General features: G+C 42.0%; 1 protein-coding gene and 1 pseudogene across 3 annotated transcripts; one reads left to right on the forward strand and one right to left on the reverse strand.

Annotated features, from left to right (window-relative positions):
• Positions 1-20,257: 20,257 nt before the first annotated feature.
• On the reverse strand, positions 20,258-89,291 carry PHF6 (PHD finger protein 6). Of its 3 annotated transcripts, none has more exons than XM_016185520.2 (11): positions 89,112-89,291; positions 84,784-84,974; positions 84,440-84,541; positions 63,675-63,808; positions 63,349-63,392; positions 41,019-41,185; positions 40,714-40,857; positions 38,978-39,082; positions 35,721-35,854; positions 23,859-23,973; positions 20,258-23,523 (listed from the first exon to the last, which is right to left on the reverse strand). In XM_016185520.2, exons 2-10 carry the CDS (start codon positions 84,919-84,921, stop codon positions 23,859-23,861), a joined length of 1,083 nt encoding a protein of 360 aa, XP_016041006.1. In that variant the 5' UTR covers positions 84,922-84,974; positions 89,112-89,291; the 3' UTR covers positions 20,258-23,523. The 3 variants fall into 3 exon arrangements, with proteins under 3 accessions (XP_016041006.1, XP_060038768.1, XP_007517066.1); XM_060182785.1 differs by having other exon boundaries at positions 20,258-22,777; positions 41,019-41,188; XM_007517004.3 differs by having other exon boundaries at positions 41,019-41,188.
• A 667-nt stretch (positions 89,292-89,958) lies between these two features.
• LOC103108155 (small ribosomal subunit protein uS13-like) lies at positions 89,959-111,865 on the forward strand (annotated as a pseudogene).
• Positions 111,866-144,179: the final 32,314 nt, after the last annotated feature.

Genomic DNA, 144,179 nt, shown 5'->3' on the forward strand with positions numbered 1-144,179 from the left:
AGTCACTTCACAGGCGGTGAAGCAGGTCTGCAGGTGTCTGTCTTTCTCTCTGTCTTCCCCTCCTCTCTCCATTTCTCTCTGTCCTATCTAACAATGATGATGTCAATAACAATAATAGCTACAACAACAATGAAAAACAAGTGCAACAAAAGGGAAAATAAAAAAAGACTTGTGATAACTATATACATTATAATATTTAAAAATATTTGTTATTAATAATTTGTTGCAAGATTGTAAGATGACAATATATAGTTAGTTCCACATCACACCCACCACCAAAGTTCTGTATCCCCACCATAATTCTCCTAAGTCTTACAGTTCACTTGCTTCTATTTTGTTTGGATTTTTTTTTTGGTAAGATATAAAGCAGAATAAAGTGTTTAATAAACAGAAACAAAAAAGTAGGAATAGAGCAGATGAGATTAGGGATCTCGGGTTGGTAAGAAACTAGGAAGTCTATTTCAGGTAATAATATTCCTAGGGGCCCATAGCTTTAGTAATTTTTGCTTCTGCCTGATAGCTTCTGCAGGTGGACTATAAATATTGTCTGGGAAGATGGTGTCAGAGTTGAGAATAGACCTAGAAAGTGGATTAGGGTAGAAATGATCTCCCAAACATGAGGAAAGTATATAAATACCATTAACTGTACTCCATCAAACGATCCATATATATATTCACATTTAACATAGGAGCCTGTGTAGCCTGAGTCCCTGTCAGTTTGAGAAGACTCCAACATTTTTCAAAGCCTTGTGAAACAATGAGAGTAGAGATTTGCAAAATAACAAGAGTGGCTTAACCACCGTCCAAACACATATATCTATAATTCCCTAAATCTGCCAGTGACCTGATACACTTGGCAGACGTTGGCCTGGGCACAGCAGTCTGGCACATTCTGTGCTCAGCAAAGGGCATGGTGGTGTGTACTCCTCCTCCTCTTCCTCCTCCATTTGGGACTGGAATAAGGCCATTATCTCCAAATCCCAGTGTGGCTATTCTCGGCGAATGAATGTCATGCTTGTTGCTCTAGAGAGGGAGCTGTCCATTACATTGCATTTGGTGGAAGCGATTAGACAAGATGGTAGATTTATTACCAGTTGCCATTTTAGTTTCACTTCTATGTTAAGGGGAGGGATTGGCCCTCCGGACATGTAGCTCACATGTCTGTAGATGAGACTAGGCCAGTAGCTGGAATGAGTGCTGGTTCAGAGCTTTGGAAAGTGGTTCATCAGTAGAGTGCATGACTTCCATACTGAGATGCTAGGTTACATGAGATTCCAGCATGGCATCAATAGAACAGTGTAGAGGGCAGAGAGATGCTCTGGTCTGTCTGTCTGTCTGTCTCTCTCTCTCTCTCTCTCTCTCACACACACACACACACACACACACACACACACACACACACACACACTTTTGTTTTTTAAAGTGATTTGTTACACCAAAGCAAAGGATTCTGCTTTTGTCACTCTCTCAACATGACACAAGTATTTTTTCAAAGAATTTTATTGCCACAGCTGTTGACACATGGGTATAATTAATTCCTCCCCTTCCTTTGCCTGTTCCACTCCCCTGTTCCTGGTGGCCATTTTTATACACAGAGAGGAAGAGAGAAGAGAAAGATAGACACCTGCAGCACTGCTCCACCACTGGTGGAAGCTTCTCTCCGCAGGTGGGGACTAAGGACTTGAACCCAGTTATTGTATATGATAACATGTGTGCTCTACTGGGTGCCCACTGCCCAAACCCCAAGTTTAATTTATTAGATCCTCATGTCAGGTGTCTCTGTACACCACTTCCACTATCAACTAAAGTAGCCCTCCGCCATCATGCTCTGGATTCCCCAGCAAAAGTCTTTATGCTTCTCCCACCTCCCCTCCCCTAGGGTCCTCTGCAACCCAAATCTTTTTTAAAAAATATTTTTATTTGGGTGTGGGGGTAGATAGCATAATGGTTATGCAAACAGACTGTCATGCCTGAGGCTCCGGAGTCACAAGTTCAATCCCCCGCACCACCATAAGCCAGAGCTGATCAGTGCTCTGGTAAAAAAATATATATATATCTGGGAGTCGGGAGGTAGCGCAGTGGGATTAGCACATGTGGCACAAAGTGCAAGGACCAGCGTAAGGATCCTGGTTTGAGCCTGGGGGAGCTGGGTCCCCACCTGCAGGGGAGTCGCTTCACAGGCGGTGAAGCAGGTCTGCAGGTGTCTTTCTCTCCCCGTCTCTGTCTCTGTTGTTATTGACGACATCAATAACAACAACAATAATAGCTACAACAATAAAACAATGAGGGCAACAAAAAGGGAAATTAAATAAATATAAAAAATTTTAAAAATATTTTATTTATTTATTACTGTATAGAGACACAGAGAAATTGAGAAGGGAGAAGGAGGGAGAGAGGGAGAGACAGAGAGACACTCGCAGCCCTGCTTTCCCACTCGTGAAGCTTTTCCCCAGCAGGTAGGGCCCAAGGGCTTGAACTAGGGCCCTTATAATGAGAGCGCTTAACCAGGTGTGCCACCACCTGGCCCCTGCACCCCAAATCTCAACAAGTAAGTGAACAGTGGAATGAATGAGCTGAACGTTGGCCCTTGGTGAGGCACCTCCCACTCGTAACAGCCGTAGCCTCATGAGCTGTCTGTGATAGCCCTGGCTACTTTCTCAAGTCACACTTCCTCCTCAGCAAACTCCCTGCAGTCTGCCACTGCGCCCACCACTGGCAAAACAACTAAGACAAAGCACACCACTGACTGCTATCTCATCGAATCCAACAGGCACACGACTGTCCTTCCTATTGCTTAGGACAGTTTATCACTTGAGTCTTGAATCTCACTTTTTAAAAACGTATTTACTTATTCCTTTTTGTCGCCCTTGTTGTTTTATTATTGTAGTTATTATTGTTGTCATCATTGTTGGATAGGACAGAGAGAATTGGAGAGAGGAGGGGAAGACAGAGAAGGGGAGAGAAAGACAGACACCTGCAGATCTGCTTCACTGCCTGTGAAGCGACAACCCTGCAGGTGGGGAGCCGGGAGCTCAAACTGGGATCCTTAGGCTGGTCCTTGTGCTTTGCACCACATGCGCTTAATCTGCTGCGTTACCACCGACTCCTTTTTTTTTTTTTTTTAACCAGAGCACTGTTCAGGTCTGGCTTATGGTGGTACAGGGGACTGAACCTGAGACTTTGGAGCCTCAAGCATGAGCACCACTTTGCATAATCATTACGCTATCTACCCCTGCCCCTGTCTTGACTCTCTTGAACCCCAATTTTGATGGGTTCTGGGATGTCACCCTTTTGATTCTCTTCTTTCCTTTTTTTATTTTTTTATATTTATTTATTTATTTTCCCTTTTGTTGCCCTTGCTGCTTTTTATTGTTGTTGTAGTTATTATTGTTGTTGTTGTTGATGTCATCATTGTTGGATAGGACAGAGAGAAATGGAGAGAGGAGGGGAAGACAGAAAGGGGGCGAGAAAGACAGACACCTGCAGACGTGCTTCACTGCCTTATAGAAAGTTCTGTGTGTGTGGGGGGGAGCAGGCGGTAGCAAAGCGGGTTAAGCGCAGGGACCAGCATAATGATCCCGGTTTGAGCCCCTGGTTCCCCACCTGCAGGGGGGGGTCACTTCATGGGCGGTGAAGCAAGTGTGCAGATGTCTATCTTCCTCTCCCCTTCTCTGTCTCCCCCTCCTCTCTCAATTTCTCTCTGTCCTATCCAACAGCAACAACAGCAGTGGCAACAACATAGGCAATGAAATGGAAAAAATGGCCTCCGGGAGCAGTGGATTCGTAGTGCTATGGAATTATACCATTATCTTACAACCTCATAAATCACTATTAATCACAAATAAAAAGTGGCTTAAAAATAAAATGACTGGGAGTCGGGCTGTAGCGCAGCGGGTTAAGCGCAGGTGGCGCAAAGCACAAGGACCGGCATAAGGATCCCGGTTCGAACCCCGGCTCCCCACCTGCAGGGGAGTCGCTTCACAGGCGGTGAAGCAGGTCTGCAGGTGTCTATCTTTCTCTCCTCCTCTCTGCCTTCCCCTCCTCTCTCCATTTCTCTCTGTCCTATCCAACAATGACAACAACAATAATAACTACAACAATAAAACAACAAGGGCAACAAAAGGGAATAAATAAAGAAAATAAATATTAAAAAAAAAATTTAAAAAAAAATAAAAATAAAAAAAAATAAAATGACTACAATACTAAAAAACAAAGAAACAAACAAACAAAAAGTAAATTCTGTAGGACAGCTCTGGGCTAGAGACTGCATCTTCTGAAAGGCCTCAGAATCTCACTAGGAAGGATGCTACTGAAAACCAGCTTCCTGATGTAAGTTGACATTGGAACTAAGTGCACTGACAGAATGTTCTAGTGCACCCAAGATTCAGGATCCCCGTTGAGAAGGAAAGGAGAAGGAGGGAAGGAGGGAGAGGGAGAGGGAGAGGGAGAGGGAGGGAGAGGGAGAGGGAGGGAGAGGGAGAGGGAGGGAGAGGGAGAGGGAGGGAGAAGGAGAGGGAGAGGGAGAGGGAGGGAGAGGGAGAGGGAGAGGGAGAGGGAGAGGGAGGGAGAGGGAGAGGGAGGGAGAGGGAGAGGGAGGGAGAGGGAGAGGGAGAGGGAGAGGGAGAGGGAGGGAGAGGGAGAGGGAGAAGGAGAGGGAGAGGGAGAGGGAGAGGGAGAGGGAGAGGGAGAGGGAGAGGGAGAGGGAGAGGGAGAAGGAGAGGGAGAGGGAGAGGGAGAGGGAGAGGGAGAGGGAGAGGGAGAGAAATATCTGCAACAGTGTTTCTTTACTCATGAAGCGTCTCCCCTGCATGTGGGGTCCGGGGGTTTGAACCCGGTTCCTTGAGCAGTACTATAATGTGCGTGCTCAATTAAGTGCACTATCACCTAGCCCCTCCATGAATCTTTAAGCCTAGAGGCGGATGACCTCATGAAATTAGAGTGCTACTCTAAGCAGAAAACAAAGTAGGGCTGAATACCATTCCAAAAGAAACAGGGACTATTTGGATAATTCAGAACATGTTCAATTTTGTACGCTATTGTCCATGAGGCTAGAACTGATGTATCTTTTTAATGTATATAAATGAGATATTAAGAAAACTTTACAATGAGCTAGATCAAACAAAGGCTGGTGTTTTTAAATGAGCGATTTAAATCCTCAATATTGTAATCCCCAAAGTATCACATACACATCAACCTTTCCCTATCACATTTCCAAAAAGTAAGAAAGTAGACCCCACATTTGTCCTGTTTATCAAACATCAATCACTATTCCTTCTAGGACAGTGGAAGTCAAGTCATCTGCCAAGGCCTTTTAAGCACGGGATCATTTGGTAAGGCTCAGCAACGCTGTTACTAGTATTCTTCCATCTCCCAAGTGAGCCACTTGACTAGTGAATTGTGGCTGTATTTCTAAGTTGTTGAAGTTAAGTTACTAGCCTCTGTGTTCCTCTCTTCAAATAGAAAGTCAGTGTTTATTCATTTCCAGCATTTTTATCAGTTAAAAATAAAGTTCTAAGGACATGGTATTTCGGTGGTAGAATGATACCATTGTTCTCTTACAATCTTGTTAATCATTGTTAAATCACTAATAAATTTTTAAAGAGAAAGTTCAATAATAATTATCATTCCTTTATTTATTTTTTTTTAATTTTTTTAAATATTTTATTTTATTTTATTTATTTATTCCCTTTTGTTGCCCTTGTTGTTTTTTATTGTTGTAGTTATTATTGTTGTTGTCATCGTTGTTGGATAGGACAGAGAGAAACGGAGAGAGGAGGGGAAGACAGAGAGGAGGAGAGAAAGAGAGACACCTGCAGACCTGCTTCACCGCCTGTGAAGCGACTCCCCTGCAGGTGGGGAGCCGGGGTTCGAACCGGGATCCTTATGCCGGTCCTTGTGCTTTGCGCCACCTGCGCTTAACCCGCTGCGCTACAGCCCGACTCCCTATCATTCCTTTATTAACTTTAGAATTTGTCCTCATGGCTGAGGCTCCAAAGTCCTGGGTTCAATCGCCCCTGCAACACCATAAGCCAGAGCTGAGCAGTGCTCTGGTAAAATAAATAAATAAATAAATACAAATGAAAAAATAGGACTGAATACAATTGATGGGAAATCTGGTTGTGGTTGTCTTAGAATCTTCCACAACTTGTCTATATTATTATTTATTTATTTATTTATTTATTTATTTATTTATTTTTTACCAGAGCACTGTTCAGCTCTGGCTTGTGGTGGTGCAGGGGATTGAACCCGGGACTTTGGAGCCTGAGGCATGAGAATCTATTTGTATAACCATTATTCTCTCTAGCCTCTGTCCTACAACTTGTTTTTAATATTCTATTTTCTGACAGGCACTGATAAGGGCCCCCCCTTCTCTTTTACTCTGTTTCCAACTCTCAGTTTAGCAAGCTGTGTCAATATCATTGCTCGCTCAGAAATCTATTTCCAGTGGAATTCTAATTCAAACCTAAACTTCTTGTATTTATTTTTTGGTTAGAACAGAGAGAAGTTGAGAGGAGACCTGGGAGATAGAGAGGGGGAGAAAGAGAGATACTTGAAGTACTGCTTCAGAGCTTCTGAAACTTCCCCCTGCAGGTAGGGACTGGGGGCTTGAATTAGGGTCCTTGTACATGGTAACATGTGCACTCAACCAGGTGGGCCACCACCTGGCCCTTCAAACGTCAACTTCTAAATCTAAAGCATAATTCTTTCTTTGACTGGCATATTGCTTCAGTTGTCTCATTTCTGGAAGGGTATTCTTTAAGAAAATACCAAAAGAGAGGTAATGAATCAGGTAGGGTAGAGGTAAGAGCTGCAAGCCTATGACCTTCAAGGTAGAATGGAGGTTGCCTTTAGAGAAAGCTAAAAGCAAACTCCATAGCCTGGCAGGTGGTATAGTGGATAAAGTATTGTAGTCTCAAGCATGGGGTCTTGAATTCAATCCTTGGCACAACATGTGCCAGAGTGATGCTCTGGTTTTCTCTAATACATTATTTAAGAATTATATTTTTAAAAATATAAAATAGGGGAACAGGTGGTAATGCAGCGGGTTAAGCGCACATGGCATGAAGCACAAGGACCAGCATAATGATCCCGGTTCGAGCCCCCAGCTCCCCACCTACAGGGGGGTCGCTTCATGGGTGGTGAAGCAGGTCTGCAGTTGTCTATCTTTCTCTCCCCAACTCTGTCTTCCCCTCCTCTCTCGAGTTCTCTCTGTCCTGACCAACAACAACATCTATAATAATAACAATAAAAGCAACAAAAATGAAAAAAAATGGCCTCCAGAAGCAATGGATTCATAGTGCAGGCACCGAGTCCCAGCGATAACCCTGGAGGAACAAAAAAATAGAAGAAGAAAGAAAAAATATATAGGTAGTCTGGGAGGTGGCGCAGTGGATAAAGTATTGGATTCTCAACCATGAGGTTCCGAGTTCGATCCCTGGCAGCACATGTACCAGAGTGATGGCTGGTTCTTTCTCTCCTCCTGTCTTTCTCATGAATAAATAAATAAATTCTTTTAAAAAAAGAAAAAAAATATATATATATAATAAGAGAAAAAAAATAGTGCTTTGGGAGGTGGCGCAGTGGATGGAACATTGAACTCTCAAGCATGAAGTCCTGAGTTCAGTCCCCGGCAGCACATGATGTCTGGTTCTTTCGTTCTCTCCTCTTATCTTTCTCACCAATTAATAAATAAAATATTAAAATTTTTTTAAATTAAATAAAAGTAAATATCTCCCTCAGGAGATGTCCCCCTCACTACCATGGCAAAATCCAGTCTCCTTATGGGAATTTAAATCTGCATACCTGGGTCTTATTGTGCTGCTCTTCAGAACCTCCCCGTTCTTCTCAATATCCTCTACTCTAGTTAAAGACGGAATCTAGAGCAATGTAAGTGAATTACTCAGCTTTCCTAAGTCTCTGTATGCACAGGAGTTATACATGTTATATCATTTGTCAAAAATAAATAAATAAACATAGTTAAAATTTGAGCCCTCTTCTGACCCACAGGGAAAAGAAACTGCAGTAGCCTTGCCTTGAGAGAGAAGACAAGGATTTTTTTTTTTTGTGTCTTAAGATCATTAAGTAAGGGAGTCGGGCAGCAGCACAGTGGGTTATGAGCACGTGGTACAAAGTGCAAGGACCGGAGGAAGGATCTCGGTTCGAGCCCCGGGCTTCCCACCTTCAGGGGGTCGCTTTATAAGCGGTGAAGCAGGTCTGCAGGTGTCTGTCTTTCTCTCCCCCCTCTCTGTCTTCCCCTCCTCTCTCCATTTCTCTCTGTCCTATCCAATAACAACGACATCAATAACAACAACAATAATGACTATAACAAGGGGCCGGGTGGTGGTGCACCTGATTGAGCGCACATGTTGGAATCCGCAAGGACCCAGGTTTGAGCCCCTTGTCCCCACCTGCAGGGCTTTACGAGTGGTAAAACAGGGTTGCTGGTGTCTTCCTGCTCTTTCCCTCTCTCTCTCTCCCGATTTCTTTCTCTATCCAATAAAGATAATAAAAAAATTATATATATAAAAAAGATCATTAAGTAAACAGGAAGAAGCAGTGTGAGTCTTTAAGGTTCCCATCAGGCAGGAGTAAGCAGCCAGATGTGTGCAAGTGTCATTTGTCCTTGAAACTAATGTGGAATGGGGGCATCAACTGGTGAAGGGACTTGGGCAGGCCACCAAGAGCAACTGTCACATAATTCTTTTCCCTGTGGGTCAGAAGAGGGCTCATATACAACATAGTTACTAATGAAAACGTATCACTGTGGGATTTTGTCTGGAAGCACTTTCTCAGTAAAGGAAGCACGTTTAGAGGGGCGTTACTATATTATCAGGAATGCTTGGTGTGTTGGAATAGTCCTTGGTAGCTTGTTTGATTCCCAGCATTGCATTTTGCCAGACTGACATTACTAAGTAAATGAATCTTTTAAAAAATTGCCATGAAGGGTCACCTGGTTGAGCACACATGTTACAATGCGCAAGGACCCGGATTCAAGCCCCTGGTCCCCACCTGCAGGGGGAAAGCTTCACAACTGGAGAAGCAAGGCTGCAGGTGTCTCTCTGTCTCTCTCCCTCTCTGTCTCCCCCTTCCTCTCAATTTCTGGCTATCTTTATGCAATAAATAAAAAAAATATATATATTTATTTATTTTATTATTATTTTTTTTTTACCTCAAGGGTTATCGCTGGGGCTAGGCGCCTGCACTATGACTCCACTGCTCCTAGAGGCTATTTTTCCCCTTTTGTCGCCTTTGTTTATCATTGTTATTATTGTTGTTATTGCTGTCATTGCTGTTGGATAGGACAGAGAGAAATGGAGAGAGGAGAGGAAGACAGAGAGGGGGAGAGAAAGATAGACACCTGCAGGCCTGCTTCACCGCTTGTGAAGCGACTCTCCTGCAGGTGGGGAGCCAGGGGCTCGAACCGGGATCCTTATGCCAGTCCTTGCACTTTGCGCCACCTGCACTTAACCCGCTACGCTGCCGCCCGACTCCCTGATTACAGGGTTATATCTCCACACTGCACCCTCCACCTAAATTCTTTGTACAGTTTTTACAAATAAAGTCACAGTGATGAAGAGGTGGCAGGCACAGTGGACAAAAAGGTGGTCTCATAAGCATGATGTTCTGAGTTCAGTCCCTGGTACTGCTTATGCCAGAGTGATGCCTGGTTCTCTCTCTCCTGTCTGCCCCTCTCTCTTCAATAAATCTTTAAGCAAATAAAACTAAAGTGACAGAACAGTTTTTTTTTTTTTAATATCTGAAGGATCACTGTGTAGAAAGGGGACTAGCTATTGCTTTTGTATATATAAAACAACAACAACAACAACAACAAGCATGGTTATCAGACCAGGGAGGTGACTTAGCAGCAGTGTGCATTCCTCGCATGTGTGTGGTCATGAGTTACACACACACACACACACACACACACACACACACACACACACACACTCCGCATAAAATATTGGTACAAGACAGACAAAAACAGAGTATCCTAAAAATGGTGGAACAGGGCTGGAAAGAAAACAACGACCGTGGCTCAGCAGATAACACGCTTGTTTCCTCTACCTTTCATTGCAGTTGCAGTGTGGACCTTTCTCAGCTGTCTCCTACCAGATTGACTCTTGATAAACAGGACTATGAATCTCAACTACAATGTCCTACCTTTTGGTCTCATCATTGTACTAGAGGTTCCAGTAAGTAGTCGTATGCTTTGACTTGGATCTTTTCTAACTGACAAGAATTACAGCTTCTGCAGTCCTTTCTTTAGACAGCTGTAATTCTTGTTGAGCTTTCTAGTCCTGTTCTCAACTCTGACACCATCTTCCCAGACAATATTTTTAGCCCACCTGCATGTTAGCTGTCAGGCTCAGGCAAAAATTACTATAGTCATGGGCCCCTTGGAACATACCTAAAATAGACCTTCTAGCTTCTTCCCACATGGATACCCTAATTTCATCTGCTCTATTCCTACCTTTGGGTTTCTGTTTATTAAACAATTTGTCCTGCTTTATATCTTATTGTCTTTCAGCCACCAAGTTTTCATAACGCCATCCTGATTTCCCTGGGCAGACAACCTCACCAATGTGTCCTGGAGTCTCATCTCTCCTGAGCCCTAGGCCACTAGGGAAAGATACAAACAGGCTGGGGGTATGGATCGGCTTGCCAACGTCCATGTCTAGTCTAAGCAATTACAGAAGCCAGACCTTCCACCTCTTCTCCCCATAAAGAATTTTGGTCCATACACCCAGAGAGGGATAAAAAATAGGGAAGCTTCCAGCGGAGGGGATGGGGCATGGAACTCTGGTGGTGGAACTGTGTGGAATTGTCCCCCTGTTATCTTACAATCTTGTTATCGTTATTAAGTCACTAATCCAAATGTTTTAAAAAGAATTCCATCTGTGGATTAAATGCTTTCTGACGTGCTTCACATTTTCTTCCCTCATCTTATGCCACCATCGGCTCATTTATGGGCCTCAACTCTCCCTTTCATGCTCAGGTGCATACAGTTCACCTCACCTTTCTATCAGGGTCTGTATTTTGTCATGGGGGGAGCAGGTGTTTGTGTAGCTCCTCTCTGCTGCATGTGTGTGGGGGGGGTCGGGGGGAGCAGGCAGCTAGTCCATGCGGAGCTCCAGCCAATGGAAAGGCAGGCCTTGTCACCTACTATGACTCCTCCTCTAGGTTCATCTGTAAAAGCAAAAGCAGATCAGCAGAGATCCAGGTGCCTGGACTCTTAGGGACAGTATGCAGAGCCGAGTCAAGATAAGCATCTTGTGGCTTTCAAAAGGGACAAGTGAACTTTGCTGGAGCAATTTAACACAGCTGATAAGTAGATGGGTAGGGACAAAACAGACTGAAATAAGCTAAGGACTGAGCAATAACAATGCGTAAGCAGTAGGGCAGGTTATTGACTTCCAAGAAAATTCAAGAACAATAGCTAGAAGGGAACACAGCAACAAGCAGCAGTGCCTTGGGATATGGGAGAATCGGAAGTCTGGCCCTTACTCCTTTCATTGTCATCAGTCTGTATGAGTGAACTATGCCGATCTGTATGTCATAGATGAGATAGTGGAAGTGGAGTGAGATTCAGTAACTCAGTCAGGGTTATGATGAATCTGAACTATGGCCAGCAAAACCTAGAGTCCATGTGCTTGTATTCGTAGTAGTTACGAAATATGATGGGAAAGGGGCTGGGTGGCGGCACACTGGGTAGAGCACGCATGCAAACATGATGGGAAAGACTAGCAAAAAGAACTTAATGGGAGTTGGGTGGTAGCGCAGCAGATTAACCTTCTCGTGGTGCATCCCGTGAGTACCCATTCATTGGGGAAACTGACGATCCTTCCTAGCCGACTGAATCCACATGGATCCCAGTCACTTTCAAAGCCAGCAACAAGCAGCTCCTGACAGCTTTCAACCTGACGCTATTGACTGGCTACGGAAGAAGGGCAAACGCTAGAAGAAGAAGTGAAGGTGGGTGGCGCAAAGCGCAAGGACCAGCGTAAGGATCCCGGTTCCAACCTCCGGCTCCCCACCTGCAGGGGGGTCGCTTCACAGGCGGTGAAGCAGGTCTGCGGGTGTCTATCTTTCTCTCCCCCTCTCTGTCTTCCCCTCCTCTCTCCATTTCCCTCTGTCCTATCCAACAACAACAACAATAATAATAACTACAACAATAAAACAATAAGGGCAACAAAAGGGAATAAATAATTAAATATATAAAAAAAGAACTTAAGACTAATGAGCAGAACCTGAGACTGAATGGGAGTGTCTCAGCAAGAGGGGGTGGTGCAGGGCTTGCGAGGTTTAGTGTTCAAACTCTGGCACCACACTATGGCAGAGCAAACCAGCGCTCTGACTTCTCTCTCCCTTTCCCTCTCCCTCTCTCACATAAATAAATCTTCAGCAGTCCATGTGGTGGCAGCAGTCAGCACTGCTGTCTGTGGTTTCTACAGTATTGTGCTGAGAAGGGAGGGTGGGGTGAAAGGGTGAGAAGTAGGAAGTTGAGGCCAGTGGTGTCAAGAGATAATAGAGAGGTGACTAACTAGCTTACCCAGACTAAGCAGTTAAAGAAGCAAGGCCAAGAACTTCCAGAAAAGAAAGTGAAAGAAGTAGAAGTCTGATGAAATTGAACACAGAGTGGAAAGGAGGAGGAGGAGGAGGAGGAGGAGGAGGAGGAGGAGGAGGAGGAGGAGGAGGAGGAGGAGGAGGAAACAAAAGACAGAATTTAAACTAGTCTAGCAGCAGTTAAGAATGGAGAGATGGGGGAGGGTTGGACGGCAGCACAGCGGGTTAAGCGCACATGGCGCAAAGTGCAAGGACTGGCATAAGGATCCTGGTTCGAGTCCCCGGCAACCCACCTGTGGTGGGGGGGTTGCTTCACAAATTTAGAAATACTTTGCTCCTTTTTTTTTTTGGTTTTTTTTTTTTTTTTTTTAAATTTTATTTATAAAAAGGAAACACTGACAAAAAAAAAAAACCATAGGATAGGAGGAGTACAACTCCACACAATTCCCACCATCCGAACTCCGCATCCCATCCCCTCCCCTGATAGATTTCCTATTCTTTAACCCTCTGGGAGTATGGACCCAGGGTCATTATGGGGTGAAACAGCTCTGCAGGTGTCTGCCTTTCTCTCTACCTCTCTGTCTTCCCCTCTTCTCTCGATTTCTCTCTGTCCTATCCAACAACAATGGCAGCAGCAACAACAATAATAATAACTACAACAATGATAAACAACAAGGGCAACCAAAGAGAAAAAAATAGCCTCCAGGAGCAGTGGATTTGTAGTACAGGCACTGAGCACAAGCAATAACCCTGCAGGCAAATAAATAAATAAATAAATAAATAAGAATGGAGAGATGGGGATGGGGAAGATAGAATAATGGTTATGCAAAGAAACTTTTCTGCCTGAGGCTCCAAAGTTCGAGGTTCAATGCCTTGTACCACCACATGCCAGAGTTGATCAGTGCTCTATAAAAACAAACCAACCAGTGGAGCCACGATGGTGACTTGGAGACAGCACCTGGAGTGAGCTCCAAAAAGCAACAGCTTTCAACCTGGGATTCTCGGGAGAGGCCACCAGGTTCCAATGCTACCATGATGCCCACCTGCCGAGCTAGCTTTGAGGTGGGAGACAGACGACCAGGGACTCATGGCTGAGCTGTACGCAGTATCTCTTTATTCATGTGGAACGCAGCACAATCTAAGCCATCTAAACTATATATAATCACAATCCTGTCCTTATATATATACTAGCCAAGTAGGGTGGAAATGGGATGTGACTTAGAGAGGGTGGAGCGAAAAGAGACTGGTGCAAATCAGGGTGTACTACGAGGGGGCGGAGCAAAAAGACATCATGAACCAGTGGGGATTAAACCAATGCCCTGCAGGCAGGACGGTGCTTAGTTAACAGTGGTTATGTAAATAGAATACAGTTTTAAGCAGGGCAGATTAAATCAATGAAACAGAAGGGGTCTTAGAAGCAGAATTTAGAAGCATACCAGCACCCACCTGACTTCCCTGGGCAGATGACCCCACCAGTGTGTCCTGGAGCTCCTCCTCCCCAGAGTCCCGCCCCACTAGGGAAAGAGAGGGAGTATGGATCAATCTGTCAACGCCCATGTTCAGCGGGGAAGCAATTACAGAAGCCAGACCTTCCACCTTCTGCACCCCATAATGACCCTGGGCCCGTACTCCCAGAGGGATAAAGAATAGGAAAGCTACAGGGGAGAGGATGGGATGCGGAGTTTGGATGGTGGGAATTGTGTGGAGTTGTACTCCTCTTATCCTATGGTTTTTTTGTGTTTCCTTTTTATAAATAAAAATTATGGGAGTCAGGCTGTAGCGCAGCAGGTTAAGTGCAGGTGGCGCAAAGCACAAGGACTGGTGTAAGGATCCCGGTTCAAGCCCTGGCTCCCCACCTGCAGGGGAGTCGCTTCACAAGCAGTAAAGCAGGTCTGCAGGTGTCTATCTTTCTCTCCCTCTGTCTTCCCCTCCTCTCTCCATTTCTCACTGTCCTATCCAACAACAACGACAACAATAATAACTACAACAATAAAACAACAAGAGCAACAAAAGGGAATAAATTAAATAAATATTTTTAAAAAAAGAAATATTAAAAAAAAAAAAGAAAAAAAAAACAACCAGAAAAAAAAAAGGAGCAAATTCTTTCTAAGGCTATAGAACTTTGGTGGTGGTGGGTGTGGTGTGGAACTATAAACTGTAATCTTATAATCTTGCAACCTACTATCGATCACAAATGAAAAAATGAAAAAAAAATGTCCATAATGGTGATGAAGGGACCAAAACACAGAATGGCAGACTGAGGAACTTACCAGCAACACCAACTGCTGCTCCAATGTACAGATGTACTGGCGTCCTTAACAAATCGGTCAAACTCTCAACAGGACAATTTCAATCAGGGCTTTCTCTCTCTCTTGAGCAGCCAGATCGGGTTTAAAAAAAAAAAAAGTCCACAACAGTGGAGATTCAGCTTGGCTAGTCAGTCAGTGGAGCAGACTGAATAGCAACTGGGCCACCTCAGAACATATAGCTGTAGCAGCAGACTGTGATGAAAAGATCACAAGATGGAAAAGTCCAGAGCGTTCTGGAATCCTCACAATCAGGGGTAGGGAGAGGAGTCAGAAGGAATGGTCTTGAAGAAGCAGTACAGATCATGGAAGTGGGTGCTGGGCGGTAGCATACTAGCTAAAGGGCCCATTATATACATGGGTTCAAGCCCCCAGTCCCCGCTGGCCTGGGGGAAGCTTCACAAGTAGTGAAGCAGTGCTGCAGTTATCTTTCTTTCTCCCTATGTACCCCTTTCCTCCTGCTTTCTGTCTCTGTTCAATAAATAAAATATTTTTAAGAACAGATCATGGAAGCGAAGATGATCATTTCCAGGGGGCCAGGTGGTGGTACACCTGGTTAAGCACACACATTACCATGCACAAGGACTGGGGTTCAAGCCCCTTCCCCACCTGCAGGAGGAAAGCTTCACAGGTGGTGTCTTTCCCTGGATCTCCCCCTGCCCTACCCTCTCACTTTCCATATATATCCAGTAATAAAAATAAATAAAAATATTAAAAATATGGTCGTTTCTAGAAAGATATCAGAAAGAGAGAGAGAGATGAATGTTCCTGTTTGTGTTTATCTTTCCAGAGCATGGCCTTCAAACAGTTGGCTGCATTTCTAAGTTTCAGGGAACGGAGCACCCAGTTATTAAATGCTACAAAGGCCTAAGTAAAGGGTGTGTAATCTTCCCTCTCCTACTCTGCTTCTTCCCAAGAAAGGGAATCAATTTTTGCCAAACTTTTTTTTTCCCCTAAGCAACACGTTTTCTTATTTCATTTTTAAAATTATCTTCATTTATTGGGTAGAGACAGACAGAAATCGAGAGAGTAGGAGGAGATAGAGTGATATCTACCTGTAGCACTGTTTCAATACTTGCAAAGCTTTCCCCCTGCAGGTGTGGCCCAGGTGCTTGAGCCTGGGTCTTTGAGCATTTTAACATGTGCGCTCAACCAGGTGTGTGTCACCACTTGGCCCCCGACACGTTTTCTTTAACCCATCTCTTGGTCCTCCCACCAGCATACTGGATAGGCACTCCGAGTTGATTGGACATATAGCATAGGTTGAAATGCTTAAGAACAACTCTTCCAAGACTGTTCCATTTGAAGATGAAGCCAACACCACAGGTCTCTGATCTGCAGAACGTTCAGACATTGCTTGTTCTCTCACCAGGAACATCTGAGACTAGGGTCCAAAGAATGATTGCTCCTTGGTAATATTAAATCAATACTAAATATAGAACATAAGCCTATCAGGCTTAAGGATCAAGAACACTTGAAAATCAGCCTGTATGTTAAATTGTCTGATTAAGCTCTGGCATGAAAATAACAGCGGTCTCCCTTTATGACCACTGTAGTTCCAAGTTCCAAAAAAAGCTCTATAATGAAAGACTTCGTTCATAAACATATGAAAAAAGTATGGAAAAAAGAAACATGATCAAAGGTTGGATTATTGGTATGTTAACACATTGAATTTGTAACAATTTGTAACTGGGCTGTTGGGAATGTCATGGCATGTATTTTTCTAGGATTTCCCATGAAACAAAGTCTTGCCTTTTCCGACAACCTATTATGTCTCGCTTGAATTTTTAAAACAAAATCATCGTTTGAGGTCGTAAATAACTACCTAGCACAAAATGTGATTCTGAGAATGAGAAAAAAAAAATCTACATGGGCAGGGCCAGGTGGTGTGGTGTACTCGGTTAAGTGAATGTTATAATGTGCATGGACCTGGGTTCAAGCCCCCCTACACCCCGTCCCCATCTGCAAGGGAAAAGCTTCACAAGTGGTGAAACCGTGCTGCAGGTGTCTTTCTCCCTCCTCCTTTCTCTCAATTTCTGGTTATCTCTATCCAATAATAAAGATAATAAACCTTAAAAAATCCACATGGTGTCAGATTCATTTTGACTCCCTTCAATATACTGTCTACCCATCTCATAACTGATTTTTTTTTTTTAGATGTTCATGGTGCCAAGGCAGCATGATCAAATCATTGTGTTAACTTTACAAATTTTTTCTGACCTGCAAACTATATGAATTTCTTCGATGAAAAAAAAATCCACATTCTGTGGTCAGGAGGTGGCACAGTGGATAAAGCATTGGACTTTCAAGCATGAGTTCAATCCCTGGCAGCACATGTACCAGCATGCTGTCTGGTTCTTTGGCTCACTCCTTTCTCATTAATTAATAAATAAAATCTTTTTAAAAAATCATTCTAACAAATGAGCAAAAATGATATGCACACATCAAATCTATTTTCCTGGTTAGTTTTTTTTTTTTTTTTCATCCTCTGAGTTATTGCTGGGGCTCAGTGCCAGCACTACAAATCCACTGCTCCTGGAGGCTATTTTTCCCATTTTGTTGCCCTTGTTGTGGTTGTTATTGTTACAGCTGTTGTTGTTGGATAAGACAGAGAGAAATTGAGAGAGGAGGGGAAGACAGAGAGGCAGAGAGGAGAGAAAGAAACCTGCAGACCTGCTTTACCGCTTGCGAAGAGACCCCCCTGCAGGTGAAGAGCTGGGGGCTCGAACCGGGATCCTCATGCTGATCCTTGCGCTTTGCGCCACGTGCACTTAACCCACTGCACTGCTACCCAGCCCCCCCGTTAGTTTTATATTTTATTCATATTAGGGAATAGGCTTGTGAAGAAGAAAGGATTAGTTCTCACATTTTACTTTATATTTCTACTTTGAGTTTATATAACGACCATCAACTATTTTTAATCAGGGTAAAAATAGAGATAAAATTCACACTTTTGGTGTGCATGATTGATGGGTTTTAATGTATTCACAGAGCTGTATATGACTATGTAATACCAACTTTTCATCACTCGTCTCCCCACCCACAGGGGAAAAAAAACCCAAAAAACTCCATGCTGTTTAAGAAAAAGTCATGGCTCATATCTCTTCTTGGAAGCCCCTGGTAATCACTAATCTTTGTCTCTAAAAATTTGCCTATTCTGTACATTTCAAATAAATGGATTCATACAATCTGTGACTCTTTTGTGTCTAGCTTCTTCACATTTCTGTCTCATCCATGTCGTGACACATATCACTGCTTTATTTCTTTATATGGAGACACAGGACATTTTAGAACTTAAAGATCTGTATATAGCACTGATTCTATTTATTTATTTCCTTTTGTTGCCCTTGTTGTTTTATTGTTGTAGTTATTATGGTTGTTGCTATTGATGTCATCATTGTTGGATAGGACAGAGAGAATTGGAGAGAGGAGGGGAAGACAGAGGGGGAGAGAAAGAGAGACACCTGCAGACCTGCTTCACCACCTGTGAAGCGACTCCCCTGCAGGTGGGGAGCAGGGGGTTGGAACCAGGATCCTTATGCTGGTCCTTGCGCTTTGTGCCATGTGCACTTAACTCACTGCGCTACCGCCCAACTCCCTATTTATCTTTTTAACCAGAAGCAGAAAAACTTTATGCTTTCGCACAAATCCACTTATGGAAGTGTAGTAGATCTAAAGTCAGTGTCAGTATTCAAGTGCAGTGTGTCTGGCCACTCCCATCCTATTTAAAAAGGCTAACCCAGGGAGCTGTTATCTCACCAAGTAGGGCACAAGCCTTACTGTGCACAAAGGCCAAGGTTTGAGCCCCAGTAGCATTTGGGAGTATCATGAGAGCATGGGACTCTAGATACTGATGCGGTACGGCAGTACCTCTCCCTGTATTTCTATCTGTAATGAAAAATAAATAAATAACACTGTAGAAGCCCAGGAGGTGGAATGATGGGTAGAGCGCAAAACTTCAAAGCACAAGGTCCTGAGTTTGCTCCTCAGCTCCCACAGATGCCAGAGTGATGCTCTGGTTCTCACTAAAATAAATGAATGAGGTTGGGGGAGATAGCATAATGGTTATGTGAAGAGAGTCTAATGCCTGAAGCTCCAAAGTCCCAGGATCAGTCCCCTGCACCACCATAAGCCAGAGCTGAGCAGTGCTCTGGGAAAAGCTAAAGAAATAAAATAAAAATGCATACCTTCACACAGCATTTTGTTTGCACATGTCCACTTTATTATAGACTAACATTCACATAGCAGACCCGGTCATTAGCTCTTTGTCCTACTGCATTTTCCCCATCTCTCTACTACGACCACCACCCCATAAACACACACAGCCAGAGCGCTATAAAGGAACAATCCAGATTCTTAGATGCCCACTGACTGACTTGAGTACACTGACCAAAGGCAGGCATATCTGCTTTTGAGTGCCATCATCAACAGTCACAGTAAGTGGTTTATTCTTTTCATGTTCTGAATACGATCAAGAATACAGTTTTGCCTTATGTGCTTAATGCCTAAATACCTCAATATCTGAATCAAGCAAAGTTAACACAATATATCCTGGTAGATAAGGCAGTACTCTTGTCATGAAACTGACAACTCTAAAATATCAGAGGGGCTCGATTTTTCTCTTAAAGAGATAGACAGGGCATTTATTGGCCATCAAAATTCTACTAGGTGTCCGCCTTGGAAAGATTTCAGGAGTTGCTGAAGACTGCAGCTAAAAAAAACCAAACAAAACCAAGCAATCACTACTTCCCCCACCCCCCAATAGTTTTAAATAGCTAAAGAAAGCCACCAAAGTACTTCTCTCTGTGTATGTTATGGTGGCAATTAAAACACACTAAACAACAGATTTTGAATACATATACACCTAGCACCACCAACTTGTGTTGTAATGCATATCAATCCACGGTGCCGGTATTATCCGGAATCTGTTTTTCCTCCCTCTTAAGTAGGAATGTAGGCTAGGAACTTTGTGTATGAAATGAACATGTTCAACTCATTGAAACTTTCATTTCTGCCCTGACTATGACCACCTCAATATATAAACCCGGTACTAGAAGTAAGTTGTCTATTGCACTGCCGGTCAATTTCAATCTATAAGGTAGGATCTCTTTTTGACTAGGAAATCTAAATCATATGAAAATAAAAGAACCAAGATATACTATACACATTTGAAAGTTGGCCACTCCAAGACAAAACCATTATATTATGAAACGTTGAACTGAATTCAGAATCTCATCTTTTCTCTCCCCATACTTGTTTGATGACAAGGTATCAAAGGAACAGGACATTTCACCTTCAAAGCAAGACTAAAAGGAACACAGCACTACTGCTGTTACAAATAAGTTTCATTACACGTTTTTCACACAAAGAAGACGTACATACAAACATCAAAGTCATAACTCATTTATTGAATGAATAGTATATGCAAGAGAATATCAATAAAAGGAAACTAATTCTACAAACTACAATTTGAAAACAAAGCCAATATAACAGGAACAAAATATACATAATATGAGAGGAATGTTTGATTTTGACCCATTTTGCATTCCTTATCTTTACAATTAGCCTAGATGTCTGTTAAAACAAAACGGTATACCTTGGTCTAACTTTAGCGCTTTTTAAAAAAGCAACAACATTCTAGAACACTTTTGCTTTGAGATACTTAAGATTCACACATTTCAAGTATATAGATTCTGATTGAACAGTAGATCTACATAGCTTGTTATTTTCTTAATATCTTGAGTAGCGTGTACTCCTGAGCAAGTACTTTCTGAAATTCTGAAATCGCTGATCTTTGAAATAAAAATTATTTCACTTGTGGGTTCTTAATAAATTGAGATGAAAATACAATTCACCCCTACCCCCTTCCCCCAGGAACAAAGAGTTCTTATTAAAGTATAGAAACTCAAGCCTATCTTTTCTACTCTAGAGAACATTTCTTACTAACATTTCTGGTAAGGCAATAAATGCTCCAGGATAATCTTCAATATACGCTTGCAAAGATCACACTGTTTAATATCAATAACAAAAAACAAAACCAAAAACGGAGGGAGGGGGACGACAAAGGAAAGGCGCCTCCAAATTTCAGCTAAAATATGCATAAAAAGAGAGTCATGGCAGTATTTCTTGAAATGGTGTAAATGTTACAGACTTATCAAATAATGTCATGCTTATTAAAACTACAGTTTAAGGACTTAAGAGATGAACAGTAAATACACTGCTGAGGTCCATTTTTCTAAATATTCATACACCACAATGTAATTACTACCCGGAAGATGATGATGATGATGATGATGCTACTTGGGAACATAAGTACTGTACAATTTTTACATTGTAAGGCACTTTGACTCAGCATGTGACGAAAAAACAGACAGGCGATCAGTCAAAATATTGGACGTTTACAACCGAACATGATTTTTCACGTGACTTTTAAGTTACATTTCTGTTTTCAATAAAAGACGGCTTCGCCAATCACACCACAGTGAGAAAAACAATAGGTAGCCAGCCACTTACCTAGCCAACCAAAAGGTAAAGTGCTATTCTGGTTGCTAGCGGCAGAGGAAGGGTTGAAGAAACCCATACAAAACACGGTACAGGTTTTGTTACGTGATAAACTCATCAACTGACAGCTAGAGTATTTGAAGTCCTTGATATGATTACTGACTGGCCATTATTACCCCACGGCACCTTCCATTTCCCCTAAAAAACATGGTTACAGTAGTTGTCCCCAAATGAAGGTGCTCTGTTGTTCCGTGGGTAGGTCCTATGGCACACAATGTAAAAATAATCTAGAGACACAGTGATTCAAAGAGTTAAAAACAACGGGTTTCAAGCTGTTGTAAGGAAATAAAATACAGATCCTTTGGGAAAAGTCACATAGCTTGGTAAACATACATCTAGATCTGTCGTTGCACTTCAAGTCATGGTGAATTTTGAAAATTCATCACATACACACATACAAAATATCCAATGGCATATTTAGAGCAAAAAGATAAAACCAGCACGCCCCACTACTAATGCTAGTTTCCTTCTAATAATGACAAGAGAGGGTTAAAATAAAGCACTCATTGAGTCCCTTGACGTTAGCAAATGTGGGACTACACACTTGATGAATATGACCTTAAGGGACTAGCAGTTAAAAAAATCATTCATAAAGCACAGTGTAATTTTCCACCTGTTACATTTGAAAAAATGCTTCTTCATCAGCTGCAGAACATCATGATGTACTTAGCAACTTAACAGCTTTATTTCTTTCTCGTTGGTAAATTTGCCTTTAAAATGTGGTAGGTTAACTAATTCATTCAGAAACCAGAATTCCCTACCCTTGATATTGAGGTGCTAAGGTGATATTAGGCAGACCACAACTACTGTTTTTGGTTTTGCCATAAATAAATGTATAAATGTGCTTCAGCAGGTAAGTGGAAGAAAATATCACTGGCTAGAAATGCCAGTGAGAAAATCCTTTCTAGAAATCTGGGTTCTTGGGCTTTGAGAAACAACTCGGATTGAGCAATAAAACACTGAGCCCCACCAGGAGAAAAGCAGGGCAATACCAAAAGCCTATTTAATACATAAGCAAAGCAATGAATGAAGACATTAAAATATTAAATAAAGGTTCTAAAATAGTGGTCACAACATTAAAAAATAAATACTGTTTTCTGCAAAGACGGTTTTTTTTTTTTTAACCTTTTTTTTTTTTTTTTTTAAAACTCCTATAGCACGAGACCTCCTTATGTACTTTGGGCCAATACATGAAGTGCTCCACACAACACGGCACTTGAGAGGAAAGGGTTTCAGACACGGTGGCTAAAGTCCTTAATGAGTCCTTTACTTCTTAAAGAGGTTTAATTTGCTGTTGCCGGAAGTTTGTTTAAACTTGGAAGGATCCAATCATGTTGCACGAAGCTCTTTGTATGACAATGGAAAGAGAAGAGGTTTATAGTCAAGAGAATTTTGGCATAAGCACTGGAGCTCATAGCTTACAGTCAGTCACCAGTTGCCAAGTCCATGCTGGTCAGGGAGAACAACTTCAACAGGAACCAAATGAAAAAGCTTTAGCACACTTCTTGGAGGAGATTTTTTTTTTTTAAAGCATGTGCTGTCAAAGCCAAGAGAAAAAAAAAAAAAAAAGATGGTGGTTTTCTTCATTTGTAGCCTCCATTAGTTGCATGTGAAGACAAAAAAAAAATCCCAAATTCCCGTATGTTGTCGCCACCAGAGGTGTGCTTGCACTGTAAAGTGAGATCTGCTTATGCTTTTCCCTTCAGTATGAATCCACTAAACAAACATTAGACACACTAAACAGAAGAACTTCGTTCAGTCCAGGAATATAGCTTACTTCATGTCAATGTCTGGTTTAACTGCTGACACTATACACAGGGTTAATAGTGTTTCAATTGCTTCCCAGAAACTGCAAACTACAGCTATAGAATATTGACACGTGTCAGACTCTGCCATCTAGTGAAGGCTCGTAAAACAAAGAAGACAGTTTTTAGGCAGTTCAATGAAGGATCTAAGAGTCGGGCAGTAAAAAGTTACAGACCCTTTTTGACTTTAGAAAAGAGTGAAAAGGAAAAAAAAAAAAGAAAAAGAAAAAGAATAGTAGTTACGGATGTCATATTCATTCCCAGTTTTCTAACTCTGTCCCATGAACCTGTTTAAGAGATGATAAAGAGACGTAAAATATGACGCGTACGGGGAACACAATGAATGCAGTGTTACGGGGGAGCAAGCTTATCTCATTTGTTTGACATTACAACTAGGTTTGTTGATAATGGAGAGTTATGTTTTTCTTTTTCTTACAAAAATCAGCTAGTTAAAAAGAAAAAAAAAGAAACAAAACCTGCAAGCCTACACAAGCTTTTGCATCATAGTAACATGCTTAATAATAATAGCATGGAAAATCATCCTGTACTATTATTGATTCAATATGTACTCATCAGTCTGTAAGTATCCTGACAACAGACGCAATGTAATGAACATTCATACCTAGTTTCCATTAAGTTGCTGCTGATCAGTTGCTGTTTTGCCCCGGCTTTTACTCTCTCGTTCCTCATCTTCTTCGTCTCTCTCATCATTTCCACTATGATTTTTACAATATAGTCTACGATAAAAGATAAAAGATTTTCAAACCACTTTGTCATTGGATGAGAGTACAAGTCATTAGTCGATGAGGCTGGTGTCCACAGAAACTGTGTGTTTGCACCACATTAAAATTAAAAACTCAGCTTTGGTCCAATCTGAAAATATCAACGTTCAAGGGCATAGCTGGAATAATCCAGTTCTGTACTATTTCATATACATCACTTAAAGGCACAGGAAATTATAGTTTTAAATGGTTTAAAAGTTTTTTAAGTTTTCTTTCTTTATTCCCTTTTGTTGCCCTTGTTGTTTTATTGTTGTAGTTATTATTGTCATCGTTGTTGGATAGGACAGAGAGAAATGGAGAGAGGAGGGGAAGATAGAGAGGGGGAGAAAAGTCACCTGTGAATCGACTCCCCTGCAGGTGGGGAGCTGGAGCTCCAACTGGGATCCTTACGCAGGTCCTTGTGCTTTGCACCACGCACGCTTAACCCACTGTGCCACAGCCCGACTCCCAAAGTTATCTTTTTTTTATTTAGTAGACAGTAACAGCCAAAAATCAAGAGGGAAGGGAGAGAGACAGAGACACCTGCAGCAGTGCTTCACAACTTGTAAAGCTTCCCCCCTGTAGATAGGGAACAGGAGCTCAAACCTGGGTCCTTCTGCATTGTAACCACCTGGCCCTGGAAATTATATTTATATACACTACTCACATTTTATGAGTTTTTTTTGTTGTTGTTGGGGCTTCACCACTCCAGGCTTTTTTTTTTTTTTTTAAATAGAGGCAGAGACAGAGAGAAAAACATCAACAGCACCGAAATCGAACAGTGTGGTAGGAGTTGAGCTGGGTTGTAAGTGTGACAAAGCAGGCACACTATCCAGGGGAGCTATCTTGTCGGCCTGAACGGATCTGTTCAAACGCTTTTTCCTCATTAGTGGCCTGGCCCTCATGAGAAGACCTGATGGTTTCCCAGGCACTGCATTTAATTATTTCTCCTAATCTGGACTAGTTCTTCCACCTCCCTTTTCTCTCTTCACACTGACTTTTGGAAAAAAAAAAGAGTTCAAGTGGTCCGGGAGGTGGCACAGTGACTAAAGCGTTGGACTCTCAAGCGTGAAGTCCTGAGTTTGATCTCTGGCAGCACATGTACCAGAGTGATATCTGGTTCTTTTTCTCTCTCTCTCCTCTCCTATCTTTCTCATAAATAAATACAAATCTTAAAAATGTGGATGTGTCTACCTGTGGCACTCGTTTATTTGGTTCTCTCTCACCCCTTGTTTCCTACAGAATGAAAATAAGGTCTTATGGGCTCCGTTAGTTTCCAGTTCAATGTTCTTGAAGCCCTGGATACTCAGAGAAATGATCTGATCTTATTGCCAGAGAGTAGTTTCAGGAAGCTCTGCTTCTAACCAGGACTTGGCTAAACCCTTGCTTCCGATGCAGCTGGAGATTGAACCTGGGACTTTCAGTGCCTCAGGCATGAGAGTCTTTTTGCATAATCATTAGGCTGTCTCACGGATGCTCTGCTACTGATGCTGTTTAATCATTTGATTGAGGTCTTGGTGGTGGCCAGATATCTCCATTTAAAGGGACTGTTACCCTCTTTACAATCAGTGAGTAGGACCTGGGAGGTGGTGTACTGAGGAGGACCCTGAGCTTGGGAGCATCTGGTCCTGAGATGGATCCCCACCTTTGCACACAAGAGGGGTGCTCTGGTTCTCTGTCTCTCACTATACTGTGCTAATAAGTACAACGTTTTCTTTTTAGTCAAATATTTAAAGACATTTTATTTATTTATGAAATAGAAGCAGAGAGAAAATGAGAGGGAAGGGGGAGAGAGAGAGAGAGAAAGAAAGATACTTGCAGCATTGCTTCACAACTCATGAACTTTTCCCACTTACTCAGGTCCTTGAGCACTGTAACATGTGTGCTTTAACAAGTATACCACTGCCTGGCCTGAAAACATTTTATTTTAAAAAAAAATGTTTGTTTTTTTTTTTTAAAAAGATAGACACCAAGAGGCTGAGAGAAAATGAAAGAGATCACAGTATTGAAACTTCCTTCAATGTAGTGGGGGTGGTCTTGAACCTGGACTGTGCATATGTCAAAGCAGCACATTATTATCCAGATAAGCTATTTTGCCAGTCCAAATAAAATATTTCAAACAATAGTAGTCCAAGGAGGTGGTGCAGTGGTTAAGGTCCTGGACTCTCAAGCATGAGGTCCTGAGTTTGATCCCTGGCAGCACAAGTACCAGAGTGATGTCTGGTTCTTTCTCTCTTCCTCTCCCTCTCATTAATAAGTATTAAAATATATATTTCAAAAAGGAAATGAGCAAATAATACCTGGAGTAAAACTTTGACATCCTATTCTGACGTAATTTGCATATGCACACTGCATATTTGAGATTCATTCTATTTTTAATGAAATTTATGCCATCCTAAATATTTTTCTTTTTTTATTTATTCCCTTTCGTTGCCCTTGTTGTTTTATTGTTGTAGTTATCATTGTTGGATAGGACAGAATTGGAGAGAGGAGGGGAAGACAAAGAGAGGGAGAGAAAGACACCTGCAGACCTGCTTCACCACTTGTGAAGTGACTCCTCTGGAGGTGGGGAGCCAAGGGCTCCAACCAGGATCCTTACACTGTTCCTTATGCTTTGCACCACATGCACTTAACCCGCTGCGCTACCACCCGACTCCCTAATTTTTATTTATTTATTACTGTATAGAGACACAGAGAGAAACTGAGAGGAAGGGGGAGGCAGAGACACCTGCAGCCCTGCTTCACCACACGTAAAGCTTTCCCCCTGCAGGTGAGGACCAGAGGCCTGAACCCGGGTCCTTGCACACTGTATCATGTGCGCTCAACCAGGTGCACCACCACACAACCCCCATACTGGACTTTTCCTTCTTTCTTTCTCTTTCTTCCTGTCTATCTGCCTGCCTGCCTACCTGCCTACCTACCTACCTGCCTATCTTTACCAGAGCACTACTCAGACTGACCTCTTAGGTCAGAAACTAAGCAGAATTAGGCATGCTTAGTACTTGGGTGGGAGAAAACAGCACTATAGATGACTTTGCACAAAGGTTTAGGATGTTTTAATGTTGTCCATAAATAAATAAATAAATACACAAACAAAACTAAAAGATATTCAACTGATGCCCTCTTGTGGTCAATAGTGGATCAGACAGAAATTATCTGTCTCCGTCAAAAATGCATGCTTCCAACATCTAAGAGGATGGTGGGATTGTGAAGGCAGTAGTAACAACTGACTTTTTCGTTTACTTTTTATTTTCATGTCTACAAAAATCCTAATCCCTGGAACATGGTGGTGGAGGAGGACCTCGGTGTGAGTTTAGAGCAATATGTGGAAAACTGAGAAATGTTACACATGGACCAACTATATTTTAACTATATTTTACTGTCGACTGTAAACTGTTAATCCTTTCTAAGAAAGGGAAAACGAATCTTAATCATTGTCAAAGAACTATGGGGAACCAGTAAAAATGCTGCATATTGGGAAATCACCTTTACAAAATTCAGTGCATCACTATCTGAATCTATGCTTTTGAATCAACAAAATTTATGGGGAGCTTTTCCCCTAACTCTATTATAGATATAATCAACTACAGTTCTGTACATGAATCTAACTCCCTTTTTGCTCATTTGTCTTTTTCTTACCTGAAGACTTGACTTCTTCCAACATGAAGATCCCAAAATTTCATCTGCTCTATTCTTACCTTTAGGTTCCTGATTATTAAACAGTTTATTCTGCTTCATATCTTAAATGCTTTTCAGCCACCAAGTTGCAGATGCTATCATGATGCTGACCTGACTGCCCTGGCCAAAGACCTCACCAATGTGTCCTGGAACCCCACCTCCCTAGAGCCCTGCCCCACTAGGGAAAGACAGAAACAAGCTGGGAGTATGGATTGCCCTGTCAATGCCTATGTCCAGCAGAGAAGCAATTACAGAAGCCAGTCCTTCCACCTTCTGCACCCCATAAAGGTCTTTGGTCCATACTCCCAGAGGGATAAATGAAGTTTCCAAAGGAGGGAGTGGGATATGGAACTCTGGTGGTGGGAACTGTATGGAATTGTACCCGTATCTTTTTTTTTTTTAAATATTCATTTTATTTATTTATTCCCTTTTGTTGCCCTTGTTGTTTTATTGTTGTAGTTATTATTGTCGTTGTTGTTGGATAGGACAGAGAGAAATGGAGAGAGGGAGGGGAATACAGAGAGGAGAGAAAGATAGACACCTGCAGACCTGCTTCACCGCCTGTGAAGCGACTCCCCTGCAGGTGGGGAGCCGGGGTTCGAACTGAGATCCTTATGCCGGTCCTTGTACTTTGCGCCACCTGCGTTTAACCCGCTGCGCTACAGCCCGACTCCCTGTACCCGTATCTTAAACCACAGTCGTTGGGATGCGGCATCATCTAAGTTCATTTCCCACGTCTACGCTCGACCGGACCTGCCAATATACGCGGATATCTTCGCCCACCCTGTCCAACGCTTGACGTCTCGTCATCCAATCTGGTCCCCTACGTCTACACTGAACTTCTCTGTTCCAGACTCTTGGAAACAGAGTTGGCAGTCAGCTGAGGTCAAGAACAAACACCTCATCACAGACCCCTGCAAGCGTCAACCCGGCTTTGACCTAGCACGTTATGATTGGGCCCTCCTCAATCGCTATGGAACAGGCCATGGCCCGTGCGCCGCTATGTTCCATCGCTGGGGAGCCAGAGACGACCCGAACTGCCCCTGCGGCTCCAGACAGACTATGACCCACACAGTCAACGACTGCCACCTCTCCAGATTCAAAGGAGGTCTCGAAACTTTACATCAGGCTCAACCTGACGCTGTTGACTGGCTACGGAAGAAGGGCAAACGCTAGAAGACCACAGTCTTGTCTATCATTATTGGACCACTAGTAAAAAAATTAAAGAAAATGATAATAATATAGATTTTTTAATATTTATTTCCTTTTGTTGCTCTTTTTTATTGTTGTAGTTATTATTGTAGTTGTTACTGATGTCATTATTGTTGGATAGGGCAGACAGAAATGGAGAGGAGGGGAAGACAGAGAGGGGGAGAGAAAGATAGACACCTGCAAACCTGCTTCACCGCCTGTGAAGCGACTCCCCTACAGGTGGGGAGCCAGGGGGCTTGAACTGAGACCCTTACGCCGGTCTTTGTGCTTTGCATCACTTGAGCTTAACCCGCTGCACTACCGCACGACTCCCAAATACATTTTTTTTTTAAAAAAAAGAGTTCAACCTTGGGGGCCAGGCAGTGGTGCACCCAGTTAAGCACACACATCACAAGTGCCTGCTCCCTACCTGCAGAGGGTAAGCTTCACCAATGGTGAAGGCGGTGGGTGTCTCTCCCTCTCTCTATCTCCCCTCCCCCTCTCAATTTCTCTGCCTCTCTCTAGTAATAAAAAGAAAAAAAAAAGAATTCAACCTTTAACTGTCTAGTTCTGTTCTCTGAGCAACTTAATAAAAACCAGAGTGCTAACTCTTTTCCTCAGCTCTGACAACCACCACCACTTCTCCGCCTCTGCCCAGTCAGCAGACAGTCTCTGGACTAGGGAGCATTCTGCTAGGGCACCCTCCAGGCTTTTGGTATTCTTTCAGCGTGGTGGAACTGGAAAATTACCTCTGTCCACCTAACTGTGTCATAAGAGGTACCAGCTCCAATGGGTTAGGAGGCTGGTAAGCTGGGTCAGACTTCACGCCTTCACTGAGTTGGGCCCAAGTGGTATTGTTATACTGACTGCTGCAAGGACTCCCACAGAAGAACAATACGTGATGCTCACCTGTTGGCAAGTTCCTGTCTATATCCTTCTGGAGGAGAGCGACACTGCCTGTAGTAAATTCAAGCCTAAAGTATAAACGAGTCTAAGATGGACTGAGCGGTCTACTTGTATTTTTTTTTCCCTTTTGTTGCTGTTGGAACTCGGATTTCATGCCTGTGCAATTCCACCATATCTGACACTCTTTGACTCTTTTCTGTCTTTTTTGCTTTCAGTCTCCAAGAGGAAGGGAAGGAGGGAGGGTAGAGAGAGACACTGGATGGTGGACACCTGGCCAGTGCATAGGTTACTAGGCACAAAGACCCTGGTTCAAGCCACCAGTCCTCATCTGGAGGGGACAAGCTGCACTAGCAGTGAAGCAGTGCTGTAGGTTTCTGTCTCTCTCTCTCTCTCTCTCTCTCTCCACCTCCCCGTTACCTCTCAATTTCTTTTTTATTTTTTAAAATTTTTAAATGGTTTTTAAAATTTTATTATTATTTATTTTACCTTTTGTTGCCCTTGATTTTTTTGTTGTTGTTGTAGTTATTGTTGTTGTTGATGTCTTCGTTGTTGGATAGGACAGAGAGAAATGGTGAGAGGAGGGGAAGACAGAGAGGGGGAGAGAAAGACAGACACCTGCAGACCTGCTTCACCGCCTGTGAAGCGACTCCCCTGCAGGGGGGGAGTTGGGGGGTGGAACCGGGATCCTTTCAGTGGTTCCTGTGCTTTGCACCACGTGCGCTTAACCCACTGTGCTACCGCCTGACCTCCTACCTCTCAATTTCTGTCCTATCAAATAAATATAATAAAAAAAAGTAGTTAGCGGTTCTCAGAGACAGACAGGAAGCAATCACTTCGGGAGTTATCAGGTTAAGACTGAACCAACCGAGCTTCTGAGGGTTGGGCCCAAGGGGACCGACCACTTTTAAAAATCAAAGCACAGGGCTGGCAAAATAGCTCAGCTGGAGAGTGTGCTGCTTTCTTATGTGAGTGACCCAGGTTTGAGAGGTTTGAGGCTGGCCCCCACCACACTGAAGGAAGTTTTGGTGCTATGATCTCTCTCTGTCTTTTTTTATTATTTCCTTTTTGTTGCCCTTGTTGTTTTTAGTGTTGGAGTTATCACTGTTGTTACTGATGTCATCCGTTGTTAGATAGGACAGAGAGAATTGGAGAGAGGAGGGGAAAGACAGAGAGGGGGAGAGAAAGATAGACACCTGCAGACCTGCTTCACCGCCTGTGAAGCGACTCCCCTGCAGGTGGGGAGCTGGGGGCTCAAACCGGGATCCTTACGCTGGTTCATGTGCTTTGCGCCACCTGCGTTTAACCCGCTGTGCTACCACCTGACTCCTGCTATGATCTCTTTCATGCCTTCTCTGTCTCAATTACTTCATGTATATTTAAGTGTATAATGGACATGCATTAACTTCACGTGTTCAACATAATAATTTGACATTTGTAACAACTGCCAAAGGACCACCACGGTAAGTCTGTTTCCTGTCTGTTATTAGCAATTGTTCAAGTTTGCAATATTGTGTTGTTGCTGTTATTTCTGGACGTCATGGTGGACGCTCTATCTCTCCAAATTTAATTTGTTAAAAAAATTTTTTTGGTAGACCTTTTCATAATTATAATTGACTTTGCAAAACATGTTTTTTTCTTGGAAATGGTGGGCCTGTTCTTAAAAAAAAAAACCCCCAAAACACACAATGTCTTGTTTTGCTATAGCTAGGGCCGCTCCCAGCTTACACTTTCAGACACAGAGAGAGGTAAAGACATGACAGCAGGCACAATATCCAGGTGAGCTAGCTCTCTGACTCTGTTTTCTTTATTGAGACAATTTTATTTCACAATCATCAACACAAATGTTTTTATTAAAGAATAAATGCCATATATTCCTTTTAAAGAATTTTTAAGACAGGGAGATTTTTTTTTAATTTTTATTATTATATCGTTATTTATTTATCTTTAAAACTATTTTATTTATTCCTTTTTGTTGCCTTGCTGTTTTATTGTTGTAGTTATTATTGTTGTTGATATCGATGTTGTTGGATAGGACAGAGAGAAATGAAGAGAGGAGGGAAGAGAAAGAGAGATACCTGCAGACCTGCTTTACTGCTTGTGAAGTGACTCCCTTGCAGGTGGGGAGCAGGGGCTGGAACCGGGACCCTTACGCTGGTCCTTGCACTTTGTGCCACCTGTACTTAACCTGTTGTGCCACCGCCTGACTCCCCTATATAGTTATTTATTATTGGGTAGGGACAGAGAGAAATTGAGAGGGGAGAAGGAAGCAGAGAGGGAGAGACAGAGAGACACCTACATCCTTGCTTCACCACTTGTGAAGCTTTCCCCCTGTAGGTGGGGAGTGGGGGCTTGAACCTGAAATCTTTTGTGCACTGTAATGTGTGCACTTAACCAAGGAGCACCGCTGCCTGGCCCCTTCTTCTTTTAGAATTTTTAAAACACTTATTTCATTATTTTTTAAATTTTTAAAAAATATTTATTTATTCCCTTTTGTTGCCCTTGTTGTTTTATTGTTGTAGCTATTATTGTTGTTGTTGATGTCATCATTGTTGGATAGGACAGAGAGAAAAGGAGAGAAAGAGAAAGACAGACACCTGCAGACCTGCTTCACCACCTGTGAAGCGACTCCCCTGCAGGTGGGGAGCCGGGGGCTCAAATTGGGATCCTTATGCCGGTCCTTGAGCTTTGCGCCACCTGTGCTTAAGCCGCTGTGCTACCGCCCGACTCCCTTATTTCATTATTATTTCCTTTGGATAGAGACAGAGAGACGTTGAGGGGGTGGGAGACAGACAGACAGACAGACAGACACACACACACACACAGAGAGAGAGAGAGAGAGAGATGGAGGCTTGCAACAGTGCTTCACTGCTTTATGTAGCTTCTCTGGTAACCATCAACCTAAGGATACTTTGAAAGGGGGGGTCCCATCTACTCCCAGGTCATTCTGAAGTGCAGTCCTACTTAAGAACACTGTTTAACCACTACTTCAATAGTACAAAAGACATTTGCTCTTGGCTTCTTAGAGATGCTCTATTAAGATGACTAGTTTACTGAGAACACACTCATATTTACAGCTCAGAACTGGATGTTGAATGTTGTCTTTTCACAGACTTTTTTCTGTCCCCTCCCTATTTGTCCCCTATTTGTGAACAGTCTTTAAATTGCTAGAATCTAGCAGCACTGGTTCGATTTTTCTGGTTCATTTATTAAATGAAACACATACATTGTCTCAGATTGTCCTATAGTTTCCTTGTGTGTTTTTTTGTTTGAAATGCTGTTTTTGCCATACTTGGTATCAGCCACACAAGTTTTGCAGAACAAGCCAGAATGTTTTCCATCTTTTGCTCTATGTTCAACCTCCTTATAATAATAAAGGCTTGATAGTCACACTTAACTAAAAAACACCTATGCCTTTATTGTCGTTGTTACTGACAGAGATGGGGGGGGGAGTTAGACGCTTGTAGCACTGCTTTACTGCTAGTGAAGCTTCCCCTGCAGGTGGGGAGTGGGGACTTGAACCTGGGTTCTCAACTATGATAACTTGTATGCCCTACTCAGCCATTGCCCAGCCCCCTATGCCTTTATTATTAAACAAAGTTTGTCAATTGCTATAATACAGCATTAGGATTTTTTTTTCTGCCTCCGGGGTTATTACTGGGGCTCGGTGCACGCTGGCACTACAAATCCACTGCTCCTGGTGGCGATTTCCCCCCCATTTTATTGGACAGGGGAGAGAGAAATTCAGAGAGGAGGGGAGGATAGACACCTGCAGACCTGCTTCACCACTTGTGAAGTGAACCCTCTACAGGTGGGGAGCCTGGGATCCTTTTGCTTGGGTCCTTGCGCTTTGTACTATGTGCACTTAACCTGATGTGCCACCGCCCACCCCCCAGCATTAGGATCTTATACAGTCACTCAAATGTCTTGGTGACTGACTGTGTAAACTGCTCTGTAACTGGAATAGATGTGGAGTCACTGGTTTAATGAACACTGACCATGTGAGAGTAAAGAAATACTTTCCAGCTTGCAAAGGCAAATATGAAATTCAGAGATGCTCAACAACTTATCCCCTGCCTGAATCCATAAACAGCACTATCACAGGTATACAATGACAATGCTAACTCAATATGCATAGCTAGGTGGGATATTAATTTCAAAAAAAAAAAGTGTACAGGCCAAGGAGTGGGTCACCTGGTTGAGCACATGTTACAGTGCACAAGGAGCCAGGTTCCATCCCCCTTTCCCCTACTTGCAGGGGGGAAAGCTTTGCGAGTGGTAAAGCAGCACTGTGGGTGTCTCATTACCTCTCTATCTCTCCCCTTCCCTTTTGATTTCTGACTGCCTTTATCCAATAAAGATTAAAACATTAATAATAATAATAATGAGTCCAAGTTACCACGTACAAGGATCAGGGTTCAAGAACCTGTGTGTGTGTGTGTGTGGGGGGGGAGGATTCAGAAGTGGTAAAGCAGTGCTATAAGTGTGTATGTGTGTGTGTGTGTGTGTGTCTCTCTCTAAAACAACAAAAGATAGCCACTAAGAAAGGTGGAGTCATCATGCAGGCACTGAGTCCCATCTATGATTGTTGACAGGGGAAAAAAAAAATATTGTAGGTGAGCCGAATAGCTAATTTGGATAGTGTGGTGCTTTGAGATGTGTACAACCCAGGTTCAAGCCTGGTCTCCACCACAATGAAGAAGAGAGCTCTGGTGCTGTGGTTCTCCCCCCCCCCATCTGAAGCAGCCTGGAAGAACTGGCAGGTAGTTCAGCCAGTAGGGCACACACACCACCCAGTGTCAAGACTTGGGTTTAAGTCCCGAGGTACCACATGGGAGAGCTTGCAGGGCAGAAACTTCCCAAGAGGGAGAGTGGTGTTGCTGTCTCTCTCTTCTCTCTGTCTCTCACCCTCGATCTAGGAGAAAAAGAATGGCCACTAGGAACAGTGGACTTCATGCAAGCACAGAGACCCAACAATAATCCAGGTGGCAAAAATATTAAAACATAAAAAAAAGTCATCTGGAGCAGTGAAGCCCCCCGGAGATGACAAAAAAAAAAAAAAAAAAAAAAAAAAAAGGACAACATGTAACCTTTACATTCTTTTATTATTTTCATTTTTTTGGTATTATCTTTATTGGATAGAGACAATCAAAAAACGAGAGGGAAGGAGAGATGGAGGAGGGAGACAGAGAGACACCTGCAGGCCTGCTTCACCACTTGCGAAGCTTTTCCCCCCTGCAGGTGGGGACCGGGGGTTTGAACCCGGGTCTTTGCACACTGTAATATGTGTACTCAGCCAGCTGCATCACAACCTTTACTTTCATCACTCTTCTAAGAGCAGATGTTTTCTTCACAGCTATGGTCTGTTGAAGCTATCAGTAATTCTCACCTAGTAGCTCCTATAACCCTATTTTGACTTTCTTCTCCTTCACCTTCAAGTCTTAAACATACTGTTCTCTTTATCCCAAACCACTTTCCTAACACTCTCATCTTCTCCCTTCCTATCTTAGCTCCTGCACCACCTCCTTACGGATACCCCTAAACACTCCCCAACTAGACCAGGCTAGCACCTCCTTTTATGCTGCCAAAGTTCTTTGTAAAAGTCCCCTTTGTAGGACTTACAGTCTATGTATTTGTTACAAAATCTAGATCATAGCTGTCTAACTGTGCAGTCACTTAGCATCTACAATTCTCCTCCTAGACTCTGATTTTCAGGAGGACACAATTTAGGTCTGTTTGGATCAGTGTCCCGTAGCACAATGCCTGGAATACAGGAGCCATAATAAACATGGTTGAAAGACTATCCACCTAGGAAAATGCACTTACCATTTCGCATACAGTCATCAGTACTAACTACACCTACAAATGCTGATCAAGGAAGCCACTGGCATCTGTCTAAAGCCATTGCTTACTGACAAGTTTAGGAAAACGGACAACTGTTGTGTTCTTACTTGTAAATTCCTCGTGACATATTTTCAATATATTTAGCCTTGTCTTGTACTCCACAGTGGTAATGGTAAGTCTTAACACAGGCTTTTATTTCGCATCCAATAGTAGCACCGGGCTGACTGCAAAGTGTACATTTCTGTTTAAGGGAAGAGAAAGAATAATCCTAAGTTGTATTTCAAAGTTTCTGCAATCACATTTCTTCTAGTCATACTTCAGCCAGACATTCCAGTTTACAAAGAAAACAGGCAGTTTTCTACTGAAAAGAGCACACAAAACCTATCGTATAGCAAATGTATTAAATCATGCTGCAATTTAAGTCATACTTTGATAAACTTTCTAATATTCAGCCAGCCCCTGATGTTTCTTTCCATTGCTTAACTATACTATCAGGAATCTGGCACCTAAACATAACTAAAACTTGTAATATTGTACTACTGCCAGACACTAAAAAAAAAAAAATGATATTCTGTATTTTATTGGTTGACTTCTTTTCCTCCCTAAGTTCACTTCCTACGTAACTGGGGGGCGGGGGGAGATGAAAAGATAGGGAAACAATTCTTTTCTCAGAAAATGATTGCTAGCATATAGGCAAAAGGGCAAAGAGACATTAAAGGGACTAAGAGTTTTTAAGACTTTTTCAGTGGGCTTGAGACCAGTTTTGCCTCATAAAAATGCCCTGAGACTAAGAGGTGACTGTTGAGAAAGGAGTTCTGTAAGTCAAATGAGTCTAGGAAATCCTAGTTTAAACAGAATGAACTTCTCAAGCATTTCTCTGGGATGGAGGACATAATATGCATGCCCTTTTATTTTGAGAGGGTTGAGATGGCATCTTGATGGGACAAATCCCCTTTGCAGCATACTGGGGAAAACGCTAGGGTGGTATTTATCCTAACAGTCCATGGTGCAGAGGCAAATAAGTTGATAAAAAGGAGTTTCATTTTTTTAAAATATTTATATATTTATTCCCTTTTGTTGCCCTTGTTTTTTAATTGTTGTAGTTGTTTTAAATCTCGTTGTTGGATAGGACAGAGAGAAATGGAGAGAGGAGGGGAAGACAAAGAAGGGGAGAGAAATGCTCAACAAATTGTTTGGCTTCATATGTTAACTCTCTTTTCAATCACCAGGTTCCAGATGCCACCAGGATGCTGGCTAGGCTTCCCTGGATTGAAGACCCCACCAATGTGTCCTGGAGCTCAGCTTCCCCAGAGACACAACTTACTAGGGAAAGAGAGGGGCAGACTGGGGGTATGGACCGACCAGTCAACGCCCATGTTCAGCGGGGAAGCAATTACAGAAGCCAGACCTTCTACCTTCTGCAACCCTCAACGACCCTGGGTCCATGCTCCCAGAGGGTTAGAGAATGGGAAAGCTACCATGGGAGGGGGTGGGTTATGGGGATTGGGCGGTGGGAATTGTGTGGAGTTGTATCCCTCCTACCTTATGTTTTTGTTCACTAATCCTTTCTTAAATAAAAAATTAAAAAAAAAAAAAAGAAGGGGAGAGAAAGATAGACACCTGCAGTCCTGTTTCACCGCTTGTGAAGCGATTCCCCTGCAGGTGGGGAGCCGGGGGCTCAAACCGGGATCCTTACACTGGTCCTTGTGCTTAGCGCTACCTGCGCTTAACCCGCTGTGCTACCGCCCGACTCCCGGAGTTTCATTTTTTTAAAGAGTAATCAAAGATCAGTAACTGGATTAAAATAGAATCAAAAACATTAACAATCTTTTTGCACCTTCAAAAAAAAGGCAGTTCCCCAAAGGATCACTTGTAATGGATTCAGACAAAAATCATCCATATCCAAGACTGCTGGATGATAGACTGAAGGGCACCTTCACAAAACAAGGGTCAGACTCATCACCTGAATCCGAGGATCAGACAGAATTGGTCTGATAGAATAAAATATGGATATAGTTCTATCTGAAAATAAGTCTTAGCCTCCAAAGTGATTACACTGAATCTAATCAAGGCTTCCCATCTATTTGTCTTCCACTTTAAAAGAAAATCTGGCAGACAGAAGTAACAAGTTAAATGACATCATAAAAAAGTAAACAGACAAAACATTCAACAGGGCAATTAATTCATTTTGCTTTAACAAGCCAATGGCATACAATAAAACACAGCAAAAACAAAACAAAATAAACAAAAAAAAAAACCACCTAGAAATAACAAAGACAGGGAGGAGGGCATATCCTAAATTACTTAAGGAATATTTTAACGTGTGACTCTCCCATGGATTCTGATTCACACAAATCAACCTTAAAAAGAGAGCTGAGAGACAGCTGGGGAAATACAAAATACAAACTGGCGGTTAAATGCCACTGAAGGCTTCGTGTTAATTGCTACGGTGTAATGACAGGTGGTTAGGTAAGAAAAGGTCCAACTTTTAAGAGATACATACTGAAATATGTAGAGGTGAAATGATAGGAAGTCTCAGCTCTGCTTTAAAATACTTCAAGAAACAAGAATAAAAGGCATAGATGAAACGAGTGCCGCAAATTCTTGAGAACTGATGAAGTCAAGGTTATGGATAGACATGTGTTACTAGTTTTTCTAATTTTGGTATGTTTGAAAATTTCACAATAAAAATGCCTTTAAGTTAAAGTCATTTCTAGAGACAAGTGCGGTCTTAAAAAAAAGATTTTGCATTACAGTAATATTTTGTAAAACTCAAACTGTAAAGGAGTAAGCAATCAATAAAGGTGTCAATATTTATTAAAGCTATTCACTAGTAATTCAGTATGTTTAAAAACATGAGATTTAGGCACATTTGATAAAGGAGACCTTAAAGTTATGATAAACATCTTAAGAGACATAACTGTGTGTGTGTGTATTTAAACACAAGGCTCTGAAAAAAATAATTTCCTTTTATTAACAAAAAAGAGGACGAATGAGTAACAGCACGAGGTGCTTGCCAATGCTATATTAGGGTTATGGACTTTTTCTTTAAGCCAATTTAAAACAATATGACATTTTAAACTTCATAAGGGGTGTCACATTCACATCTTCATTTATTAAAAATATTCTCAAATATCCTGAAATATAAATCTCAGTATAATTCTCTGAAGTAATGAAGTTACACAGAATGAGTTTCAGTAATATTAGCATATTTTATTATATTACAAATAAGTCAAATATGTGCTGTGCTCTAACATAGAAACTACTTGATATTAAAATTTTTTGAGTGAATAAACTTGAGAAGTGTTTGAAAGCACAAAGTTAGAAGAATAACACTGCATAACATAAATATAAAACCACAGACCATTCTTTTTCCTCGTTTGATCTCCTGAAGTACAGTTTTAATATCAAAATCTCCAAATTCTGCTCTTGATGTTGTTGTGAGCTGGACTGTACCAGAAGAAAATAACTGGAGAAGACAAATGCAGAAACATTTAATACTTAGAATTCTGGCAAGAAAAAGGGTAAAAACCCTAGTAGAACTGATTTCCCTGAATCCTACTGATTCAAACACTTCTATGTCTTCATGGCTGGTTAAAACACAATCCAAAAAAAGGACAACAAAATACAACAAAGATCATCATTGTAGAGTCAAAGAGTTCATTAAAACAATGAAAAACAAGGGAGGCCAGGAGGTGAGTCACTCAAAAGAGCATCCACTTTAGTATGCAGGAGAACCCGGGTGTAAGCCCCTGGCTACCATGGGGGCGAAGAGTAGTAAAGTGGTGCTGAGGTCTGGGCCTTCTCCCCTCTCTCCATCCCTTTATATAAAAAATATATATGGTCTCCAGGAGTAGTGGAGTCATGCAGGCACTAAGTCCCAGAGATAACCCTGGTGGCAAAGAAAAAAAAAAAAATCAATGAAGACTGACAATGCGGGGCCAGGTGATAGCAAACCTGGTTGGGTGCGCACATTACAATACACAAGGACCCAGGTTCACGCCCCTGGTCCCCACCTGCAGGGGAAAAGCTTTGCAAGTGGTGAAACAAGGCTACAGGTGTCTCTCTTGTCTCTTTCCCTCTAGCTCCCCCTTCCTTCCCAATTTCTGGCTGTATCTATCCAATGCACAAATAAAGATAACAAAAAAAAAATTTTTTTTAAATGCATCATGACTTTTTTTTTTTCCTTTTTAGTATTTTATTTATTTTATTTTTGAGAGTGATGTGGAGAAATGAGGCACACACAGCTCAGATCTGGTTTATGGTGTAGGGACTTTGGAGCCTCAGGCATGAGTCTGTCTGCATAACCATTATGCTATCTGCCCACCCCAAGAAAAAAATTTTAAAACAGACAAATAAAAAATAAAGTTGGGGAGTCGGGCGGTAGCGCAGTGGGTTAAGCACAGGTGGCGCCAAACTCAAGGACCGGCAAAAAGATCCCGGTTTGAGCCCCCGGGTCCCCACCTGCCGGGGAGTCGCTTCACAGGAGGTGAAGCAGGTCTGCAGGTGTCTATCTTTCTCTGCCCCTCTCTGTCTTCCCCTCCTCTCTCCATTTCTCTCTGTCCTATCCAACAACAACGACATCGATAATAACTACAACAATAAAACAACAAGGGCAACAAAAGGGGAATAAATAAATAAATAAAATTAAAAAAAAATAAAGTTGACATCTTTATAACGATGAAATAGCTAATTATAACTCAATGAAATTAGTCATAACTATAAATAATTATGACATAAGGGCAATGTACTTTTTAAATCTAACAAGTATGACAATTTAGGACTAGAGGCTATTATTATTAATTATTCTAAAAAGTAAAGCAAGTACCATATGTGGTTACTAGTTAAATGTCCTCAAACAACAAACAAACAAACAATTATGTTTAAAAGCCCATAAAGTGGGGCTATGGAGATAGCATAATGGTTATGCAACAAGACTTTCATGCTTGAGGCTTTGTGGGGTTCCAAGTTCAATCCCCAGTACCACCGGAAGCCAACCTGATCAGTGCATACACCAGAGCAACACTCCGGTTCCCTCTTTCTTTAATAACAAATAAATACATCTTTGAAAGAAAAGAAAGCACAAAGAACCATGCTTACCATGCACTTGTAATGTGCAGCTGCCTTTTTGGCATTAAATATATGCAATTTTCCTCTTGCTTCATTTTCCTCCTCCCCTACATGACAGAACCCACATTTAGGTCTGGCGTCACTAGGACTGCTTCTGTGTGGAGACCTATCTCTCTGCAAATGTAACAGAAAAACAGACTTTAAGAAAATCCATGGAAATGTGCTATCGGTGCCTCAAGGTTAGGGAGCATCGCAAACGATGACCTTCAGCTTCACCCCTGGAATCAAGCATTCACGGTGCAGCCGAGAGCAAGGCTGCAGTCCTTTCTACTCACATAGGAACTACTTTCCATTTCATCTGTTCCATGGGATGATGTGGACCTGGTGTCTTCTGACAGCCCTTTAAAATTAGTTTTTCGTGGCCTTCCTTTGCGACTTTTCTTTTTACTTTTGGGTGATGAGGGCTCCAGTTCATGTTCATTAAACGTTTCTTCTAAATCAGCTGCTTAAAAATGAACAAAAGGTTTACATGGACCTATCTTATAATAAGTACCAGTTCACTGGTCCTTAGAACATATTTCTCTTCAGAATGGAATCACTGCCAGAAATGAGAAATGGCATTATGTTCAACATAACAACCTAGTTTACCATATAAATGCCAGAAGATTCATATGGAAAAAAGAAAAGGTCTTTTATTGTTATTACTAACATGTTCTTCCAGTTTATAACTCTCTAAAGAGGGGTTTTGTGATCTAGATTTTACACATGATTCAGTAAACATTTTTCAAACTCTTAAGTTGATTTTTAATAGCTCATTTATTAATTTCAATATTTATTTTCCCTTTTGTTGCCCTTGTTTTTCATTGTTGTTATAGTTTTTATTGTTATTGATGTCATCGTTGTTAGGACAGAGAGAAATGGAGAGAGGAGGGGAAGACAGAGAGGGGGAGAGAAAGAAAGATACCTGCAGACCTGCTTCACCACCTGTGAAGCGACCCCCCCCCCGCAGGTGGGGGAGCCGGGGACTCTTAACTGGGATTCTTATGCAGGTCCTTGCGCTTTGTGCCATGTTCACTTAAGCCACTAAGTTACTGCCTGACTCCCCATTATTCATTTCTATACCATACATATGTCAAAGAGCTTTACCTCACACTGTTAGAGAAATGAACATTTACCTAGAAAATAAACTCACTGTAACTTGTAAAATTTAGTAAGAACAATGTAGATAGGCATCTTTCTGCTGCTTAGTACAGTGGGTTGTGGGAACATGTGGGCTGATTTAAGTCACTCATGAGAAAATAAAACTGGGGGGAGAGATAGCTCACACATTGAGGACCTGTTCCTAGCCCTGACCACCTCACGGGAGCTCCAAATACAAGAGAAGCTTCATGAGTGATGGAGTAGTACTGTGGTGTCTCTCCATTCTCTCCTACCATCTTAAAAAAATCATCTTGGAATGGTGGAGTCATGCAAGCGTGGAGCCCCAGCAAGAACCCCGACAAGCAGGCAGGCAGGTAGACAGGGCAGGCTGAACTGGAAGTTCAGTTTCTCAGTCACCAACTACATTTCTCATGCATCTGAATCACATGTGGCAAGTCACAAGTATTGGACATCAGAGACAAAGAGACACAAGAATGTTTATATCACCACAGAAAGGCCCTACTAGATTGCATATTGCCCCTGAGAGCTCTTCAAGGTATCGTGAAATCACACGAGGACATCACCTAAAGATTTAAGTATGTATTAGTTGGCATGAGTAAAAGGAAATTTCTAACATAGGTGGCAGAAAAACTATATTGGTAGTTGGCTGTATATTAAACTGATTCCATGTAAAAACTGTAGAACTGCAACTCCCCAGAATTTCAGATTTTCTATCATGAGTGAAGGTGTTTTATTCAACATACAAACACACACACACACACTTATTTACTGAGGGCCTAATGTATATACCACAATGTGTTTATGTTTCAAAAAGTTGTAAAAACAGAGGGTAGAGGGAGTCAGGCAGTAGTGCAGCAGGTTAAGCGCACATGGTGCAAAGCACAAGGACCAGCATAAAGATCCCGGTTCGAGCCCCCGGCTCCCCACCTGCAGGGGAATCGCTTCACAGGCGTTGAAGCAGATCTGCAGGTGTCTGTCTTTCTCTCCCTCTCTCCCCTCTATTTCTCTCTGTCCTATCCAACAATGACATAAATAACAATAACTACGGGAGCCAGGCGGTAGTGCAGCAGGTTAAGCGCACATGGCACAAAGCACAAGGAACAGCGTAAGGATCTCGGTTCCAGCCCCAGGCTCCCTACCTGCAGGGGAGTCGCTTCACAGGCGGTAAAGCAGGTCTGCAGGTGTCTGTCTTTCTCTCCCCCTCTCTGTCTTCCCCTACTCTCTCCATTCCTCTCTGTCCTATCCAACAATGACATCAATAACAACAATAACTACAACAACAATAAAAAACAAGGGCAACAAAAGGGGAAAAAAAGAGGGTAGATAATATTATGGTTATGCAAGAGACCTTCTCATGCCTGAGGCTCTTAAGACTCAGGTTCAATCCCCACACCACTATAAACCAGACTGAGCAGTGCTGTTGCAAAATAAAGTAAAGGGGGATGGGCGGTGGCACACCGGTTTAAGTGCAAATAGTACAAAGAACAAGGATCCTGGCTTGAGCCTTGGCTCCCCACTTTGGCGTCACTTCACAAGAGGTGAAGCAGGTCTGCAGGTGTCTATCTTTCTCCCTCTCTGTCTCCCCTCCTCTCTCTGTCTCTCTCTGTCCTATCCATTAAAAAATGGGAAAAAAAAAAAAAGCCAACAGAAGCAGCCGATTTGTAGTGCCAATACCGAGCCTCAGCTATAACCCTGGTAGCAATAAATAGATAGATGTAAAAACAACGATCATAGGGTCAAACGGCTATAACATCCTCATGTTTGTTCTTTGCATTATAGGTTTTGATTCCAAAAACCAGTTACTCTGAGAAGACATATATCATTTCCTGGAGTCGAGTGGTAGTGCAAAGCGCAAGGATCGGTGTAAGAATCATGATTTGAGCCCCCGGCTCCCGTTGCTTCACAGGCCGTGAAGCAGATCTGCAGGTGTTTATCTTTCTCTCCTCCTCTCTGTCTTCCCCCTTCTTCTCTCCGTTTCTCTCTGTCTTATCTAAATATATATATATATATATTTTTTTCCCTATTCTCAGATGTTAATATCATCCCTAATACTTTAAAGGCTGGGTTTACATACACACACACATATATTTTCCCTTTTGTTGTTATTTTTTTTTATTGTTGTTGTTATTGATGTCATCATTGTTAGGTCAGAGAGAAAAGGAGAGAGGAGGGGAAGACGGGGGGGGGGGGGGATACCCACTGTCCTACCGCCCAAAGACTGAGTTTTTAAACACAAATACATTTATTTTAAGAAAAAGATAATCATGGTCCTGGAGGTGGCGCAGTGGATAAAGCATTGGACTCTCTATGGAGGAGAAGGTCCCGAGGTCAAGCCCCAGCAGCACATGTACCAGAATAATGTCTGGTTCTCTCTCTCCTCCTTTCTCATTAATAAAGAAAATCTTTAAAAAAGATAATAATCCAACAACTATATATAAATACACAAACTCCAGGAACTGAAAGCATTAGGTGATTTGCAAGACAGTCAATAAATAAATACTTATTAAAAATAAAAATTGCATCCGCCGATCACAACCTAACCAAAGCAACGATTGCCATCTCAACATGCTTCACCTCAGACAGTATCCAGAGACTTCACGTGTGGAATGACAACCCTTCAGCTTCATTACTCGGGTGAGACCTTTCCTTTAATAGTACACTCTAATTTCATCTCAGGTAGTTCACTTTCTAACAAAGTCCCATAACTTAGACATACACCAGTTTCTGTGAGAGAGAGCTTATGTGCACACGTATCCATAAACTACTGCAAAATATATACCTGAAAGCAGGATTACACTAGAGTTTGCAGTGAGTACCTCCCTAACACTTCCTCTCCACTATTCCAAGCTTGGGATCCATGATTGCTCAACAATTTGTTTGGCTTCGTATGTTAACTCTCTCTTCAATCACCAGGTTCCAGATGCCACCAGGATGCTGGCCAGGCTTCCCTGGATTGAAGACCCCACCAATGTGTCCTGGAGCTCAGCTTCCCCAGAGACACACCTTACTAGGGAAAGAGAGAGGCAGACTGGGAGTATGGACCGACCAGTCAACGCCCATGTTCAGCGGGGAAGCAATTACAGAAGCCAGACCTTCTACCTTCTGCAACCCTCAACGACCCTGGGTCCATGCGCCCAGAGGGCTAGAGAATGGGAAGGCTATCATGGGAGGGGGTGGGTTATGGGGATTGGGTGGTGGGAATTGTGTGGAGTTGTACCCCTCCTACCTTATGCTTTTGTTCACTAATCCTTTCTTAAATAAAAAATTTAAAAAAAAATAAAAAATAAAATATTTATAAAAAAATTAATAGGGAGTCGGGCAGTAGCACAGCGGGTTAAGCACACATGGCGCAAAGCGCAAGGACCAGCATAAGGATCCTGGTTCGAGCCCCTGGCTCCTCACCTGCAGGGGAACCGAGTCAGAGGCAGTGAAGCAGGGCTGCAGGTGTCTATCTTTCCCTCCCCCTCTGTCTTCCCCTCCTCTCTCCATTACTCTCTGTCCTATCCAACAATGACATCAACAACAACAATAAAACAACAAGGGCAACAAAAGGTAAAACAAATAATGAAAATTTTCAAATAAATAAATAATAAATAAATAAAAGAATTTACATCAAACTTTGAAATAACTGTTAACATTTGAGGAAGAAAAAAAGGAAAGTGTTATTGGACACTAGCTTTTTAATTATTTTTTAAATTTATATACATATATATTTTAATTTCTTTACGGAGGAATTGATGTTTTACATTCTACAGTAAATTCAGTAGTTTGTACATGCATAACATTACTCAGTTTTCCATATAACAATACAACCCACTAGGTCCTCTGTCATCCTTTTTGGATGGACACTAGTTTTTTATAGGTAACAAGGAAGAATTCATTTGAATAATTCTTGTAAATACAAAGAGAGTGGAGGCTGGGCAGTAGCTCAGAGGGTTAAGTGCACATGGCTTGAAGCTCAAGGACCAGCGTAAATACAGAGAGAGCAATTAAAGAGGTCTTCTGACCTGAACGCTGGAAACAAATTTCCTATCAGAACACACTGCTTCCTTCAAACATTCACATAGTAAGACATAGATTGTCATTAAATCTGCTAGAGCTGCTTGTACTTGCCAAAATCAGAACTTGCTAGGATGAAAAATCAGTCAAATGCTTCAATCATTCTGATATATATATCACATGGTATATCGGTTTTTTTTTTTTTTTTTTTTTTTACAATGAAACAAATAACACTGTAACAAAGCTGTCTTAAATGGATATGAAGAAATCACTTAAGTGACTCATTACTAGACTAACATGACTACATTTTCACATGGCATATTTGCTCTACAGAAATATGGAAACACTCGGAAGTCGGGTGGTAGCGCAGTGGGTTAAGCACACATGGTGCAAAATGCCAGGACTGGCGGAAGGATCCTGGTTCCCCACCTGCAGGGGAGTCACTTCACAGGCAGTGAAACAGGTCTGCAGGAGTCTATCTTTCTTTCCTCCTCTGTCTTCCCCTCCTCTCTCCATTTCTCTCTGTCCTATCCAACAAGGACAACAATAATAACTACAATAATAAAAAAAAAAAGCAAGGGCAACAAAAAGGAATAAATAAAATAAAAAAAGGAAAAAAAAAGAAATATGGAAACATTCAATATAAAGCTTTAGGAGACATTAACAGCAATAGTTAAAAAAAAAAAAAAAAAGCCACAAAGGACCGACAGATTCAATTGCATTACACTTTCAAACTGCTAAGTTTCAAAGAAGTGATAAAATTAGAAAGGCAAACAAACTAAGGACAAAATCTGCTATATCCATGACAAAGGATTAATATCTCTGTGGTATGGTATGCTTAGGACCATGACAGAAAAACAGATCAAGCAAATGACCAAATGATTTATAAAATATAAGTAGTTAATTCACTTTTAGAAAAATGTGAGTTCAACAAAAGAAGGAAAAAAAATCAAAGAAGACTAAATTAGAGGTCTGGGAGGTAGCACAGTGGATAAAGTATTGGACTCTCAAGCATGAGGTCCTGAGTTGAATCCCTGGCAGCACATGTGCCAGAATGAAGTCTGGTTCTCTTTCTCCTTGTATCTTTCTCATTAATGAATAAGATCTTAAAAAAGAGAAGTATAAACTAAATGACATTTTCACCTACCCAAAATATCAAAATGGTTATAAAAACCTAGAACAGACAATAACTTGGATCCACTTGCATATCAGATTTCAGGCTCAAGGGAAAAAAAAACTAGTATAGCCACAGGCCCTTTGGAATATAACTAAAATATGCCTACTAGCTATCTACAAAACGGAGACACCCCCCCCCCAACTCTTCATCTGCACTACTCCAGCCTTTACTCAACAACTTCTTTGGCTTTATATCTTTTTTTTTTTTACTACCGCCCAGCCCCGATAATCTTTTTTTTTTTTTTTTTGCAGTAGTGCAGAGTACCTTTATTCAGAATTTGGGAGTGGTGATGTTACATTGCTTTTTTAAAAAATTTCTTATTGGGGAATTAATGTTTTATATTCGACAGTGAATACAATAGTTTGTACATGCATAACATTTCCCATTTTTCCATATAACAATACAACTCCTACTAGGTCCTCTGTCATCTTTCTTGGACCTGTATTCTCCCCCAAACCCCCGAGTCTTTTACTTTGGTCCAATACGCCATTTCCAGTTCAGGTTCGACTTGTGTTTGCTCTTCTGATCTTGTTTTTCAAATTCTGCCTGAGAGTGAGATCATCCCATATTCATCCTTCTATTTCTGACTTTATTTCATTTAACATGAATTTTTCAAGGTCCATCCAAGATTGGCTGAAAATGGTGAAGTCACCATTTTTAATAACTGAGTAGTATTCCATTGTGTATATGTACCACAACTTGCTCAGCCACTCATCTGTTGTTGGACACCTGGGTTGCTTCCAGGTTTTGGCTATTACAAATTGTGCTGCTATGAACACATGTACACGGATCTTTTTGGATTGGTGTGTTCGGTTCCGTAGGATATATCCCCAGGAGAGGAACTGCAGGATTCTAGGGTAGGTCCATTTCTAGCCTTCTGAGAGTTCTCCAGACTGTTCTTCACAGAGGTTGGACCAATTGACATTCCCACCAGCAGTGCAGGAGGGTTCCTTTGACCCCACAACCTCTCCAGCATTTGCTGCTACTACCTTTTCTGATGTATGAAGATCTTCATATGCCATACATCAGACAAGAGGCTATTAACCAGAATATATAAAGAGCTTGCCAAACTCAACAACAAGAAAACAACCATCCAAAAATGGGGAGAGAGCATGGACAGAATATTCACCACAGAAGAGATCCAAAAGACCAAGAAACATATGAAAAAATGCTCCAAATCTTTGATTGTCAGAGAAATGCAAATAAAATAAAGACAACAATGAGATAACACTTCTATCCTGTGAGCTCTTTATATATGTTGGTTATTAAACTCTTGTCTGATGTATGGCATATGAAGATCTTCTCCCATTCTGTGAGGGGTCTCTTGGTTTGGATAGTGGTTTCTTTTGCTGTGCAGAAGCTTTTTTAAATTTTATTATTTTTTTTACTTTTTATTTATTTATTATTATTATTTTTTAGAAGCTTTTTAATTTGATGTAGTACCAGGAGCCAGGTGGTGGCACAGTGGGTTAAGCGCACATGGCGCAAAGCACAAGGACCGGCATAAGGATGCCAGTTCGAGCCCCCGGCTCCCCACCTGCTGGGGGTTTGCTTCACAGTTGGTAAAGCAGGTCTGCAGGTGTCTTTCTCTCCCGCTCTGTCTTCTCCTCCTCTCTCAATTTCTCTCTGTCCTATCCAACAACAATAATAACAAAGATAAACAACAAGGGCAACAAAAGGGAAAAATAAAAAAATTTTAAAAAGTAAACTAAAAAAATATTTTAAAAAAATTTTTGAAGTAGTCCCATAGGTTCATGCTTAGTCCTCTTTGTAATTGGATTCGTTTCACTGAAGATGTCTTCAAATTTTATGCGGAAAAGTATCTGATAGTTTCTGGTCTAACATCCAAGTCCTTGATTCACTTGGAATTTACTTTTGTATTTGGTGAAATATAGTGGTTCAGTTTCATTCTTCTGCATGTTTCAGCCCATTTTTTCCAACACCATTTGTTGAAGAGACTCTGCTTTCCCCATTTAATAGTCCGGGCACCTTTGTCAAAGATTATATGTCAATAGGTGTGGGGGCTTACTTCTCTGGGCTTTCAATTCTATTCCACAGGTCAGTTTGTCTATTCATGTTCCAGTACCAAGCAGTTTTGATGACAACGGTCCTATAATACAATTTGAGATCTGGGAGTGTGATGCCTCCAGTTCTGTTCTTTCTTCTCAAGATTGTTTTGGCAATTCTAGGCCTTTTCTGGTTCCAGATAAACATTTGTAGCATTTGTTCTATTCTCCTAAAAAATGTGTTTGGGATCTTGATGGAGATAGCATTAAGTCTGTAGATGGCTCTGGGTAGTTTATTCATTTTAATGATGTTAATTCTTCCAGCCCATGAACATGGATTATCTTTCCACTTCTTTGTGTCTTTATCAATTTCCTTGAGTAGTGACTCATAATTTTCAGTATACAAGTATTTCACTTCTTTGGTAAGGTTCATTCCTAGATATTTGATTGTTTTTGTTGCTCTAGTAAAAGGAATTGATGTCTGGATTTCAACTTCTTCTAACTTAGTGTTTGCATAGAGGAATGCCAATGATTTTTGAATGTTAATTTTGTAGCTTCACACCTTACTGTACTGCCTGATGATTTCCAAAAGCTTCTTCCTGGATTCCTTAGGTTTTTCAATGTATACTATCCTGTCATCTGCAAATAGGGAGAGTTTGACTTCTTCTCTTCCAATCTGTATTTAATCTGTATTTAATCTGCCTTTAATTCCTTGCTTCTGCCTGATTGCTATGGCAAGAACTCCCAACACTGTTGAATAGTAATGGTGATAGTGGGCAGCCCTGTATAGTACCTGATCTGAGGGGAAATGCTTCCAGTTTTTCACTATTGAGTATAATGTTGGCTGTCAGTTTTCTATAGAAAGACTCTACTATCTTCAGGAATTTTCCATCTATTCCTATTTTTTGTAGTGTTTTGATCATAAAGGGATGTTGTATTTTATCAAAGGCTTTCTCTGCATCTACTGATATGACCATGTGGTTTTTGGTCTTGCTTTTGTTGATGTGGTGGATCACACTGATTGATTTACATATATTAAACCAACCTTGCATGCCTGGGATAAACCCCACTTGGTCATGATGAACAATCTTTTTAATATACTGCTGTATCCAGTTGATTAGAATTTTGTTCAATATTTTAGCATCTGTGTTCAATAGAGATTTTGGTCTGTAATTTTCTTTTTTGGTTGTGTCCCTGTCTGCTTTTGGTATCAAAGTGATGTTGGCTTCATAGAAGCTGGCAGGGAGTATTCCAGTGTCTTCAATCTTCTGGAAGACTTTTGAAAGTAGAGGTATGAGTTTTTCTTTGAAGGTTTTGTAGAATTCATTTTGTAAAACCATCTGGTCCAGGACTTTTATTTTGGGGAAGATTTTTGATAACTTTCAATTTCATCAGCTGTGATGGGCCTGTTCATGTTATCTAGTTCCTGTTTGGTTAGTTTTGGAAGTTCGTAGGTATCTAGACAATCGTCCATTTGTTCCAGGTTCTCTAGCTTGGTGGCACAGAGTTGTTCATAGAAGCCTCGCATGGTATGTCGAATTTCTGCGGTGTCTGTTGTTGGTAAACTGCCGGACTGTTACCAGCCACTTAATCTCTCCCTAGGCTCCTCGCTGTCCATGAGCCACACGTGTTTGCACTCACCGGTGATGTGGTGGGTTCCTGAAGTCGGTCTAGTCCTGTCTTGATGTGGTCCCAGGTGGTCTCCTTTGGTATTCCTAGTTGACCCAGGAGAGGAGAGGAGAGGAGAGGAGAGGAGAGGAGAGGAGAGGAGAGGAGAGGAGAGGAGAGGAGAGGAGAGGAGAGGAGAGGAGAGGAGAGGAGAGGAGAGGAAGGGAGAGGAGAGGAGAGGAGAGGAACACAGCTGCTGCTGCTCCAAATCCCCGCCTCCGGAAGTCCTCTGGCTTTATATCTTAACTCTCTTTTCAGCCACCAGGTTCCAGATGCTATCATGCCAACCAGACTTTCCTGGACAGACAATCCCACCAATGTGTCCTGGAGCCCCGCTTCCCCAGAGCCCTGCCCCACTAGGGAAAGAGAGAAACAGGCTGGGAGTATGTATTGACCAGTCAATGCCCATGTTGAGCAGAGAAGCAATTGCATAAGTCAGACCTTCTACCTTCTGCATCCCACAGTGACCTTGGGTATATACTCCCAGAGGGTTAAAGAATAGGAAAGCTACCAGGGGAGGGGAGGGGATACGGAGATCTGGTGGTGGGAAGTGTGTGGAGTTGTACCCCTCTTATCCTATGGTTTTGTGTTTCATATATATATAAAACCTAGAATAAACCCAACAAAAATTTGTTAGAAAGTCTGGGTGATGATGTCCTCTGTAGACAGTATTACCCATGTCTAAGGAGCTAAATTCAAATCCCTGATCAGAAGCTTCACCAGTGGGGAAGCAGTGCTGCAACTGTTTTTCTTTCTGTCTTTCTCTTTCCTCTCAACTTGTCTCTATCCAAAAAAGAAAATCAAAAGTATACATTCACACACGTGTGTGTGTGTGCGCGTGTGCATGCACACACGCATGAGTGCAAATATATACGTGTGCATGGACTTGCTGTGCAGTTCAGTAACTGAGCCACAAGGATAGCCCTGGTTCGCAATAATAATAAATTTTTTAAAATGTACAAACTAATAAAATGGAAGTTAACGTTGATCCTAAAGTTTTCTGGATAACAATATATTTTTTTAAAAAAGGAAAACTATGCAACAATCTAATGAGGACCAGGAGGTAGCACACCTGGTTAAGCGCACACATTACAGCGCACAAGGACCCAGGTTCAAAGCCCCTGGTCTCCACGGGTAGGGGGAAGCTTCACAAGTGGTGAAACAGGGTTGCAGGTGTCTCTCTGTCTCCCTCTTTCCTTTCAGTTTTCTTCTCTCTATATAATAATGAATGAATTAAAAAATAAAAACAATAAAAAATCTAAAGTCATTATCAGACTTTTAATTTTTGCCAATTCTTTTTATTTCACTTCATTTCTATTCTCTAATCATTAGGAGTACTGCGCTTCAGTCCATTGCTCGCCCCTTTCCTTTCCTTTTCTTTCCTTTTTCCTTTTCTTCCCTCCCCTCCCCTCCCCTCCCCTCCCCTCCCCTCCCCTCCCCTCTCCTTTCCCTTTTCCCTTTCCATAGCACTCCTAGCTCTGGCTTATGATTGTGTCATGGATTGGTTTTGAGATTCCTACAGGATCACTTGTATAAGCACACATGAACATAGGTACAAGGAAAACATGCAGCTTCATTTGTGTTCGTGAAAGAGAAAATATAGAACTGACTGAACAGAGAGAAATCCTTTTTGGCTGGGCAGTAGCTCTGCATGTGGAACATAGAAGTAGCGTGACTGTGGGCTGGGGGTTCAATGACCAGCAGTGCATGTGCCAGAATGGAGACATGCTCTCATTTCTCTCTCCTCTCTCATTACAGAAGTAAACCATGTTTTTTTTTTTTTTTAAAGAGAGTGAATTACAGAAACTCAAAGCTATAACTTGATCTATTTAGCATAAATTTACCAATGAGATTGCTCTCTCTGTACTGACAGGAAGAGAGGTCTGTGTAAACTATAGACTCAAAAGAGCGAGTTGATGTCTATACATTATGTGTATACATTATGAATGCATCCGCTGGGTTAAAATATCTGCATTTGCATATGTAAAGTTTGTATGCATAGCAAAAAGGGGCTTTGGCAAGATATATACCAACCTGTCACTAACAGCTATTTCTAGAGAATGTGATTTGGGAATTAAGAGAACTACTCTAATAGTTTTTTTTTTTTTTAAAAAAAAACTATAGATTAGGATGCATCAATGGATAGCTCATGAATAATGAACAACTATTTATCATTGGATAGAGACAGAAATCGGGAAGAAGGGAGAGATGGAGAGGGAGAGACAGACACCTGAAGTCCTGCTTTACTGCTCATGAAGCTTTCCCCCCGCAGGTAGGGACCAGGGCTTGAACATAGGTCCTTGTGCACTATAACCAGGTGTGCCACTACCTGGCCCCTCTCGTAATATTATTATACTACTTTAATTTTTATAAATGGTCCATGCACCACTTCTGCAATGTAAATAATTTATAACATGCAATGTGATGAGAGGAGAGGGGAAACATCCACATTGACAGAAATGTAATGGAGCACATTCTTCTAGAAAGCAACGTGGCCAAGTCCATCAGAAACCTTAACGATCAAGTAACTGTGGTCTGGGAGGTGGCACAGTAGATAAGGCATTGGACTGTCAAGCATGAGGTCCTGAGTTCAATCCCCAGCGGCACATGTACCAGAGTGATGTGTTTCTTTCTCTCCTATAATTTCTCATGAATAAATAAAATCTTTTAAAAACCCAAATACACACACACACACACACACACACACGAAAGGAAAAGAAAGAAATGAGGTGGCACACCTGGTTGAGCATATAAATTACAATGCGCAAGGACCTGGGTTTGAGTCCCCATCTGCAGGAGAAAAGCATTGTGAGTAGTGAAGCAGGGCTGGCTGCTGGTGTCTCTCTCTCTCTCTCTCTCCCCCTATCACATCACCCCATTCCATCTAAATTTCTGGCTGTCTCTAGCCAATAAATAAAGATCATGAAAAATAAATAAATGTACAAAGTTAGTGCCAGTGACTCTTTAAATATTGATTGATTACTTACTTACTTACACACACACACACACACACCAATTTAAAATTGTGAAGGAGGGACAAACAGACACTGAGTGCCTGACTATGAAGTCCCAAGTTCAATTCCTGGCATTTCAGATGTAAAAGCAATGCTGTGGTTCTGTGTGTCTCTCCTCTCCTTCTCTTGCTAATAAATAAATCTGAAAATAAGTAAACTTGTTAAGAATAGTAAAAATGGCTTGGCATTTTAGAACACTAGTTTTTAGTATTACAGGAAAGAACTATTTGCAGTGCCAGGCAGGGATCCACCTAGTCAAGCACACATGTCACAGTGCACAAGGACCCAGGTTCAAAGCCCCGGTCCCCATATACAGGGTGGAAGTTCCTGATCAGTGAAGCAGTGCTGCAGGTGTCTGTCTCTCCATCTCTATCCAAAATAAATACATTCTAAAAATAATATTTTAAAAAAGGGGGAAATTTTCCTTTCTAGCTTCTAGTCACACCTGACATGCACTCCTTACTGATATCCTGGCTTTCCTGCTTCCATTACTTCTTACTCATTTGCTCCCGTCCTACCTTTTAGGTAACTATTATTAACTGCGTCCCCCCCTCCCAAGTTATTTATTTTTAAATAGAGAGAGAAGAGAGAAGAGAGAGGAGAGAAGAGAGAAGAAAGAGAGAGAGAGAAACCAAAGCACCAAGGTTCCTTTCAATGTTGTGGGGGATCAGGCTCAAACCTGGGTTGCACATATGGCAAAAAGTGCACTAAGTGGATTATTTTGTTGGATCACTTTCCCTTTTTCTAGATTTATTTATTTTTATTTATATGAGAGAGAGAGAGAGAGAGAGAGAGAGAGCACGAGAACCAAAGCATCCCTCTGACTTGACACATGTAATGCCAGGGATCAAACAGGAGATCTCATGCTTGAGAGTCCAATGCTGTATCCATCCACTGAGCCATCTGCTGGACCACTGCTAACTGCTTCTTTTCTCAATGTCAAGGGCTTAGAGGTCAGAGGTTTTTAAGTCCTGGACCTGTCAGACTGTAAGTCCCTGAATCTGAGACCCACCTTGGTGGATTCAATGAGTTCATGTACTTAGAACAGTGTCTGGTATATAAACACTAGAGAGACACTAGCCATTTTTTTCATATCTCTCTCTCTCTCTCTTTCACACACACACACACACACACACACACACACACACACACACACACAAATATTCTGCTTTGTTTTTTAAAGAACATAGACAACAAATGGCATTTGAAGCATACAGGAGTAGTGTGCCCATTTTCACTGAATGTGATAGGAAATACTCAAAACCATCAGAGTTGACATCTGAGTTTTTGATGGTTCCAGATGTGTTGTGCTGTTTATATGCATCAGCTCCTTGGAGCCTCACAACAGCCCCATGTGTCGCCACCTCCACCCCTCCCTCATTTTGCAGATAAGGAAATGGACATTCAAAAATGATCAAATGATGGGTTGCCAGAAGAGCAATGACACATTTTTGCACAGGAAAACAAAAAGTACATCATGACTTTTTTCTGATAACTCAATAATGCGCTCAAGGTCACGAAGCCAGGGAATGGGAAGAACTCGGTGACATAGCATGCTTTAATAAAATGGTACTGCCCACTGCTCTGGAAAGGCACATTTTCATATGCTCCTGGAAGTCGGAAGATGAAAGTTAAACCTAAGCTGTGTGAGCACAGGATTGCTCAGGAAAAGTTCTTAAGAGACTAGTGGGGAAGTTGGGCGGTAGCGCAAAGCACAAGGACCAGCATAAGGATGCCGGTTTGAGCCCCCCACCCCCCCCCCCGCTCCCCACCTGCAGGGGAGTTGCTTCACAGGCGGTGAAGCAGGTCTGCAGGTGTCTAACAACAACAACTACTACAACAATAAAACAACAAGGGCAACAAAAGGGAATAAATAAATAAGAAAATATTTTTTAAAAAAAAGAGACTGGTGGTGGCTGATTTCAGTAAAGCAATGTGAAAGCAGTGCATGATACACAGTAGTCTGCACAGTATTCATCCCCAGTCAAATAAGTGAATAGGATAAAAATAAATCTACTCATAGTTGCAATGTCAAAAAAATCTAGGCTGATAAGGTAGGTACCAAAAAAAAAAAAATACAAAGGCTATCCTCCTTCCTGTGCCACCAAACAGCCCCCCCTTTTTTTTTCTTTAATTAGTGATTTAGTAATGATTAACAAGACTATAGGATAAGAGGGGCACGATGCCATATAAGTCTCACCACCAATCCCCTCCATCAGAAGGTTCCTTGAGTACAGCCCACAGTTATCTGTATCACCATAGAACGATCGGACCCTTTCCGTTACCCCTTCTTGTTTACCACATTTATAGCCCCACTAAAGCATGGGAGATCAACTTAGCACGAAACCTCACTCTCCTCCTCCCATTCGGGTAAAGTAGTTTGGTCCTTTCTAATCAACCTTTTCCTCTTAGCTTCAGCTGCATTTCTTCCCTTCCTATCAGCACCTCCATCTCCAGTTCTCACATTAGTTAATGGAAAGAAAGGACCCCCGGGGAAAAGTCTGAAGACGTCCTCTTACTAGGTCAGTGTCTTACTGCTGGGGATGGAAGCTGAGGCTTCATACACGAGCCCTGTGCTCTAGCACTGAGTGGCACCACTGACCTATGGGTTCTAGCTAGATAAAGTGACTTGCATTACAAGGCTGAGTTTGATACAACGAATGGGATAATTGCTGTTTTAAATGTTTGTGTGTGTGTGTGTGTGTGAGAGAGAGAGAGAGAGAGAGAGAGAGAGAGAGGAGTTCCCCAGAAAGACAGCTCACCTGGCAAAGCACACAATTACCATGAATGAGGACTCAGTTTCAAGCACTACCATATGGGAACACCATGGAAAGAAAAAGCTTTAGGAATGATCAGGTGATGTTAGAGTGTCTTCTCTTTCTTTCTCCCTCTATCTGTGGGAGGGGTGGGGAAGAAAAACCAAAAACCAAAACAAACAAACAAAAAGAGTCCACTGGGAGGGGTGGAAATCAGACAGGTGCAAAGGGCCAGCATAGTCCTGGTAGCAGTAAAGAAACCAATGTGTGTTTGTGAAAGATGCCTTGATACCTTTAAAATTCTATTCGTCTGTTACCTGTCATACCTTGTGCAGACTACAAACTCTGTGGAAGCTTCTTTTCTTTCCTAGATTCCCCAGCATACTGACATCCAGCAGGCAGCCCAATAAATGTTGGCTGAACTTTTTTTTATTTTTTAGAGTGAAAGAACAAGCACCACCTCTGCTTTCAATCTTTGGGAGCAGGGGGGGAGCCTGGCAGGTCCTTGCCCTGCCTTCTCCAGTGGGAGGTGGGTGATATGCATTTGTTCTGCGTGTTACATGCCCCTGAAGCTTTGCTTTCTGTTTCCGCTACAGGTATCTTATCAGGCGTGTCTTTTGTGCATATAAATATGTAGCATAGGGGGCCAGGTCGTGGCGTAGCGGGTTAAGCGAACATAGTATGAATATGAAGCCCAAGGACCGTTGTAAGGATCCCAGTTCAAGCCCCGGGTTCCCCACCTACAAGGGGGTTGCTTCACAAGCGTTTGAGCAGGTCTGCAGGTGTCTCTATCCCTCTGTACTCTCAATTTCTCTCTTTCCTACCCCCCACCCCCCGCAAAAAAAAAAAAGAAAAAAATGGCCACAGGAACAGTAGATTCATAGTGCAGGCACCGAACCCCAGTGATAACCCTGTAAATGAAAAGAAAAAAAATGCACACACACCAAGCTATACTACTTTAATCAAGTGTGCTATGTTGAAATACATCTGGGATGCAGCTCAAAATAATCCAGATGGAGGAAGTGGGTGGGGACTTCAGATGAACACTGCTAAGAGCTTTCTCAACACTTATTCTAGTTTAATCCTTACAATAATCCTATGAGGAAAGATTAAAAAAAAAAAATCCCAGGGAGTCTGGCGGCAATGCAATGGGTTAAGCGCATGTGCGCAAAGCGCAAGGACTGGCGGAAGGATCCCAGTTCAAGCCTCCGGCCCCCCACCTGCAGGGGAGTCTCTCTCTCAAGTCTGCAGGTGTTTCTCTTTCTCTCCCCATCTCTGTCTTCACCTCCTCTCTCCGTTTCTCTCTGTTCTATCCAACAACGACATCAATAATAACTACAACAGTAAAACAAGGGCAACAAAACGAAATAAATATTTTTTTAAAAAAGCCATTTCGCAGATGTAGTAGCTAAGGCCCTAAGAGACACTCACTCATTAAAGAACTTGTCCATGATTAGGCAGCAAGGGAGCGAGCGGCAGCGCTGAGATCTACTTCCGGCTCTGCAATTACTGCAGCACGCTGGGGCCACCGATGATCACTTTCCCAAGTACTTTCACTCCCGTGGTTCCTCAATCTCCTCAGAACCTCCAGTCTATTAATTCCTTCCTGTTTCTTACTTTCTTGCTTTCACTTCCCTCTCTTAGACTCTCCTGCAAATGCTATAAGCCCCCCCCCCCATCCCTTTGCGTTTTGGTTGAACCTACTTGGCTAGCTCCCAAGTTGAAAATTAACCAACTTGCTACTTTCTCTGTGTTACACCCAGAATCCCGACTATCTTGAAAAGTCACACTACCTGGCTGATGGTATTACTTTACAAATGCATAGCTCTCAGCATCAGTGGGGCCCTCGCTACAGTCTGGAAACCTTACAGTATGTCTCAAACTTCCTCTCTCATTCTCCACATTTTTTTTTTTTTTTTTGGAAACCTCTTTCCAGCTCCAACCCTCATGCCTCTTCCTAGATTCTGCTTTACAGAGAACATAGACTAGATAGCCTCTATTACTCATCCGTGCCATTTATTACAATTGCAACCAACTGTACAATCATCTGCCTAATGGACACCTCTCAATCAGACGCTGACATCTTGGAGGGCAGAGACCCATTACCTCAAGGGCCTCAACAGGACTGGAGCATAGTAGTGGAAATCAATTTACAAACTTGTGTGTAAGTTATGAGAGAAGAAGGGTCTTCAGCTATAACTATCACTAGGAAAGGCTTGTTACTTCGGATAGAGACAGAGAAATCAAGAAGGGAGGGAGATGGAGAGAGGGAGTGATAAAGAGAGACACCTATAAGCACTGCTTCACGGCTCATGCTTCACCATCACCAGGTGTGCCAATGATTTCTGGGAATGATTTTTATTATTTTTTTTAATCGTAAGTAATTTGCTAAAGTTTAAATCATCACATAGGAAACCTGCATAAGGCCATCATTACTAACAGGTAAATACACAGGGCTTCTGAGCTTGGCATTCTGATACTCTAATGGCATCTGATCCAGAAGCTTCCAAATGGCTAAATATCTTGAACTATTAGTTAATCAAACAAGGGGCCAAGAGGTGGCACATCTGGTTGAGTGCACATATTACAATGCAAAAGAGACAGCAGGTTCAAGCCCGAGACCACCCACACACACACACACACACACTTGCAGGGAGGAAACGTCATTATTGGGGAAGCAGCGCTGCAAGTGTCTCTTTTTCCCCTCCCTCTCTATCTCCCATTTCTCTTAATTTCTCTGCCCCATCAAATAAATAAAAATAAATAAATACTTTAAAAGTTGGTTTAAAAAACAGCTTCTGGGGGCCAGGCAGTAGCGCAGCGGGTTCAGCGCATATGGCACAAAGTACAAGGACCAGCGTAGGGATCCCAGTTTGAGCCTCCAGCTCCCCCCACCTGTCGGGGGGGAGGTCACTTCACAAGCAGTGAAGCAGGTCTGCAGGTGTCTATCTTTCTCTCCCCCTCTCTGTCTTCCCCTCCTCTCTCCATTTCTCTCTGTCCTATCCAATAACAACAATAAACAACAAGGACAACAAAAGTGGGGGAAATGGCTTCCAGGAGCAGTAGATTTCGTAGTGCAGGCACCGAGCCCAGCAATAATAAGCTTGGAGACAAAAACAAACAAACAGAAAAACCCAGCTTCTGCAAACACAGTCCATTCTTTTGACTTCTAAAGCAAAACTGATGACATGGGTTTTAGTTCTTTAATATTCGGCAGCATTTCATTTTAAAATGGAAAAAGTGAATTGTGCTATTATACAATTATTCTTAAACATAGAATTTCAAAATCACAGTTCATGCTATAGCAAACTAACATAACAGAACGAATTACATAGTATTTTTCATTTAAGCATTAGCAAAGGAGGTACTGAGCCACAGATGGCAAATGATCAAAAAAATTTGCAATTCCTCTTGGCTGTACAAACCAGTGCAGTGGAATTCTCAAACAAAGATGGTTGCTGGAATACAATCCTATAACATCCCATCATAAATCACAATCGTCGACTACAACATGTGTTTCCCACTAGAACAATGAAGTGATCAGAAGTTGCTTTGACAAAGCACTCAGTGACCACTGAATTCAAGGTAGATGAATATGTCAACATTCAACAAATACAAGTTCTATAATATCATTGAATTTCAGAATTACACTCCAAGTTCTACAGTGAGTATATAAACTACATTTGTAGACAATACAAGGGGCTCCAATGTGCAATAAAAATATACACTGAACCCAAAATTAGAATCAATTTTGTCACAAATTTGAATTGTAGTAATCCTGGCAGTTACATTAAAAGGAAAGCTGTCTTGAAAACTATCAATTTAGATCTTTCTCTTTTTAAGTTTCTCAAAGTAAAAAACGTGGTCAACATTATTCTACTTTACGTAGTCTGCAGTGACTTCTCTCTACCACTAGATGGTACTATCAGCTGCAGAAATCTAGAGAATAAAAGGAAAATGTCTACAGTAATTATTACCATCTTCCAATATCCTGCTAGAGTATGCTCATATACCTGTATTCATCAGATTAGTCTCAATCTTTGGCTTGGCATTTATGGTCACTGTAGTTTTAAAAAAAAATCAAGCAAACACACTTAAAATCTTAAGTAATGAAAGACAGCCAGGAAGATAGGATAATGGTTATGCAACAAGACTTTTATGCCTGAGGGAGGGTCCAAGGTCCCAGATTCAATCCCTGGTACCACAATATAAGCCAAAGCTGAGTAGTACTCTGGAAAAAAAAATAAATAAAAATTTAAAAAGAAGTAATAAAAGGTGGAAAAGCTTACTTTTAGCCTCTTACTAAAGAAGACTTGATTCTAAAATTAAGTGACGAGATTTTTTTTTTTTGCATGGGAAAGTGCTTGGAAGATGTATTAGCTTGTGACCTATCTGGTTTACAATAATGACAATTTCTCTCTAAAAACAAGCTGGAACCAGCACTTTTAAAGTGTCTGGACTAATCTGGGCATGGGAATGGGGATAATACTAATTTGGTATTATAAAGGTCATGATCTAAGATCAAAAAGGATCACAAATTTTTATATGTTAACCTTGATAATGAACTAAGCTTTCATAAGAAGGAACAACTTCCTAAAACAGTTCAGGCCATTCTAGGCTCTAACAAAAACTTTAAAAAGCTCTAATCTAAATGGAAGAATAGAAATATCTCAGATTAAATCTAAGTCTTTTTATGTCGCTAGTGAAAGTATCGAAACCATCTGTTGGAAAAGGTTCGAACCAAGTCAGAATTCCATTTGCGAACTTTCCCATGCCTTCAGAACATCAAGTACAATTAGCTGACTATATATAAACACAACTAACCTATTTTTATATAAACTCAAGTGCAAAATAAATGATAAAATAATTTTAAAATTTATGTTTTCAAATTATTTCTTAGACATACTGTTACTTTTTAAAAAGTACTACAATGTGAGTAAACTTTTAACGGGAAGTCTGATCCTAAAAATGTATTTGTAGGATCCTGGTTCGAGCCCCCCGCTCCCCACCTGCAGGGGATCGCTTCATGAGCGGTGAAGCAGGTCTGCAGTTGTCTATCATTCTCTCCCCCTCAATGTCTCCCCTCCTCTCTCAATTTGTCTCTGTCCTTTCCAACGACAACATCAATGGCAACAATAACAACAAGAGCAACAAAATGGGGAAAAATGGCCTCCAGGAGCAGTGGATTCCTAGTGCAGGCACTGAGCCCCAGCGATAACCCTGGAGACAGAAAAAAAAAAAAAAGTACTAGTGGGGGTTGGGCAACAGTGCAGTGGGTTAAACACACATGGTGGCAAGCACAAAGACCAGACAGAGTAAGGATCTCCGCTCTCGGCTTGAGCCCCGGGCTCCCCACCCACAGTGGGATCGCTTCACAGGCAGTGAAGCAGGTCTGCAGGTGTCTATCTTTCTCTCCTCTCTGCCTTCCCCTCCTCTCTCCATTTCTCTCTGTCCTATCCAACAACGATGACATCAATAACGATAATAACCACAACAACAATGATAAAACAAGGGGAACAAAAGGGAAACAAATAGCCTCCAGGAGCAGTGGATTCATGGTGCAGGCACTGAGCCCCAGCGATAAACCCGGAGGTGAAAAAAAAAAAAAAGTACTAGTACTCTGAATTTGCATTTTCTATATCTGATGTAGCAAGGATTACAATTATTACCATTATAATCTACTAAAAAATTTACATGGACATAGAAATCTATAATACTTAGCATCATTTTTTTTTCCTGGAGTTAAAGTTTGGCTATATTCTCTCTTTTTTTAGATTTATTTATTTATTTATTTTTTAATGAGAAAGGCAGGAGAGAGAGAAAAAAACAACCAGACATCACTCTGGGGAGAAAAAAAACCCAGACATCTACATGTGCTGCTGGGGACTGAACTCAGGATCTGATGCTTGAAAGTCCAATGCTCCATCCACTACACCACCTCCCAGACCACTGGTTATATTCTTTAAACAAAACTTTGGGGTGGGAGTCAGGTGGTAGCGCAGCGGGTTAAGCGCAGGTGGCATAAAGCGCAAGGACCGGCTTAAGGATCCCAGTTCGAACCCCCGGCTCCCCAACCTGCAGGGGAGTCGCTTCACAAGTGGTGAAGCAGGTCCACAGGTGTCCTTCTCTCCTCTCTCTGTTTTCCCCTCCTCCTTTCTGTCCTAACCAACAACAGCGACATCAATAACTACAACAATAAAAGAAGGGCAACAAAAAGGAATAAATAAATAAACAAATATTTCAAAAAAAGTCTTTTACAAAAAACTTCGGGGTCAAAATTTTCTTAAGGGTCAGCAAAATAGTTCTTTCAGACAGTGCATCTACTGTGCCACACACATGGCATGACCCAAGTTTAAGCTAAACCCCACCACCACCACCACCACCACACTGCAAGAAGCTCTGGTGCAGGTTGGCCCAGAGCAGTGATGTCAGGGATTGGATTGGAGACCTCATGCTTGAGCGTCCAAAGCTTTATCCACTGCACCACCTGCCAGGCCAAAGGGGGAAAAAAAAAAAAGAGTTCTCCTCAAAATCTAGATCTTTCTATAGATAGATAGTTATCAAAATAATAGTGTAGTAAACCCATATCTGTGACCTTGGGAGAACTACTGCAGTTTCCAGTGCAGGGAACAGAGATACAGAACTCTAGTGATGGGAAAGGTGTGGAATTATACCCCTGTGATCTCATAATTTTGGAAATCAATATTAAATGACTGATCAAAATCTAGATCTTTTCCGCTGTGTTAGTTTTTCCTCATGTTTTTTATGAATTATTCAAAATGCATTCAATACTGAGATATATCTTATAGAAGAAATTCATAGAATTCACTCATAGTTTACTCGGATTTTTTTTCTTGAAACTGAAAAGTGTTTTAGTGACGTACCTTCAGAGTTATGTGCAGTTTTCTTGTGTTTTCGGCAATAAACCCTATGAAAAATAAAGATATTAAAACTTACCAAGTAACCAACATGGTAAACCTCTTTTTCAAATTAAGAAAAATGAGCGGTACACTTCACCCCTTTCACAAGCTCAATTCCACAAGTCTTACTAAACTTTTTTTTTGGCTATTTCTCCAATGAATTAAATTCCTTCCCGAGAACACCCTTTACAGTAATGATAAAATATTTTGAAATAGGAAAAAAAAATCTTCTTATAGCCTAGAGAAAGTATTACCGCATGTAAACGCTTAAAGAGAAGTTCAATGATTACATGTAAATTCCTTGCGAAGGTTTCTCTCGTATCTGAGCTTTATCATGCAACGCACAGTGGTAGTGGTATGTCCTGTGACATGTTTTCACATCACAACCAATTGTTGCTCCAGGACAATGGCACAAAGAACACATCTACAGCGAAACAGACAAAATAATATAATTAGTGCGTCATTTTTTTTTCCTAAGGCTGCGATATAAGGTTAAAAGCTTATCAATCTGTCAAGAAAAACACTGCTTATTGAAAAGTTCTGTTAACTAATAATGCTATTTCTCTTACCTAGAAATAATTTGAATCAAATTTAGTGTGTGTGTGTGTGGGGGGGGTGGTCTTTTTTCCATGTTAAACACTGGCAAATTCTGTGGAGTTTTATTAATGCCTGTATTTCACTGTGGTCAAAAAAGAAAATTTGAAATGCTCTAAAAATCAGGAACGTAAGCTGTACATAACTTAGATCTGTTTACAATCCATATCTTCCTGGAAATGAGCCACTGGGGAAAATGTCTCATACCAGGGGAAAAAAAAAAAAAAGCCTATATACATTTCCACTTAATCAGTAAAAGTCTTGCGGGGGGACGGGGGGGAGCACTCCACTGTTTGGGAACATAGCAATATTAAAGTGAGGGAGAGAGGATAAAAGAATCAGGTGGATTTTTAATTATCTCAAGCTCAAAAAATATTCTGTGATATTAAGCTGATTATAAAAATATGGCCATCTATTTGACTTTAATTTATGGTACTTACCTCTGACAAGCTGGATCCCATTTCAATTTAATCTGCTACTTACCTCACACATTATGAGTTCAGGCAAACAGATTTAAAAAAAAATGATTCTTTCAACTTTTAATATATATTCCCTTCTTACTTTATTGGATAATTCATATGTTTAAGTAGCTCAAGCTCTAAATTTAGAGAAAAAAAAAACCTCTTTAATTGTTAGTGGGTTGGATTAACATATCAAACTATATTGTATGGAATGGACTTTTAATGAGACTGTCTCCTAAGCTATAAATGCCATGCCAAACTAAATTCACAGTGAAGGGAATCTTAAAAAGAGTTTTCTTTGAAAAATGTATTCCTTGGTTGCTGCATCTCATTTGAATTGTTCTAGTTCCTCTTCATTAATTTTAATATAGGGACACTTAACCAGTCCCTAAGTAACTGTGGTACACTGGGAGGTTTATATACATTCTAATAAAATTCTCGAAGTAAAAGTTCAATATTCAACCTGTCATCCAAGATACCACTTGAAAAATACTCATAGGTAAATCTGACAGAAACATTCAACATACGTAGTCCCCAGAAAAAAAAAAATGAGGGTCACTGCTCACTAGTAACAAGAAAGACACCACTTCCTTAATTAAGTACAGAAACTTCAAAGTATTACTGTAAAAAAGAAGCACTGTGCCAAATTACCAAGCAGGGAAAGCTGTTAAATACTTTGAGGTGACTTATAAAAATTCCTGAGGAGGCGTAGCATTTGTGCTGCAGCTTAATTACCAGGCCCCATTATTTTGGTAAATTACATTTCTAATAAGACTTATTACAGAAATTTTGGAAAACACAAGGGAGTATAAAGAAAATTAAAAAAAAAAAATCACTCCTACTCACCAAGCAAAGGTGCCCTAATAGTGCTGTGGTACTTACACAGAAGAATTTGTCCATGCAATTTTTGTATAGATTATTTTCTTATTTTCTTTCTTTCTTTTTTGTATTATCTTTATTTATTTATTTATTGGATAGAGACAGCCAGAAATGAAAGGGGATGGAGGAGATAGAGGGAGAGAGACAGAAAGATACCAGCTTCAACACTCCTGAAGCTTCTTCCCCCATGCAGGTGGGGTCTAGGGGCTTGAATCTAGGTCCTTGGGCACAGACTGTTCAGTGTGTGCTCAACCAGGTGCGGCACCACCCAGCCCACTGGCTATTTTCTAACCAGGCTTTCTTCAACTTAATAAATTCAACAGTACTCCCATTACATTAAGAACTCTACTGCAAGTAGTTTATTTTGAAAGTACACCCAAAATGGGTTTGCTAGGTACATTTTGGAAAGAAAAAAAAATAGATTGAATTCAATCAGGAAGCACAGATGAAAGGAAGGCACTTCTAAAAATACTGCACTGCACTGCACTCTACATGGGCAAAGACAGTAAGACAGGCATTCTTGCATCCTGCTGGAAACTGCTACACGCTCTGGACAGCAATTTGCCTTATTCACCGAAAAGCTTTTAAAAAATTTGTATTCTCAGATCCAATAATTCTACTTCTATGAATCAAGTCTAAAAGAAAAAAAATCAAGTTCAAACAACTTACATATCATCCTATCTGCTGTGTCATAACATTATTTCTAAATGAGGCTTTTGAAAGGCTGACAAGACAACAACAGCCAGTAAAAACCCCTGCCTAGGCTTAAGGCATTCACAAGGCAAAGACTTTTTAAACAGTCAACTTCTAGACACTCTGCATATCAAAAGATAAGGCCTCCACACCTAGCCACTGAATAGAGGCTATTGATTAGAAGGAATTATGTTAAGTGAGCTAAGTCAGAAAGATAAAGATGAGTATGGGATGATCCCACTCATCAACAGAAGTTGAGTAAGAAGATCTGAAAGGGAAACTAAAAGCAGGACCTGACCAAATTGTAAGTAGGGCACAAAAGTAAAAACCCTGTGGTGAGGGGTAGACATGCAGCTTCCTGGGCCAGTGGGGGGTGGGAGTGGGTGGGAGGGATGGGTCACAGTCTTTTGGTGGTGGGAATGGTGTTTATGTACACTCCTAGTAAAATGTAGTCATATAAATCACTAGTTAATTAATACGAGAGGGGGAAAATTAATTGTATGTCTCAAAGTTTTTTAAAACACAGACTGAGTCTTTTAAATATATAGGCTGTGTATTTGATATGCGGACTCTCTCAAAAGCCAAGTAGATTAGAAGCATCCAATAGCACAGCTATATACAAGATAGATACTGGGTACTGTACAGCAAACCATAACAAAAGGACTTTTCAAAGTTAACCCAATTACCAAATAATGTGATGATAACATTAACTATCCATTGTCTTTTGGAACCCTAAGACAGCAGGAACCTCACATCTCCACTATAGAGCCCCTACTTCCCCAAGTCCTGGAACCCTTGGATAGGGCCCACTTTCCCGTATGCCTCTCCTAATCCATATCAAATAATATTGCATCTGCCGATCACAGCCTAACCAACGCAACGATTGACACCTCAACATGCTTCACCTCAGGCTGTGTCCAGAGACTTCACGTGTGGAATGACAACCCTTCAGCTTCATTACTTGGGTGAGACCTTTCCTTTCATAGTATACTCTAATTTCATCTCAGGTGGCTCACTTTCTAACAAAGTCCCAAAACCTAGATATACACCAGTTTCTGTGAGAGAGAGCTTATGTTCACACGTATCCATAAACTACTGCAAAATATATACCTGAAAGCAGAAGTACACTAGAGTTTGCAGTGAGTACCTCCCCTAACACTTCCTCTCCACTATTCCAAGCTTGGGATCCATGATTGCTCAACAAATTGTTTGGCTTCATATGTTAACTCTCTTTTCAATCACCAGGTTCCAGATGCCGCCAGGATGCTAGCCAGGCTTCCCTGGATTGAAGACCCCACCAATGTGTCCTGGAGCTCAGCTTCCCCAGAGACCCACCTTACTAGGGAAAGAGAGAGGCAGACTGGGAGTATGGACCGACCAGTCAACGCCCATGTTCAGCGGGGAAGCAATTACAGAATCCAGACCTTCTACCTTCTGCAACCCACAATAACCCTGGGTCCATGCTCCCAGAGGGATAGAGAATGGGAATGCTATCAGGGGAGGGGATGGGATATGGAGATTGGGTGGTGGGAATTGTGTGGAGTTGCACCCCTCCTACCCTATGGTTTTGTTAATTAATCCTTTCTTAAATAAAAAAAATTAAAAAAAAAAAAAAAAAAAAGAAATCCGCCCCCTGAGACCAGGGTGGTTACTGACACATTCCTTTACCCAGTTCCCCAGAGGCAATTTTCACTGAAATACATATAGCCAAGGCATTCCTACCTACCAGGTGGGCAGTTAGCTCTCTTCTCCCTCTATCTCACCAACAGGCTAGGCAGTTGTGGGCTCTTTCTTACTATGTGGGGGATTGAACCTGGGACTTTGGAGCCTCAGGCATCAGAGTTTCTTTGCATAACCATTATGCTACCTAACCTCTCCAATATATGCTATAAAACCTTTGCTGCTGCCTCATTCTCTCTCCCTGATCTCCTGTGCACCACTGGCCAGAAGAAGGCAAAATATATGTCTTCAATAGTCACTGTGGACTTCTTTCTTTTGCTTTTTAAAACATTTCCCCTTCCCCCTTCTTTTGATATTTTATTATTTTATTTTATTGAATACAGACAGAAATCAAGAGGGAAGGGGGATATAGGGAGAGAGACACCTGCAGCACTGCTTCACTGATTTATTGTAGATTTAAAATAGCCCAGCGTAGGACCACTAATGATTCAAACCACAGCAAACAGAATATAGAAGAATATTCTATATCTACTCTTTTCAAAGACATTTATTTCAGTGGCATGGGAAATGGTTTATGTACAATGTTAAGTGAAACAAACAAAAAAATTAAGCAGGATACACATCTAAATTATATTCTGATTGTGTTGTAACATATTCTTTGAAAACAGGTGGCAGTAAGTAGAGCATAATACTGAGTAGTTATCTCTGGGTGGTTGGTATGCTCCCTCATAATTTGCTAGATTTAAAATGTTTTCTCCACAGGACAAAAGCTTTTATATTGAAATATTAAAAAAAAAAACACATAATGATAATACTCTAGCAAATGCTGTCTATAGCCACAGTTCAGTTTAACAAGATTTCTTTAAAAGAAAACTAAATGTCCAAAATCTATCAAAATGGTTTTTTTTTTTTTTTGAGCTTGTTATAAATTCAAATTTGGCCCAAGTAACTCAAGTTAAGCTGCCATGGTGAAATAAATTTTGCATAAAGTCATTTGATTATAACAATTTAGAGCAGGTGAATTTTTCTAAATGAGAAAAGGCTATTCCCACTTCTGTTAGTTTCTCTAGAGGAAGAGGAGGGAGACATAAGAACAAGTCTTTTCAGAGAGTGGAAAATTCTTTTCAAGGTTAGGAATAAGACTTTTTTCTCAACCAAAATTTGTAAGATCTATTTTATTTCACTTACATATGAAATTCTGGCAAGGACTCACAAAATAGCACAAAATTATCCATAATAAAACTAAATGCAACATTTCCATTTGCTTGTATATCCATGAATATAAAAAGGAAGCATAATTACTATCTTTAAGTCTACTGTGCTATATTCCAACCCCTGAAATGATCCTTTTCCCTTGAATGTCTATAGAACTTAGGATACGAGTGTTCATTTTGGTTCTTAGAATTGTATTGCCTGGGCCAGGAAGTGGTGTACCTAGTAGAGGCAATGTTACAAAGCTCAAGGACCTGGGTTCAAGCATCTGGTTCCCACCTGCGGGGGGGGGGGGGTGTCTCTCTGTCTCTCCCCCTGCCTCCCTCTCTATCCCCCTTCCCACCTACCTCCCCCTTCCCTTTCAATTTGTCTCCATTCAAAAATAAACAATTTTATTGCCTTATACTACCAGTTGTTTTTTAAATATTTTTTTAATATTTATTTTTTTTCCTTTTTGTTGCCCTTCTTGTTCTATTGTAGTTATTGATGTTGTTGGATAGGACAGAGAGAAATGGAGAGAGGAGGGGGGAGGGGGGACAGAGGGGGGAGAGAAAGAGAGACACCTGCAGACCTGCTTCACTGCTTATAAAGCAACTCCCCTGCAGGTAGGGAGCCGGGGGCTCGAACCAGGATCCTTATGCCAGTCCTTGCGCTTTGCGCCACCTGCGCTTAACCCACTGCGCTACGGCCCGACTCCCTCCAGGTACAATTTTGAAATATTTAAGACTTAGCAGTTCTACACAATAATAATGTCTGTGTCCTTTGACTGACATCTATTACCTCACTTCTACTTCTCTGCCTTGGTCATCACTGTGAGAGGCTATACTAAGTTCTGCCACATGAAGCAGAGTCTCAAGAAGCTGACCCACAGACGAAAGAGGAACCAAGTCGTGCATGAGAGAACGCAAAAAGAAATGAAAGGACGATGACTCGGTTAAGTCCCACAGGAGCCAGAGGCTAGGAAATACCTGCTCCTCAGTCAGCTGAAGTAAGCCAGGACTGAACTTTGTTTGCAAGAAAGAAAAAGAAGTTGGGAGGAGGCAAAGGAAAATTACTGCTCATGTAATTATTCAAGTTGCTATGTAGGAAGAGCTCAACTAGGACCAGAGGTGAAACTAAGATGAGACTGGCAGCTTCTAGAACAGGCAGAAAGAGAAGACTCTGGGAGGGAAAAGTTTGGAAGTCTGATAACTAGAGATCAGCCATGTAGAGCCAAGAGAGGAAGGAGGGCGAAGACTTCGTTTTGTCCCACTTAACTGTTGTGTAACTGCCATGCGTGTCCGTAACTGACCATCAGTGTCGACAGACAGCCTTACAGTGAAGTCATGTACTATTTCAAGATATCTGCCCCTAGAAAAATGGCTATGAATGTATAGAGATTGATCACCAAAGAAGGTACCACCCCGCCCCCTCCAAAGGCACACCAGGTAAAGTGTTGGATTCTCAAGCATGAAATCTCAAGCTCGATGTTGGTCAGGTACTGCGTGTACCAGGGTGATGTTCTCGCTTTCTCTTTCATAAATAAATGAACTAATGAACTGTAGTAAAAGTCTTATTTCTGAGTCTGCAGGTGAAGAAAAAAATGTCAAGCGCACTTGGGAGTTGGGAATAGGGTGCCTAGATATAGTCACAAGGGATTCTAGATTAAACTGACAGCAGTTTACCTCACACTGGGGAGTAGCTTTTGTTTTGCTTTGAATACCAATACTCCAGGAAAACCAACTAACAACAACAACAACAACAACAAAAACCTAAGGCAAAGCTTCAGAAATGCCTTTAAAAGAAAAGGCTCTTGGGGCCGGGTGCACCTGGTTGAGCACATGTTACAATGCACAAGGACCCAGGTTCAAACCCCCAGTCCCCACTTGCGGAGAGCTTTGCGAGTGGTGAAACAGTGTTGCAAAATGTCTCTCTCCCTCTCTATCAACCCTTTTCCCTCTTGATTTCTGACTGTCTCCATCCAATAAATACATGAAGATAGTAAAAATTTTTTTAAAAAAAAAAGCTCTTCTGTATCCAAAACAAAACTTGGAGCCCCTGTACCAAGTGGTGCAAAATCCGAGCTGTCAGAAAAGCTAAGAGAAGATGGTACGAAAAATTCTAATAAAAAGTCTTGGGGGGGGTGGGGGGAGGGGAAGCAGAGCTTTTAGCTCTAAGAATTCCATAGCAAAACCAATGCTTCAGAAATCAGCTAAAGCTACCGCTGATGAGACCTCTTCAAGATCTCTAAAAATCGATGAGAAAAGAAGTCCATATGGGCTGTGGGTACCTGTCTAAAGAGGATCTAAGGTTGCCAGAAATGCACTTTATTCCAAGTTGGTTTTTTTTTTCCCTTGCCTACAGGGTCATCGCTGGGGCCTGCGGCCTGCACTATGAATCCACTGCTCCTGGTGGCCATCCTTTTTTCGAGTTTTTCGATAGGACAGAAAGAAATTGAGAGGAGGGGCAAGGGAGCGGTGCACCTGGTTGAGTGCATGTATTACAATGTGCAAGGACCTGGGTTCGAGCCCCTGGTACCCACCTGCAGGGGGAAAGCTTTGCGAGTGGTGAAGCAGTGCTGCAGGTGTCTTTCTTCCTATCACCCCCTTCCCTCTTGATTTCTGGCTGTCTCTATCCAATAAATAAAGATTTGAAAAAAGAAAGAAAGAAAGAAATTGAGAGGAGAGGAAGATAGAGAGGGAGAAAGATAAACACCTACACTCCTGCTTCACCGCTTGTGAAGCGCTTGACCTCCCTGCAAGTGGGGGGCTGGGGGCTCGAACTGGGATCCATACACTTTGAACTATGTGTGCTTAACCCAGTGCACCATTCCAAGTATTTTTTTAAAAACAGCATTATTTTGTATGTCATTGCTGGGGTTAAGAACACCACAAAATATGTAAAACCTACTAAAAAATAACATTTAGATTTATTGTACAGAAATGAGATAGCACAAATGGGCCAGAGATTACATTTAAGTGGGAGTTTTATATATTTGTAAATGTTTTCTGTATGTATGCAGAAGTGAAATTTATAAAGTACTAATTGAATTTGTGTCTTATATATTCATTAATAAAGTTCTAATAGAAAAAACCGCTCTTAACTCCTATACCCCACAGATAGCAACAGTGATTTCTGAATTTCTTGGTGAACGGACGGTTGTTTGATTTGTTTAAAATTCCCCTACCAAAAAAAAAAAAAAAAAAGGAGTCAGGCAGTAGCACAATGGGCACAAAGTGCAAGGACCGGCGTAAGGATCCTGGTTCGAGCTCCCGGCTCCCCACCTGCAGGGGGGTCGCTTCATAGATGGTGAAGCAGGTCTGCAGATGTCTTTCTCTCCCCCTCTCTCCATTTCTCTCTGTCCTATCCAACAGCAACGACAATAATAATAACTACAACAATAAAAAAAATAACAAGGGCAACAAAAGGGAATAAAAAAAAGAAGATGAGAACTGGCAAAAAGAGTGCACCTGGATGAGCACCTGGTGTGTGATATCTACAACCCAGTCTCAAGCCAGGGTCCCATCACACTGTAGGAAGCTTTGGGGCTGAGGTATCTTTTCCCTCTCTCCTATCTGGAAAAAAAAAAATTGGTTCAGAGTAGTGAAGCTCCAGGAACAAAAACAACAACGAACATCACTGTAGCATTTTGAAGGGTACACATCCAATGCGTGAAATGAATAGCACACTACTAGTGGCCGGGACGCTAACCCAACTGGCACTGCATGTGCTAGGGTGACGAGACGGTCTGCTTTGTCTCGCTACCCCGTATGGAACTCTTATTCTCCTTAAGGAATAGAAATAGAAGATGGGACTTAAAATGTACAAGGTTCCCAGTAAGGTATACAGAACATCATGATAAGGTCTAAAGGGAGAACTGTACACTACACTGAAAAAGAACAAGCTGGATTGGTTGGTTAGAACCTTAAATTCCAAATGCTTCTCCAAAGTAGAACCAGCCAATGACAAGTTTTGTTTTTGTTATAGAGTAAGAGGCCAAATCAGAGAGGTTACTGAATGTATCATGTCAGAAGTCCTAGAAATTGGAGGGCAATGAATGAAGCCTATCGATTTACTATATTTAGCCTCATCTCTTGACCTTGCTCTATCATATACTCCAAAATCCACCCAACTTTATGAATCATCCCTGATGAGAAACAGAGGTTCTCATAGCCAAGATTCTGAAGTCTTTATTCTTGATCTGAAAGATTCAAAGAGAAAGATTCAAAGATTCAAAGATTCAAAAGGTGCTTCTTTCCTGAGCTCAAATCTTTGTTTTGGCTCTTCCCAAGTGTGCTTCCTTCTTGGCTGAGCGTACTCCAGACACAGAATCTGTGAAGAGTGCCCCGAACACTCCTGTGCTCAATTAAGTACCACAAAGCACAGATTATTTGATATTATTTGCTTGGGTTTTTTTTCTACTAGCACAAATAAAGAAGAATCATATGACAACTTTATAGTACTTCCAACTACAAAAATAGTATGAACGAAGGCAAAGGGAAAAAAAAAAATCTTTGTAGCTTGAGAAACTAAATATATCGGTCGAGTTCCCTCACTCCTACTCACAGGAGGAAAGTTTCATGAGTGGTGGAGCAGCGCCACAGGTGTCTCTCCTTCTCGCTCTCCCTCAGTCTTTACAGAAAATGTAGAAGAGGAAGGCAAAAGGGGGAGGAAGAGGAAAAGGGGGGAGGGGGGAGGGAGAAGGATAAGGAGGAAAAGAAAGGAGGGTGGGGGGAGACAGCATAATGGTTATACAAAGAAAATGTCATGCCTGACACTCCAAAGCCCTGGTTCAATCCCCCACACCACTATAAGCCAGTGCTAACCAGTACTCTGGTAAAAAAAGAAAAAAAAAAAAAAAAAGAAAGGAGTCCTATTGCAGGCACCAAGGCCCAGTGATAAGCCTGGTGGCAGGGGGCCCAGGCAATGGTGCGCCTGGTTAAGCGCACACATTACAGTGCGTTACAGTGCACAAGAAGGACCCTGGTCCTCATCTGTAGGGGAAAAGCTTCATAAGCAGTGAAGCAGTGCTACAGTTACCTCCTGCCACCATCTCTCTCTCTCCCTCAGGGCTGCAACTGTCTCTGTCTCTTTCCCTCTCTATCTCCCGCCCCTCTCAAGTTCTATCTCTATCCAATAATAATAATAATAATAATAATAATAATGTTAAAAAAAAAAACAAAATGGCAAGCAAACATAGGGGCTGGGCATTTGCCCACCCCATAGAGCACACATGCTACCATGTGTGAGGACCTGGGTTTAAGCCCCGGCAGGGGGAAATTTCATGAGTAGTGAAACAGTACTACAGCTGCCTCATCACCACCACCTCTCTCTCTCTCCCTCTCCCTCTCCCTCTCCTTCCCTCCCTCCCTATTCTGCCTCTATTAGGAAGAGGAAGAGGAAGGAGGAGGAAGAGAAGGAGAAGGAGGAGGAGAAGGAGGAGGAGGAAGAGAAGAAGAAGAAGAAGAAGAAGAAGAAGAAGAAGAAGAAGAAGAAGAAGAAGAAGAAGAAGAAGAAGAAGAAGAAAGGAAGGAAGGAAGGAAGGAAGGAAGGAAGGAAGGACGGACACCTAGACCAGTGGAATCGTTGTGTAGTGGGGGACAAAACAATAAAGAAGCTAAGTAAGCTAAACACATTCAGTGATAGTAAAGGATGTGATTTTCTGCATCACTACACAAGTTTCTCTATGGCCTTACATTCACCTTAATCACCTCCAAAGTAAAGCCCAGTTAATTTGTAATATAAACAAGTCAAACATGTGCCCATATTAAGATCAATCTACATAATCTAAGGTTTTTAAATAATTCACATTTACATAAATGCATTCATGACGCATGTATAAAGTTACAGAGAGGCCAGGGAACAAATCTCCGGAAAGAATATGAACGAGTGTCCCCCCCCAGGTCCTCCGCCCTCCCCGACATAAAAGTACCCCAAGATAAGGGCCCTACAAGTCAAAGCCAGCCCACCACCTGACTTCGTAAGTAAAGGGTCATGGGAACACCATCCTGTTCATTTCGCTGTGCATTGTCTGCAACTGCTTCTACGACCACAAGGCTGGCAAAGCCTAAAATATTTATTATCCGGTCCTTTGCACAGAGTTTGCTGACTCTTGCTGGAAGGCAATGATTCCATAACCCAGAGTGGCCATCAAATAAATCACCAGGGCGGGGGTCAGAGGGCTAGCTTGGTGAGCAGGGTGTACGCCTTGCTATGTACACAGCCCAGGTTTAAGCCCAGGCGCCACACAGCACCGGAGGAAGCTCTAGCACTGTGGTGTTTCTCTTTCTGAATGCAAAAGAAAATGAGACAGAGGCCTGCAGTGGTGTAATAGCACATGTACATGGCAAGGCCTAGGCTCCTGGCCAAACAAGCAAACCAGCAACAAAACAAGACACCAGGGACCTTTCTTCATAAGAAAACGACCTGCTGGCCCTCATGCCCACCTCTTTCTGATTCCTACTTGGTTAGGTACCAACCGCGCGCTAAGGACGATTCAACTACACCGTGAGTCACCTGGCATCTTTGGCTTCCTTTGTATGCTGTAACCATTCTATCTGCTGTAGGGTGCCCCATTTTGCCTTAACAGAGTGCTAAATGAGCCACATACTCTAAATAGGACTGGCGTTTAATACTTATTTGAAAAGTCCTTTGACCACTTCCTCCTCCTCCTCCTCCTCCTCGAAGCCCTTCCCCCTCGACTTCCGCGGCATCACTTTCCCAGTGGAATACAATTCAAATGCCACTCTCTCAGAGCCCCGAGTTCTCTAGGCTGTGGTCCTCTTTCTCAGTTTGACTGTGGTATTCTTTTTACTTATTTACTTTTTCTCCCAAACCAGAGCACTGCTCAGCTCTGGCTCCAGCTCTGGTGGTGCCTGGTGCCAGGGGTCGACCCTGTGCATTCTTTACATAGTCCCAAGGTTGCATGCCAGCACTCAAAGCGTTTAGCTGGGAACAAGGGAGATGCTCAGTTAAATACCTGAAAAATGGACAGGTGCATTCCAGACTGTATGTGGAGGCCCCGGCAAACATAATGCCTAGGGAAACAACCAAACCACCACACTGAGCAGGTGAAGGCAGAACTAACACAAAAGCCACCCTGTTTAAGTATACACAGCTTTCCACCATTTCTGGTGTGTTTTTTTTTTTTAATTATCTTTATTTATTTATTGGACAGAAAGCCAGAAATCAAGAGGGGAAGGGGAGCTAGAGAGGGAAGAAGACAGAGACACCTGCAGCCCTGCTCCACTACTCGTGAAGCTTTCCCCCTGCAGGTGGGGACCGGGGGCTGGACGGTCCTTGAGCACTGTAGTGTGTGTGCTCAACCAGATGTGCCACCACCTGGGCCCTCCACCATTTTGAACAAATCACCAACCTGCCTTTTATCCCCTCTTGATGCCTCTCCTTTCTTTTCAAATGGCTAGAGCTGCAAACAACACTCAAACACTAATGATTAACCAAAGCAGGAGTTGCATGCTATACCCTTATTTCCCTGGACGATTTACACCTAGCCCATTATTAAGGTCTCATACTATTATCCAACTGAAGCTCTTCCCTTTCAGCTTCAAGCAACAATTAATGAGTGCCCACCTTTTTATTACTATTATTGACAGAATGCTGTTGAGCACAAATGAGAGAGACATCAAGTACCACGCTAAGTGCTTCCCATGCATCATCCCCACTCAGTCCTTTCTAGGCAAAGAGAACTGTTTCTACTCTCCCGAGTCCACAGTACAGTGAAAAAGAGACGTGTGCAAGAGTTCATGAGACGTCTACAGCACAATACATTTTATGCTAAACTCTTCTGGCTGGGGTCAAGGTTGAGTTGCTGGACTCAAAGCTAGCCAGACCTTCTGAGAGGCAGCTAGGTGTGCAAGGCAGTGTGGACAGAGTAGAGAGGGAAGAAGATAAGGAATGGGGAAAGTGGGTCAAGATGGGGCTTCAGAAGGGCAGGGGAAAGACTCCGCATATTATTTTGTACACAGTAAGGAATCAGTAGAGGTCTGGAGCCAGAGAGTGACTTTAGGTTGCTTTTCTTTGTTGTTTTTTTTAATTTTTTTAAACTTTATTCATTTATTTTCCCCTTTTGTTGCCCTCGTTTATCATCATTGTTGGCGTTACTATTACTGTTGTTGCTGTTGTTGTTGGACAGAGAGAAATTGAGAGGGGAAGACAGAGAAAGCCAGACAACTACAGACCTGCTTCACCACTTGTGAAGTGATGACCCCACACACACAGGTGGGGAGCTGGGGGGGGGGGCTCGAACCGGGATCCTGATGGGTTGGTTTGTTTTTTAAGATAAAGAGAAAGAAGGCAGAGAGACAGTCCCAGAGCTGGCTTCAATGTGGTGGGGGTTGGGTTCAAACCTGGGTGGCGTGCCTGACAGAAACAGCACACTACCCCAGTGAGCCATTCCTCTGGCCTGACCCTAGGTTTTCAAAGTAGAGATCAAGCGAGCGTTCTTAGTGCTTTGGGAGGGTGGGAAGAGGAAGGCTGGCAATAGAGTAGTGGCCTTAAGAAATGACTGCACTGACAGCACAGCAATAGAATCAATGTGACTGGTGTGGAAGAAAGAATTGAAGGCAGAGGACTCAGAAGGCAAATCAGGTTTCTGGGTGGGGAGAAGAGGAGGACTGGTTTAGACAGGTAGAGTTTAGAGATGCCCGCAGGACAGCTATGCATCCAGCCGTTATCATGGCTCGTTCACTTGCTTAGGTGACTACTGATATCATTTGTCTCCAGAAGAACCCTACTTTGCCCTTCTCCAATCTCTCCAATCCGAAGTAAAGTTACTGTCTAATATTGAAATCACCACCCCCCCCCCTTATTCAAAGCTAACCCATCCTCAATGGCCCACTTCAATAACCTATTTTCCAAATTCATTCCTTTTTCAAAACAGACTTAACTACCTAAACTGGAAGGCTATAAACTGCCAGTCAGTGGGTAGACAGCATAAAGGTTCTGCAGAGAGCCCTTCATGCCTGAGGCTCCAAAGCCCCAGCACCATAAGCCAGAGCTGAGCAGTGCTCTGGTAAATAAATAAATACATAAGAGAAACTGGGGCCAGGTGGTGGAGTCCCTGGTCCCCATCTGCAGAAGGGAAGCTTCATGAGTGATGAAGCAGGGATACAGGTGTCTCTCTCACTCTGTCTCTCTCCTTTCCCTCTCAATTTCTGACTGTCTTTATACAATAAATAAAGATAATAAAAAAATTTTTTAAAGATAAGCTGTCATTGATTCAATCATTCAAAGTATTTAAGATGCAAAACTAAAAACTTGGCTTCAAAGTAGAAAAGTTTAGTAGTGAACTGAGGCTAATCACCAACTATGTAAAAGGACTTTTCTCCTTAGGAAAAAAAAAATGAGTGAAGGAGATAGTATAATGACTATGCAAAAAGACTCTCATGCCTGAGGCTCTGAAGCCCCAGGTACAAATACCATTAAGGTGGACTTCAGCAGTGCTGTGAGAAAGAAGAAAGAAAGAAAGAAAGAAAGAAAGAAAGAAAGAAAGAAAGAAAGAAAGAAAGAAAGAAAGAATCAAACACTTCCTTCAATAGGCAACAGACATAGAGAAATTGGCTTTCTATGAAGTCAGGTACTTGAGTTACGTGAAAGAATTAATTTCTCAATGCTAAGGAATATTATATAATGCAGGTCCGGTTTCAGGTTACTTGGGTAGAATTACAGTATCTTGCTATCTTTTGTAGGGCAGACAAAAATCTTATGCTGAATGGCTCATAAATAATCCTGTCCAGGAATAAGGAAGATGAACTGAATGACCCTATAAGTTCTTTTGATTCTTGGAATCTGTGATATATCTGACACAGGTAGCAATTAGAACAGTTAACTATCTGGTGTGGATCAACTTTTAATGATCTCACTCTCCACATCGCTTAATCCAGAAAGGGTACGCTCTCCAAATACATTCCTCTCCAGTGTCTACTTAAAATAAAAACTGTGATAACTCATGATTTTACATGGAAATGTACATTTCTTGGCTGTATGGCTGGGGGATAAGACTAGACAGTGCAGATGTGGTGTCTCCATATGGTTTCAATAGGAACTGGAAATCATCTTAGAAAAAAATATATAGCTCTGTCTCAACTGCTAATCCAGTCTCAAATTACAAAAAGCAAGCACTCTGGGGGGAATTTCTTTTTGCCAGTCCTCCTGCTCCTCTGAGACCCGCCCCCCCCCAGCCTCAGCCCACCTGGCAGCCTATACCTTTCCACCCTAAGCCCCAGTCTCTTCTGCTCTTCTCTCTGGGGTGAGTGAGCACCTCTGGAATCAACACTTTGTATAATAGACTGTAGCCTGTCTTGACAGCACCCAGAGGTGAGCATTCCTATCTTCAATGAGTTTCCATGGGTATTCATAACCTACCTTTCAGAAATCTAGGTGTACAGAAGCCAAGGAAAGCAGATTTACAGGTTGAAATGCCTGCCTCAAAAAGCCAATTAGAGAGGCTGATTTTATCTACTCTGTGTGTGAACACCCCTAGCCCCCACCAGTTGATGTAAGGGCCTTCCATTAGACATATCTACACAAGGAAAAGAGTCTGAGTGACAGGGCCGCGTGGTAGTGCAGCTGGTTGAGTGCATATGCTATAATGCGCAAGGACCCAGGTTTGAACCTCTAGTCCCTACCTGCAGGGAAAAAGCTTTGCAAGTGGTAGAGCAGTGTTGCAGGTTTCTCCCTTTCTCTCCCTTCCCCTCTCGATTTCTGGCTGTCTCTATCAAATAAAGATAATTTAAGAGGCTAGTAGTGGCGCACCTGATTGAGCACACTCATTACAGTGTGCAAGGGCTCGGGTTCGAGGCCCTGGTCCCCACATGCAGGGGGAAAGCTTTGCGAATGGTGAAGCAGTGTTACAGGTGTCTCTCTCTCTCTCTCTCTCTCCTCATTCCCTCCTGATTTCTGGCTGTCTCTATCCATTAAATAAAGAACATTTTTTAAAAAGTTTTATAAAAAGATAATTTAAAAATGATTTTTTTTTAAAAAAAAAGGAATCTGAGTGACTTGAGGGCACTTCATGTAAAAACAAAATCATGGGAAGGGTAAAACTAAGGGTTGAGTGCATGTTACTATGTGCAAAGATCTGAAGTTTAAACCGTTGGTCCCCACCTGCAGGGGGAAGCTTCATGAGTGGTGAAGCAGTGCTATAGATGTGTCTCTGTTTCTCTCCATCTCCCCCTTCCATCTTAGTTTCTTAGTTTCTCTCTGCCTCTACCCAATAAATGAATAAAGAAAGTGTAGAAAAGCAAAACCAAAGGTTAAAAGGAGACCTTAAATGCAACTCTGCTATCCCCTACAGAAGTTTTCAAAACTCTTATATTTTAGAAAGAAAAGGGAACAAATCTAGGCTCAAAGTTCTTTTCCTCACAGCAGATGCCCACAGCCTCAGCATGGCTTCAAAAATACCCTTCTAGACTGAGGAGACATCAGAATGTTTATGTAAAGGCTTTTAGGCCTGAGGCTCCAAATCCCCAGATTCAATCCCCAGTACTATTGTTTTTTTTTTTTTAACTTCTTCAAGGAAGTTCATCTACGCCGATGACATCTGCTGTGCAACTCAGGCATCCAAGTTCGACATCCTCGAGGAAACACTCACGAAAGACATGTCTCTGATATCTGATTACTGTAAAAAATGGCGACTAATCCCTAGCACTGCAAAAACGGTATCATCTGTTTTCCATCTACACCATGCCTTGGCCTCGCGTGAGCTGAATGTGCAGCTCGGTGATACGAGAATCCGGCATGAAGCCCAGCCAGTCTATCTTGGCGTTACTCTCGATCGTACTCTGTCATTTCACGAACATCTCATAAAAACTGCAGCAAAGGTGGACGTGAGGAATAGCATCATTGCAAGACTGGCCAGCTCCTCATGGGGCGCAAGCGCTTCCACACTACGATCATCATCTCTGGCATTATGCTATTCCACTGCAGAATACTGTGCCCCAGTATGGTTCCGTAGGCCCCATGCCCACTTGGTCGATTCCAAATTATATTCCTCCATGAGGATAATTTCTGGAACCATCCGTTCCACCCCGGTTCCATGGCTGCCAGTTCTTAGCAACATCGCCCCGCCAGATACTCGTCGGGATGCGGCATCATCTAAGTTCATTTCCCACGTCTACGCTCGACCGGACCTGCCAATATACGCGGATATCTTCGCCCACCCTGTCCAACGCTTGATGTCTCGTCATCCAATCTGGTCCCCTACGCCTACACTGAACTTCTCTGTTCCAGTATTTTGGAAACAGAGCTGGCAGTCAGCTGAGGTAAAGAACAAACACCTCATCACAGACCCCTGCAAGCGTCAACCCGGCTTTGACCTAGCACGTTATGATCGGGCCCTCCTCAATCGCTATCGAACAGGTCATGGCCGGTGCGCCGCTATGTTCCATCGCTGGGGAGCCAGAGACGACCCGAACTGCCCCTGAGGCTACAGACAGACTATGACCCCCATAGTCAACGACTGCCACCTCTCCAGATTCAAAGGAGATCTCGAAACTTTACATCAGGCTCAACCTGACGCTGTTGACTGGCTACGGAAGAAGGGCAAACGCTAGAAGAAGAATATTTTTATTTTCCTTTTTTGTTGCCCTTGTTTTTATCATTGTTGTGGTTATTATTATTGTTGTTATTGATGTTATTGTTGCTGGATAGGACAGAGAAAAATGGAGAAAGGAGGAAAAGACAGAGATGGGGAGAGAAAGATAGGCACCTGCAGACCTACTTCACCGCTTGTGAAGTGAACACCCCCCCTGCAGGTGGGGAGCTGGGGGCTCAAACTGGGATCCTAAAGCCGGTTTCATACCATGTGTGCTTAACCTGCTGCGCTACAACCCAACCCCCTCCCCAGTTCTATCTTAAGCCAGAGCTGAGCAGTGCTCTGGTTTAACAACATACAAAAAAAAGGCATCTTTCCTTGGTAGTCCTTTATAGTTTTCATAACATGTTTTGGTCATGAAGTTTAGGAAACAGTGAAGTAACTGTATCTCTTTACTGCCAACAAAAAGATAAAGTTAATAGCATGTCTAAAGTTATATTATAAAGTGTCAGGGGCAGTTATTTAAAAAAAAAAAAAAAAAAAAAGCAGGGTTTGTGACTTCCCAGGCCAGAATGTTGTTCATTAGCCTGTGACAATATAAGGATTACATTATTATGTACAAATAATAACCACAACAGAGGTAACCACTTAGAAGCCCATACCACGTGCCAGGCACCAGGCTGTCCTGCATGGTCTCTCTTAATTCTCTCAGTATCGCTGTGAGGCATGCCCTGCTGTTATCTCCTTTTGGCAGGGGATACAAACATGGAATGGAGAAGTAAATAGCTTGCCCAGCTAGTTAAGTGTCAAAGCTGGGATTCAAATTCACGTCTGTCAACTGTAGCCTGTGGTTTTAACCTCTCTTATTGTTCCACTTCCTAGGTCAAGGGACAAGTTTAGATATTTATAACTCACTACACTTGGGAATAAAAATTAACTCCCTGTACTCTAGCATATTAAAAATTAATCAAGTATGCAGGAGAGATAGCATAAAGGTTATGCAAACAGGCTCTGGGTTCCCAGGTTCAATCCCCTGTACCATAGTAAGTCAGAGTTGAATAGCACTCTGGCATGCATATATATATATATATATATATATATATATATATATATATATATATATATATATATCAATACAACTTGTACAGAGTTCCAAGGTTTTCTCTGATCCAAAGAAACTAAACTAAACTGCCACTGAATACAGAAATACTGCCAGTTCCATGCCACCACTTAAAACTAGACTCTGTATTTGCTAAATAAAATATTGTAATAGCAGGGGCCAAAATGATTCTGTTCTGACCAAAGCAGCTATGTCAGGGGGTTGAGCTAAGTACTTTCCAGGAATATTCATAATGTCAAGGAATAAATAATGGGGTACTAAAGACTACAGTACAGGCAATTTCAAGTAAACAGTATTTTTTTCTTTGTACTTGAATTTGCTGTAAGTACCAAGAAATAAAAACATTGCTCTTGTTCTCAAAACTCAGCAAGCCACTGCAGCACAAAGAAATATAAATCCACCAAATAAAAATCACATTTAGGGGAGTTGGGCACAGTGCAGCGGGTTAAGCGCACATGGCGCAAAGCACAAGGACTGGCGTAAGGATCCCGGTTCGAGCCCCCGGCTCCCCACCTGCAGGGGAGTCGCTTCACAGGCGGCGAAGCAGGTCTGCAGGTGTCTGTCTTTCTCTCCCCCTCCTCCCTCCATTTCTCTCTGTCCAGTCCAATAACAATGACAGCAATAACAACAATGATAAATAACAAGGGCAACAAAAGGGAAAATATGAATTTTTTTTTAATTTTTAAAAATCACATTTAAAAATGGAGCATTCTATTGCTCTTGACAATTTTAAGGGTGGGGAAGATAAACATTTTCAAAATTAAGGTCTCATTTCAACAGAGTCTGACCTCAGAAGCCTGCTAATATTAAGTCTAAGATTTGAGGGTATTAATCCCAAGGCAAGTCCTAATTTTTTTTTCCATGTTGCTTCCCCCCTAATACTAGAAGACTAACTACTTTTTCAGAATCATAGCCCCTCTTCCCACCAGATTCTTTGTAAAATTAAGAATCCTCAATGCCAAAGAACATAAAATATACATTCTGCTAAACGCATCTTTACAAGAATAAAACACCGATAGTGAAGCTACTGGAAGTACATTTGCAGAGGCAATTTCAATAAAGAATTTGAAAGAGAAAAAAATAACAAATCTAATATTTCAATCAATTGTTTCAATGTAAATCTTGAACACCAACTGAAAGGCTACTACTTCTCACTGGCAGTAAAAACTACTACAGGAACACTACTCTAGCATGGCTCAGAAAAGCTGTGAAATTCCCCAAGTTACCCAAAATCATGATGCTGTTTTATATAGCTGAACCACAGTAAAACACTTTGTTCAATATGCACCAATGTTTTGCTGTTGAGTAGACACTGCCATCTAATTTGTATGGCCAAATTTATTTTATGACTGAAGATGAAAACATCAGATTTTAATTATGAAACTATATCTGAATGAAGGTTTTAACACAGTGCATTAAGCAAACTGCTTCTTTTCTCAAACACAGCTTCCAAGAAGATCCTAATTCTTTTTGAGTCAGAGTCACTTTTTTTTTTTAATTATTCACTTTATTTTAATGAGACAGAGATAACAGAGAGGAAGGCAGAGAAAGACCAGACCACTGCTCAGCTCTGGCTTATGGTGGTGATGGGGACTGACCCTGGGACCTCAGAGCCTCAGGCATGAAAGTCTTTTGCAGAACCATTATGCTGTCTCCCCAGACCCCCTTAATTCTTTTTGAAAAGGAAAAAAACTGAATAATAGATAGACTCCTTTCTTGTTGAGTGGTAAATAATCTTAGGCTCAAAAGTTGCAGGCTTGGAAAGAAAGACTGAAATTCAAAATTATACGCAATTACTAATGCAATGGATTCTAAAACAAGCAATTTCTCCTTGAATAAGTTTAAACTAACGTGTATTCTCAAGAGGCAGAGATACCAACTTACCAGCTTAGTGCCTCTTTTAATTTCCTTTTGGATATCTTCAATAGAAAATCCACCAAGACTTTCATTATCAGAATGTGATGATACCAAAGCAGATGAGAAGAGCTATAAAGTACATTTTAAAAAAATTAAGGTTGATATAAAGAAAATTACAGTGAAACACTGAATGTTTAGTTCAAAAGGAAATTTTCTAGTAAAAATGGCATAGCATTAGTGAGAAACACTTCTTAAAATTTTAACTGAGGATATTTTTTTTTTTTTTCTTTTCTGGCTGTTATCAGTATTCAAGAATCTTCATTGTTTAGATTCTCCTGGTTCCAAACCTTGGGTGCTGCCAGTACACTTACCATGCACTTATGGTGTGCTGCCACCTTCTGGTTTTCAGATATTAGTAACTGTCCACATTCCTTGTCTCTATTTGACTTACAAAAGCCACATTTGCGCTGTCTTGTAGGTCCCTTTTTCTGTTCAACTGAGCTTGACATGATTTTTTTTTAAAAAATGGTCTTTAGACTGCCACTCTAAGCCTCAAGAAATGCTACAGAGAATGAAAAGGGCAACAACATGGTTAATTCCGTTTTGAAACAAGGCAACAGTTATGTAAATTGTTGCAAATTTAACCCAAGTCTTAGTATGCTCATTTAAAAAAAGGCTATTTAGCATAGACAAGTTACTATTAAAACCTGAGGTGCTGCCATAATATATATATATATAAATACATGCTTGCATCTATAAAGACTAAAAAAGCAACTGACACAAAAAATCAACTGTTCCCACAATGGGAGATATATAAAATAATATATAAAATAATGAGAGCAATCTGTGCATGGGTCTTTAAAGTACAGTGTGTGATAATAACATCCACCTGGTGACAAAATACAAATGATCTTGCACACATGTAAACGTCCCTTTAAGAACACAAAGAATCATATCTAAGAACGGAGGGAAAACTACTAAGATAACTTACATAATATCCAGAGTAAACAGATTTCTATCTTAGCATGATTCCTTGAAGTTAACCTACTGACAAACCAAGACACAGGAGCTTACTTAACCATGAATTCTGGGATACCTATTTTGAAAACCTGAATTGCTTAAGTCTAAAAAGCATGTATGATGTCTGTAATAATAAATAGCTTTTGCTATTGCATTCCTTTTCAATGTACGGGGGGGGGGGGAAGGTGATCTTATAACAATCTGTTCAAAAAAGAAAACTTTAGGAATCAATTATCAGAGCAATGACATTATCTAACTCTGATGGTCTCTATAAACTTGCTTATTATTATCAATAGAAGTCACAAACTGACAGTGGTGTTCCAAATACAACCTTTCATACTTTCATTAGTCATCAGACATTAAGACTTTTTTTTCCCTGAATGAGCCTTAAATTCAGTCATATTATAATTAACAAAAAGAAAGGCAGAAATTTTCAACCTGGAAGGTTCCACATGTAGATCATCAATCTTAACATGGATTTTTTTGGGGAAGAATCTAAGGAAATGTAAAATCAGTTACCATACTTGACTTGTGTAGTTTTCCCAAATCAACAAAACTAAGCAGTTCTGGGTTTGTGTTGCCACAACACACAAAAACCTCCATTTTTGCCTGATATTAATTCACTATATTCTTTCCATCTCTCTATATGTCTGCACCTTTTGTATAACACTGTGCTGAAAAATGAACTGACTGTGTTGTGGCTTTTTGAAAAGCACTTGTTCAACAAGAACAGTAGCAGCTGGATGCCAGCAAGGTGGTAGCTACAAACCAGCAGCCTTTCAAAATGAACATGCAGATACTTAATCAAAATTGAACAGGAAGCCACAAAGAAACAGATCTTCTCATCAATTTTTATCTAGATTTTTCTTGCTAAATAAACTCCAAAGGCTCTGGCAGCGTCTGCTTTGATGAATTCTGTTAATGCTGTCTACAATTGAGAATGCCTCCATCTTTCAAATGGCATCAGATCCTTTACAAAACACAAGCTAATAAAGGTGAATCTGATCACAAACAGGCAGCAAATATTTTTGGGACAGAAGAAGAAGAAGAAGAAGGAGAAGGAGAAGGAGAAGGAGAAGGAGAAGGAGAAGGAGGAGAAGGAGAAGGAGGAAAAGAAGGAGAAGGAGGAGGAGGAGGAGAAGGAGAAGAAGAAGAAGAAGAAGAAGAAGAAGAAGAAGAAGAAGAAGAAGAAGAAGAAGAAGAAGAAGAAGAAGAAGAAGAAGAAGAAGAAGAATTAGAAGAAGAAGCAGAAAAGGACATAAGAGAGAAACAAAAGAGGAAGTGTGTGGGCATTTGCTCAGGCAAATAGGTGTTCCTTTGCTTTATCAGGACAACAGCTGCCAAAGTCTTTAGAATTAACTATGCAAAACACAGAGACTCACAAATAGCTCCAGAATTTGCTATCTGAGGTCTAAATTAGCTTTCTTTACTACTATGCAACGAAGAGCGGATACTCTAACGCCACCTTAAGGGAATCAGCATTTCTTTTCTCCAAGTCATCCCTGACCAGTTGAAAGGATGGCACCTGCATCTAATCTGATGCATGTGTAGTTTCCAAATGGTCTAGCATTGGCTATAAACCGGCTTAAGAGAAAGAAAATTCCTACAGTAGATAATCACTTTTGATTCTTGAAATTAATTCTGAAAACAATGTCCTGTGAATTCTTCCCATATTGTATTTCTCTCTTTGAATGTACAGACAGGAAGATTTTTCCCAACATCTGAATCTTGGGAAAGTGCTTTCCCAGATATCAAAGACGCCAAGATTTGAAAGAGAAAAAGGGCACACTTTATTTTGCATTAAAAGTATGTCATTCATTTTTCTGTGCTCAGTTTAAATATCATTTGTAAATTGAACAGAAACAAACAAAAAAAGGTGCACCAAACCAATTTAAAACTTTCCCCAACGTGCAATGACTAAATGGATTTTTCCACTAAAATTCAAGTAATGCATCTGTGCATATCTTGTTCTTTTTTTTTTTTTCAGCCTCCTTGTAAAACATGAAGTGGAGCACATCATGGAAACAATGACTCCTAGCAAAAATGTCTTTATCATAAGAATACAGATTTTTATCTAGTGCTGTTACATTAGTGGTCTCTGGTTACAGAAAATAAGGGCATTCCAAGGACCAATATTAAGGGGTTCATAATATCCCCACGGCCACATGGCATTTTCAATTTTATTCTGAAAGGCTCTTCAAGGCATGCAGAGATCAAAGTTTGATGCTTTCACCCTGCAAGGAAACCTTTCCCTTCAAAGCAACACAATATTATAGATTATATTATAAAGTGAGAAAGAAATGCAGGTAACAGTATGGTAAACGGAAATGAAAAGTCTGAAAAAAAATAGAAAACCCCGATTAGTCAGGCTTGAAGCAACTGATGCGTTTTTGATTTTCCAAGATGCTGTGAAACACAGAGGAAGATCCAACCTGATACAGCCAGGAGAGCTTTCAAGAACCAATTCGAGGGCTCATTCAATGTCTGCTATCTGAAAAGCCCATTTTCACAGAATCACAAAACAAAACAAAAAACTGCTGTTCGGGAAGATCAAACAATTCCACACGCAAGCAAACTGAAATATACAAATCAAAATCGATCAGCATGTTCCCCCAAAGCAGCAGCAATTCGAGTCAGTAAAGTTACACTGGAGAGAAATACACGAGTAAGAGATGAACCGGAAGAGCACCTGAATCTGGTTGCACGATATTATTACATGCTTCGCACTGCTTTTTTTTTTTTTTTTTTTGCGGTTATTCAAAAGGAAACTGAAGGAATTTTCCAGTTGTTTCAAACCCAAGGGTAGAAGAAAGAATTTGCACTGGATGAAATAGACCTGGTATTACGTGGTACGGAGATGGAAAAGAAAATTGGTTGCAAATATAAAGGGCTTTCCAACTTCCACGCAGATTGTCGAAATGGAGAAATTCCAGAAGAACACCGAGCTGTTCGACCATATAATAAAGGAAGGACACACAGCGTCCCAAGTCCTCTCCGTTATTTATTTCTCAATACATAACCAGACTCCAGGGTCTCCATCTAATCAGGCGCTAGATAAACTCGGAAAACTATCTTTCTCTAGAGCACTTTCGGAGGTGCTTTCCCAGTCGTAAAGTCAGGGTCCCCTAATCCAGAACAGCAAGCTAGTACTTTAAAAAGAAAAGAAAAGAAAAAGCCTCCTCCCCCAGGAGTTCACTCTCTAATATTCTTTTCCGATCTCCCCTTCACCCCTCACTCCCCCCAACCCAGAGTTTTTTTACCTCGTTCCTTAAGTCTAACCGTCCTGCCATCCTAACGCTTCTTCTTCTTCTTCCTCTTCCCAAACTGCGAGTTCCCTCCTTCCCAAATATGTCCCAAGCAATCGTGGAGACTAAAGATCCCCACTATTTTATTTTATTTATTTCATCTCATTTCATTACCTCCTTAAATGTTGCGCCCCCCTCCCCCGAAGTCAAGGCTCCAACCTTCCCTTCTCCCTCATCTCCTCCGAAGCACTTTTCTTACCAGCCTCTTCGCTAGCGCCTTGAATGAGCGGCGCTTCTGGGGTCCCTGACAATAAAGGGAGACCACCAAGAACCCCTTAACAACGGGCAGGGGCGGCGGCCTGCCTACCGCCATCCTCCTTGTCTTCTCCCGCCAGGCAGATAATGGGGGACCCCAGGGTAGCGTGGGGACTCACCGGCGGGGCCCAGAGGCGAACGGCACGAGAGAAGCGCCAATGAGAGGGAAGAGAAAGAAGTCGGTCTCCGTTCTCCAGCAGCGCCTGGGAGCGGGGCTCTGTCGCCAGAGGTTGTTTCCTTTCATTCGAGGAGAGACGGGCTCGCTGAGCGCCCCTACGTCGCCCCCCTCGCACGCAACGACTGTGATAGCGTTCATACGTCCCGAGCGCGCCGCGGGCCCCGATTGGCTGCGGGGACTGGGCAGACGAAGCCACTGAACCAAGGCGCATGCGTATATGCCTCCCCCACCACCACCCCCATACGGATCAGGGCTACAAGCCCCGCCTCCTGCTCGCGCGCGTACCTTCTATTTATTCTCCGCTCCGTCGCTCAGCCAAGTGTTTGGGGGCAGGATCCGAGGTGCTAGAGAAAGAGATTCAAAGATCTGGCTGTGGGTTGGGCGGAGAAGGGGCCGGGTTGGGACTAGAAACCGTTGGACAGGGGCCCTGGCTAACCAAATTTCAACAGTGATTCAAGTGGGTAGGCCTTAACCCTTGCACTTGTTCACCGAGGCCTTTTCACATCCATTATTTCATTGTACTCCCGTGGCATCCCTTTGAGGTCTTACGTTCTCTCATTTTACCGCCAGGAAAGACAGACTTAGTGGACTCTGTCTGCCTGGATTTAAATCCCTGGACGAATCATTTTCATTGCTGCCCCTTAGGTTTTTGCTGTTGTTGTTTGTTTGTTGGGGGGGGGAGGGTGGATGGGGGAGTGGATGGATGGGTGGGTGGGGAGAGGTCTTTAAAGTAAGAACTAAAAATAGTACAATAGTTCACGGTTTAAGCTTAAGGAAGAAATGCGATAATGCGGGTAAAAGCGTGTATTTGCGTCCTGGGCATGCAACAGACCCTCTGTAAGAGCTGAGATTATCATAATCAGTAAAGATAAGTGGTTTCCTGTATAACTCACGCGGGTAAACCCGACACCTCGACGAGCTCTTGCCCCTTTGATGTTTGGAACTGGACTGTCTGGGTTTGAATCCCAGTTCTCCCACTTCTAGCTCTATGACCTTGAGCACGTTGCTTTACCTTTCTGCCCCTCGTTTCAGCAAGTCCAAAATGGAGATCACAGTGGTATCTTTCTAATAGGGTTATAAGAAATGAGTTGGTACAAATAAATCACATAGAATAATGCTGGAGCACATAGTATGTCCTATGTGAGGGCCAGTTTTTGTTATTTTCTACTGCGCTTCCAAATGCAAGTAATTTTTTTTTTAAAGGAAAAGCATAGCAATGGGAATTTTAAGATGCCCTCCAAATAGCTATTTTTTCCTTGGGGGCTGGGAGGGGGGGAGAGAAGGGAGGATTTCCATTGTTTTCAGCCAAAGCTGTTTCTATGCTGTTTCATCATTTTAATTCTTCTCTGTAATGACAACCTTACATTGTAACTCTCAAAAAAAAAAAAAAAAACAGTTACTAGGTTGATGTAACATTGTATCCTATACAAATAGGTTTCAAGTACAGATAAAGTTACAGGTTATGGATACAATGCTGGTTGCAAATAAGGCTGCAAGGACAAATAAGGGTGGGCAGACCAGTCATTTAACTGCAGGGCATCTTTTACCCTTCCACCCCCGTCCTGTGAAGTGAAAGGGAGTGGCTAGAGATTTACACAAGATTCAGAATGTGATTTCCAAACATTTACAGTGTGTTTGAAAACAGGTCCCCTAGCATCATTTTCCACCAGCTTTACAAACCTGCTGATGTCAGGTCAAGACTATTGATTGTGCAGGTGGCAATATATATATATATAGCCTGTGAAGTATTCGTGTTTCCATATTTTTACAGTGAGTTTTATTTTGTGTTTGTTTATTGGATAGAGACAGAGAAATTGAGAGGGGAGAGAGGAAGAGAGACACCAGCTGACCTGCTTCATCACTCGTGAAACTTCCACCCTGTAGTGGGGAGTGGGGACTTGAAGTCAGGTCCTTGCACATTGTAGCATGTGAACACTAGGTGCACCACCACCTGGCCACCATGTTTCTATATTTTCCCTTAAGTTCCCCACATTTACCACTATTTCATTCCTTCTTTCATTCATGCATCCATTTGAACAAAATCTGATTTCATAAGTGCTTGCAAAAACCACTAAACTCCAAACATGAGAGACTTTGATCAGCTTGGTCCCTGACCTTGAACTCCTACTGTGAAGGAAGAGAGTCAAGCAAATTAATACAGTATGATGTAATAAGTGATATATTAGAGGTGTGTGCCTGGTAAAGACATCCACTGCCTATTATGTACAAAACACTGTGCTAACACACAACAGAGTGTAAGACACAGTCTTTGCCCTCAACTCTTTTTCTAACAAGGAAAAAGACAAACAGCTCTAATAGGAGATGAACTTTGGGGAGTGCCTTAAAGGTAAGAGGAAGAAATCAGTGACTCCAGTTAGTTTCAGGCCCCAGGTCTGCTAGCCAAAACCAATTAACATGACTGATAGATGCAGCCCATTATTTCAAGGGCTACAGAAAGGAGTCAGATTGTGATAACAAGCTCTTAACAATGCCTGAGGATATAGCACAGGATCTCTTAATCTCTTATTGATTCACCAGAGCTCTCCCACCAACATTCTACCAGCCTTTTACTCCAGACTCTGCTTTTTGTACCTCATTCTCAGCAAAGGCCTTAACTTGTTTAGAGAAGGGTCATTTGAGCTAAGCTCCTTTATCTTGTACACCCACCCTCTCTTGCCTCCTTCAACACTCAGAAGAATGAATTGTCTTTCCTGCTTTTTTTTTTTTTTTTTCACAGCCAAAGCTGTGTGGCCTTAATCACATCTCTTTCCTGCTCTGGAGAAACAGATTATTCCCTGCTGGAGCACCAGCCATGACCCTTCTCTTAATTTCTTTTGAACATTCAAGATTTCTCCACCTTCACTGTTAGTACTCTTTATAGCTAGTTGTTCTTTAGTCACTCATTTAACAGATTTTTTTAAAAAGAGGTTATGATTTTAATGAAACAATTAAGCAAGGTATTTGCGCTATTTTTTTTTTCAGGTATGGCTATTTTTTTAAACTAAATAAAACCCAAATTGTTTTCTGTTCATATGGTGAGTCAATAGAATATTTCTAAAGTTAATACTTTATTTTGTTTTTGTAAACATTTGCCATCACCCAGATATTTTACACTGGAGCATTGAAAAGGAGTGAAACCCAGCTCCTGTCTTCAGTGAACTCTCAATTGGAGGAGGGTGCAGAGTAGATTATTTCTTTCTTCTTAATATTTTATGTCTTTTATAGTCAGAGAGAACTCATGAGGGAAGGGAAGACAGAGACCGGCAGCACTGCTTCACCAATCATGAAGCTTCCTCCCTTGCAGGTGGAGGTTGGGGGCTTGAACTTGGATCCATGCATATGGTAATACATGAGCTCAGCCCTGTGTGCCACCATCCAGTCCCCACAAAGCAGATATTTCTAGTGAGGGAAAAAAACAGGGTTTCAGTGCAATTGGTGAAATGCATGGATACAATTACAGAGCACGGTGTCAGGAAATAAGCACATCCCTGGGGAACCAAAGCTTTTTGTTTTAAGATTTTATTTACTTACTTACTTACTTACTTACTTACTTACTTACTTATGAGAAAGATAGGAGAGAGAGAAAGAACCAGATGTCACTCTGGTACATGTGTTGCCAGGGATTGAATTTGGGACCTCATGCTTGAGAGTCTGATGTTTTATCCACTGTGCCACCTCCTGGACCATGGGAGCCAAAGTTTTAAGCTGGATTTTGAAGGACACCTCGAGACCTGGGATTCTGGTTTCTCGGCGTTTCTCTGTCTTCATTCTTGACATCTCTGTCACACCGGGTCACCTATTTGTGATTAAACTTTCACCTTCCTAGATGCATAATGAGGACTCTGATTCTGGCTTTTGGACCACTATTTTAGTCTCTTTTGTAGGTTCCCCAGTTGCTTTCTTTCTTTTTTTTTTAAATTTATTATTATTATTTATTTATTCCCTTTTGTTGCCCTTGCTGTTTTATTGTTGTAGTATTGTTGTAGTCACCATTGATGTCATTGTTGTTGGATAGGACAGAGAGAAATGGAGAGAGGAGGGGAAGACAGAGAGGGGGAGAGAAAGACAGACACCTGCAGACCTGCTTCACCGCTTGTGATGCGACTCCCCTGCAGGTGGAGAGCTGGGGGCTTGAACCGGGATCCTTACACCGGCCCTTGGGCTTTGTGCCACCTGCGCTTAACCTGCTGTGCTACAGCCCGACTCCCCCCCCCAGTTGCTTTCTAAGGCAGATTCTTCCATAGACAGAGTCTTGGACCTCTGCTAGTTTATAGTTATTTCTACCTAGCAGTTGGTAAATTTCAAAAGTGAAAACTGCCTGGGGGAGCTTATTAAAATGCAGGTGTTTTGTTTTTGGTACAGACCTTGAATGTTCTGACTGGCTGGTTCCTAGAATCTGCCTTGTTAAATTATCCAGATAGTCAAATGCTGATCTGCTGAGGGCCATTCCTTAAGAAACTGCCCTGTATTTTTGGTAGAATTAACGCAATTCTTGCCTTTCTCTATCTTGTTAGCAACTACTTTAGCAACTGCTCGGGTTGACCCTTAAACTCAAATGGCTAAGTCCAGTACCAGCAGATGAATCCTTCCCAGCAACTAAAAATAAAAAGTAAGGGGGCAGGGCTATGGCACACCTTGTTGAGCGCACATCCAACCATGCACAAGGACTTTGGTTAAAGGACTTAGTCTCCACCTGCAGGGGGAAACTTCATGGTGGTGGAGGGGTCTGCAGGTGTCTCTCCCGCCTGCTCTCTGTCTCCTCTTCCCCTTCAATTTCTCTTTGTTCTATCAAATTCAATGAATAAATATTGTCTGTTTGTTTCTAAGTATTATTCCCACCGCCAGTGTTTCCGAGTTAGATACTGCTAGCATTTCTATTCCTGCCTCAGTCAAAGGGAAAATTTACCAACCAGGCCCATGACCAGCCTTCCGTTGATAGCACCAGAGGTTCACTCATTCTCCAGGTACACAGTGATCATCTACTGTGTGTTAGATCAAAATGGATAAGAACCATTTTAGCAGGAGGGCAGACTAGTCTTCGTCATATGATTGCAGAAACAAACATGAAATCACAGCAGAACAGTACAAAAAGAAATGTATTGTTATGCATGTTGTATTGTTATATGGCAAACTGGGAAATGTTCTGCATGTACAAACTATTGTATTTACTGTCAAATGTAAAACATTAATCCCCCAAGAAAGAAATTAAAAATAGACATGTGAAAATAATAAAATAAAAAAAAGAAAAGAAAGAAATGTCAGGGCTGGTGAGGCAGTATAATAGTTATGTCACAAACTTTCATGCCTGATACTCCAAAGTTCCAGGTTCAATCCCCAACAGTCTTAATTGAGCAGCGCTCTAGCAATTCTCTCTGTGTCTCTCTGCCATTAAATAAATAAATAAATAAATAAAATACAAAAAATTTCAAAGATAAAAAAATGTCACTTGCAGGGAACTGAAGTTTTTTGCATTTTGTGTGCTTGATATACTTTGTATTACTTTTTCTTTTTTAAGATTTTATTTATTTATTAGAAAGATAGGAAGATAGAGAGAGTCTGGCACATATGCTGCTGGGGATTGAACTCAGGAACTCATGTTTGGAAGTCCAATGCTTTGTCCACTGTGCCACCTCCTGGACCACCTTTATACTACTCTTTATTTTTAAAGTGGATAGATGAAAGCATTTTAAATGGCTATGTTACATGACAATACTGAACTTACATGCCTGCAGTTTCTGGTTTGGCCCCTGGCACTACATGTACCAGAGTGATGCTCTGGCTTCTCTCATGTGAAACAACTTCTCTCTCTCTCCCTCCCTCAAAATAAATAGAATAAGCCTTTTATTCTCTAAAGATTTATTTATAAAGAGCAGCGGTAGATAGCTTAGTGGTTATACAAAGAGATTCTCATGCCTGAGACTCCAAAGTCCCAGGTTCAGTTTTCCACACCACCATAATCTAGAGCAGAACAGGGCTCTGGCTAAAATATATATACTTGTTAACATGAGAGAGAGAACCAGAATACCACTCTAGCACATGAGATGCTGGGGTAGATCTCAGGACCTCATGATTATAAATCCAAGATCCGGGGTAGGGCGGTAGCGCAGCTGTTTAAGTACACGTGACGCAAGTGCAAAGTCGGGAGTAAGGATCCCTTCCAGCCCCTGGCTCCCCACCTGGGGGGGAGTCGCTTCACAGGCAGTGAAGCAGGCCTGTAGGTGTCTATCTTTCTCTCCCCCTCTCTGTCTTCCCCTCCTCTCTCCATTTCTCTTTGTCCTATCCAACAACGAACAATATCAACAATAACAATGATAACCACAACAAGGCTACAACAACAAGGGCAACAAAAGGGGAGAATGGCCTCTAGGAGCAGTGGATTCATGGCGCAGGCACTGAGCCCCAGCAATAACCCTGGAGGCAAAAAAAAAAAAAAATCCAAAGATCTAACCACTGTGTCACCTCCCAGACCAAGCAATGCCCCTTTGTAAAAAAATAAATAAATAAAAATGGGGGGGGTGGCAGGTGGTGGTGCACCTGGTTAAGTACCACATTACATTGTGCAAGGACCTGTGTTCAAGCCCCTGGCGGCCCTTTTCCCTGCAGGGGGAAAAGCTTCAGGAGTGGTGAGGTAGGGCTGCAGGTGTCTCTGTTTCTTTCCTTCTCTATCTCCCCCTCCCTTCTCAATTTCTCTCAGTTTCTATCCAATAATAAACAATAAGAAATTTAAAAATTAAATGCTATTTATTTGTGCAAGATACTTCACAAAACTCAGAATACCAGTGGCAAGATGTGGCACAGTAGAGAAAGCATTGGATTTGTAAGCAGGAGGTCTGGAGTTTGATCCCTGGCGCTACATATGACAGAGTGATGCTCTGGTTCTCTCTCCTTCTATTAAATAAATAAATATTTAAACAAAAAGAGACTCAGAATCCTGAGTATGACAGTCTGACACTATCAAAGTTGGGCTACCCATTTTGCATATCTGATCTTTGGTTTGCCGGTCAGTCAAATGATAATGCTATTATTTGCAAGGTTGTTTTGATGCACAAAACCAGGTAATAACATACATGAATGTTCTTCATCCAACAAATAGTCATTTTGTTATGTACTTCTTAACTGCAAGATCATGCAATTACTCTCCTACTAATATTGACTTCCCTATTGCTGCTCTACTTAGTTGTTTATTTTTTTAACTTCCAGTTATCACATTGGTGAGGCTTGATAACATCTCAAGTCTGCACAGCCCAAAGAGCTCCTCAGATACTCAACTGAAGAGCTCAGAGGCTTGGTGGATTTTGTTGTTGATGCTTCTTCTTTGTTTAGAAGCTTGAAGCTGGGTACTACACACAAACAGCCCAGGAAATGAGCAAGAATGACAGGGAGAAGTGTTTTAGAGATTCATGGACATTCCCACAACATTGCTTGTTGAATTTCTTTCTTTCTTTCTTTCTTTCTTTCTTTCTTTCTTTCTTTCTTTCTTTCTTTCTTTCTTCCTTTCTTTCTTTCTTTCTTTTTTCAGGGGGAAGTGACTTTGTGAGGGTTTAATCAAGTCAGATATGGTCACTTGTTGAATTTTAAAAGGGGAAAGAAAACTTATTAGGGTTTAATCAAGTGAGACAGGGTATGGGTAGGTTGAAGAGGAAGATGCTACCACCAGCATGGTGTTGGAATCAGAATTATTTAGGAGTAGACACCAAGAATAAACAGATTTAGATAAATCTCTAAATGGAGATTGTGGAGACAAAAATACCTCACCAATCATCCTCCTTCCCACCACCCCCACCACCCTCTGGCCCCACCAAGCTGGTGACATGTTCGTAGGGCATGTGAGCAGACAGAGAGCTGTTTTCAGAGAAAGAGATTACTGAGCAATTAACTAGCTCACAGCTAGGAAGAGGAAAAACCACGTGTCAGGCCTGCGTTTGTTTTGACTTCAGAACCCAAGCTCTCAAGGTCTGTACTGCCTTGTCAGTTATTTGTTTATGTGTTTGTTATCTGTCTCCACTAGGGCAGCGACTTTTTTTTTTTCTATCACATTTACTGCTCTATTCCCTGCCCCATAGAATTCTGTGTCTGACCTATGGTTGGCACTCAATAAATATTTAATGAGGTTAAGACATTGTGATTAAAAATGGAAATAAGAGTTTAAAAAATGGAACTGGGGAAAGAGAATGCAGTGAAGACTGGGGAGAAGTAAATTTGAAATGGAATGAAATGGGAGTCAGGTGGTTAACAGGGGAGTCGCTTCACAGGCGGTGAAGTAGATCTGCAGGTGTCTATCTTTCTCTCCCCCTCTGTTTTCCCCTCCTCTCTCCATTTCTGTCTTATCCAACACAACTACATCAATAGCAACAACAACAATAAAACAACAAGGGCAACAACAGGGAATAAATATTTTTTAAAAAGGTTTAAAAAATGAATCTTAAAAAATGGAATGAAATAATCTCAGGAATTTGTTAATAACACAACAAACCAAGCTCTACCTATATGAAACATGAATATGAAAAATTTCTATATGAAATGGGGCCCCCCAACAACTATATTTTTAAAGAATTCCCCAGGTAAGACTAAAAAAATGAAGAAAGACCTTCAATGAGAAAAAAATCCACTACTTAACCATTTTATCAGTTATATATTGGTGCCTAAGAGACTTCATTCTGATCAATAATATTCAAAGGCATACAGTTTAGTGAGGATACTTGCTTATGACTGGTTTAACCATTGACTCCCAAGTGATTTTGAATGTCTTTCTTGTGGCCTTGCTTTTGTTGTTGGTTGAATAAACAATGTGATCAGTCAAAAACTACACTAATTTCAAACATAATAATAAGTTTGAAAATTACAGGAATTACGTATTGACAAGATGTGTGGGGAGCTAATATTTATAATAGCATGTAATATAGAATCTATACCAGGTAGTAAAGAACCAAATGTCCAGCTGGGGAAGAAGAAGAAGAAGAAGAAGGAGAAGGAGAAGGAGAAGGAGAAGGAGAAGGAGAAGGAGAAGGAGAAGGAGAAGGAGAAGGAGAAGGAGAAGGAGAAGGAGAAGGAGAAGAAGAAGAAGAAGAAGAAGAAGGGGAGAAAAGAAATGTCTGATGATAATCCTAGTTTCAGATTAATTTCCCAATGTCTTAATTTTTTTTTCATCTGTAAAGTAAGGATGGTGGAAATACCTTTCATAAATACCTTTGGAGGACTGCACAAGATAATTCATATTATGTGCACATCAAATATTTTCTGACTCACAGAGCCAAATAAATACTAGCTACACTAGATACTTTTCTAGTTAGTAATATGGAATCATTTTTCTCTTATTTCTATTTAAGAGTAGCTGTTACTGGGTTCCAGGTTTATTTATTTATTTATTTATTTATCCTGATCAGGACAACAGAGAGACAAGGGGCCTTTGTTTCTTTATTCATATGCTGTTTCTTGTCTCCTAAAACTTTTTTTTTTCAGGGTTCATGGGCTAGTCAGGATCTAAAAGTCTTCAAGATTATTCTTTGTTCAGGTGTCATCCCTTAACCTTCTAGAAGGTTTAGCTTATCCTTTGACAGGGTGAAGTTCCCAATTGTTTTCACAGAACCTTGATCATAGCACTCCATCTCATCACTTACCACATTATATTGGACGCATATGCACTTCCCTCTGTCCCCTAGACATTGAGGTTATTGGGTAAAAAAAAAATACCATGTCTTTTCTTTTTTCCCTTTCTTCCTTCCTTCTTTCCTTCCTTCCTTCCTTCCTTTTATTTCCTTCCTTCCTTTTTTTTTTTTTTTTGCCCCTAGATACCTATCACAATGTTTACCTGCAAATTGTTTTCTGAACTTTCTCAAAAGAGCATGTGAGGTTGTTTTATGATTATTACTGTTGGAAAAGAATTTTTTTTCTACCTCAAACTGCTGATTTGACTCCTGGCTTCAAATCCCATACTTCTCTGTTGCACACAGAATCATGCAATACAATTTAGAGATTCATTCATTCCACTGTAGGGTCAGGGAGATAGCACCATCAATAGTACAACAGGATTTCATGATTGAGGTACTGAAGGTTCCAGATTCACTCCTGGCATTACCATAAACTGCCACCTATTTCCTAGTCCTTCAGGCATTAAAGGAAGAAGTGAGTATAGACTGGCAAAATAGCTCATTTGGATAATACACTGCTTTGCCATGTGCACAATCCAGGTTTGAGCCTAGCCCCACTGCATTCAAGGAAGCTTTAGTCCTGTAACCGCCCATGCCCCCAGCTAAAGAAGAAAAAGAAAAAGAGGAGAAGACATAATTGTAAATTGAAAAGTAGATGATCTTTGTTAGTAATTTATTTTATTTGATAAAACACAGAGAAAATTTAGAGGGGATAAGGAGATACGGAGGGAGAGAGTCAGAGCGACACCTGCAGACCTGCTTCACCACTTGTGAAGTCTTCCCCCTGCAAGTAGGAACGGGGGGGGGGGGGCACCACCACCTGGCCCCTAGGTGATCTTTAGTAACCCACTATTAAACACACACACACACACACACACACACACACACACACACATACACACACACACACACACACGACAAACACATGGATGATATACCTGCAGTTCACACCCATTTTTCAGTCACCTCTGCTTACTGAATGACCAGTGCATTTAGAAGGCTGCTATTTAGTCACCAGAGGTGAATAAAGATGGGAAAAGTAGGAAGATTTGATAGACTGCCTGCAACAGCACATACATAGTGGCCACTCAGTTACTATTTGTTGAGGGAGGGAAGGAGGGAGGGAGGGAGAGAATGAATGAGTGAACGGATGGATGGATCATGCACTTTGTTAGGCTTGAGATCTGTAGTCCCAGATCTTAATCAGACCTCTCTCACTTCATTTTGAATTTGGAAAGTCATTTTATCTTTCTGGGACATGCGTAAAAAAAAAACACTAAGGGAAAACAAAGTGAAACTTGGATTGGGTATTGCACATTGCACCAAAGCAAAGGACACTGGGGAAGGAGGGAGAGGGACCTGGTGTGTCACCTAGTCACCAATCAAGGGGAGGTGAGAAGCTGTGCCTGTGTATTTAAGACTCGACTGTAAACTGCTAACTCCCCAATAAAATTACTAAAAACAGGGAGTCAGGCGGTAGCGCAGCGGGTTAAAGCGCACGTGGAACAAAGCATAAGGACCAGCATAAGGATACCGGTTTGAGCCCCCGGCTCCTCACCTGCAAGGGAGTCGCTTCACAAGCGGTGAAGCAGGTCTGCAGGTGTCTATCTTTCTCTGCCCCTCTCTGTCTTCCCCTCCTCTCTCCATTTCTCTCTGTCCTATCTAACAACGACAACATCAATAACAATAATAACTACAATGAAAAACAACAAGGACAGCAAAAGAGAAAATAAATAAATAAAAAAATTAATTAAAAAAAAGGAGACATTAACAAAACCATAGGATAAGAGGGGTACAACTCCACACAGTTCTCACCACCAGATCTCCATATCCCATACCCTCCCCTGAGAGCTTTCCTATTCTTTATCCCTCTGGGAGTTATGAACCCAAGGCCATTGTGGGATGCAGAAGGTAGAAGGTCTGGCTTATGTAATTGCTTCCCCACTGAACATGGGCGTTGATAGGTCGATCCATTACTCCCAGCCTGCCTCTCTCTTTCCCTAGTAGGGTGGGGCTCTGGGAAAGCAGAGCTCCAGGACACATTGGTGGGGTCTTCAGTCCAGGGAAGTCTGTTTGGCATCATGCTAGCATCTGGAACCTGGTGGCTGAAAAGAGAGTTAACATACAAAGTCAAACAAATTGTTGAGCAATCTGAACCAAAAGGCTGGAATAGTGCAGATGAAGTGTTGGGGGGTTCTCACTGCAGTCTATTGTGTACTTTTGCTTTCCAGTATATATTTTGCCCTAGTTTATGGATACGTGTGAACATAGGCTCTATCTCACGGGACCTGGTCTGTATCTAGGTTTTGGGACTTTGTTAGGAGGTGAACCACCTGGAATGGAATTAGAGAATACTATGAAAGGAAAGGTCTCATCTGAGTAATGAAGCTGAAGGGTTGTCATTCCACACCTGAAGTCTCTGGACACAGTCTGAAGTGAAGCATGCTGGGGTGGCACTCATTGCATTGGATGCAATATTATTTGCTTTGAATTGAGAGAAGCATGCAGGAAAGTGTGCCCCACCTTAAGGTTCCAGGATTGGGGGGAATATAGGCTCTACAGTGGAAATGTGAGGTTCCTGCTGTCTTAGGGTTCAAGAAGACAATAGATAGTTATTGTTGTAATCACATTATTTGGTAATTGGGTTAACTTTGAAAAATCCCTTTGTTAGGATTTGCTGTATAATATCCAACATCACCATAATTTATGTCCTTTGACTTTATTTGTATATAGCTGTGCCACCGGTTGCTTCTGTTCTCCCTGGTCTAGGCTTTTGAGAGAGTCAACATATCAAAGACTCAGCCTATGTATTAAAAAGACTCAGTCTGTGATTTAAAAAGTTTGAGACATACAATCAATTTTCCCCTCTCATATTAATTAAATAATTATTTATATGACTAAAAATTAATAGGAGTGTAGATAAACACTATTCCTACCACCAAAAGACTGTGTCCCATACCATCCCCCCACCCCCCACCTCCCCTCCCTGCCCAGGAAGCCGAATATCCACCTTCACCCTCACCCCAGGGTTTTTACTTTGGTGCCCTACTCTCACTGTATCATTTCTTCTTCTTCTTTTTTTTTTTTTTTAAGATTTTATTTATTTATGAGAAAGATAGGGGAGAGAGAGAAAGAACCAGACACCACTCTGGTACATGTGCTGCCAGGGATTGAACTCAGGACCTCATGCTTGAGAGTCTAGTGCCTTAGCCACTGCGCCACCTCCTGGACCACTCTTCTTCTTTTTTTTTAATATTTATTTATTTATTCCCTTTTGTTGCCCTTGTTGTTTTATTGTTGTAGTTCTTATTGTTGTTGTTACTGATGTCGTTGTTGGATAGGACAGAGAGAAATGGAGAGAGGAGCGGAAGACAGACGGGGAGAGAAGGTTAGACACCTACAGACCTGATTCACTGCCTGTGAAGCGATTCCCCTGCAGATGGGGAGTGGGGGGGCTGGAACCCGGATCCTTACTGAAGTCCTTCTGCTTTGTGCCACGTGTGCTTAACCCGCTACGCTACCGCCTGACTCCCTACTGTATCATTTCTTAGGGTACCTTTGCCTCCTAAGTCTCTCTCAAATCAATCCACTTTTCATCACCTCCGTTGTCTCCACTCCCTCTATTCCAGACCAATCTACTAGTTTACTGACTTGCCTGTCCTGTTCAATTTCTACCTCCTCCAGGCGACTCTCCACACTCCCGTAAATGTCATCGATTCATTCGTTCATCACAAAGTATTGATCGGGTGCCTGTGATGTGCCAAGCACAGGGGGTGCAACAGAGAAGGAAACAGATAATAATCTCTGTTGTCACGGGGTTTGCATTTTAGCAAAAAGAGAAACACGCACTGAAAATGCTATGTAAAATACGCAGCATGAAAAATTTGCTTCTCGCATTAAGGAAGTTAACAAATCTCCCCCGCCCCCGAAGCAGCTATAAAGCTGGACAAAACTGTCAAAAACAACACTTTCAGCACTCTGGAAAGCTACCAAGGGCATAACAGGGTGACCAATTATCATGTTTTCTCTGCTACTGTTCCAGTTTTAGCACTGAAAGCCTTGCATCCCAGGAAACTCCTTTCCAGGATGCAAAAAGAAATCCAATTTTCACAGTGATTGTCCGTGTGTGTGGGGGGGGGGGGAGGGCGGGAACCAACACTATCCTCAGACTCCAAAAATAAAGGTTGAAAACACTGATGTTTTTGCTGTCGGATGGATAGGGCATAGATTACCTATTGGTAGTCATTCTTGCTGTTTTTAGCCCTGACCACTGATGCTGGTAATGGTGATATATATGGTGCCTTCTACAGACTATCTGTTGCTGCATGTCTCCAAGGGACTAAGCTTAAGTTTACAATTCAAGTGGATTGCAGGCATGAGTCATAAAATGCTTTCTTTGACTTTGTGGATTAACAGTTGAGATTATATAGAGAATATGATCCTTTCATTTTTAACATTATGACTTTGGTGACCATTTATTTTGTTTAATCTATTCTGAGACTCTTATTTTATATATTTTGGTAGAGACCGAGAGAAATTCAGAGGAAAGGGGGTAGACAGGGAGAGAGACAGAGAGACAGCTGCAGTCTTGCTTCAGCACTCATAAAGTTTTCCTCCTGCTGGTGGGGACAGGGAGCTTGAACCCACGTCCTTGTGCACTATAATGTGTGCACTTAACCAGATGCACCACTGCCTAGCCCCTGACCATTTCTTTTTAAAAATACTTTATTTGTTTATTTTGGATAGAGACAGAAAGAAATTGAAAGAGGAGAAGAGAGAGGGAGAGTGAGAGAGAGAGAGCTATAGCATTGCTTTACCACTCATGAAGCTTTCCCATGCAGGTGTCTTTTTAATATAAGATTTATTAATGGGGAGTCGGGCAGTAGCTCAGCGGGTTAAGCGCACGTGGTGCAAAGTGCAAGGACCAGCATAAGGATCCTGGTTTGAGCGCCTGGCTCCCCACCTGCAGGTGGTGAAGCAGGTCTACAGGCATCTATCTTTCTCTCCCCCCTCTGTCTTCCATTTCTCTCTGTCCTATCTAACAACAATGACATCAATAACACCAACAATAATAACTACAACAACAATAAAAAACAAGGGCAACAAAAGGATAATAAATAAATTTTAAAAAGACTGATTAATGGAAAAGAGGAGGGGTAGGGGAAATTAGAGCATCACTCTGGTGCATAGAAATGCTAGGAATTGAACTCAGGACATCATGCTTGAAGGTCTAATGCTTTTATCCACTGTGCCACCTCCTGGGCCATTGTGACCATTTCCTCTAAATGTTCATATAGAGAAAATGAGCAGAGATAGACAGCAAGAATGACCAAGACAGAGGTGTGAAATCACTTATGAAGAATCAATCTTACACATTCAAGATAAGACAAAGATAAGTGTGCTTAGACATTGATCAAAAACTTTTGGTCTTGGGGCCAGGTGGTAGCGCACCTGGTTGAGCGCACATATTATAGTGCGCAAGAACCCATGTTCAAACCTCCAGTCCCCACCTGCAAGGGGAAAGTTTCAGGAATGGTGAGGCAGTGCTGTAGGTGTCTGTCTCTCTCCCTCTGTATCACCCCCCTTCCCTCTCAATTCCTGGTTGTCTGTATCCAATAAAGAAATGAAGATAATAAAAAATAATAAATAAATAAATAAATTTTTGGTCTTCCAAAAAAGACAGTAGTATTCATTCAAAATTGGTGGTTACTGTTATAGCTTAGTATACCACATAAACAAACACATATTGTTCAATAGTTCATTGTGATGATTGCTCTATGAGTAAGGTTACAGGTAAAATGTTTTGAGGATAAACAAAGGAGAATATTTTGATAGCAAATGTGTTGGCCGTTAACGGTGTAGGGCTGATTCTGTTGAACTGTACCAAGGTTCATGCTTTCATGAAGAACCATGGCAACTGAAAAATATTCCTCCTAGCTTTTAGGCACTTTGATTTGAAAACCAATTTCACATCATTTTCGTGATTTCAGTGACAATTATGATCACACTGCAGAAAGCATAAAACAAAAAGGTCTTTGATAACGTGCATAACTTTGCTAATCTGTCTGCATACTCATCAGACAGTAATGTACATTTTGAAACCACGAGACTAGCACTCCAGATGTCACCAGGAAAGGTGACATTACTTTCTCAATTTCTTAGGAAGATGCTAACATATTTGGAGTCCAACTCTGATTTCAATATGTTGAGTTTTGTTATATTTATTTTATTTATTTATTCCCTTTTGTTGCCCTTGTTTTTTTTTTTTATTGTTGTAGTTATTATTGTTGTTGTCGTTGTTAGATAGGACAGAGAGAAATGGAGAGAGGAGGGGAAGACAGAGAGGAGGAGAGAAAGATAGACACCTGCAGACCTGCTTCACCACCTGTGAAGCGACTCCCCTGCAGGTGGGGAGCCGGGGTTCCAACCAGGATCCTTATGCGGGTCCTTGTGCTTTGCGCCACCTGCGCTTAACCCGCTGCGCTACAGCCCGACTCCCCAAATGTTGAGTTTTATGACTGAAAACCATTCTCATTGAGTGGCCCAAAAGGTAGCACAAGAAACCACAGCACTGAAACTTCCATCAGTGGAATGGGAGCTGGGCTGAAATTACTCTATTAATTTTATTTATTATTTATTTATTTATATGCTTCCAGGATTATTGCTGGGGCTCAGTGCTGGTACTATGAATCCACTGCTCCTAGTGGCCATTTTTTCCACTTTATTGAATAAGAAAGCCAAAATTGAGAGACGAGGGGGAGATAGAAAAGGAGACAGACAGAGACACCTGCAGACCTGCTTCACCGCTTGTGAATCCGCCTCCCCCCATCCACTGCAGGCGGAGAGCTGGGGGCTCCAACTGGGTTCCTTTCACGAGTGCACTTTGTACCATGTGCACGTAACCTGGTGTGCTACTTCCCAGCCCCCTCTTAATTTTATTTTTAATTGATTATTGTGAGTGTACACAAATACAATTGGTTTTTCTGGCTCAAATATTTTATTTATTAAATATCTGTTGGAGAGAGGAAAAAATTGAGAGATAAGTGGCAGATAAGAGATGGAGAGAAAGAGAGAGAGAGAGAGAGAGAGAGAGAGAGACAACTGAAGTTCTGCTTCCCTGCTCATAATACTCTCCCCCTGGAGGTGGAGACCAGGGACTTGATCTCGGGCTCTTGAAAATTGTAATGTTGGGATTCGGGCAGTGGCGAAACGGGTTAAGCACATGTGGTGCAAAGTGCAAGGACCGGCATAAGGATCCTTCCTGGTTCGAGCCCCCAGCTCCCCACCTGTAGGGGAGTAGCTTCACAGGCGGTGAAGCAGGTCTGCAGGTGTCTGTATTTCTCTCCCCCTCTCTGTCTTCCCCTCCTCTCTCCATTTCTCTCTGTCCTATCCAACAACAACGACATCAGTAACTACAAAAATGTTCAACAACAAGGGCAACAAAAGGAAAAATAAATAAATAGTTTAAAAAAAGAAAAAAAAAGAAAATTGTATTGTTGTACACTGTATCAGATGCACCACCACCTGGTCCCACAAGTGATTTGTTTTTATATTGGTTCTGTATTCACAGCTTTGCTGAAATCAATGATCATTTCTAGAAGTTTTTTTTTTTTAGTGTTATTTTTTAGTATTGTGAATACAAGATTGTTATGTAAATAGTTTATTTACTGCATTTTCAATCTGTATGACTTTTTGTTGTTGTTGTTATCGTCACCAATGCTTCACCACTCAGAACCAACTTTTTGTTTGGGTAGAGAGAGACAGAGACAGAGAGAAAGAGGGTGAGACGGAAAGATTCCCCAGCACAGAACCTATTCCAGTGCAGTGGAGGCCAAGCTCAAACTGGGCTTATGTAAAAGACAAGGGAAGCGCATTCTCCAGGTATCTTAGGAGCCCTTGACTCTTTTTTTCTCCCTTGCTAAAACCCTGGTTAGTACTGTCCTTGCACCAACGCATAGCAGAGTTGGTGTTTGGGGGTCTTGAAGACCAATGTAAATATAGGCAATAATATTGTCTTATATTAATCAAACTTCTTAAGTCACCAGACCTTCATTATTCCGAATACAAGAAAAGAAGCGATAATTGCAGCAGGGAGGTAGTTCAGAGGACTGAAGCACTGAATGTGAACGGTGCTCTGGCTCTCTTACACTCTCTGTCGGTCTGTCTGTCTGTCTCTCTCTAACTCAATACACACAAATCTTTAAAAGGAAACAAGTGGTAATTATGTGATGTTTCTCACTACAATGGCAATTGTATTATAATACAGAAATGTATCAAATTACTGTGTTGTGCACCTTAATTTTACACAGTATGGAAACTGTATTTTGACTTAAAAATATCCAATTGAAGTTACCCCATGTTTCATTCTGAGTTTTAAGGGAAAAGCTGTCAGTCTTTCCCCATTAAATATGACATTCGTTGTAGGATTTTCACAGATATCCTTTAGTGAGACTAAGGAAGTTTCCTTCAATTTTTAGTATCTTGAGTGCCTTTATGATTAAAGGATGATGAATTTTATCAAATGCTATCATTTTTCTGTCCATCCAGCCTCCTCATTATTTATTGCCACCAAGGTTACCTCTGCGGCTCAGTGCCTGCCCAATCAGTCCACCACTCCTGCCAGACAACTTAAAAAAGATTATCTTTATTTATTGGATAGAGACAGAAATCAAGCGGGCAGGGGGTAATAGAGAGGGAGAAAGACAGAGAGACACCTGCAGCCCTGCTTCACCATTCGCAAAGCTTTCCCCCTGTAGGTGGGGACTGGGGGCTTGAACCTGGGTCTTTGCACATTCTAATATGTGCGCTCAACCAGGTGCACCACCACCCAGCCCTGCCAGCCATTTTTTTTACCTTCCTTTCTCCCTTCTTTCCTCACTTTCTCTCTTTCTTCTGCTTGCTCTCTCACTCTCTCTTTCTCTCCCCTGGAATTATTTTATTTATTCCATGAGACAGAGATAGAGATAGGGTTAAAGGGAAAAGCCAGAGCAACAAGTCTGGCATATGCTGTTCCAGCAATTGAACCTGGAACCCCATACTTCTAAGTTCAAAACATACCACTGTGTTACTATTCACCACCCCCTTCTTCCGGCTCTTTATTTTCTTTCTTTCTTTCTTTCTTTCTTTCTTTCTTTCTTTCTTTCTTTCTTTCATTCATTCATTCATTCTTTCTTTCTTTCTTTCTTTTCCTTCCTTCCTTATTTCTTTGCTTCCTTCCTTCATTCCTTCCTTTCTTTCCCTTTCTTTCTTTCCTTCTTTCTTCCTCTCTTCTTTCTTTCTTTCTTTCTTTCTCTCTTCTTTCTTTCTTTCTTTCTTTCTTCCTTCCTTCCTTCCCTCCCTCCCTCCCTCCTTCCTTTCTTCCTTCTTTCTTTTTTTTTTTATTCTTTTTTGGGTAGAGATACAGAGAAATTGAGAGGGGAGAGGGAGACAAAGATGGAGAGAGAAAGACACCTGCAGACCTGCTTCACTGCAGGTGGGAACCGGTGACTTGAACCTGGGTCCTCACAAATGCTAATATGTGCCCTCTATCATGAGTGTCAATGCCTAGTCCCTCATCTAACACTCTTTTTTTCTCCATCTATTGAGATGATCAAGCGGGGTTTGCCTCATAGTCTATCTATATGGTAAGCTGCATTAATTGACTTTTTTTCTTTGTAAATGTTCTACTTATTTTATGAAAGAAACCAGGGTACTATCCCACCATTGTGCACTGGGTCCCCCGAACCCATTAACATCCTCCCTATGTTTTTACAGCAGACCATATCTAGTCCAAGTCCCAGTGCCCCCCCTGCCATGTTTTGCCTTTTCCTTTTTGTTTCTTGGGGTCCACCCATATGTGAGATCATCTACTATTCGCCCTTCTCCCTCTGACAGATCTCAGTTAACGTAACTACTTAAAGTTCTCTTCTTGATGAAGCAAAGGCGATGCTGATGTCATTTTTGGTAGTAGAGTAGCACTTCTGGCTTATCTAATTTAACATGAGTCCTTCAAGTTCCATCCAAGATGAGACAAAGGAGATGGATTCATCATTTTAACAGCTGAGTAGGATTGTATTGTGTATATGTACCATGATTTTCTTTCTTTCTTTCTTTCTTTCTTTCTTTCTTTCTTTCTTTCTTTCTTTCTTTCTTCTTTCTTTTTTTTCCTTCCAGGGTTAGCGTTGGGGCGTTGGGGCTTGGTGCCTACACTACAAATCCACTGCTCCTGGAGGCCATTTTTCCCATTTTGTTGCCCTTGTTGTTGTTTTATTATTGTTGGATAGGACAGAAAGAAGTTGAGGGAGGAAGGGAAGACAGAGGGGGGACAGAAAGATAGACACCTGTGGACCTGCTTCACAGTTTGTGAAGTGACTCCCCTGCAGGTGGAGTGCTGGGGGTTCTAACCAGGATCCCTATGCCGGTCCTTGCGCTTTGTACCATATACCACTTAACCTGTTGCACTACCTCCTGGCCTTCACCTCTGCGTGATTTTCTTAAATGCTCATCTATCATTGGGCATCTGGGTGCTTCCAAGTTTGGGCTATTACAAACAATGTTGCCGGGCAAAGGAGATAGCATAGTGGTTCTGCAAAGAGACTCTTATGCCTGAGGCTCCAAGGTGCCAGGTTTAATACCCAATACCACTATAAGCCAGAGCCAGATTCTAATTAAAAAAATAAATGGTATTAGGGGGCAGGTGGTGGCACAGCCAGTTAAAAGCGCATGTTACAATGCAGAAGGACCTGAGTTTGAACCCTGGTCCCCATCTGCAGGGGGAAAGCTTTGTGAGAGGTGAATCAGTACTATAGGTGTGTCTCTTTCTCTTTCCCTCTCTGCCTCCCCTTTCCCTCTCAATTTCTTTCTATCATATCAAATAAATAATTGAACCATTGCAATAAAAAAATCACCTAGCAGCCCAAGAGGTTATGCAGTGGTAGAATGTAGAACTTACAGGCCTGAGGTCCTGAGTTAGATCCCCAGCACTACATATGCTAGAGGGATGCTCTGGTTTCCTCTTTCATTAGTAACTAACTCTTTTTTAAAAAATTACAAAGAAGGAGGCCGGGCAGAAGAGCAGCAGGTTAAGCGCATATGACAACAGGCTCAGGGGTGGGCTCAAGGATCCCAGTTCGAGCCCCTGGCTCCCCACCTGCAGGGGGGTCGCTTCACAAGTGGTGAAGCAGGTCTGCAAGTGTCTATCTTTCTCTCCCCCTCTCTGTCTTCCCCTCCTCTCTCCATTTCTCTCTGTCCTATCCAACAACAACAACAATAATAACAACAATGATAACAAGGGCAACAAAAGGGAATAAATAAATATTTTTAAAATATCATATATAATAATAATAATTATTATTATTATTAGCCAGAGCACAGCTCAGCTCTGGCTTATGGTGATGTCGTGGATTGAACCTGGGACTTTGAAGCTGCAGGCATGAAAATCTGTTAGCATAACGCTTATGTTATCTCCCCCGGCCTCCAGTCTGTTTTTAATATAATGTTTTATTTAATTATTTACTGCATAGAGACAGGTAGAAATGGAGAGGAAGGGGGAGATAGAGATGGGGAGCAAAAGAGAGACACCTGCAACTTCACCACTTGTGAAACTTCTCCCCTGCAAGTGGGGACTGGGGCTTGAACCACAATCCTATGCATTGTAACACATGCACTTAATCCAGTGCACCATCTCCCAGCCCCAAATTCTTATATTCTTTTTAAAAGTTAATTTAATTTATTTTTTTTGTCTCCAGAGTTATTGCTGGGGCTCAGTGCCTGCACCATGAATCCACTGCTCCTGGAGGCCATTTTCCCCCTTTTGTTGCCCTTGTTGTAGCCTTGTTGTGGTTATTACTGTTATTGTTGATGTCATTCGTTGTTGGATAGGACAAAGAGAAATGGAGAGAGGAGGGGAAGACAGAGAGGGGGAGAGAAAGATAGACACCTGCAGACCCGCTTCACCGCTTGTGAAGCGATTCCCCTGCAGATGGGGAGCTGGGGGCTCAAACCGGGATCCTTACGCCGGTCCTTGAGCTTTGCACCACGTATTCTTAACCTGCTGCATCACCGCCCGACCCCCTAAAGTTAATTTGTTAGTTGATTGGTTACTCCAGAGATTCTTGAATAGAACTGAAATGAACTTACCAGACTCTGGTTATGCTTTCGCTAACTTCATTCTAGTGACATATGTAAACATACTAGTTGCAGGGGCTGGGTGGTGGCAAACCCAGTGGAGCCCTCAGTTCCCGCCTGCAGGGGGAAACTTCACAAGCAATGAAGCAGTACTGTAGGTCTCTCCTCTCCCTTTCTCTCTGGCCCCTTCCACTCTTGATTTCTCTGTCGCTATCCAAAATAAATAAATAGGGGCTGGGTGGTGGCTTACCTGGTTGAGCACACATGTTACAATGCACAAGGACCTGGGTTCGAGTCACTGGTCCCTACCTGCATGGGTAAAGCTTTGCGAGTGGTGAAGCAGTGCTGCAGGTGTCTCTCTCTCTCTCTAACACTCCCTCCTCTCTTGATTTCTGGCTGTCTCTATTCAATAAATAAATAAAGATATACCAAAAAGAAATTTAAAGAAAGTATTTGTTCTCTCTTCCACAGAAGGCCTGCATGCCTCTGGGCAGCACTCTAGTGATTCCTGAGAAGTTCCAGCACATTTTGAGAGTTCTCAACACCAACATCGATGGGTGTCAGAAAATAGCCTTTGCCATTACTGCAGTTAAGGGTGTGCGGCAGAGATACGCTCATGTGGTGGTGAGGAAAGCCGACACTGACTTGACCAAGAGGACAGGAGAACTCACTGAGGACAAAGTAGAATGTGTGATCACTATTATGCAGAATCCACACCAGTATGACATACCTAAATGGTTTTTAAACAGACAGAAGAATGTGAAGGATGGAAAATACAGTCAGGTCCTGGCTAATGGTTTGGACAACAAGCTCTGTGAAGATCTGGAGCGGCTTAAGAAGATTCGGGCCCACAGAGGGGCTGCGCCACTTCTGGGGACTCGGCATCCATGGCCAACACACCAAGATCACAGAAAGAAGAACTAAATCTAGGCTTTGTCAATAAACAGCTTATATACCTAAAACAAAAAAATAATTTGTTTTAAAAACAAAACTAAATATATAAATAAGCACATCAGTTTCATTTTATTCCTTTTTTCTTCTTTAGTGCTTTTTATACATGTTACATCTATAAATATTCCAGGCCCAGCCATATAGTGTTATTATTACTGTGTATAAGTTTCTATCTAGTGAAGAAGCTGAGAAAAGCAAAGAGGTAGATCATGGGTGTTTACAGAGTTTGCGACATTCACCTTCCTATTCATTGTGTCCCATTCTCTTCATTTCTTCCTGTGGCTCTAAGTTGCCATCTGGCATCACTTTCTTAAACTTAATACAGCTTGTTCTCAATGCCTCCTTTGTGCCTGTTGCCAATCATGTTTCATTTGATATGTTGTAGGCACGGGCCAGGCTTAACTAAACCTGTGCAGTGCACATGACATCACAACACACTCAGCAAGTGAGTTATTTTGTTGGTCCATCATGCTCTTCAATCTTTCTATTTATTTATTTATTATCTTTATTTATTTATTGAATAGAGACGGCCAGAAATCAAGAGGGGAGGGATGACAGAGAAGGGAGAGAGACAGAGAGACACCTGCAGCCCTGCTTCACCACTCGCAAAGCTTTCCCCCTGCAGGTGAGGACCGGGGGCTTGAACCTGGGTTTTTGTGCACTGTAACATGTGTGCTCAACCAGGTGTGCCACCAGCCAGCCCTATTTATTTGTTTTTATTGGCTAGAGACAGAGAGAAGTCAAGAGGGCAGGGGGAAGAGAGAGACAGAGAGACAGAGAGAGGTGGGGGGGACCTGCAGCACTACATCCCACTCATGAAGCTTCCTCCCTGCAGGTAGGGTTGCTCTTTAATTTTTCATGTGAATTCAGATTGTTCCCCAGGTTCACTTGCGTTTTGTCTGAAGAACTTCCTTAAGTACTTAGTGCCTGCACTACGAATCCACTGCTCCTGGAGGCTATTTCCCCCATTTCATTGTCCTTGTTGCAGACCTGCTTCACCTGTTGTGAAGCAGCTCCTCCTGCGGGGGGGGGGGGGAGTCAGGGGCTTGAACCAGGATCCTTGCACTGGTCCTTGCACTTTGTGCCATGTGAGTTTAACCCACTGCTTATAAAATGAACCTACCAGGCCGTGTCCTGAGTCATAAAACACAACTTAACAAACAAATCTGATCAAATTGAAAATTTCTCTGGCAATAACAGAATAAAAGTCAATCCCCAAAACACAACAGCAACAACAGAATTTGAGGGTACAGATAAAACACGGCTAAAAGTGAAATATCTGTTCAAATATTTTTCTGTTTTTTTTTAATATTTTTACTTATTGGATAGGAACAGAGAAATCAAGAGGGATGGGGGAGAAAGTCAGAGAGACACCCACAGTACTGCTTCACTGCTCATGAAGCAATCCACCTGTAGGTGGGGACCAGGGATTTGAACCCAGGTCCTTGCTCATGTAACATGTGTGTTCAACCAGGTGAGTCACCACCTGCTCCTTCCCTTCTGTGTTTTCTCATTTTTCTGTAAGGTTGCCAACTACCTTCTCATTCACAGGAATTCTTTATATATTTTGCCTAAAAACAAGTCCAAGTCCTTTGCCAAGTACATAATAACATATTTATTTTTATTGCTTTATTGGGGGATTAATGGTTTACAGTTGGCAGCAAAATACGGTAGTTTGAACATGTGTAGCATTTCCCAGTTTTCCACATAACAGTACAACCTCCACTAGGTTTTCCTCTGCCATCATGTTCCAGGACCTGAATGCGCCCCCCCCCCTGAGTCTTTTATTTTGGTGCAGTACATACACCAACTTCAGTCCAAGTTCTTCTTTCTCTCTCTCTCTATTTTTTTTTAACCAGAGCACCACTTAGCTTTGGCTTATGGGGATTGAACCTGGGACCTCAGAGCTTCAAGCATGAGAAGTTTTTTTTTTTTTGCATAATATACAAATATAGTTTTCCGCTCTATACCTTACTTTTTTACTCTCCTGAGAGTCTCAGTAAGCATAATTTCTTAAAGTTAAAATATTTCAGTTATGCCTGGGATGTGGACAATGGAGAAAACGTTGAATTTTCATTCATGTCATGTTGCTGACTTTCAAACAGTTGAGAAGTTTAGAGTCATATTTGTATCTAGATTTCAGACTTACTTTAACTGCAATGTGAGAACATACTCTGAACGATTTAAATTATTTGAGATTTGTTGAGGCTTGCTTTTTGACTAAGTATATAGTTGATTTTGGCAAATATTATGTTTGTGTTTGAAAATAATTCATACGCTGCTCTGGTGAGTAGCATGTTTATATATGTACATAAAAAGCAAGAGTTTTTGCCTGAGCCTGACAGTTAACAGGCAGGTGGACCCAAGTTATTGTCTGGGGAGATGGTGTCACAGCTGGAAAAAAGACTAGAAAGCTGGATCAGGAAAGAGAGTAGCTCCCAAATATGGGGAAAGTATATAAATATTGTTAACTGTAAACCCCATCGATATGATCTGGGACCCATATTCAGCACAGGAGCCTATGTAACCTCTGCATCCCTCTAAGTCTGAGTTCACATTCTGTGGTCACAGCTAGGAACATTCCAGTCTGCACTAATTTCAGGACCCATCTTCCTTGGGTAGTAGGTAGATTATGCTATCCAACCTCCCTTTGGAGAATGGAACATTCCCTACCATTGTTGATCCACATTGAGGGCAAGGTCTTATAGGGGCCCACAAAGAGGTCCATTGTGTTACTCCTGATGGACATGACCAGTGACAGTAGCGAGAGGGATCTGTTAGAGGTCTAAGCCCATCGTGTCTGCTTGGGAATCCCAGGACTTCTGGACTAGGTCCCCAGGCGATGGGGTGGCCTGGTAGTGACTAAAGAGTCATCATGAAAGTTTGCCAGTCTCTTGCCCTTATTCAGCTTTTATAGTTTTTACTTTGTCTGACAAGGTTATTATTATTTTTTATCACCACCAGGGTTATTGCTGGGGCTCAGTGCCTGCACGACAAATCCACTGCTTCTGACACTGAGTCTTCCCCTTCCTCTGTCTCTCTCTTTCTCTCTCTCTGTCTCTGTCTCTTTCTTTCTTTCTTTCTTCCCTTCTTTTAGATAAGACAAAGAAATTGAGAGAGGGTGAGAGAGAAAGAGAGACACCTGCAAACCTGCTTCACTGCTCATGAAGCAGTTTTGCATGTGCAATGTAGAAACTCAAACTCAAGACTTCATGCTTGAGAATCCATGCTTTATCCACTCTTTAAAAAGGCAAAACCCACCAAAGGGAGGAGGAGTGGCATGATGCGGCGAGACTGATAGGCTGGTTGGAATTCCCCGCGTACTCCAGCCCATCTTGCTCGACCACAACGGCTGGCATGCCAGTGGGAGACTGACAGACAGACTTCGGGGGGGAGGGTCAACCAGCCATGCTCAAACACGCATTAGACACACACTTGCAGTCATTTTCTTTTTTTAATCTTTCTTTCTTTCTTTATTGGATAGAGACCATCAGAAATCGAGAGGGAAGGGGTAGATAGAGAGGAAGAGAGACAGAGAGACATCTACAGCACTGCTTCACTATTTGCAAAGCCTTCCCCCTGCAGGTGGGGATCAGGGGCTCGAACCCAGATCCTTGCACATTGTAGCATGTGCACACAACCAGGTGTGTCACCAACTGGCCCCATCATTTTCTTCTTATTTTAAACAAATATTTTATTTATTTACTGGATAGAGACAAAGAGAAACCAAAAAAAGAAAGGGGGAGATAGAGGAGGGAGAAAGAGAAAAACCTGTAGCTCTGCTTCATCACTTGTGAAGCTTCTCCCTGCACAGGGGGTCTGGGTCCTTGAGCATGGTAACATGTGCACTCAGTCAAAGGCTCTACCATCTGAACCCCTCTTACAGTCATTTTTTTTCAGGCTACAATACCATCTTTGTGTTCTTGCTTCTATTGTTTCTGTTGAGAAGTCAGTTTAAAAACATTTGCAAAATGTACAATTTCTTCTTCTAGCGTTTGCCCTTCTTCCGTAGCCTGTCAACAGCATCAGGTTGAGCCTGATGTAAAGTTTCGAGACCTCCTTTGAATCTGGAGAGGTGGCAGTCGTTGACTGTGTGGGTCATAGTCTGTCTGTAGCCGCAGGGGCAGTTCGGGTCATCTCTGGCTCCCCAGCGATGGAACATAGCAGCGCACCGGCCATGGCCTGTTCGATAGCAATTGAGGAGGGCCCAGTCATAACGTGCTAGGTCAAAGCCGGGTTGACGCTTGCAGGGGTCTGTGATGAGGTGTTTGTTCTTTACCTCAGCTGACTGCCAACTCTGTTTCCAAGAGTCTGGAACAGAGAAGTTCAGTGTAGGCGTAGGGGACCAGATTGGGTGACGAGACGTCAAGCGTTGGACAGGGTGGGTGAAGATATCCGCGTATATTGGTACGTCCGGTCGAGCGTAGACGTGGGAAATGAACTTAGATGATGCGGCATCCCGACGAATATCTGGCGGGGCGATGTTGCTAAGAACTGGCAGCCATGGAACCGGGGTGGAACGGATGGTTCCAGAAATGATCCTCATGGAGGAATATAATTTGGAATCGACCAAGTGGACATGGGGGCTACGGAACCATCCTGGGGCACAGTATTCTGCAGTGGAATAGCATAATGCCAGAGATGATGATCGCAGTGTGCAATGATGTTATTCCTCGCGCCCACCTTTGCTGAAGTTTTTATGAGATGTTTGTGAAATGACAGAGTGCGATCGAGAGTAACACCAAGATAGACTGGCTGGGCTTCATGCCGGATTCTCGTATTGCCAAGCTGCACATTCAGCTCACGTGAGGCCGAGGCATGGTGTAGATGGAAAACAGATGATACCGTTTTTGTGGTGCTAGGGATTAGTCGCCATTTTTTTACAGTAATCAGATATCAGAGACATGTCTTTCGTGAGTGTTTCCTCGAGGATGTCGAACTTGGATGCCTGAGTTGCACAGCAGATGTCATCGGCGTAGATGAACTTCCTTGAAGAAGTTTCTGGGAGGTCATTGATGTAAATATTAAATAGCGTAGGAGCCAGAACAGAGCCCTGGGGGAGGCCACTTGAGACAAGTCTCCATCTGCTAGACTTGTCACCCAGATGCACCCGGAATCTTCTGTTTTGGAGAAGAAACGATATAGTGTTGGCCACCCATGGAGGCAGGCATCTTGAGATCTTGACTAGGAGACCACGGTGCCAGACCGTGTCATAGGCTGCTGTGAGATCAACAAAGACAGCACCCGTCTTTAAATTCTTCTGGAATCCATTTTCAATGTAAGTTGAGAGGGCCAGGGCTTGTTCGCAGGTAGATCTTCCTGGGCGGAAACCAGCTTGGGTGGGTGATAGGAATTTCTCTGTAAGATGAGAAATACGTGACAGAAGCAGCCTCTCAAGGAGTTTGTAACACACGGAGAGGAGAGAAATTGGTCTATAGCTGGAGGCCAGTGTTGGGTCTTTCTTTGGTTTCAAAACCGCTATAATCTTCGCACGACGCCAAACTTTGGGCATCGACTCAGATTCCAAGATGTGGGACAGGAATGCAGCGAGCCACTTCTTTGCCGCGGGACCCAGGTTAAGAATGAGTTCTGGGGTGATGTTATCATAGCCAGCAGCTGTTCCCGGTTTAACCCTCTTCAAAGCGTCTTCCAGTTCAGACAGTGTAAAGGGAGAGAGTTTTGGAGATGGACAAGATAACCTGAAGTGGGATGACCACTCATTGGAAATTTCTCTTTTCCAGACTGGGTCGATCTTAGCATGTCCAACTTGAGTTAGGTGACTGGCCACTGAGTTTGGAGATACGGGAGGATGGGAGACGGGAGGGGGTTGGCTACCGGCACCCAGTCTGTGAAGAAGCTTCCAGGCCTTCCTACTTGAGTGGGTGAAGTTCAGACTTTCTGTGAGTTGTTGCCAGCGGGCTTGGTGTGCTGCATCCAGGGAGGCAATGAGATGGTCAGTCACACCTGGGTTGCCCGACTCATCATACTGCTTTAGTAGTTGCTCGCATTCAGCATCAAGACAAGGCGTATAGTTAGCACGTCTCCCACGAGGAATGGCTTGGGAAGCTGCTTTGAAGATGGCTTGGCGGAAGCGCCTGTAGGAATTAAAATTGTACAATTAAAATGTACAATCAAAACAGCATGGTGTTTATACTTTTTTCATGCCCGGTACTTTGGAACCGACACTTCTCTCTCAAAATGTGTTGTTACTTATATATGGACTCAACGTTTAATTCTGTATTGTAAAAATACAATACTCTGGTAATAATATAGTACATAATTTTGGCATACTGTGGCAAGACACTTCCTTTCACAAAAATGTGAAGCTACACATCAATTTCTCATTTTTTTCCAAACTATCTTTTACATAACTGACATGGGGGGGAGAGAGAGAGAGAGAGAGAGAGGTGGGGATTAGGGGCTTGAACCCAGGTCCTTATGCATGGCAACATGTGTGCTCTACCCAGTGTACCACTGAGCCTGGCTTATTCTTTCTGTTTTTATGAGTTGTCTTCTTCTGACCTCAGAATTCAGTTATCCAAAAGTGAGACAACTCATCATTTTCTTCTCAGTTTTTTTCCTATGAGAACTCATCCAACCACTCAGGATCAAAACATTGGAGCCATCTTATATCCTTCCCTTCCTGTATCTATTTATATTTTATCAAAGAATAAAGGAAGCCGGCAACAGAATTGGGTCAGGAGAGATGCTTATATTTCAACTGCTTGTCTCAAAATGTGTTGAATGGAACTGTAATCAAGCCAACTTGAAGTAAATGTAAACCCTTTTCTTTCTTGTGCTTGATGGTGATGCCAGGAGTCAAACCTGGGGTTCATATGCAAGGCATGTGCTCCACTACTGAGCTGTACACCTGGACCAATCCTTATTTATTTATTTATTTATTTATTTTTAAATTTCATTTATTTAGTAATGAGAAAGACAGGAGAAGAGAGAGAAAGAACCAGACATTATTCTGGTACATGTGCTGCTGGGGATTGAACTTGGCACCTCATGCTTGAGAGTCCAATGCTTTATGCACTGTGCCACTTCTCATACCACTAATTATGGTGGTGCTGGGACCTCTGGTGCCTCAGACATGGAAGCTTATTTGCATAATCATTATTTTTATCTTCCCAGCTCTCAATCCATATTTCTAATAAATAGCCTTACTAATACGTAAGAAAAAAAAACAAACACCTGCCTTTCCAAAAGAAGATAGAAACAGAGAGGAAAAGAGAGAGTGAAGAGACCATAGCACAGAAGTTTAACTTCAATGTGGTGGAGACTGGATTGGAACCTGGGTCATATAGGTTCCTGCCTTTTTCAAAATATATAATTAGAAAGAGTCGGATGGTAGCACTGCGGGTTAAGCGCACGTGGCGCAAAGCGCAAGGACCAGCTTAAGGATCCTGGTTCGAACCCGTGACTCCATATTTGCAGGGGAGTCACTTCACAGGCGGTGAAGCAGGTCTTCAGGTGTCTGTCTTTCTCTCCCCCTCTGTCTTCCCGTCCTCTCTCCGTTTCTCTCTGTCCTATCCAACAACGATGAAATCAATAACAATAAGTACTACAACAATAAAACAAGGGCAGCAAAAGGAAAAATAATAAATAAATATAAAAAATTAAATATATATAATTAGAATATCTCAACCTTCACCTTGCAATGAAGATGAAGAAGTGTCTATGCTGGGAGAATGAGAAGCATCTGCTTGGTCATTTTTTTGTGTGTTTTCATTATGAGCACTCATTTCTACCCATGGATTCTTTGTATGTTGTAATTTTTTTTCCAGAACCCTGCACAGTTCTTATTCATGGGGGTGCCAAGGACTGAACCTATAATTTCAGAGTCTCAGACATGCAGTTTTTGCATGACCTTTATGCTTCCTCCCCTGGCCTACTAACGATTCTTTTTTTTTTTTCCTTCCTTCCTTCCTTCCTTCCTTCCTTCCTTCCTTCCTTCCTTCTTTCCTTCCTTCCTTCCTTCCATTGTTGGGCAGTAAGCCAGCTTCCCCCTGCTTATCCCTGTGGTCTATTTACATAACCAGTTACCTAGGAACCACCCTGCCTGCAGGGCACTGGTTTAATCCCCACTGGTTCACGATGTCTTTTTGCTCCACCCCCTCTCATAGTCACCCTGATTTCCACCAGTCTCTTTTCGCTCCACCCTCTCTAACTCACATGCTGTTTTCACCCTACTTGGCAAGTATATATACAGCTGCTCTTCTGTTTTAACACACTTCCGGCTCCGAGAGTCCCAGAGTCTATCTATCTCCTGCGACGCTAGCCCAGCACGAGTTCCTGATCCCTCTCCCACTCAGCAGCCTAGGTTGGCTCCAGTTGAGTTCTCTCCAACCCAGAGAGCACTTGCTCTGGAAGAAGCACCCTCAGGCTATCCCAGCACTTCCATCACTGGGGCTTCACTGCTCCTTTTTCAAATAGAAATAAGGATGGATGGATGGATGGATAGACAGACAGACAGATAGATAGATAGGTAGATAGATGGAGGGCAGGGGTAGATAGCATAATGGATATGCAAAGAGAAGGGATTCAGGCTGTCATCTGTCTGTGGGGAAGTTTCTCCCCTTTATTTGTGAGTCATTAGAAGAGAGTGGATCATGTGTCCTATATTACAATGCAGTAATGATCCCTCAACTGGGATGTATATATCCAGGGGAGGTGCATGGTGTTCCACTGGATGCCATAAGAAAACATTGGAACACCTATACAAGAATTATTTACCCCTGAGGGTGGGAGCCAAGTGATGGCATGCTTAACTGAGTGTACATGTTACCATGCACAAAGACCTAGGTTCAAGCCCCTGGTCCCCACCTGTGTAGTGGGGGGGATACTTCATGAATGGTGAAGCAGTACTGCAGTACTCTTTCTCCCTCTATATCTCCCCTTCCCTCTCAGTTTCTCTGTCTCTATAGGATAAACAAAATAATACAGAAAACCTCAGTAAGAGTGAATCAGAGTATCACTCCAGTACATGTGTGAAGGAGATCAAACTGAGGACCACATGTACACAGCTCCAGTACAGCCCCACTAAGCCACCTGCCCAACTGTCAACTGTAAGCTACTAATCTTCCCTAATAAAGAAACACTAAAAAAAATCCTACTTTGCTAGAGAGAATGTAAATTGGTTCAACCCCTGGGGAGAGCAGTCTGGAGAACTCTCAGAACTGGACCTACCCTATGACCCTGCAATTCCTCTCTGGGGATATATCTTAAGGAATCAAACACACCCTTCCAAAAATATCTATGTATGCTTGTGTTAATAGCAGTGTAATTTGCAATAGCCCAAACATGGGAGTAACCCAGGCGTCCAACAACAGATGAGTGGCTGAGTATGTTGTAGTAAAGATACACACAATGGAATACTACTCAGCTCTGAAAAGAAAAGGTGAATTCCCCTCTTCACTTCATCTTGGATGGAGCATGAAGGAACCATGTTAAGTGAGCTAAGCCAGAAAGAGAAGGATGAACATATGATGATCTCACTCATGGACAGAAACTGAGAAATAAGAATAGAAGAGAAAAAACATAAAGCAGAACTTGGACTGGGTTCGGTGCATTGCTCCAAAGCAAAGGACTTTGTGGGGCAGGGTTCAGGTCGTAGTGCACAATGTTAGAGGAGGACTTAGGTGTGTGTGGGGGAGGTGAGACTGTTTTGCAGAAAACTGAGAAATGTTACACATGTACCAACTACTGTATATACTGCTGACTGTAAACCGTTAATCCTTCCAATTAAAAAATAAAAAAAGATATGTCATTGAAACAGCAAAAAGTTGGAATGCAGAATGCTGAACGGTGGTAGACTTGGTAAGTGCACCTATCACCATGCGCAAGGACCGGGTTCAAGCCTCATTTCCTACCTCCTGAGGGGGTACTTTACGAAGGAGAGGTCTCTCTCTCTCCCTCTCTCCCTCCCCCTCCTCTCTCAGTTTCTCTCTGTCCTGTTCAATAAAATGGAAAAAAATGGCCGCTGGGAGCTGTGGATTCATAGAGCTGGCACTGAGTCCTAGAGATAACCGTGGTGGAAAAAAAAAAAAAGGTTGCAAGGGGAAGTTCCACACCGTAGAAATCCTGGTTTGACCCCCAGGCTCCCCAACCTGTAGGGGAGTCGCTTCACAAGCGGCGAAGCAGGTCTGCAGGTGTCTGTCTTTCTCTCCTCCTCTCTGTCTTCCCCTCCTCTCTCCATTTCTCTCTGTCCTATCCAACAACAATGACAGCAATAACAACAACATAAAACAATAAGGGCAACAGAAGGGAATAAATAAATTAACTTTAAAAAAAAGAAAAAAAAAGAACAAGATCGTGGGGGCTGGGTGGTGGCACACCTGGTTGAGAACACATGTTACAATACACAAGGACCTAGGTTCAAGCCCCCAGTCCCCACCTGCAGGGGGAAAGCTTTGCCAGTGGTGAAGCAAGTACTGCAGGTGTATCAGGAAATGGTTGTCCTACCTATCTTCTACAGCTAAAATTGCAGCTAGGAATCCACTGCTCCTGGGGGTCATCTTTCCCATTTTATTGGATAGGAGAGAGAGAAATTGAGAGAGAAGGGGAAGATAGAGAGGGGGAGAGAAAGATAAGACACCTGCAGAGCTACTTCACTGCTTGTGAGGGGACCCCCCCTGCAGGGGGTGGGGCTCAAACGAGGTCCTTGCACTATGTGTACTTAACCTGGTGTATCATCACCTGGACCTCAGTAAACATTCTTTTCTATCAGTGTGGTGGTGTGTGAGGTTCCTTGCCATGTCTTCTCAAGACTTTAAGGACCGGGGCTGAGTGGTGGTATACCTGGTTGAGCACACATGTTACAATGCCAAGGACCTGAATTCAAGCCCCCAAACCCCAACTGCAGAGAGGAAGTTTCATAAGTGGTGAAGCAGTTGTGCAGGTATCTATTTCTCTCCCTTTCTATCTCCCCCTTCTTGATTTATGCCTGTCTTTATCCAATCAATAAATAAGGATAGGGGAAAAAAAGACCTTCAGGACCAAGCTACTTTTGGTCAAAAAACAAAAACAAAATCATCACATCCTCCAGCAGCTTCAGATGAAAACTTGTAAAAAAAGAGCAGCTAAGGGGCAGGTTTCACCACCTGTGAAGAGACTCCCCTGAAGGTGGGGATCATGCGCTTAAGCCGCTGCGCTGCTGCCCGACTCCCCTTTAATATATTTTTAAATGAAGAAATAGATGTGAGTGAGAGAGCATAATGATTATACAAAGAGACTCTCACATGTGAGGTTCCAAAGTCCCAAGTTCAATTCCCAGCAACACCACAAGCCAGAGCTGAGCAGTGCTTTGGAAAAAACAAAAAGGAGGAAATAATGGAAGGGAAAACATTTTATATTATGTACCACCAATTCCAGATGAAATAAAAACATTAATTGTTCTGGCTTGGGGGAGATTGAATAGTGGTTAGGCAAAGAGACTCTCATACCTAGGCTCTAGGGTCCAAGGTTTCATCCCCTCATCACCAGAAACCAGAGCTGAGCAGTGTTCTGATTATATGTATATAATAGGGTTAGATATATAGATACATAAAATAAATAACCAATAAGCAATGTTGTTTTCACCAAAAAGAATGAGAAAGTCTTTCCATTACCCAACCATTTACGACAACACCTTGTGCCTCATCTCAAAAAGTTTCTGTTAGCAGAGGCTGAACGGATGGGTCACATCTCAAGGTCGCTACCAACAGGGGAATGAAAATATCAAAAATATCACCACTCTGTGGATAGTGGGACACATTTTACTGTCAAATGAACCAATTCTCTCTCTCTCTCTCTTTCTTTTTCTTTCTCTCTCCCAGAACACTACTCAGCTCTGGTTTATGGTGGTGCAGGGGATTGAACTCGGCACTTTGGAGCCTCAGGCATGAGAGTCTCTTTGCATCACCATTATGCTGTCTACTCCCTCTCCACCCCCTCCCCACCCCCGCAGCTTTTGGGTCCTCTGCTTCTGCACTAGTTGCTTGAGTAATAAATAGGAGCCCTTTGCTGGTCATTTTTTTTTAAACTTTTTAAAAAATATTTTATTTATTTTCCCTTTTGTTGCCCTTGTTTTTTTCATTGTTGTTGTAGTTATTGATGTCGTTATTGTTAGGTAGGACAGAGAGAAATAGAGAGAGGAGGGGAAGACAGAGAGGGGGAGAGAAAGATAGACACCTGCAGACCTGCTTCACCGCCTGTGAAGTGACTCCCCTGCAAATGTGGAGTAGGGGGCTCGAACCAGGATCCTTACACTTTGTGCCACGTGCGTTTAACCCGCTGTGCTACCGCCTGACTCCATGGGCATTTTTTTTTTAAAATGAAAGGAGATATTGACTGCCTTTCACAGAACTCCTATGTTACAGCAAGACCAGTATGAAAATTATTTCTCATATAATCACTATCCTCATCTTACAAGGTGGATATTGTCTGTGTTTTGGAGAATCTTCGTCAAGGTTGACAGTGATAATCCACCTGCCTCAGGTCACACAGCTCCTTAGAGGTGCAGACCTGCTCTGCTGCCTCCCACTGGGGTATAGGAATTATGCTGGAGAAACTGTTGGTGCTAACAAAGTGTCAGTCAGACTGGAAGAAAGTAATTGTGTTAACAGTAAGGTAGAATCATAACAGAAGAGCACTCAAGGCAGAATCATAAATGTATCCTTGAGTCTACGGCGAGTAGAAGTCAAGATGTTTGGGGTTGGGGTGGGGAATTGCATATATTTTTTTTTGTCACCAGGATTATCACTGGGACTCTGCACCTACACAATCCCTCTGCTCCCAGAAATCTTTTTTTTTTAATTTACAATTAATGGTAGGTTAGAAGATTTCAAGCTTACACTATATAGTTCCATAATACACCCACTGTGATGTGTGCACTCAACCAGGTGCACCATCGCCTGGCCCCTGGAAATTGGGAGTTTAACAAGGGACCCTAGGCATGTTGTTACTACATGCCCTTTCAGTTGAGCTATTATCCCTGGCCATCTTTTCCTTTCTTTTCTTTTCTTTTCTTTTTGAGAGAGAAATGGAGAGAGGAGGGAAGACAGAGAGGGGGAGAGAAAGACACCTGCAGACCTGCTTCACCGCTTGTGAAGCAACTCCCCTGCAGGTGGTGAGCCGGGGGCTCGAACCTGGATTCTTACGCCAGTCCTTGGGCTTTGCGCCACATACGCTTAACCCACTGCACTACAGCCTGGCTCCCCCTGGCCATCTTTTCTTATTTTCTCCTTAAGATATATTTAATTTTAAGGGGCCAGGCAAAACTGGTAAAATACACAAGTTACAGTGTTCAAGTGTCCAGGTTCAAGCCCCCCAGTCCCCACCTGTAGGAGGGAGACTTCATAAGCAATGGAGCAGTGCTGTGGCTGCCTCTCTTCCTCTTTCCCACTCTCTCTCTTTTTTTTTTTTTAAATCTGTTTTATTTTAATTTTTTTATTATCTTTATTTATATATTGGATAGACACAGCCAGAAATCGAGAGTGAAGGGGGTGAGAGAAAGAGGTGAAGAGAGAGAGAAGAGAGAGAGAGAGAGAGAGAGAGAGAGAGAGAGAGAGAGACCTGCAGCACTGCTTCACCACTCGTGAAGCTTTCTTACTACAGATGGGGACGGGGGCTTGAACCTGGGTCCTTGCACACTGTAATGTGTGCGCTCAACCACATGCACCACCACCAGGTCCCTTTCCCATTCTTCTTACATCTCTCTTCCCTGATTCTCTCTATCTGTATTGTAATCAAAACCAAAATAAAATATAACCAAATGGTCTATTTTTACATGAAAGAGAATGAGAGAGAAATGGAAAAGGAGGGATTATTATTTATTATTATTATTATTATTATTATTATTATCATTTTATTTTTTTTTATTTATTTTTTTTTTATTTTTTTTTTTTTTTAAATTTTTTAATATTTATTATTTATTTATTTATTCCCTTTTGTTGCCCTTGTTTTATTGTTGTAGTTATTGTTGTTGTTGTTGGATAGGACAGAGAGAAATGGAGAGAGGGAGGGGAAGACAGGGAGGAGGAGAGAAAGATAGACACCTGCAGACCTCCTTCACCGCCTGTGAAGCAACTCCCCTGCAGGTGGGGAGCCGGGGTTCGAACCGGGATCCTTCTGCTGGTCCTTGTGCTTTGCGCCACCTGCGCTTTGCCCGCTGCACTACAATTATTATCATTTTAACCAGAGCACTGCTCAGCTCCATTTTATGATGGTAATGGGATTGAACCTGGGACTTTGGAGCCTAAAACATGAGCATCTCTGTGCATAACCATTATGCTATTTACCCACTCCCTTCATATAATATATATATATATATATATATATATATATATATATATATATATATATAAATATAAAAGGTAGATCTAATATACTCAGCAAAGTGTGATGTGGTGTGTTGTGGTATGGTGTGGGGTGTGTTCACATGCAGGGGGTGGGGGCTCTGAATGGAACTCAGTGGTCATGTGGAAAGGTTCCCAATGTTTGTTTATAATCTTGCTTTATATAACCAGAAATGGCTGTGGGGAATGCAGCATGGGGCAAAACCAATGCTGCCTACCACCACTTCTTTCACTCACCATCTCAGAAAGAGGCTCTGTAAATCTCTGCCATCTTAATGTACAAAGCCAAGCCATAGATTAAAAGTGGTTTTCATTTTCTCCCTGGTCATTTAATTCTGTCACATATAATGTCACTAAGTGAATGCTGTCTTGTCAGATTCGCTCAGAGGTTGAGGAGCATGTTTTTGTGATCACTGTCTGATGTCTCGACTGTAGTCTTCCCTAAGAGCACCTCCTGGTGGCCACCCTGAGCAAAGTAGGGAAAACATGGTGTCCATTCAGCCATGACTTGTCAGACGGGTAGCTCTGTTGCCTGTTAACCACAGGCTCACATTGTGACTAGCCATGGTTTCATCAGAACCCAGAATGCAGATGGAGCCTTTAAAAGCAGGTTCATGGCGTGCGCGTGTGTGTGCGTGTGCGTGTGTGTGTGTGTAGCTGAGCCCTAACACCTGCATGATTTTACTACTCTAGGCCCAACTTTTTCATTCAGATAAAGAGACAAACACATAAAGAAGCAGAGATAGAAAACAAAAGAGACAGAAAAGAGGAGACACCACAACATCAGAACTTCCAGTGCAACGGCACCTCCCATGTACTGCTTGGGTTCCAACCTGGGCCTTGTGCACAACAAGGTATGTACCTTACTGGTGACTTATCTCATATCCCCTACTTCTAACTTCCATATTTTCTTGATACCACATGTGAGATCTACAGTATTTGTCATACTCTTTCTGACCTTAACGTAATGCTTTCAAGGTTCATCCGTGTCACAACTGGCAGAATTTCCTTCCTTTGGTGGATGAATGATATACCATTTTATACACACACACACACACACACACACACGATGTGGATAGCTCCCTGTGATAACTTTAAATTAAAAAAATTTAATTTATTTATTGGATAGAGCCAATCAGAAATCGAGAGGGAAGGGAGGGATAGAGAGGGTGAGAGAAAGAGAGAGACACCTGCAGCATTGCTTCACCACTTGTGAAGCTTTCCCTTTGCATGTGAGGACTAGGGCTCGAACCTGGGTCTTTGTGCACTGTAACATGTGAGCTCAACCAGGTGCGCCACCACCCGGCCCCAACTTTAATTTTTTTTTATTATCTTTATTTATTGGATAGAGACAGCCAGAAATCAAGAAAGAAGGGGGTGATAGAGGGAGAGAGATACCTGCAATCCTGATTCACCATTCGCAAGGCTTTCCCCTTATAGGTGGGGTACCTGGGGCTCAAACCTGGGTCCTTGTACATTGCAACATGTGCGCCACCAGGTAACCAGGTGCGCCACCACCAGGTCACCTATGATTCTTATTTTGTTTCCTTTGGATACATCTTCAGAAGTGAAATTGCTGGAGCATGTGGAAGTTCTGGCTTTCAGTTTAAGGAGTGTTTATGCTGGTTTCCACGATGGCCATATTGGCACCGTAGGGGCGATCTGTAGGCACATGACATGGGAATAGAAGCTGGTGTTGAGAATTGGACTGAAGATGTATATAGTTGGTTTCCGGGCCTTGCACAGTGGTGGGGTTCGACTGTGGAGGGTGAAGTGGGGGTTAGGGGGGAAGGAAGCTATCGGGGAGGGATTCCAGTAGCTGGCATCTGCCACTGCAAAAACATATGGGAGGGAGTCGGGCTGTAGCGCAGCGGGTTAAGCGCAGGTGGCGCAAAGCACAAGGACCGGCATAAGGATCCCGGTTCGAACCCCGGCTCCCCACCTGCAGGGGAGTCGCTTCACAGGCGGTGAAGCAGGTCTGCAGGTGTCTATCTTTCTCTCCCCATCTCTGTCTTCCCCTCCTCTCTCCGTTTCTCTCTGTCCTATCCAACAACGACAACAACAATAGTAACTACAACAATAAAACAACAAGGGCAACAAAAGGGAATAAATAAATAAAATAAATATTTTTAAAAAACATATGGGAATAGGCTGGGGAGATAGCACAGTGGTTAGACAAAAGCCTTTCAAGCCTGAGGATCTGAGGGTCCGTGTTCCATCCTAGGCATCACTAAGAGCCAAAACTGAACACCGGTCTAATTAAAAAAAAATAGCAAAGAAAGAAAGATGGGGCAAAAATCAGTGGAATCTGCAGGGCACCCTTAGTGGCTGTGCAGTGGCAGACGCTACCAGGGACCTCTGTAGAGCAGGTCACAGGGAACTTACGTTGTTTTCGGTTGCCTGGTTAATACTGATGCTACCTACCTTTCTTCCTTGTTCCTAGTGGTCTCTGTCCATCTCTGCTTTGCCAGTCTCTGGGTGAGTTCACTATGTAGTGGTTCCCAAAGACTTGGGACAGACAGTTCATTCAGCCTGTCCTTCCTTTCCCAGTGAGGGGAGCCCTTTTTAGTTCCTCTATTTTTGTTTCTTTGGTCCACTGTGCTGTTGAAGTTTCTTTCTTCCTTCCTTTCTTTTTCTTTCTTTCTTTCTTTCTTTCTTTCTTTCTTTCTTTCTTTCTTTTCAATTTCTTATTGGGGCATTAATATATTTTTAAAATATTTATTTATTCCCTTCTGTTGCTCTTGTTGTTTTACTGTAGTTATTATTGTTGTTGTTATAGATGTCCTTGTGTTGGATAGGACAGAGAGAAATGGAGAGAGGAAGGGAAGACAGAGTGGGGGAAAGAAAGATAGACACCTGCAGACTTGTTTCACTGCTTGTGAAGCCACTCCCCTGCAGGTGGGGAGCGGGGGGGCTTGAACTGGGATCCTTACACGGGTCCTTGCGCTTTGTGCCATGTGCGCTTAACCCGCTGCACTACTGCCCGACTCCCGGGGCATTCATATTTTACATTCAACAGTGAATAGAGTAGTTTGTACATGCATAACATTTCTCAGTTTTCCACATAACAGTACAACCCCCCCCTGCTAGGTCCTCTGTCATCCTTTTTAGACCTGTACTCCCCCCTCCAGAGTCTTTTACTTTGGTGCAGTACACCAACTCCAGTTCAGGTTCTACTTGTCTTTTTCTCTTCTGATGTTGCTGAAGTTTCTTAAGTCAACTCCAGAGCTCTCCTGGTGCTGTTTTTGTCTGTGAACAACTGTCTACTTGTGACTGCTTGTGGGAGAATAGAGCTGGAGTCAAACGGGCTCTCCTAAGCCACCATCTTGGTGGCATCATCCTGAATCAGTTACAGATTTCAAGTGTTTGGTAAACACTTTTTTAAAATGTTCATTCTACTGAATGAGCCATCTTCTTTTTTTTCCCCTTTCGTTGCCCTTGTTTTATTGCTGTTGTAGTTATTATTGTTGTTGCTATTGATGTTGTCATTGTTGGATAAGACAGAGAGAGAAATGGAGAGAGGAGGGGAAGACAGAGAGGAGGAGAGAAAGATAGACACCTGCAGACCTGCTTCACCACCTGTGAAGCGACTCCCCTGCAGGTGGGGAGCCGGGGACTGGAACCTTGATCCTTATGCCAGTCCTTGTGCTTTGCACCACATGGGCTTAACCCACTGCGCTACCACCCAACCCCCTGGTGACCATTTTCTATTTTATCATCCAGTTTCTCGAACATGTGAACCAACATTATTTCATGAAAAAAAACTTTCAAAATATTTACTAATTAATTAAGTAATGAGAGAGAGAAAGAGACCACCAAAGTATCACTCTGGAATACATGATGCTAGGGTTCTGATTCAGGACCTCATATTTGAGAGTCCGACACTTCAGGCACTGCACCGCCTTCTGGATCTCTCATCATGTTTTTAAAGCCCTTGCCTGTTTATTTGGATCTGGGGATCCTGTGTAGGTTTATTTGTATAGTCTTTTTTTGTTTGTTTGTTTGTTTGATGCTGGATACGAGAATTGTAGAGACTGACTTCTGCTAAAGTACCTTTCCTTCAGATAGTGTTCTTTTTTTTTTTCTCTGCTAGGCAGATAGATAGATGGGAATCAACCACTTTAGCCCAGCCAGGGGCAGAGGTGCTTAAGGGTGGCTTGTGGTTTGGCAGTGCCTTGGTCTCTTTGTTCTCGGAGGCTAGTCCTCCAGGGTCTATAATATTTGCCAGGAACCTCTCCCCCTGGAGAGTCCCTCTTTCCTATTTTTGTATGTGAGTTCTTTGTCTCTGAAGAACTAGGAGACTAGACAATACTTTGATGTTGAGAGGGTTTTTCACCTCCTGCCCCACTTAATATCTTCCTTGGTCTTTTACCTTTAGAATTTGCTCTTCCATCCAAATTATTCCCAGTTCTGCTTCTGGATTGATTGTGAAATAGATAATCTTGCTACCCCCTTGCTTCAAATCAATCAGATACTTCCTATAGTTTGTGAGATACTGTCTAATCAGTTTAGCATAGTTTACAAGGTCCTTTTAGACTGTGATTCAAAATGCTCTTTCCACCTCTAAAAAGCATCCTATAATCCAGCCATATACATTCTTGTTCATATTTCCCGAAGTAATCTAGTTCTTTTTTCTTTTTTTCTTTGATGGCCTTTTAATATACTGACCTCTCTGCTATAAATCCCTGTTCCCATCCCTTTCTCATCCTTCCAAACTCAGCACATAAGTCATTTCCTGGAATATGTCCATGGCCCTGCTTTCCATCCCTCAGCTGGCTCCACTGTGCATTCTTAATTGGGTCAAGTTAAGTTTTCCCTCCCCTGAGCTTTCATAGAACACAGTGTTTCACCTTCATCAAGCTTTCACAATGCAACCAAAATGCCTTCTCAACTGTCTTTCCCGTTAGACTATGAACACCAAGAGGACAGGAACCACAATCCGTCATGTTGACCATCATACTCTGTGTTAGTCTGTATGACACTCAGTTAATGTTCCGTATGACACTCGGTTAATGTTTGCTGCATGAATGAATGAGCCAATGAAAGGAAGAAGGCCAGGATATATATGCACAGAAACATTTATAAGAAGGTGTCAGAGATCACCATGAAGGTACTCTAAAAGATATTGCAGTTAATACTGAAAGCCAAGAGGAAAACAAACAGACTTTTAGGAAATGTATATTCATAGGAGTAGGAAGAGGGAGATTAAAAAATATGTATACTCAAATTGGTGACTTGATTAAATTTTAAGAGTGGGCTTAAATTGTTAATACATTTCTAGTAATGTCCCTATTTTTGAAATATTAAATCACCTATAATCTTAGACCAGGGAGACCAAAAGTAATTGGTCTTGTCAGTATATAAGATAGAGTTATTTGTAAATAGTGTGAAATGACATAAATTTTGGTAAGGTCTTATATGGCACAGTAAATCCTAACCATGGAATTTTCAAAGTCAAGCAAATTCCCAAATAACTTGGTTACAACAGTAACTATCTATTGCCTTCTTAAATTCTAAGACAGTAGAAACCTTCTCCATCCTCTATAAAACCCATATTTCTCCCAGTCCTGGAAAGTCTGGGGCATGGCTTGTTTTTCTTCATGCTTCTCTCAGTCCATACCATTTGATACCACAGCTGCTGATCTCAATCATATCAATAAAAAAAGTACTGTCGGGCAGCCCCCCTGCTCCATTGATGATACTATGGTCTATTTACATAATCATTGTTTTGCCTGAGACCCTCCCTGCCTGCAGGGTATTAATTAATCCCACTGGTTAAAACCTTTGCAACAGTTGCTAAGGGAGTTTCTACCTAGACAGCTCTTTTCTTTTCTCCATCCCCTTTCCTAGCCATTTCCTTTTCCGACTTGCCACTTCCGGTGCTAATAGATAAAAGTGTTGTCTCTAATCAATAAAGTCGCATTGCTTTCCTGCTGCCATGAGTTCCTGGTCTCTCTCCTGCATAGCTGAGTAAACAGCAGCCCAGGTTGGCTCTAGTCGAGTTCTCTCCAACCCAGAAAGCATGTGCCTCGGAAGAAACATCCTCACGCTAGCCCGGCACAGTGCCACCTCAACATGTTTCCCTTCAGACTATATCTAGAGACACCAGGCCTGGGATATCAACCTTCCAGCTCTAGTACTTTGGTGTGACCTTTCCTAGCTCACAGTACTCCTTAATTCCATTTATTTACAAAAAGGAAACACTGACAAAACCATAGGATAAGAGGGGTATAACTCCACATAGTTCCCACCACCAGATCTCCGTATCCCATCCCCTCCCCTGATAGCTTTCCTATTCTTTATCCCTCTGGGAATATTGACCCAAGGTCATTGTGGGATGCAGAAGATGGAAGGTCTGGCTTATGTAATTGCTTCCCCGCTGAATATGGGTGTTGATTGGTCGATCCATACTCCCAGCCTGCTTCTCTCTTTCCCTAGTAGGGTGGGGCTCTGAGGAAGCGGGTATTGGTGGGGTTGTCTGTCCAGGGAAGTCTGGTTGGCATCATGCTAGCATCTAGAACCGGGTGGCTGAAAAGAGAGTTAACATACAAAGCCAAACGAATTGTTGACCAATCACGGACCTGTTAGCGAGCAAAATCAAACCACCATCCACTGCAGGGAAGCAAATTATGTTTATTCATGAATTCGAATCCGGGCCGAGTGGTGACTGACAGCAGTCCACCAGCTCGACCCCGAACAGGGCTCAAACCACACAATTTGTAGGATTTCTGAATACAGTCAGGGAGGGGGAACACATCACCTTATCAATCTATATCCAATAACATGCTATAGAAAATGCAGAATCCAATCATTTCAAACCTAGCAAAAAGCAGGATCCACTCAAAGCAAAGCGCGGGCTGATTTCAAACATTGTAAAACTACACAACCAATAGACCCTAGCCAGAGTAGGGTCACCTCATCCTCTCGCCATCAGTTGTAACCATCTGGTAAACAATGGCTTACTGATTAAGTCCTCTTGTCTATGGAAAATGCAAGGAATTTTCCATCTTACAGGACCTAAAGGCTGGAATAATGCAGATGAAGAGTTGGGGTGTGTGTGTGTGTGGTTCCTCCATTTTGTAGATAGCTAGTAGGCATATTTTATTTATATTCCAAAGGGCCTGTGGCTATACTAGTTTTTTTTTCCCTGAGCCTGGCATCTGATATGCAGGTGGATCCAAGTTATTGTCTAGGGAGATGATATCATGGCTGGAAAAGGAACAGAAAGCTGGACCAGGGAAAAGAGTAGCTCCCAAATATGGGAAAGGGGTATAAATATTGTTAACTGTAAACCCCATTGATCTGATCTGATCTGGGGCCCATATTCAGTTTAGGAGCCTATGTGACCTCTGCATCCCTGTAGATCTGAGCTCACATTCTGTGGTCATAAGTAGGAATGTTCCAAGTTGCCCCAATATCAGGACCCATCTTCCTTAGGTGTAGCATAGAGTATGTTGTCCAGCCTCCCTTCGGAGGATGGAACATTCTCTACCGTTGTTGATACAAGTTGAGGACAAGGTCCAATGGAGGGCCCACAAAGGGATCTTTTTTGTGGTTCCTGATAGAGATGACCGTTAACAATGGAGAGAGGGATTTATTTGAGGCCTAGGCCCATTATGTCTGTTTGGGAATCTCAGGACTCCCTGAATAGGGCCCAGCTGATGGGGTGGCCTGATAGTGACTAAAGAGTCATCATTAAATTATGCCAGTCTCTTGCCCTTATTCGAGCTGAATATTTTTTGTGGCAAAATATACTGTGGTATTTTAAAAAATATTTATTATTGGGCAGAGACAGAGAAAAGGAGGGTGGAGAGGGAGAGATAGAGAGACACCTGCCTCCCTGCTTCACCACTCATCAAGCTTTCCCCCTGCAGGTGGGGACCAGGGGCTTGATCCTGAGTCCTTGCACACTATAATGTGAGCGCTTAACAAGGTGTGCCACCACCTGGTCCCAATACTGTGGTATTTATAATAAAATAATGTGTGTTTGTTTCAACTAGAGCAGCAGACAAGCATATATATATATATATATATATATATATATATATATATATATATATATATATATAATTACTTATTAATGAGAAATTTTGGATGAAAGAAAAAGACCTGGTGGTCCGGTAGGTGTCGCAGTGTTGGACCCTCAAGCACGCGGTTCCAAGTTCAGTTCCCAGCAGCACATATGCCAGAATGATATCTGGTTCTTCCTCACCCTCTCCTCTTATCCTTCTCATTAATAAATAAATAAAATATATATATATAAAAAGAAAGAAAGAGAAAGATCCAGACATCACTCTGGATACATGTGCTGCCAAGGACTGAACTCAGAACCACATGCTTGAGACTCCAATGTTTAATCCACTGCACCAGCTCCCAGACCACAGAAAAGGTAACAAATTAAAGAAATAAGTAAGTGCTTAATCTTCAGAGTGTTAGAACTTTTGGAATTTCTTAAGTGATGAAAGCCATAAAAGTTCTTTTTCTATGTTAATGAGGTGATTTAGGAACTGTGAAGAGAAGGTTGCAACTTTTAGTCCCACACCTGATTCCAGGAAGGGGATAAAGGCTGGAGGCAAGGTCAACCACCAATGGCCAGTGGTTTTTCAAGCAATTCTGCCTAGGTACTGAAGCTTCCATAACAATAAAATGATCAAATGGGAGAGGGGGTGGGAAGAAATGTGTTCTGATAGCTTTGGGGCATGAAGGTTCCATCCTCTCCCCCCAGCTACCTCCCATCCCCTCCCCCCACCTGTCTTGTCCTTAATACCTCCTGCATCTGGCTAGTCTTATATTCCTTTATAATTAATTCCTAGTAAATCAAATGTTTCTCCAAGTTCTGTGAGCCATTTTAACAAATTAACATATGGAAGAAATTGTTGCAACCTTCAACTTACAGCCTGTGTGGATGTGGAGACATCTTAATAGTTATGCAAAAAGACTTTCTAGTTCAATCCCCAGCACTACTATAAGTCAGAGCTGAGTAGTGCTCTGATAAAAAAAAGTAGTGACTGAGGGCCAGGCAGTGGCACACACATTGCAACGCTCAAGGACCAGGGTCCAAGCCCCTGGTCTCCACCTGCAGGGGGAAAGAGTGGCAAGGCAGTGCTGCTGGTGTCTCTTTTCTTAATTTCTCTTTGTCTCGATACCTACTAAATAAATGACCGAGTAAATAACAGTGGGGCTAAGCAGTGACAAACTCAATTAAGTGGACACAGTTACCATGTGCAAGGACCAGAGTTCAAGTAAAGACCTGGGTTCGAGCCTCCGCTCCTCACCTGCAGGGGCGATGCTTCACGAGTGGTGGAGCAAGTACCATAAGTATCTCTCTGACTCTTCCCCTTTTTTTATTTCCCCTTCTCTCAATTTCTCTCTGTCCTATCCAATAAAGGGGTAAAAGGAGGAGGGATGGTTGCTAGAGGCAGAGGATTCATCTTGCAGGCACTGAGTCCCAGTGATAATCCTGGAGGCAATTAAAGAAAGAAACAAACAAATAAATAAATAAATAAATAAGTGGCCAGTGGGTCAGAAGCACAGGTGACCCCCTGAACTTGAGACTAGCATCTGAAGTGGTGGGCAGTATTGTAGGACTGGAGCCCTTATTCTATAGGATCTCACACTACCTACCTGGAGGTGCTATTCCAGGTAGTTAGTGTCAGAGTTGAGTTGGAATACAGTTTACTGATGTCTGAGAATTATTAGGATTTGGGGAGAGATAACTGTCCCCCCAAAAAGGGAAGTTGGGTTTAAGGAAACAAGATTATATCTAGAACATAAAATGTACCATTCTAGTAATTTCTGGTATACAGTTCCATGGCATGAAGTATGCTGACAAGATAATGAATCTGTCATCTCTAAACCATACCCAGAAACAGTTCCTTTACCCAAACAGAAGCTCTGTGTCCATTAAATAATAATTCATCATTCCTCCTGCCCTTCCCTAGTAGTCTACTCTACTTCCTGTTTCTGTGAATTTGACTGCTGTTGATTCTTCATATAAGTGGAATCATGTAATATTTATCTTGTGTGTCTGGCTTATTTCATTTACCTTACTGTTCTTAAATTCATTCCGGTTGTAGCATGTGGCAGAATTTCATTCCTTTTTAAGATGGGATGGTATTCCCTGCATGTGTGTATCACATTTTGCTTATCTGTTCATTGCTGGTGGGTATTTGTGTTGGCTCCAGTTTTTGGCTATTGTGAATAACACTTTTTCTTCCTCTTTCTCTGGGACCTGATAGAACTGGAGTTCAGTGCCCTCTTATCCTCCTATCATTTCTCCCCTAATTGGAGTACGAATCAAAGTTGTTTTTGGAGTGCAGAAATTGGGAGGTCTGGCTTCTGTAATTGCTCTTCCACTGGACATGGGCATTGGCAGGTCAATCCATACCCCTAGACTATTTTTATCTTTCTCTAGTGGGGCAGAGCTCTGGAGAGGTGGGGTCCCAGGGCACATTAGTCAGGTCGTCTGCCCAGAGAAGTCAGGGTGGAATCATGACAGCATCTGCAATTTGGTATCTGGAAGGTGGCAGGACATAGAGTGAGACAAAATGGTTAATGAACAGAAACTGAAATGTAGGAACAGAGCAAATGAGATTAGGGATTTTAGGGTGAAAGAAAGTTAGGAAGTCCATTTTATGCAGGTTTCTAGGGCCCACAACTATGTTAGTTTTTGCTTTAGTTTGACAGCTAGGATGAAGTTGGATCAGAATACTGTTTGACTAATATCCCAACCTAATCAACACAACGAGTACCACCTTGGCATGCTTCACTTGAGACTGTGTCCAGAGAAGTCAGTCGTGGACTATCAACCCTTTAGCCTCATTACTCGGGTGAGACCTTTCCTTTCATAGGATTCTCTAATTCCATTTCAGGTGGTTCACTTCCTAACAAAGTCCCAAAACCTAGATATAGACCAAGTCCCACGAGATAAGGCATATGTTCACATGTATCCATAAATTAGGACAAAGTATATACCTGAAAGCAAAAGTGCACAATAGTCTGCAGTGAGTCAGTATATGCAGCAAGCAAGTAGAGAGACCTAAAAAGACACCATAAAGTTATTAATGAAGTAGTGTCTACTTAGACCTAGATACCCTCCTCAACTACTTCCTATTATAATTCCCTCAGTCACCCCAAAGCTAACTTTATCAAAGTAAGGACTACAAAAGCTGAATAAGGGCAAGAGGCTGGCATACTTTAACAATGGCTCTTTAGTCACTATCAGGCCACCCCATCAGCTGGAGTCCTAGTCGGGGAGTCCTGAGATTCCCACACAGACATGATGGGCCTAGACCTCAAATAAATCCCTCTCTCCATTATTACCGGTCATCTCTATCAGGAACAACAAAAAAGACCCCTTTGTGGGTCCCCATAGGACCTTGCCCTCAACTTGGATTAACAACGGTAGAGAATATTCCATCCTCCAAAGGGAGGCTGGACAACATACTCTATGCTACACCTAAGGAAGATGGGTCCTGATATTGGGGCAACTTGGAACATTCCTACTCATAACCACAGAAGATGAGCTCAGATCTACAGGGATGCAGAGGTCACATTAGGCTCCTAAGCTGAATATAGGCCCTAGATTAGATCAAACCGATGAGGTTTACAGTCAACAATATTTATACACCTTTCCCATATTTGGAAGCTACTCTCTTCCCTGATCCAGCTTTCTGGTCCTTTTTCCAGCCAGAGATGACATCATCTCCCCAGATAATAACTTGGATCCACCTGCATATCAGATGTCAGGCTCAGAAAACAAACAAACAAACAAACAAACAAACAAAACTAGTATAGTCATGGTCCTTTTGGAATATTACTAAAATATGCCTACTAACTATCTATAAAATAGAGGACCCCTCAACTTATCATCTGAACTATTCCAGCCTCTAGGTTCATAATTAGTCAACAGTTTGTTTGGCTTTATATGTTAACTCTTTTTTAGCCACCAGGTTCCAGATGTTACCATGATGCCAACCTGACTTCCCTGGGCAGACAACCCCACCAATGTGTCCTGGAGCTGCACTTCCCCAAAGCCCTGCTCCACTAGGGAAAGAGAGAGACAGGATGGGAGTCTGGATTGACCTGTCCACGGCCATGTTGAGCGGAGAAGCAATTACAGAAGCCAGACCTTCCACCTTCTGCACCCCATAATGACCCTGGGTCCATACTCCCAGTGGGTTAAAGAACAGGAAAGCTATCAGGGCAGGTGTTGGATCCAGAGGCCTGGTGGTGAGAATTGTGTGGAGTTGTACCCCTCTTATCCTATGGTTCTCGTCAGTGTTTCCTTTTTATAAATAAAAATAATTAAAAAAAAAGAATATTGTCTGAGAAAATGGTGTCAGGATAGAGAAAAAGGCTAGAGGGTTGGATAAGGGCAGAGTGTAGCTCCTATTCTTGAAAATATTCTGTAGATAGAATTAACTATTAACCTCCATCCACCTGACCCAGGGCCCATATATATATTATATTTAACAACAGAGCCTGTGTAACCTCTGAGTCTCTACTGGTCTGAGCTCGCAGCCCGTGGTCACAGCTGGAAACATTGCAGGCTGCACCCATTGTAGGTCTAGTCTTCCTTGAGTGGCAGGGCAGGATACTCCAGCCTCTCTTTAGAGACTGGGGCAGTCCCTACCCATAGCTGCTTTATGGTCAGGGCAAGGTCTTGGGAAGGCCTACAAATGAGCTTATGATGATGTTCCTGATAGGAGTGACCAGTGGTTGTGCAGAGAGGGTAAATACCACTTTCTTGAAGGAAGTTTCTAGAAGGTTGCCACAGTACATATATTTTAGTTTTGGATTTTTTTATTTGTTTGTTTTTATACCAGAGCACTGCTCAGCTCTGGTTTATGGTGGTTCTGGGGATTGAACTGAGGATCTTTGGAAGCACAGAGATGGATGTCCTTTTGTATAACCTTTATGCTATGTACCCAGCCCCAGCATTCTTTCTGTTTATCAGATTTTTTTTCAGGTAAAACAAAGAGCATGATTGACTAAATTTGTATGACAATTTGAAGGGATAACTATATTTAATAGTAAAATATAAAGACTAGTTAGATAGATGTTTGCATCAAGAAAGAAGGAACTTAACAGGGGCCAGGGGCCAAATATGACGTCCTGTATTTGAATTCAAGAAGCTAACTCCATGGGTCCAAATTGAGAATGTAGTCACTTGAGGTCTGGGAGATGGTACAATGTGTTGCTGAGGAGTTATTCTGATGCAGTCTCCGCCCCCAGGTTTTTCTATGCCCCGCAAAATCCTAGAGTGCCCCCTTTCAACCAATCCTGGCCCTACACGTCACCCCTGGTTGTCGCCCAATAAAAAGCCCCCTCACCCCTCCCCTCTCTCTCTCTGGGCTCTCGGCTCTCCCTCTCTGAGGTCTCGCTCCCTGCTCTCCCCCCGTGGTCGGCCATTGCCGGCTGGCTCCATGTGGTCTGATCCAAACCTCCCCCCCCATCCTATAATAAAGATTTGTGTACCCCTTTGCTCTGGACGTCCGCTCTCTTCTCCGCGGTGCAACCCGACACCAGACCACCGCAACAGCAACAATGTATAAAGCATTGGACTCTCAAGTATGAGGTCCTGAGTTCAATCCCTGGCAGCACATGTACCAGGATGATGTCTTTTTCTTTCTCTCTCTCTCCTTCCTATATTTCTCATTAATAAATAAAATATTTTGAAAAAATAATTTTTAAAATGTTTTAATTATCTTTATTTATTTGATAGACAGAAATTGAGAGGGAAGGGGGAGATAGAGAGATAGAGAGACACCTGCAGCACTGCTTCACCACTTGTGAAGCTTTCCTTCTGCAAGTGGGGACCAGGGGCTTGAACCTGGGTCCTTGTGCATTGTAACAGGTGCACTCAATCAGGTGTGCCACCACCCAGCCCCATAAATGAAATCTTTTTTATAAAAGTATTTATTTTATTTATTTATTCCCTTTTGTTGCCCTTGTTGTTTTTCATTGTTGTTGTAGTTATTATTATTGTTGTTGTTGTTAGATAGGACAGAGAGAAATCGAGAGAGGAGGGGGAAGACAGAGAGGGGGAGAGAAAGATAGACACCTGCAGACCTGCTTCACTGCCTGTGAAGCGACTCCCCTGCAGGTGGGGAGCCGGGGCTCTAACCAGGATCCTTATACCGGTCCTTGTGCTTTATGCCACCTGTGCTTAACCTGCTGCGCTACAGCACGACTCCCCATAAATAAAATCTTAAAAGAGAGAAAGAAAATGTTGTCATTTTAGAAAGTAAGCTTCATGTATACAAATGTTAATTGTCCTTCCTCAGGTAGGGAGATATAATGGTGAATGCAAAGAGATTCTTGTCCACCACTCCCATAAGCCAGAGTTGAGAAACACTCTGGTTAAAAATATGTACATCTGCCTTATCTCATGAGCCCTGGTCTATATCTAGGTTTTAAGGCTTTGTTAGGAAGTACACTATGCGAAATGGAATTAATGAGTCCTATAAGCTAGGAAAGGTCTCACCAGAGTGATGAAGCTGAAGGGTTGACATTCCATGCCTGATGTCTCTGGCCATAGTTCAAAGTGAAGCATGCCGAGGGGGTACTGGTTGTACTGATTGAATAGGCTGGGATCAGCAGATGCTGCATCAGTTGGTATGAATTGGGAGAAGCATGCAGGAAAGTGAGCCTAGCCCTAGAGGTTATAGGACTGGGAGAAATATGGGCTTTATAGAGAAAAGGGAAGGTACCTGCTGTCTTAGGGCTTAAGAAGGCAATAGATAGTTATTGTTATAACCAAATTATTTGGCAATTGGATTAACTATGAAAATCTTTTAAAAAAATATTTATTTATTTATTCCCTTTTGTTGTCCTTGCTGTTTTATTGTTGTATTTATTGTTGATGTCGTTGTTGGATAGGACAGAGAGAAATGGAGAGAGGAGGGGAAGACAGAGAGGGGGGAAGAGAAAGATAGACACCTGCAGACCTGTTTCACCACCTGTGAAGCGACTCCCCTGCAGGTGGGGAGCTGGAGGCTCTAACCGGAATCCTTACGCCTGTCCTTGCGCTTTGCGCCACCTACGCTTAACCCACTGCGCTACTGCCTGACTCCCAGCTATGAAAATCCTAGTGTTAGGATTTGCTGTATCATAGAAGACCTCACCATAATTTATGTCCTTTAATGCTATTTAAATATAGCTGTATCTTATAAAGTAACGCTACCAGTTGCTTCTGTTCTCCCTGGTCTAAGTTTTTAGGAGATTTAATATTTCAAAGAACAAGTCATTATGAGAAATGTATTAACAATTTGAGCCCACTGTTAAAATTCAATTTGATTAACAATTTGAAGTCTTAAGTGCTTAGATTGAAGGAGCATATACTCAAAGCTGTGGTCTATGCATCAAAAAGTTTAAGACATTCAATCCATTTTTCACCTCTCATATTAATTAAATAGTGATTTGTGAGACTATAAGTTAATAGGAGTATACATCAACACCATTCCCACCACAAAAGGTCTCTGTCCCTCCTCCCTCCCCATTCACCAGTGAAGTTAAACGTCTACCCTCACCCTCCACCCAGAGATTTTTCCTTTGGTGCTCTACTCTAAACTCAGTCAGATTCTGCTTTGAGTTTCCCTTTCTGTTCTTCTTTCTCAACTTCTGTTTATGAGTGGGATCATCCCATACTGGTCTTTGTCTTTCTGCGGTAGCTCACTTAACATAATTCCTTCTAGCTCCATCCAAGGTGGGTCAGAGAAGGTGGGTTCATTATTCTTAATAGCCTAATAGTATTCCATTGTGTATATAAGATAATATATATACATATATATTTATAAACAAATAACATGACTCACATGTTAATTGTCCCTCAGCTTAGATGTTCAGTTGGTATTTGACTACATTAGTGTAAGTATGAGATCTAAAAAAGAGATGGCAGTTATACTTTGTTCCACACCTAAGATATTGTTGTTAATTAAAAAAAAGTTATGGGGCCAGGCGGTGGCACACCTGGTTAAGTGCACACATTACAGTACACAAGGACCCAGGTTCAAACCCCTGGTCCACACCTGCAGAGGGAAAGCTTCACAAGTGGTGAAGCAGGGCTGCAGGTGTCTCTCCATCTCTCTCCTTCTCCCCTCTCAATTTGTCTCTATTCAATAATAAATAAATAAAAATATTTTAAAAATTTAAAAAAGTTATGTCACATGTACAAACTGCTGTATTTTACTGTTCACTGTAAACCATTAATTTCCCCAATAAATAATTATGTATTTATGAGAGAGGGAGAACGAGGGAGAACCAGAGCATCACTCTTGCTCATGACTTTAACTAATTTTGCTCTCTGCAGATGTAATGTGAATATAAGTTGCCAAATCACTTGATACAGAAAAGGAAACCATTTCTAAATTATTTTTGTTGTTGTTTCCTTTCTTTTTAATTAGTGACTTAACAGTAGTTTACAGGATTATAAGATTACAGGGTTGAAGTTACATACCACACCAATCACTAAAATTCTGTACCCCCTAAGCCCTACCTATAACCACCAGTTATCACAAAGTCTTTTTTAATTTATTATTTAAATTTCTTTTTTAATTTTTTATTTTATTAGTGATTTAATATTGATTTACAAAATTACGAAATAGTAGGGGTATAATTCCACACTGTTCCCACCACTGGAGTTCTGTGTCCCTATTCCCTCCATTGGAAACTGCAGTAGTTCTTTCAAGATCACAGATATTGATTATGGGTTGGCTATTATTTCTATAATTATCGATTTTTATTTATATATATTTGCCCATTTTTTCCTATGGTTTTGCTTTCTCTATCTTTCATTTATTTATTATGAGAGGAGAGAGAGAGAGAGAGAGAGAGAACCAGAACACTGCTTAGTTCTAGCAGAAGTGGTACTGAGAATTAAACCTGTGACCTCTAGGATCTCAGGGATGTCAAATTCTGTGATTTAACAGACTGAGCAATAACCTATCCTTCCTACGTATTTCTTTCTTTCTTTTCTTTAATTATTTTACTTCAATGACAGAGAGAGAGAGAGATACAGAGAGAGATGCAGAGAGAGACCAGAGTACTGTTCACCTCTGGCTTATGGTGGTGCTGGGGATTGAGCCTGGGACCTCAAAGCCTCAAGCATGAGAGTCTTTTGTATAACCATTATGCTGTCTACTCAGCTCCTAAGTGTTTCTTGAAGCCAGTGACATTGGGGGAGGGGGTGATAAGATCTAAACTTAACATTTTCAACTGTAGATTCAAGAGTGGCATCTGAGAACATAAGTAAGGTTTGGTAGAATTTTCTGAAGAATTCAGAATGAAAAAATATAGCTTTCTATTTGTATACATTAGTGTTAGGAATTCATAGGTTGTTGTCATCAGAGATTTTAAGTGAGGGAAATTTGACTTAGCAAGTGCTTTAAACATGTTCTTTATCTGTCATCTAAATTGAAATGTGAAACAGATGAGACAAAATAGAAAACTTCAGAGCAAAATACCTCATGCTTTAGTTTTTTTTTTTATTACTTCCTAAGAGAATAAGGATGATCTAGAAATGACAGTCACTAGATAAGTCTACTAAATAAACGATAACTAAGCTGTGTCATTTAAAAAGGACTGCCAGGGAGTCGGGCAGTAGCGCAGCGGGTTAAGTACAGGCGGCACAAAGCGCAAGGACCTGCTTAAGGATTCCGGTTTGAGCCCCCGGCTCCCCAACTGCAGGAGGAGTCGCTTCAGAGGTGGTGATGCAGGTCTGCAGCTGTCTATCTTTCTCTCCTCCCTCTGCCTTCCCCTCCTCTCTCCATTTCTCTCTGTCCTATCCAACAACAACAACATCAATAATAACTGCAACAATAAAACAGCAAGGGCAACAAAAGGGAATAAATAAATATTCAAAAAACAACAAAAAAAGAAAGGACTGTCAACCTATATATACAAAATACAGTGGTACAGAAGGTGGCACAGTGGATAAAGCACTGGACTTTTAAGCATGAGGTCATG

This window comes from Erinaceus europaeus, chromosome X, assembly GCF_950295315.1.
Source record: "Erinaceus europaeus chromosome X, mEriEur2.1, whole genome shotgun sequence".
NCBI lineage: Eukaryota > Metazoa > Chordata > Mammalia > Eulipotyphla > Erinaceidae > Erinaceus > Erinaceus europaeus.

Excerpts from the sequence above, each read along its gene's own strand:
- PHF6 (XM_060182785.1), bottom strand. The coding sequence starts at position 84,921 with ATGTCAAGCTCAGTTGAACAGAAAAAGGGACCTACAAGACAGCGCAAA. Across the intron at positions 39,083-40,713 it reads CTGCACATTACAAGTGCATG|TTATTTTCTTCTGGTACAGT; the intron begins GTAAGCATGGTT and ends TGTCTTCTCCAG. Across the intron at positions 35,855-38,977 it reads TCAAACGAGGAAAAAGAATG|AAATGTACACTTTGCAGTCA; the intron begins GTCTGTGGTTTT and ends TCCCTTAAACAG.